Raw genomic sequence first — 144179 nt, 5'->3', positions numbered from 1 at the left:
GCACAATGTGAAGCTGCAGGAATCCTAGACCAAACAGAAGTCTATCATTCTGTTACCCTGAATCTGGAGAACTTTCCAGCTGGCTGATAATAGGCTGAGTCCAGCAGCAATTCACTCTTGCTCAGTTCCATGCCCAGGTCAGGAACTTGCAGAGCTCAGACTAGGGGGACAGCAATCAGATTCAAACCACTTTGGACCAATTGAAAGCTTGCAAGTCCCCAGCCTGAGCTGGTCCTGAGGTCCTGGAATAACACAACACTCAGTATCCCAAGAAAACAGCAATAGGACCAGCTCAGACCTTTCCTTCAGAAATGCACAGAGCACAGTGGATAGAACACTAGGCTTGGAATCATAAAGGGTCATCTTCATGAGTTCAAATCTGGCCTCAGACGATTACTAGCTGTGTGACCCTAGGCAAGTCACTTAACCCTGTTTGCTTCAGTTTCCTCATCTGTAAAATGAGCTGGAGAAGGAAATGGCAAACCCTTCCAGTATCTTTGCCAAGAAAACCCCAAAATGGAGAGTCAGACATGACTGAACAACAACAACAGCAACAGCCCTGATATCAAGTATGAAGTCAGGAAGTAGGCCCAAGGACTGAACAAAGCAAAAAAAAAAAAAATACTACCTTAGAAAGCTTGTGGTCTGCAGGGATGCTCAAGACACAAATCCAGAAGAGAATGATGCTAAAACATCTGTAAGCAAAGCCTAAAAGAACAGCACAGCTTGGACACAAATTCAACTAGAATTCCTAAGAAGACATGAAGCGAAAGTTAAAAAATATTTTTACAAATGAAATGAGAAACTGAAGACAAAAATGGAAAAGAAATGAGCACTACAGAGTAAAGAATTGGAAAAGGAATTAGCAACTTGGTGCAAAAGGTACAAAACCTTGTTCCAGTCAAAAACTCCCTGAAAATTAGAATAGACCAAAGAGAAGATAATGACTCCACAAAACAAGATGATATAGTAAAACAAAGTCAAAAATATGAAAAAATAGAAGAAAGCAAAATATCTCATAGCAAAAACAACTGCTCAAGAAACAGAGTAAGGAGAAAAATCTTAAGAATCATTGAATTACTTGAATGCTACTGTCCAAAAAAGAGCCTAGCTAGAATATTTCTTAAAACTACCTAGATCTCTTACAACCAGAGAGCAAAGTGAAAATAAAAAAGATCCACTGGTCACTCTTGAAAGAAACTCTCAAATGAAAACTCTTAGCCCAAATCTAGAGCTTCCAGATCAAGGGGGAAAAAAAAGCACAAGTAACCAGAAAGAAAGAAAGAATTCAAGTACGAAGGAGCCACAGTCAGGATCACACAGGATTTAGTAGCCACCACTATAAAGGGGGCATGATATTACAGAAGGCAAAAGATTTAGGATTATAGCCAAGAATGACTTACCCAGAAAAATGTGTATAATGCTATGGGGATGGTGGGGGGAGGGAAAAGAAATGGGCCTTTAATGAAGTGGAGTTCTGAGCATTTCTGATGAAAAAACCAGAGTTACATAGAAACTTTGAAGTTCAGTCTCAGGAGGTAAACATGAACAAGCAATCAGGAAAAATTGCTTTACAGTCAAATATGGGCAGATGATACGTGTGTCCTCTTTGAACCCTATCATTATCAGGGATCAGAGAGGGATTCTAATTAGAAAAGGCCTAGGAACAATTCTGTTATGTCATGATCATCTTAAGAGAATGGAAACAGGGGAAGAAAAATACTCTAGGCAGGGTAGAAGGAAGGGAAAAGGTTAGAGAAAATTATCTCATCAATCTGGGTGTGCAAGTAGACATCTATACAAACAAGGACGAGGTGGGGGTGATGGAGGAGCAGCTGACACTTGAAACTCACTCTCATTGGAACTGGTCAAAGAAGCAAAGAATACACACATACACACACACACTCACATACGGGTACAGAGTTACATTTCACAGTAGGGAAATAAGAGAAAAGGGGAGAAGGGGAAATAGAGAGAGCGTAGAGTAAGAAAGGGATTAGTCCTAACTAATCAAACCAAAATCGAAGAATGTACAAAAATATTTATAGCCCTTTTTGAGATGGTAAAGAATGGGAGTCTGGGCGAGAGTGCCCATAAATTGGGGAATGGCTGAGCAAGTTAAGTGAAGTGTTATTATGCTATAAGAAATGAAGGGTATAGGGGCAGCTAGGTGGCGCAGTGGATAGAGCTCCTGCCTAGGAGTCAGGAGGGCCTGAGTCCAAATCAGACCTCAGACACTTGATACTTACTAGCTGTGTGACCCTGGGCAACCAGATTGCCTCACCAAAAAGCAGGGGAAAAAAAAAGAAATGAAGGGTATAGTTTCAGAGAAACCTGTGGAGTCTTGTATAAACTGATTACCAAGCAAAATGAACAAAATCAAAACAATTTATGTAATGACAACAATATAGTAAAAACAACTTTAAAAGAATTAAGGACCCAAATCAGCATAATGACCAACCACAATTGCAGAGGACTTGTGATGGTACCTACCTCCTGACAGAGGGGAGAAGGACTCAAGAGTGCAGAATGAGATATTTTTTATTTGGCTATTACCAATGCAGACATTTGTTTTGATTGACTATTCATGTCTGTAACAGGGGTATGCTTTTCTTTCATTCTCAATTGGGAGAGGGGGGATTGGAGTAAGGGGAAGAGAAGGTAGATTTTTGCTAACTGATATATATGTATATGTGTATGTGTGTATGTATGTATGTATATATGTATATATGTATGTGTATATATACATACACACACACACACATATATAAACCTCCAATACAAGCAAACAAGATAGTCCTTACCCTCAAGGAGCTTACGTTGTAGTAGGGGAAGACAGCACATAAAGGGAAGCTGGTACAGTGTAATGGTGAGGAAAGGGCTGGTAAGTGGCTTTTAATTGGTCTTTTCTTGCTTCAATCTATCCTCCATTCAGTAACAAAGTGATTTTCCAAAAGCGCTGGTCTAACCATTTTACCTCCTTTAAAATCAGTGATTCTCTATAGCCCACAGGATCAAATATAAAGTCTGTTTAGCAGTTAAGTTTTTTTTTTTTTAACAACCTAGCCCCTTCCTACCTTTCCATGCTTCTCATACTTCATTCCTCTCCAAGCATTCTACAGTTGACCTACTCTGGTCTACTTGCTGCTCCTGGCACACAAATCTTCATCTCTCTGTTTTTGTGCCTTTGCACTGGTTTGCCTTCATTCATGGAATGCTCTCCCTCCTCACCTCTATCTCTTAACTTCCTAGCTTGCTTTAAATCCAAGCTCAACTTCTGTCTTCTGCAGGAGGTCTTCTCTAGTCCCCCCCAGATGCTAGTACCTTTCCTTCTGAGATTATCTCCCATCTACTGTGTGTGTGTGTGTGGCGGGGGAGATAACCAGTTATTTCTGTGTTGCTTCCCCCATTAGAATGTAAGCTCCTTGAAGCCAGATGTCAATTTTACCCTTCTTTGTATCCTTAGTGTTTAGTATAGTGCCTGGCATGTAGTAAGCACTTAACAAATGCTTTATGACTGATTACATGGATTGACCTCCAGCTTATCAATATCTCTTAAAATGTGTTGCATAGGGGGCAGCTAGGTGGCGCAGTGGATAGAGCACCTGCCCTGAAGTCAGGAGGACCTGAGTTCAAATCCGGCCTCAGACCAAACACTTGACACTTACTAGCTGTGTGACCCTGGGCAAGTCACTTAACCCCAATTGCCTTAAAAAAAAAAATGTGTTGCATAAAAATGACCAAAATACTCCAGATGTGGTTTGCTAGGGCAGACTATGTCTGGATTGTTAATCGTGACCACTACGCTTCTCTCAATCCAGATAATATTAGTTTCATTGACTTCTATTTCATAATTAATACCAAGTTTTCAGTCTACTAAAACCCACAGATCTATTTCAAATAAACTGCTCTTTAGCCATATACTTTGTGAGGTGGAGTATGGCTGTATACATATAAACACACACACACACACACACACACACTTTGTGTGTGGAGTTGGTTTTTTTAATCCAAATGTCATACTTTACATTTATCACTATTAAATTTAACCTTGTTATTGGTTCTAGTCCATCAAGATCATTTTGCATCCTGTCATCCAACCCAAAAACAATAAAGAAAAATATAAGGAAAAGAAAGGCAAGCTTCTCTTCTCAATATCGACATCAATACTTGTACAAGATTCAATAATGCAGCAAGCATCAGTAATTTAATATTCAATGCATCAACAAATCTAAAAGTCTGGAAAAATTATTTCAAAAAGAAGTTGTCTGGTTTTTCCAAGATCTGTGAACTTCTATAGCTATTTTCCACTTGGAAAACTGAGGACTATATAATTGCAGTCTAAAATAATAAAGTGAGCAAGCATAGTAGCCTAATGTTTGATAAACCCAAAGATCCTAGATTTTGAGGCAACAAAATCTCTTGGAAATACTAGAGAGTCATCTAGCAGAAACTAGGTTTAGAACAGCATCTCACATGGTATAACTAAGAGAAGCTCCAAATGGGTACATGCCTTAGGCCTAAAGGGTGACATCATAAACAAGTTAGAAGACTAATGAAGGAATTGCTTATCAGATCTATGGATAGGGGAAGAGTTCATCATCAAACCAGAGATAGAGAAAGTCACAAAAAAGTGAAATAAATCATTTTTATTATATAAAATTTTTAAAGTTTTTGCACAAATTAAACCAATACAGCTAAAATTAGAAGATAAACAGAAGACAAATTGGGGGGAAAATCTTTGCAAGTAAGTTACTCTGATAAAGGTCTCATTTGTAAGGTATATAGGGAGCTGATTCAAATTCATAAGAAAACAAGTCATTCCCCAATTGATAAATGGTCAAAGGATATAAACAGGTTATTTTCAGAGGAAGAAATCCATGCTATCAATAGCCATAAGAAAAAAAATGCCTAAATCACTAATAAATAGGGAAATACAAATTAAAATAACCCTGAAGTTCTACCTTATGCCCATCAGATTGGCAAAAAAAGGAAATGATAAATTCTGGAGGGACTCTGGGGAAACAGGTATTTTAACTCACAGTTTGTGGATCTTGGAACTTGCAGGAAAACAGGGACATTAGTACACTCTTGGTGGATCTATGAAGTTCTATAGCCATTCTAAAAAGTAATTTGGAATTATGTCCCAAAAATTAGTGAGCTGTGCAAATCCTTTGATGAAGTGATACCACTAGTCTATACTCCAAAAAAATTAAAGAAAGAAGAAAAGGACCCACATATACAAAAATATTCATCGCACCTCTTTGTGTGGTGGTAAAGAATTAGAAACTGAAGAAGATGCCAACATCTGGGGGATGGCTGAACAAATTATGGTATGGTACCAATTATATATGGTATGATGGAATACTGTTGTGCTGTAAGAAATGATGAAGGGAACAGTTTCAGAGAAACCTGGGAAGACTTGTATAAAATGAGGCAAAGTGAACTAAAAAGAACCAAAAAAGAAGAAAGGATGTCAGTGGGGACATCCCAGGACCCTGAGCCCAAGAGTTCCTGGAATAGCAGTGACCTCACTCCACTGCGCCTCCCTTCTAGCCTGATCTCAAGCCATTATCCAGGAAATCAACCCTTGATGTGACCAGACAAGCCACAGCTACTCAAGGCTCAAAAAAGAAAGTTCTCAAAATCAGTCTTTGGTACCTTTGAATGATTCAGCATCAAAAATGAATATGGTCTTAGCAACATATGGTTTATAGTTTAAGATACATTACCATTCATCCTATAACTGCACCCTCCTTAATGTGTTGTCTCTCTCATTGAAAAAGCAAGGACTTTGTGTTTTTCTATTTGTATCCTCAGGGCATAGCATAGTACCTGGAATATGGTAAGCCTTAATAAATGCTTTTTCATTCATTCATTTATTTTATCCATTCATTTGGAACAATTTATGCAATAACAATATTGTAAAGAAAAACAATTTTGAAAGTCTTAAGAATTCTGAACATGACCAATGACCATTAACCAATGGCCAAGCATAATTCTAGAGGACTCATGGTGAAACATACTTCCCACTTCCTGATAGAGAAATAATGGACTCTGAGTGCAGATAGAGACATATATTTTTTGGACGTGGCTAATGTGGGAATTTGTTGCTTAACTATATGTGTTTATGGTAGGAATTTTGGGGTTTTTTACATTTTTTTAACACAGGATAGGAAAGGTGATAAAGATAGATAGAAAGATAGAGAGAGAGAGAGAGAGAGAGAAGAATCTATTTTGTTTTCAAGTTTTAACAAGCTTTTAGAAAACGGTGTTTACTAAGGTGATAAAATAAGAACAATTGGTACAACACCTTTCATCTGCCTATCCTCCAACATTTGTGACACATTCTCTTTCAAATATATACAGAGACCCAAGGATAAGGGACTCAAGCTGAGAGAGCACATATGTCTGTGGGGAAACTCACAGTTCCTGATTGCTGGAAGTCCTTTTCTCCCATTCATGAGGTGCTCAGGAGGTTTCTCCTTAGGTCTTGTATATTCTATTTACTAAGCTTATAGAGCTGTGAGTCCAATCTGTTCTTGGCTTTTGTAGACACTAAAACCAGGTGGTCTCGAGATGCTATTTAGTACACTGATGGCAGCTGCTGGCTGGGTAGTATGCTAGGACATTAATGGGAAGATAGGAAAGCCTAATATCCTCTGGACACTTCAAAGCTGGCAAGGTGATAAAAGATGGTGATAGTGGGGAGAGGGGAGAGACCTGGCCAAGCCCTCTCCTTCTTCTTCGGTGGTTCCTTTTTAGGAGTGTCCTGGAAAACCACATGCTCTGATTTTTGGAGTTGCATCTCTTTTTGACTCTTTGATAATTTATAAATGATCCCCATGGTGTGGCCAAGTTACCTCTGCATACAAGCCTGTCTGAATACAAATACAATTCTTATGCAATGTCAAAGACTATTTAGCATGTAATCCAAAGTCTGTTCTGATTTGATTAAGGCATTTCTCATCTAGCTAAATTATCAAGGCTAAAATGGGTGAGGTGGTTTTGAGGCCACCCTTACATATTATAAAAATCACTAAAAAATAAACCAAACTTTTAAATTATCAAAGAGTCAAACACAGATCACTGGGGCACCAGAATGAAGATTTCCTTTCAGTTGACTTAACACTAACAATTACTCTTTTAGACAAGCCATTCTACCAATTCAGAACCTACTTACATATTATCATATAGCCAATTTTTCTCTATCTTACTGACAAAAATAGCGTAAGAGACCTGGTTGAATACCTTGTTAAAACCTAGGTGAATTATATCTACAGCAGTCCCCAGACTTACCAGTGTAGTAATCCTTTCAAAAATGCCCAACTAAAGAGCATATATTTCATTCTAGAGGTGTTAGGGAGACACTGATGGGGAGTCTGAGCAGGGGAATAACATGGTCAGATTGTTGCATTAGGAAAAATTTTTTTTTTGTTAACTGTGTCAAGAAGGATGACTTAAAGAAAAGAGAGACTAAAGGGACAGAGACCATTTAAGAGGTTAATCCAATAGCCTGGAGAAGAAGTGATGAAAGTGAGAGAGTGGATATTACAGCCCTTCTTCCCTCCCCCCCCACCTCCACTTTTTTTAAAATCCAGATTTGTGATTTCATTGATGTAAGGAACTTTGAGCATAGATCCTCCTACCAATGGAGATTGGTACCTGCTCTGTAATTTATAATCCTAGAGAGTTGCTGGGGCACTTCAGGGTAAATGACTTGCTCAGAGTCCAACTAGTATGAGAACTGTTCTCTATCCACTGTGCTCTCATAAAAGATATTGCTAAGGTAAAATCAATAGGTCCTGGAAATTAAGTGGATTGGGGAAGGGGAAAGGGGAGTGAGAGAAATAGGAAAGAGTTAAAGGTAACTGAGGTTTTGAGCCTGGATTCCAAGAATAATGGTGGTGGCCTCAGAAGAAATAAGGAAGTTGGGAGAATGGGACAGGATTGTGGTAGAAGGTGGAAGATGATGAATTCAATTTGGGGGCATGTTGAGTTTGAGATGTACTGAAACATCCTGATGGTGATATGGGAGCAGGCAGTTAATACAGGCCTGTAATTCAAGAGGAAGAGTAATGTTGGGTATAGATTTGGGAATCATCTGTATAGAAGTGATCATTGAACTCATGGGAATGGATGAGACAATCTAGGTAGTGAGTAGAGAGCTGAGAGTCTAGGGCAGAAACTTTGGGGATACTTCCTGACTTCCAGTCAAGTCTTGCATCTCCTACTGCCTATTGACATCTGGAACTGGATGTCTCATAAACATCTTAAACTCAACATATCCAAAATTGAACTCATCTTTCCTCTCAAACCCTCTCTTCTTCCTAACCTCCCTTTCACCATCCTCCCAGGCTTGTAACCTAGGTGTCAACTCTACCTCCTCACTTTTTTGCCACCCTCCCACTGGCCCCCCACCTCTGCTCATCCCAAGCAGTTGCCAAATTCTATCAACTCTCCCTTGCTAACAGCTCTTGTATATGTCCCCTTCTTTTCTTTGACACTGCTGCCATCCTGGTGTTGGCCCTCATCAAGGCACACTTTCTGGTTGCTCTCCCTGTCTTGTTGCCTCCTACTCTAGTCCACTCTCAACGTAGCTGTCAATTCTAAAGTACAGGTCTGACCATGTCACCACCCCCACTTCCACCTAATAAACTCCAGTGGCTCTCTATTACCTCCAGGAAAAAATGTAATCTTCTTTTTATATTTGATCCTGAAAGTCTTTTAAAATCCTTCATAACCTGACTCCTTCCTGCCTTTTTAGTCTTCTTACACTTTATACCCCTCCACATATTCTGTGATCCAGTAACACTGGCTTCCTTGATAACCCTTGAACAAGTTACTCCGTCTCCCAACTCTGGGCATTTTCACTGACTCTCTCCGGTACATGACTTCCCTGGATTCCTTCAAGTTTTAACTAAAATCCTACCTTCTGTAAGAGGCCTTTTCCAATACCCCTTAATCTTAGTGCTTTTTATCTGTTGAAACTCATCTCCAATTTATCCTCTATGTAGCTGGTTTGTACATAGTTGTTTGCATGTTGTCTACCCTATCAGACTGTGTGTTCCTTGAGAGCTGGGGCTGTTTTCTCCTTTCCTTGTATTCCTACCACTTAGCACAGTACGTGGAACACGCTAGGTGCTTGATAAATGCTTGCTGACTTGACTGAAATTCACATTTATGATATGGATTCATGGTAAACCAGTGAAGGATTCGAAAGTGTAGTAGCCAGAAGGAGAAGCAGGAGTGTCACAGAAACCAAGGAAAAAAAAAATATCCAAGAAGAGTGTTGAATGCTGTGAAAAGATGAAGTTGTGGAGAATGAGAACTAAAATTGGATTTAGCAATAGAGAGGCCATTGGTGACCTTTGAGAAAGGAGTTTCAGGCCAATGGTGGGTTTGGAGGTTGGATTGCAAGGGGTGTAGGAAGTAGAGGCATTAAAAATAGATCACTTTTTTTCTAGCAGTTTAGCAGTGAAAAGGAGAGAAATATAGGATGTGATAACTTGAGAAGAAGGAATGATCAAGGGAAGGGAGCAGGGGATGGTTATTAAGGGGGAAAATTAGGGAGGTATTAAGAATGGGGGAGAGCTGAGCGTGTTTATAAGCAACAGAAGATAAGGTGGTAGGTAGAGATGGATTGTAAGTAGAGAGAATGATTGATGGGACAAATTCTTGAAAGAGATGGGAGGAGACAGGATCAGGGACAAGGGGAGGGACTACTAGTGAAGAAACATTTTGTCCTCTGAACTAAAGAATGGGTAAGGGTATAGAGAGGCTTTGAGGTTTAGAGGTGAAAAGATAACAGAGGTTGAAGTGCCTCAATCTCAGTAGAATAAGTATCCAGGTCATAAGGGTTTTTTTTTGGTGGAGGAGGGAGCTTGTAGGTATTGTTGAAATGGAAAAGTAGGTTTGGAAAATCTACTGTTAAGAGTGTGATGGGGGAGGGGGGGTCAATTAGAGATGAGCTAAAGAATTTCTGTGTAGCAGTGAGATTAGATAACATAAATTTGTAATGGACCCAACCCCTTCTATACAGACATCTTTCCTTCCAAATGTTTCTCCTAGATAAGTTTCACTAGCATATGGAAAGATACTCTTTCATCTTTTAAAAATTTTTTTAATTCCCTTTCTCTTTTCCTCCTCATCACATCCTCCTGGGACTGGTTTGATAAGAGATGGGATTAAAAAAGGTGTACTGACCATAAAAACCCAACCAAAACAAGGCACAGTTACAAAATAATCAAAATAGTCACATATGGAACTTCCTACCCATTCCTCACTCCCCAGCCCCAAACCCAAGAGAAGAATGTATGCATAACAACCACACAGATTTCCTGCTTGCTTTCACACCTTGGGTGGTCAACCTGGCCATCACTTTGGGCCCTTGAAGGGGGAGTGAAATAGCCAGAGCTAAAGGCCATCACCCAAAGTGTTAGAACTTTGTGTTTTTTCCTAGCCCAGTCTTAATCTTTCCCTTTTCTCTTTAGTTGACACTCTCCTCACAGGCATTACTAAACAAAGTTATGATTTTGACTCACCTTCTTAGAAGCTTTTGTTCTTCCTAAATAATTACAAACCCAATTCCTATCATTTTATTTTTTTTAAAGAAAGATCATATATTAAATATCACTTTCATTTCCAAATATCTTTCCTCTCCCCACCTACCCAGAGAGCCATCCTTTTTAAGAAAGAATAAGAAAAGGGGGAAAGCAAAATGAACACATAAACAGAATGGGATAGTGTAGTGATGTCCTACATCCATAGTCCCCTACCTCTCAAAAGAAGGGAGGGAGTTGCATTTCTTTTTTGGCACCAAGCTTTGTTGTTACAATTACACAGCATTTAGGGGGTATATGTGGATGTGTGTGTGCACATGTGTTACATTGGTGTAGTCATAGTGTGCATTGTTCATTATTGGTTCTCCTTGATTTACTTTGTATCGATTCATTGAAGTCTCAGTTCTTAAGGCATAGTGACATTTCATTACATTACGTACCACAGTTTGTCTAGTCATTCCTCAATTTGTTGGCATCTATTCTCTTTCCAGGTTTTGTTGGTTTGTTTGTTTTTGTTTTTGCTGCTATAAATATCTTTGAATATGAGACTGTCTTTGATCTCCTTAGGGAATGCATGCCAGCAGTGTGATCTCTGAGTCAATGGGCATCCTAAGCCCTTTCTTAACATCATTTCAGATTTCTTTCCAGTGTGATTGGCCGATGATTTTAAATGTCACTGACAGCAAGATGTAGTGGATGGGGCCCTGAATTTGGAGTCAGGAAGACTTGGATTTAGATTCCATTTCAGACATCTTCTGAGTTGGGTGATACCAGACAAGTCGATTAACCTGAGTTCCTAGTCTATAAAGTGTGAATAATAATAGTACCTAATTTATAGGGTTGTTATGAGGATCACATGAGGTAATATATGTAAAGTGCTTTGGAAATCTTAAAATACAATTAGATAGATTCAAGACTGGTTGGATTACTGGACTCAAGGAATAGGTATTAATGGTTCGATGTCAACATGGCAAGAGGATTTCAGTGGAGTAGCCCAGCGATCTGTGTTAGGGCCTGTGCTGTTTAACATTTTGATCAATGACTTGGATAAAGACATAACTGGTATGTTCATCAGATTTGCAGATGACACCAAGCTGGGAGGGATAGCTAATACAGTGGATGACAGTCAAGATCCCACAGGCTAGAGCATTGGGCTGAATCTAATAAAATTCAATAGGGAGAAATTCAATAGGGATAAATAAGTCTTCCACTGGGGAACAACAACAAAAAGTCAGCATCACAAGTATAAGATGGAGGAGACATGGACATACAGCAGTTCTGAAAAAACTCTGGGGAGTTTTAGTGGACCACAGCAGTGGGAGGTGGTAGCCAAAAAAGTGAATTAGATCCTGGGCTACATTAAGAAAGGAATAGCTTGCAGGAATAGATAGGTGATGGTCCCTCTGTACTGAGATCTCCTAGAGTATTGTACTCCAGACAAAGGTAACCAGGATAGTGAAAAGCCCCAGGTCCATATGACATGAGGATTGGTGGAAGGATCTGGACATGTTTAGCATGGAGAAGACTCAGAGGGAACATGACAGCTGTCTTCAGATATTTGAAGTGTTGTCATGTGGAGAAGATATTAGGCTTTTTCTATTTGACCCCAGAAAGAACAACTAGGGACCATGGGTAGAAGTTGCCGAGAAGTTTATTTAAGCTTGATTTCGGGAAAAGTCTGCTAACAATTCGGGCTGACAAAAAGTGTGATGTGTTACCTCTCGTGGTGGTGGGTTCCCCTTCCTTGTGGATCTTGAAGCAGAGGCTGGACAGCTATTTGCCAGCTGTGTTATAGTGAGGATTCCTTTTCTGTTTGGGTTATATGAGATTGCCATTGAGATCTCTTCTAACTCTCAAACTCAGCAATTCCATGAAGTGGTATATTGATGTCAGCTATGATAGGAATGATGATAGTGATATGGTAACATGCCTCTTAAGCCCATTTAAGCCAAAACTAGAGGCAGGCACAAGTTTCTAAAACCTAAGCCCAAAAGAAGGAAACTGAGTCTCACAGAACTTTTGCTACCTATATGACTCTACGCAAGTCACTTCACTGCTATGGGCCTCAGTTTCCTTCTCTGTGAAAAGGAAAGGCTGTGGCTTGATGACCTCCAAGATCCTTGCAACTCTAAATCTATAATTTTATGACTGTGGATACACTAAGCCAAGTTGTTCAGCTCTTCTGCAACACATTCAAATTCAACATTGCATCTTTAGCAGGTAAGAAGAGGAAATGGTTCTTTAGCCTTTCAGACTGCTGTGAGAATTATCTTCAGGGACAAACCCCAGGCCATGCCTGAGCAGGAAGTTGTAGCAGCTGGAGGAGCTGTGGTTAGGGAATCTCCCCATGGGGCTTAGCTTTTTGCTCCATCTTGTTCCTTCAGTGACAGCAGTATTCATTTCTTTACTTTCTGGCCAGTTTCTTTGCTTCCCGATTCCCTCAATCCTCCAGGCCCTGTACTTTAGGAATGCTGAGGGCAGCAGATTGTGTTAGGGGGTCCCTTGTGAGAGAATCATTTTGGGTCCAGTTCCAAAAATTTCACAGACAGCTCAGCTTCCTGAGGTAGGTCCCAGGAAAACTGACAACACCTCCCCATTGTTGAAGTTAGGAAAAAAGATACCAAAAATAAAATGTAGCATCTGGAAAAAAGAGAACTCATTTTATAAGAAAGAGCTGGGGAAATGGAGATTTTCCTTCTAAAAGGATAAGCTTTTCTGATCAAACCATGTTCTCAGTTATTCCAAATCTCAAATGCTCTCCAAATCAGAGGCAAGTTAGGTCAGATTTTTTTTTCATTTAAAACAACTCCAATACTTGTTTCTTGAACTTGTACAGGTAGTATGGATGAATTAGGTTTTGTCATCCTAATCAACTCATTGATTAGCTGTTCTGAGGGACTGGGAGAAAACTTCCTTTTTATGCATTTCCTGGAGCAGCCTATTGGGGAATGCTCTACTCCAAGGTAAAATGTTTGTGCATTCTTTTTAAAATTTTTTTTTGTTTTTGCATTCTAAATTTGCCCCATTTAAGGAGAGAATGTATAAAAAGGAACCCAGGTAGAAAATACCAAAAGGCCTGCAGGAACCCCTTTAAAGAAATGCAAGAGGAGCCCCAAACCCCAAGTAATATTAGAATACTGGGGATATTAGCTAGTATTTATATAGTGTTTTATAAATATTATCTCATTTTATCTTCACAACAACCATAGTGTGTAGGTGTTATTAATATTTCTATTTTACATATGAGGAAACTGAAGCAGAGAGAGGTTAAGTGGTTTGCCCAGGGTCACACAGCAAACAAGTGTCTGAAGTTGGATTTGAACTGGTCTTCCTGATTTCAATGCAACACTCTATCCACTGCATCCCCTAGTCCAAAAGCCACCTAGCTGGAGATTTAGGAGAGTTTCATGTCTCAGGTAAAGCAGAGGCAAACCATTTTCTCTACTTATAAAGTGATCTTATTATCCAGTGATATGCAAAAGGCAATGAGGTGCAATAGATAGAGCTGGTCTTGAAGTCAAGAAGAGTTGGTTCAAGTCACATCCTGCCTGCATGACTTTGGGGAAGTTATTTAACCCTTTACTGCTTTAAGTCTCTAAGACCTACCGAATAGTTGGAGATCCCTATATCAATGAAATCAAGGATTTAGTTCAAAAAGAAAAAAAAATGAAAGGGTATCATCTTCTGGATGAAAGTCACCAGAGATGATGTGTATTTCCATATTCAGAACCAAAGACCCTCTTTTCCTAGCTAGTCAGGCCTAGATTCCACAAAAGAAACAAACAAAAAAACAGGCTGGGTTAGTATGAAGGAAAGGTGTGTGTGAATGGCGGTGGAGTGAGTAGGGCCAACTAGGCTCTGATTACTCCTCTCCCTCTTGACCACTGAGAGCTCGAAGTGGACAGGAGGTAGACCAATCTGAATGGCCAGAAAGTGGGGAATGTGCATGAATGTTATGCAAGCGCAGTGTCATATCGATGTGTTTTTAATTACCTGAGAGTCTGGGCTAAAGAGGCTTTACTGCTCTTGATAGTCAATTTCCTTCTTCATATCTGCCTTACTCACCAGCCAGCTGCCTTTAGCTGAGAACAGGAAGTTTTTACTATGCTCATAACTAAAAGCCTTGGAACTCTTGTCAGAAGCTCCTGGAGGGTTACGATCTACTCAAGAACTCACAGTGGAAACTATTATTTTGAGAGCATAATTCTGAAAACTGTGGCAGCATTTTGTATTTTTCATCTAAGGAGACAGTTCTGAATATTTTAAGTGTTTTGAACCAATTAAATCAAACCTAAAGTAGCTATCATAATATATGAAATTCAAGCCCGAGGTTCACAACACAGTCCAGGCTGATGGATACTTCCCACTCTGCCTCAAAGCTCTGTGCTATTTGGTGAGGTATCAGGGGAGTAAAATGGATGTAAAGTTCATCACAGGAAATTTGTCCCTGGGCAGCTCCTGGCAAGGTGATTTTTAGTGATTTAACAAGTAATCAGATAGGAAATTGTATTTTAAAAGACTGATAGTGGCAGGTCCTCTGTCACATCGCTTAGAGTACAAAAGTGGTCCATTAAACTGAACCTATATTCATTTGGTGACATTTGAAAAGCATTTTCCTAAACCCAAGAGTTCTCACAAGTCTTCACATTTAAACAAGGTATGATTCAGAGAATCTGCCAACCCCCCTCCCCCAAAACACACACACAAACAAAAACAACAAAGATGTACAGGTTCTGCTAGTGAAGAAATTTTCCTTCTTATTTTTTAACAATTGAATAGGTTCTGTACCTAGAAACCTAACATTGGTGTTGTGGCTATATGTGTCATCTACCAACATTACTGACCCTAGTGGCAATCCCCATTCCTTTGGGCCTAGGGGCCAGTTGGGGAAAATACTGCTAGCACTCAATCTGAGAATGGATCATGCCCAGGAAAAGGCAGAAGTAGCTTATGCCTTAAATTTGGTCTCACTTTGGGGTGTGGAGGCAGGGTTGGGGGCCCAATTCTGAGTTGTGTCACTCTTGGAAAAAGAAGTAGAATGGAGTCTGACCCCCAAGTTTTTCCAGTTCACAGCAGACTTGGTCTTACTGACCTCTCTTTCAAAGGCAGGGCCTCTGACATGGAAAAAAAAAACAACCCATGATTGTATTAGTGCCTTTACTGAGATTATTGGATATCCCTATTACCTGGTAATTTTGACTTTAATCATTTCACTTGATCACAAAGATGATGCAAATTAACTGACTCATTTTAGGAGATATCTTCCCAATTCTAAACTGGTCCAAGAGATGTGATTGACTCAACTATGCACTCATTTATTGTGTAGGGCCAGGAACACGGAATTGATGTAGTGTTTATTTTTAACTAGAGAAAAAGGTGACTCAGCTAAGGAAGCGTCGTAAGTTTCATTTAAAATATTAGAAAAAAAATGACCTAATATACTAAGATGATGGAAAAGAAAACACAAAGTCAGTGAATCTGAATTAGAAGTAACTTTAACACATGGGGACATGATCAGGAACAAGTATGGCTGAAAGATGGAAACCAGAAAGAAGAATCGTGTGTGATATAGCATTATCTTTAAAGCCTGCTATTGAGATACCTATGTAGTATAGAGAGTGGAACTGTTATGGATGACGGAGCAGAGAACCTCAGAACCTCAAGCTACAGAGGGAACTTCCAGGCTTCCTGGTTCAATCTAGACCTAACATGTCAACAACCGTACTTTCCATCAGACTCAACTTTGATTATTTAGTTCAAAATTCTATAATGGAGTAAAGGGGAAGGGATAGAAAACACCTATTTGCCAGGCACTGCACTAAATGATTTACAAATATTATCTTACTTGATCCTCACAACCATCCTGCCAGGAAGGTGCTATTATTATTTCCATCTTACAGTTGAGGAAACAGGCAGAGAGGGGTTATGTGACTTGCCCAGGGTCACACAGCCCACAAGTGTTTGAGGCTAGATTTGAACTCTGGTCTTCCTGACTCCAGGTCCACTGTTCTATCTCCTGTGCCACCTAGCTGCCTCTTAACAGCTAAAGGTAACTAAAAGGATACAGAGAAGTGTGGGGTGGTTTGGGGGAGAAAGAGGATGAACTAGAAAAATGATTAAATGGTGTGGCATGTAAGAAAACAAAATCTAAAAGGAAAGGTTAAGCAAACTGGGATTATTCAAGCTTAGAGTAGGTAAAGCTGAGGGATAATCTTGAATAGCAAGGATGGTAACCAGCAAAGAAATAAAGGAAAACTGAAGAAATATGCTTAAATCATGGGGAAGGAATTGTGTTGAATATAAAGAACTTCTTTACTTTGAAGATTGTTACATCTTGGAGTGGGCTGTAGAATGTTTTTCTTTGGAGGATTAAAAAAAAAAAGGTAGATTTTAATCTGTCTTGGATGACTTTCAAATGACAATAAATGACCTTTTAAGGTGCAACCACTCAACTTTATGATCCTATTTTTCTATTGCTTGTTTAAATCTGTGATTTAAATTTATACCAAAGATGCAAATACCTTTGATGACACTGCTTATGTGTAATCATTTAAATAAAGCTGTATGTATAGGACATGTATCTTATAGACATAAATCTATATAGCTAATATAGATCTTAAAGATATACATATAGAGGTTATCTGGTAGGGCCTCTCTGATCCTGGTATTGGAGAAGGCTTCACCACAGCCCTTGGTGAAGGATTAGCATATGTTCCATTGAGCTGATCTGTAGTATAACTGAATCCACGTAACAAGAGTGCTGTTTGGTGGAGTTTTACTCTTTTTTTCTAACTCCTGTTTTTCTACATTCAGTATGAAATATTTAAAAAGACTCGAGTAGAGAGAATATTAACAAATGTATTTAGCAAAATCATCTCACCCAAATATTTTAAAAAGCCTAAGAGAGAACTTGGTGTACAAAAAAGACAGTGTTTCCCAACAGCACAGTCAATCACGGACAGGCATACAATCAGTTATCTGGAAGTTAGTTCTTTCAATTTAATCAGTCTTTTACAAAACTTCCCAATCATTTAATAAAAGATGGCTTTCTTTAATAACCATAGACATTGGTCACTATTTAAACGAGACATTCTAAAAAAGTAATCACAGAATAGTTTATAGTAATTTACAAGTGAATGGTACACATTTAGATACAGAGGTAGAAGTTCACTTTTACAATGTTTCACTAATACACAGATACCAAATTCAAGGCACAAAATAGTTTCCTTTACAAAAAAATACTGTAAAAATGTCATCTGCTGTTCTACAATTTGAATAAAACTTCTGAAAGAATCTTTACACCCTTTCACACTCCAGAGAGTAAGTTTTTTTTTTCCTTACTAATCATAGTTGGCACAAAAATGGGAATTTTATATAAACTGTTGCTTTGATGAGCTGCTATGTACTTTAGGCATGAATCCAGGTAAAGAAATATAAATACAGCAACTTCCTGGGGGAAGGACACTTTATGCAGCAAAATTCATAGGTAGAAAAATGTAAAGTTTTCCTAAACAGCTAGGTCTCCAGAGTGATGGATAGACACCTAATAAAGTTTTTCAAATATAAAATTTGGAATTAGGCTTAGAAAATTTATTGTAACTTTTAATAGAAGAGACCTGTTCAGCTTTCTACCATAACACTCAAGAACATTATTTTAGCTTTGAATAGGTGGAGATTTAAAAATTATTTTTTTGCAAACAGTTGAAGATACATGCACATATGAAAACAGCCCAACCACCACTTTTGCAAATCAGAGCTAATGAGTACAAGTAAGGAGAATAGTACTGCCATCATTCTTTAAAATTGCAAAAAGTTGGCTGAAAGGAGTTCTCAACTGCATGAATTTATAAATCCTGGAGAAATTTTGAAGAAAAACACCTGAAATACACCAAAGTTACTATCTCTAGACTTTTTCTTCATTTTCAACAACAATGATAGTCTGAAGATAGCTCACAGTGCATTTCTATAAAAAATGTTACTGGTTTTAATGTCCTCACTAAAGGACACTGTTGGCAGCTACTTAAGTTCATTTTTGCCTATCACATTTTCCAAGTACTCTAGTCAGTTAATTTACAATCTATTAAAGAAAAAAAGTTTGATTTCTAAAAGTTCACACAGGCTTAGGATCCAGAAAATGTCAGGATAGATGCTGATGTGCATCACTTTGAAACATTTTGATCGTCTTCAGCTCCAAATGACAATCTGGACCAAACATTCTTAAATTCCATTTTTTGCTTCATTGTTGTTTGTAGCTTGTTTTCTTTGCGCAATGAAGGGGTACATGCACTTGTCTGCTCCTAAGAATCGATACATGCAGACGACTGCTTCAAAAGGTAGGATGCTGAAAAGGAAAGGAGATTAGATCATTTTAAAAACAGAACCTTAGTTTCAGAAAACATCTGGAGTAGAAGACATCCAGGTTGACAATGTTGCACGCAAAGAGATTCTAAAAGTTACCTCTTCATGAAAGTTACAATGTACATGAGGCGAGGGGTGCAAATCATGGGCTGGTCTGTGAGGATGGCCTTCATGGCCTGTTTCACACAATAATCTGGCTTTAAAGGTGGCAGAAAAGGCTCAATTTCTTTCCTGGAAATGGTATATTTAAAAAAAAAAAACAACTAAAATCAGAACAAAAGCCAAGCATCTCTGTTTTCTAGTAAAGTACAACATAGTCAAATCTAATAAAAACCATAAAGCTAAAAAACATTCCTTCAAATTATTTTTGTAGCCTCTCCAGAGAAGGCCAAGGCTAAGGCTGAGGTTGTACTTAGGTGAGGTATAAACACTAAACATGGAGGTGATGTTTGTTGTTGGAGCAGTGGCAAAGCTTGGGGTATTGTGAGAGATGAACCTTTCTTTAAATTACCGAAGAACAAATGCTAAAATATTTTCTTAAGTAGTCTAAGAACATTTACTCTGTTAATGTTATTTAGTCCATTCCTCTCATTTTAATAAAAAAAAAACCAAACAAACAAAAAATGGGAAGTGACTTGACCAAAGGCATACCAATGGCCAGAGGCAGAGCTGAAGTGGAGCTCAGGCTCCTCGGCTCCTCTTCCAGTGCTCTCCCCACTAGGTTGGTGAACTATTTTTTTTTAAGGTTATCATCCATTTCCCCACTAACAGCCATCAAATCCATGGCTGATGAAGTAAAGTTCAAGTTTGAGGTGGTGTGTGCCTATGGATGTTTGAGTCTATACCATCTCCGAATGTATATCATCTTTGGAGAAACTGTTACTTTGAACTCACTATTTCTTCCTTTCTCTGTTAATGTGGTTAACTGAAAAGTGACTATGCTAATTAAATCCCCACTTGTCATCATGCTCAGTGCTGCAGAGAGCTTCTCAAAATCCACAGCATCAGCTGAGTACTTAGAGTAAAACAAAAACAAAATTGAAAAAAAGAAAACATGATTGAATTAGGAGTCAGGCTATTTATATCCTACTCTGTTCTGACTCATTTTTAAGAATGGAACAAATCATTTAACTGTGTCCCATTTGCAAATGTGGCAATAGTCTTCCACCCACCTGCTTTGATGGAATGTTGAAGTTAAAAAGCAACATGTTAAGAACAAGCTCTGACCAAGCTCAACAAGTTCAGTTGTCTTTCTTTGCTCAAAGTCATTTAAACAAACTTCTCAAAGCCTCTCATTCATCTTCTTATGGACGGGCTGTAGGGTCAGTCCTTAGCTCAAGTTAGAGAGAGCCACTCCAGGCTCTTTCCACATGGGACATTCTAGATCCGATCACTAGGGAAGAGAAGCACCTTCTCTCACCTTTCTCTAAGAAAGCAGGTGGCCTCCAACCGCTCGGCTGGGACCCACTCGGAAGAAATGCGTCTTTTTACTCTGCTGTCGTCAGTTATGTTCTATACGATCAAAACCCACATTAAATAAAGCTGCTGCCCACTGTTGCCCTTACTTACACTAATATAGAAACGAAGTTATTTCTCTAGAAATAACCTCTAAGAATCTTGCAATTGTTTGTCTTAAAACAAAAATTAGGAGTCACCTTGATACATTCTGTCTTGATGTTATAGGTATGCTTCCTATCATTTGGAAACAAGGAATCTGTAATAGAGAGAGTGAGCCTTCTCTGGCCAATGAAATTTTGAATAAAATATAGGTGAGACCTTTAAAAAAATAACCTCTAAGAGAAACCTTTGATGCTTAGGTTGACTCTTCAGGACAGAGAGTGCTTTCCTAACAATTTTCCTATTTGATAGATAATTTCATATTAACTTTTGTGAGCTTATCAATATGATGCTTTAGTCCTGTACTTTAATTTTAATACATACAAATGAGTTTTCTTATGTGTGAAATAGTAATTACTGTCTAATAGTTACGGTGACAAGGTAGGCTATAAATGTCTGAAAAACCATACCAAGTTCAAGGATGACTTTACTCTCCCCCTCACCTCCTGCCCTCTTTTATAGAAAAGGAGAAAGGTGGGTTTTTCTCACCTGATTCTGCAGCCTCTGAACATACCAGTATCTACAAGGTAAGGACAAACTAATGTTGTTTTAATTCCATCCTTTTCAGCAGCCTTTAGCTCATGGCTCAGGGATTCATGAAAACCCACAACTCCAAATTTGCTCGCACAATAATCCTGTGTTAGAGGCAAGAATAGAAATACTAAGAAGTGTCCACAAGTCAAAGCAGACTAAATGCACCAGTCCCATTAACTTTAGTTAGATGTCTGATATGTTACAGGTGAATGAACAAAGAAAAGGAAACTATTTTCATGGCAGATATTTGATTTGGGTCAGTGCAGAAATAAGATTTCCAAAGTGACAGCAGAAATAGATGAACTTTTTATTTATTTATTTTTTTTTGGCCACAGCTACTACGTATCACATTACTTTGGGGAAGTTACCACAAAGATTCTATGAAAGCTAACAAGCTAAAGTTAAAAATGGAGAGAGGCTGCCTTTGAAGTGTCTGAAAAGTTGACAAATGGTCTCTTGTTCAGTAAATGAGACTGAAAAACCAGTTTGTTTAAATTAAGGCTAGAACAAAGCAGACTAGTCTAGCTTAGAGTATAACTTGTTTGAGTCTCTGACTTTTTTTTAAAGCTAAAGTTCAAATGAAAAAATATTAAATAGCTTGGCTTCAAGTTAACACTAATTTAGGAAACTCATGCCCCCAGCATAGTGAAAAGGATGTCCTTCCTCATTACCTACACCTGAAGACCAGAACCAGGACTTTTACCTCCCTGACCATAGTAGAAAAGATTTATTTTTTCATAAGCCTGGATTTAAAGCTGTCGTGTTCAGCCTGTTCTCTTAACATGTTCATCTGCACTTATGTTTTCTACTTTATCTTCTAGAATTCTGCAGGGAAGACACAGTGGCCCTTTTATATGCTTAATAACACCCAACACTGTACCATGCTCACTTTTAAAATTAATTTGTGATGTATAACCTATACCAAATTGTTTTCCTTCTCAATGAGGGGGGAGAGGAGAAAAGAAGGGAGGGAGAGAATTTGGAACTCAATTTTAAAAAAAAAAGAATTTTTAAAAATTGTCTTTATATGTAATTTTAAAAAAATATAAAAAAAATAAAATTAGTATGTGATTAGGAAGGTCATTTTAAATGAAAAGGTAGTCTTGGGAGGTTTATGGGTTACATCTCCATGTACCATAGCTTCCCCTTCTGATCCACTGAAACAGGGATGAATTAACCTGAGTAAGTATTATGTGTCTCCACCATCCATTTTAATAAGGACTTGACCTGGCTTCTGCTTCTTTGCCTTAGTAACTTCGTTCAGGGGTCAGCTTATGGACCATCTCCACTGGGAGGGCTTTTCTGGGTCGCTTGATTGTTAAGGCTTGCTTCTACCTCCTCAAATTACCCTGTACATATTTATCTCTGTACATGCTGTATCCCCTCCCTGGCACCCCTGGCAGAGCGTAGGCTCCTTGGCAGCATGGTTGGGGTGGAGGTTCAGGGGAAGGAATGGGGGAGATTTGTTCTCTGGTGTCACCAATGTGTTGTACGGTGACTGACACTTTACAGGTGCTGTTTGGATGGGACTGCAAGTGTCCTGCCTGGGATGGCAAACCCTGGCCAAGGTTCAGCATTAGCAGTTACAAATCAGGGCCATTAACGTCCCTGACACCCAGGAAGAATCAGTACTTGTCCTTCTATCTGGACCAGTACTAGCACAAACTGACAGGTTTAAGTACTGATAACTGCTGTCAATTGTGATAAAAGTTTAGATTCTTAAGGGAAATTTTGCAAAAAGTCTCAGTCTCATTCTCATTCTAACTAGCAAGACCAGAAATCCTTTGAGGTGGGGGTTGGAAGGAGTCCTTAATGGGCTATGAATTGTTTAAACAGTAGTTAACCTTATTGCTACAAGTGGACTTGACACTTAAAATATACAGATTTAACAGAAGAAAATGATTTGTAGTTGACAAACCTCAACTCCAGCAGTACTGAACAATCCTAGGGAACTTGCAACTGTCACAATGTGACCATGATTAATCTCCAGCATTGTAGGAAGAAAAGCTTTGGTGGTCTGAAAAAGAAAGTTGAGTGCCAACAATTATTCCTAATTTCATCTGAAATTTATCTAGAACATGAAACACTGTTAACAGAAATCCAATTTTAGCCTCAAAATGTTTTATTTTCCCAATTTAGTAAAACAAAAACAAAAACTTCAAGACGGTGGGTCCTGTAAATGTCTACTTAACACAACAATGGATTACTCCTATGGCAAGGACACATGATCATCTATCCTGAGGTATTGTTAAGGAAAAGGGTAAGAACTGTTAAAAACGGCTCTTTAAATCAGTGGTCTAGATCAGTGATCTTCAAAGTAGGGCCTGATGCAAGGGGTATGTGATCAACCAATCAGAGGTGGGAAGATGGTTGAATCTCACTCTCCTGAAGATGATCAGTAATACATTTATTGCCAATACAACTCTACCTACCCTGATATTCTAATATTCCTCCCTGCTGCCTTTACTGTTCAGTTCCCGACTCCTCACTTCTGTACCAGGAACCGGTCCCTCTATCACCTAACTTCAGTGTAGCTCACAGAGGTTATAATCTAACCACTGGCCAGATGTCCATTTGGACCTCTTCTTTCCCTTCCCCCTACCATACCCAACTCTGACCAATCCTCATATAACACAGTTTCCAAAATCCGGCCACCACCAGGATATGCTTTACTTTGTCTATGCCATTCCTAACATGTGGCTTTCAGAAGTGAACACGGTGTTCTAGGTATGGGTCTGATCAGAAGAACAATGACCCCTCTCGTTCTGGAAGCTGCCCCTTAATGTACTCTGGTATGGCCACTATCATTATATATCTTTGGAAAAAAAAAGGAGTTGACTCATTGAGTTGCGGCTTACTAAATAAGAATCATTTTTAGAAGCACTAACACTCAGAATGGCTGAGACTGATTAAGAATACTAAGGACAATAAAGAATCTCCAGATCTTTTTTCTCCTCACATGAACTACTGCCTAGCCACATCTTCCCAGTCACTGACAGTTACTCAATTACACTGCCAATTTAATTGCCTAGTTCTTTCAATACCAGATGACACAGTCCATCTAATTCTGGTGACTTGATTCATTCAAGACAGTTATTATATTATCATCTTACTTTAGTTTTAACTCCCTCTTAACCTAAAAAAAAATTCTATCATTTCCACTCCAAAGAACAATTCTTCTTGGCACAGAAGACATTAAACAAAATAAGAGTTGAATAGTTTGGCCTTCTCGCTACCCAAAATACTCTAATAAGTAGAAATCCTATCCTTTCTTCGATATTTCCTTTTACTTCAACACAACTTTTTTTAAAAATCCCAGGAAACCCTTCTTTATTATCCTTAGTATTCTTAATCAGTCTCAGCCATTCTGAGTGTTAGTGCTTCTAAAAATGATTCTTATGGAAATATACCAGTCTTTTGTATTCATCCTCAAATCACCTACTCCCTCTTCCATCTTTTATATAACTTTTAAAAATCTGGAATGGTTAGTGGGTTCTCTTCATGCAGCTCCCTTTTCTTCACCTCTTTGGAATAACTTCTCTTTTTATCTTCAGGGTTTCTTTCTTGAGAGTTTTCTATCCCTCTTGGGCCAACTACTCTTATATGAAGCCACTGGATCCTGCCTATCATCAGTGTGAACTCTTTGAAATCTGTTCTGCCAAAATCTAAGGTGATATCTTTCCTCTCCTTGATCATAAGCTGTATGAATTCAAAGATTCCTTTCCTTTCTATTTCAGCACTTGGTGCCGTCCTTTCAGAAGGATGAAATTACCATAAAGGCAAGCCACAAGTTTCTCAGCCATTCTGCTTGCAGCAGAAAGAGAACTCCAGTAGATATTTAGTGTCGAAATCTCTCATTGCTAGGACATCATTCCTTCACACCAGATTTGTGATCCTCTTCCCAAATCCCTCATTTAACTCCTCCTTCAATTCTATAGTATACTTCAGTGACAATATCACTTCTTTTTCTCCTATGGTGAGGACTTAATCATTCAAAAAGTATTTTTTAAGCATCTATAATGTTCCAGGTACTGCTTTATGTGTTGGGGATATAAAACCAAAATAGTCCCTGTTCTCAGGGAGTTAAAATTTTATTTACATTTAACCTTACATGTTTCATCAATGCATTGTCTTGACTCAGCATCAACTCCTTGGGTTCTTGAATTTCCTCCTAAATGGGTCTTATTGCTACAAACAATGCTTCACCACCACCCCTTTTATCTAGTCTATTCCTTTTGTACAAGACTTATCTTTCCAGAGCCGTACTCAGGCACAAGTTCTAGTTTCAGTGATGCCCAGAAGATAAAACTCGTTTCCTTACGTTAGGATCTCTAGTTTATCCTGTTTATTACCCATACTTTCTGCTTTCTGTGTAGAGACATCTGAGTTTATGGGTTTAATTTGCTAGCTTTCAGACACTGTTTTCCATAAATGACTTGATCTTCTTTTCAGCTATCCTTTCTATGTGATACCTGTTATTCTCTCCCTCTCTTCATTTTAGAGGCTTCTTGATCATATTCATAAGACAAATTCCTGTGTGGTATTTCAAGCCTTTCAAGCCTTGTTATACATTACTCCATGGTCCAGTCAAATTGCTCAGCCTTGCTTTCCCTCATGTGTGACATTCCATCTCGGTGGCTTTTGCACTGTTTCCACATCTCCACCATTCTGAATCTCTAGTTTGCTTCAAAGCTCATCTCAAGAGCCCTCTCCTACCTCTCCCCACCTGATTAACCATCTCCTATTACCCTTTGGTTTTTATATATTTTGTATATACTTATATGTGTGCATGCCTACCCAGATCAAATATATCTGAGAGCAAGGATGGCTTCATTTTCGTTTTTTTATCCACAACAAATAGCAGAGCATGTAGCACATTGTAGGTGCAAACTAAATGCTTTTTTAATCTAATCCAACCCCTCTATAAAAAAAAAAAAGGTAACTGAGGCCCAGAGACAGGATATGATTTGCCCAAGATCACACATGTCATAATTGGCAGAGCTGAGATTTGAACTCAAATCTTTGGTTTCCAAATCCAGCACATGTTCCACTACATCCTTGCTGGTATCTTTTCAAAAGCACTGTCATTTTCCCCCATTAATTCTGGGGAAGTTTGTCCCCATATCCTCTAGTAAATCCTGCATAAGTTGCTAGATTAATTTTACTGGAAAACCGTTTCCATCATGTCCTCACCCTACTCAGCAACCTTCAAGGGTTTTTTACTGAATACTATAAAGTCTATTTTATGCTTGGCATTCATTTCCTGTATAATCTGGCCCCAGACTACCTATAAAACTTATGTTAGCAACTGACACATGTAATGTTTGTAAATTTGCAAAGAACTTTATGGACTATTACCAACACCAGCCCCATTTTATGGATAAACAAACAGAAAGTTTAGGTGACTTACTGTTGGTCACACAACTAGTAACTGTCAGGAGTGGTATCTGAACCCAAGCCTAGTGCTGTGTCCATTCTATCCCACTTCCTATAAATGATTAAAAAAAAAACCCCACAACCCAACAACCTTAACTTCCACTACTAACCAACTCAAAAATTTCGCTTCTGTCTCCTTATCTGTCTTACCGTTTGATATTCCTTTGACTCATGCTGTTGCCTCTGGGATGCTCTTCTTTTTAATTATCTCTTTTAAAGACCCAGCTCAGTCAAAATCCCTTATATACCAAGAAAGGCTGCATGGCGTATAAAGATTATTGCACTTGGAGTCAGAAAGCTTGGGTTTTGAGGTGAGTGTTTGCTGCCTAGCAGGAGACAATTTCCAGAACAACACAATGGTTCTCAGGGAAGATGACCACTGCCAGGAGGACCCTGCAGTGGAAAATCCCAAATGATACCCTGGTGAATTACTGAGGCAATACAGGTCCAAGGTGAATGTGAAATTGAAATGTTTGCTTGACACTTTTACAAAGTTATTTTTACCTCCCAAGAGAAGATAATGAGCATATCATTGTTTTATGTTTCTGTATTTGTTAATGTAGGATTGTGAGTCTTTTACATACTAAGCATTTTCTATGGTGGAAAAAAACTCCACCTCTATCCTCTCTGTAATATTCCTATGGTATACTGAATATGTTTTCAAAAGGGACCTTATTCCCCACATTTTGGGGATACCCTAAATATGAGTCATAACTAAACTTTGTTTCAGAGACTTCTCTAGTTACTTCCCCCCAAGATAAATCTAGATCTGTGGGAGCCCAGGCTAGAGCCCCTTGGGGGAGAGGGCTTGTTAGCTGTGTGATCCCAGGCAAGTCACACCTCTCAGTCTCAGTTTCTTGATCTGTAAGATGAAAATGTCACCTGTCCTACCTATTTCACAGAGTTTCTATGAGGATCAAAATGAAATAACTGTGTGAAACTTTTATAAGTTATAAAGAACTATACAAATAAGCTGGTAGCATTATTATTATACTTCATATATGTTCTCTCACTTAATCCCAACAATAATCCCATATTGTAAATTCTTATCCCAACCTTGTCTATAGTCTTCTCAGAATGTACCAGTCCACAATAATTGATCCTCCTTTCCCCAAATTCCTATATGACACTATGTCCTATACAGTTTAGCACTTAATTATACATAGACTGCCTTGTAATGTTGTTTGTTCTAGTATTAACAGCCTCTCCAACTAGATATTCACTCAAGGGCATAGTTTGTGTCATATAATTTCCCAGTACTACTCATATAACTAGCAATACTAAGCCGATGGTGGGCACAAGTTAAAGACACATAGTTTGCAGAAGGTTTTTATTTTTTTGGTACTGGCAAGTAGGAGTGACTGGGGTAGGTAGTTCATGTCATTACCTTTATTTTGTTCTGCTGAAATGGTTCATGAACCCTAAGTTTTGAGAACCAACTGTTTCAGGACATTAAAATCTGTCTTCAGGTTCTAGCATAAAAGTCCAGAATGAACACTCAATTGTATAAGTAAAATAAAGTCACATTATCACAGAGCACATATGTTCTCAAAATAGGCCAGGAAAAGTATTTGTGGGTTTCCAGATCTTTAGTTAGGAATCATGCTTTGGCTAATTATCTTTATATTCTCTAAAAGTACCACAAAGTAGTAATAAGTCAAAAATCACTAATGACAAATTCTAAATCAGTTCTCATTACCTTTTCAAGACTAGATTGAAAAGAAGAAAAATAACCAAAATGGTGGTAGTAATTTCAAGAAAAATTTCTACATATATCTTTGCTAAATGGTCCAACATTAAGTCCTGAGGAATCCACATGATATAAAATCCTAACATTTGCTACTTGGTTAACTGACATTCTGAATCATGTCTGCTGCAAACAAGAACACAAAAGCTGTTTACAATCCAATTCTGGTTCTTGTGTTTAGAAAAATGCAGACAAAATAGTTTTGCCATGATAATCTTTACATATTCTTATGAGACATTTTTGCCTATAGGTATTAAATGACATATCTGTATTCCGTAGGCCTTGAAAGATAATTTCGTCCATTGTATATCTGATAAAAGAGAGAAATTTAACTGGGTTTTGATTTTGCTTCATTGGCTATCAGATTCTGATAGTGATAATGGTAACTTCTTCCCAGTTCTGATGACATTTTTAAGCAGATTTTATTTCTGTTTGAGACTAGTATTTGGTGTGTGCATCTTTCTGCGCAATGTAACAACTGGGCCAAACATTCTAGGAAATGTCCATCTGTCACAAAAGCCAAACATTTAGGTCAATTTCATACAGAAAGAAAAACCATCTCCTCCCCCCTCCACCACCTATGCCCCCCTAAATTAAGAGTAACTGAATTCAAGAAATCCATGAAAAACAACTCTGGTTTGATAGAGATTTTTGCTTTTGAACTGGCATCTTGTGGACACAGTAAAATTAGAGGATAAAACCAGAAATACCTACTTAGTGAGTTGCCCTACTTTTAACAGCTACTAAAAAACTGTACCAAACAGCGTTTTAAAAATGGAAACTTTGTTTTTTGTTAGCAGTATCCCTTCCTTGTTCCCCATCAAGGATAAATTTGGCTTTCTGTGAATAAAAGACTAAATTTGCCATAGCTTTCTCTATAGCTCTAAGAAAAACATTCTTTGGCTAATCAGTTGAAGGCCTGTCTTTAGAAAGAATGTCATTTTGTAGGCATCACAAAACTACTCTATGAATGAACACCCAACAGCAAGGACTAGTATGGACATTCAAATCATTACCACTTAATCAGTCTCCTTTCTAAACCTTGGCTTAGGTTTCACATTGTAGCATAATATAATATGTGACTGAGTGCTGAGTTTCCATTAAACATTTCCTCAGCAGCTTGTATGGAAGGAATCAACTATGTTGTTTATGCTTTCTCAAATAAACTCGGGCTTTAAATTCACAAGAACAAGAGTAAATTACTTAATCAACATCAATCTTATCATAAACAAGAAAAAGGATGTTACGTACTTTTCATTTTTACATGTATTTGTATGGAAAGCATCACATTCTGTAATTTTCAAAAGCAGCTTGACTTTATGTGCTAGTTTACCTTCCTAATTATTCTTGTCCCCTGTAGTTTGGTAGATGCTATCTGAGATGACTGGTACAAGGTATTCACTGGTTGACATAGTTTGATGGCAGAATGAAATTTGGCACTTCATTTATGCATTATTAATGCACACAAATATTACACCAAGAATGAGGTAGGGATCAGCAAAGGGTGAAGTGTCAGTTGCTATGGCACCAGTCAGTTCAAACTAACGTTCTAAGAGCTTTTCACTTGTTCCAGAATAGTCATGAGAAAAAATATAAGGGCAAATATTTGAAACGCATAATCCAATAGCTTATGTACAAATCTAGGGCTATGTTGCCAAAGTGGAAAACAATAGAGTTACACAATTATCAGATGAATTTCTGCCAGTCCATATAGTTCACCTGAAAGAAGTTTTGCTTTGTTACCCAGATGATAACAAGTGACTACGTAGGTCAGTGGATCCTCAAACAGTAGACAGTAGTCTATCACTGACTCTCAGACTTACCTGGGCAGACCTCTAAGTTGGTTGTTGGCATGATGCCGGCTTCCCCATAGCTGGCAGGGGATACCAGCAAGGAGTTCAGCTGGCAGAGACTTGCACACTCTCTCAGCAACCATCACAGGACTTCAGGGAAATACAAAGTAGGTCTGAACATCAGAAAAAAGTCTGGGGCCCTCATCCTACGGGGTTTCAAATTCTAGAGAATTGCACAATGCGTTGTCACATTCTAGCTAGAAGGGACTTATAAAATGGAAGGCTTTAGAGTTGGAAGGGACCTTAAAGGTCATCTACACTTTCTACATAGTATGTAATACACCATTTTGGCTATAAAGACCTAGAGCTATACATAAATTATTGCATTGTATATTTCAACCCTAGCCAAATATGATAAATTGTAGAAGATGAAATGAAGAGTTTTATCAAGAACCTACAATACCAAATTCTTACTAAATCTTTCAGTCAGAAAGTTTTCTACGAACAGGAAATCAGATGGACAGTGAAATTGTAATAGATGCTACCATGTTTTGTGAAATATCCCAAACATTTTCCATAATATCTCAACATTTCTCTCAAAAGTATAAACAACTTCTTTTTCCCCATAAGTAACTTTCAATGTTAGTTGTAAACCTCTTATGTTCTCCTATGTTTGCATAGTCTTAATGACTTCTTAAACACATGAGTGAAACTAAACGAACAGTTATAAGCTATGTCACATCTTCAGTAATCTGTTCTTACAGGTTTACGGCAAATTAACTCTCAACAGTCTAGCAATCCTTCCCTTCCCTTTCCAAAAATCCTCTCGTTCATGCTTGGTGTTCTTAATGAAAGATTTTTACAGCACAAAGAGGACTGCAGCTGCAGTGTCAGGGCAAATTAGTTGAAAACTAAACAAATGAGAATGCAAAGAAATGCTGTATCTGCAAAGTGTGGCTTTTGAAAATTTGAGACTGATGACATTTTAAAAATGTATTTAAAAGGATATACAAATTTTAATTTGTAAATAAATTATATTAATGGACACTAATGAAGAAATTAAAATTCTCACAAGAAAAATATTCTTAATGCATATGTATAGCATTCTCCTGATCAAGAAAAAACTTCTAAAAAGCATCCTTCCTCAGAGCTTTCCTAACTCCCTATTATCTAGCTGTCGACAAATCAGAGAAAGGATCCCAAGGTTAGGCCCATAATATTCTAAAAAACACAGTGGAGATTATGATAGGAACAGGAAAAAATACCTTGATACCTCAAACTCTTCTTAGAAGCAGGCAAGTTATTAATCACAAATGTGGGAAAAAAAATAAATGTGATGAATAATGATAGGAATATGATCATTAGTAGTGATTTTAAAGGGCAACTAGATGGTGCGATGGAGAGAAGCACTAGCCCTGGAGTCAGGAAGATCTGAGTACAAAATCGATCTCGAACAATTACTAGCTCTGTGACCCTGGGCAAGTCACTTTACCCTATTTGCCTCAGTTTCCTCATCTGTAAAATGAGCTGGAGAAGGAAATGGAGAACCCCTCCAGTATCTTTGCCAAGAAAACCCCCAAAAAGGAGTCACAAAGAGTCAGGCATAACTGATTGACTAAACAAGAAGATGTAAAAGCGGGGAAATGAACCCAGGTTCTCTGAATCTCCAAACCTAGTGATTTTTTCCTACTATATTATTACCCTCTGACACAAAAAAATACTCTAAAGAGATGAATGACAAAAAAACCATATGCACAAAAATATTTGTAGTAGCATTATTAAATGATAAAATGTTCCCATGATTGAACAAACTATGGCATATGAATATAATGGAATATTATTATACCATAAGTAATGGTAAATATGAAGAATTCAGAAAAACATGGGAAAATTTTAATGAAGTGATGTAGGAATGAGGAAAGCAGAGCCAAAAGAAGGATATACACAACTAACAACATAAATAAATCTACTATGATGGTTGTTACCAAAGTCAACATACACATTATTCTTTTTTGTTAACATATGGCAAACTATAAAAGTAGAAAGTGAAATGTTCTATTAATCACAATCATGTAATTAGAAGGATTTGTTTATCTGTTTTGGAGAAATATATTTTATTGGGAAGTTTTCTGAGAAGTGCATTTTGTGCCAAAACAAAAACATCCACAAACAAACTGTAAAGAAGGAAATTTTACCTTCTTATATGAAGAGAAGGTGATATTTTGAGGTTGGTTTTTTTGTTTTAGCAAGATCTCTCTCTCATCTCCATTGGAAAAGTTTATATAATTATTGTACTGATAGTGTAATCTATTAAGGCACTAAGACATAGAAAACTTTGTAAAACCATGTAAAAAATTCTAGAAATAGTGAAAAAAACTAATCAAATGCTTAAGAAGGAGGAAGGGAAATCAGAGAGTTGGAAAACTAAAAAAAAGGTATAGGTTACATGGACTAAGATTCTTAAATTTGCAAGTAAGTGTTAATGTTTTAAGATGCTAACCACCAAAACGCTGAAACTTTACTATACTCAGAAGTATTTAGAAAATCTCTTTTCCCAATTATGAAGCTAACTTTTAAATGTTAACCAAACACAAACCTAACCTTTACTAGTATATAAACTGTATGAAATCATATTTTGGTTCTAACAAACATATATTTTGAAACTTGTACCATTGAATTATAGCAATCAAGAGTTATCTAAATGGATACATGGAGAGTGACAGAAAGGATGCTTAACCAAATTGTGTAATACATTCCCAAGACTTTTGAGACTGATAACAGTAGGGGCAGCTCTCCAAGGCAGAAGTCTATGAGCATTTTTTAAGAAAACATTTTGAAAATTGTATTTCAATATAATTGGCTTCCTTCGTAATCCTATGTCTTGTATTTTATGCACTTAAAAACATTACTCTGAGAAGAAGTCTGTAGGTTTCACCAGACTGCCAAAGGGATCTATAACACCAAAAAAGGTTAAGCACCCTCTAAGATACCTAGACATAAATAGGTCATCTTAACTTATATCTGAATTAAGGCAAGGTATCTTTTCCTTAAAAATATAAGGCACACTATAGTTCCTTCTTTATTACTTAAGTAAGGAGAAGGGAACAGAAAAAGCCCAAGAGTCAAATTTTCACCATTACCCCTCCTATATTTTTTGATTTATTGTTTTTGTGGCTAGAGAGATTTAAAATTGAATTGCAGAAGCAGTTAATATCTAATACATATATGCAAGAACATTTCTATAGTTGCCTTGCAGCCAAAAAGCTAATAAAAGAAGCAACTAGACTTTTTAAATGGATACAATTAGAATGATGGCAATACTAATAATTCAGCAAAAATAAGTGCTCGTTAAACAGTGACTGCTGCTATTAAAGGATGGGATGATGTTACCTCAAATGGTGACTCAGAACTACAAAAATTTCACAATAGTACTAGTATATCTACTGCTCCAATTCAAGTCTCATATTTAAAATTCAATCTCTTCCCATAGATAAGAGACAAAATAAACAATTTTAAAAGATTATCAATAATTTCATATGAAAAATTATTCAAAGACAGTAATAAGAAATACAAATTCAAACAACTCTAAAGTTTTACCCTCACAACCAGCAAGCTGGCAAAGGTAGGAAAAGATGGAAATAGTATTGAAAGGGCTGCAGGAACACAGGCTCGTTAATACACTGTGGGTGGTGTTGTGAATTGACTCAACTATTCTGGAAGTTTGGCATTATGTAAGACAAATCACTCAACTATTCATAGCTTTTGCCCGTCAGATCACTAGGCATATCTTCAAAGGAGGTCAAAAAACAAGAAGGTCTCACAAATACTAAAATATTCATAGCACCACTTTTTGTGGTAGCTATAAATAACCAGAAACAAAGTAACTGCCTGATTGGGGAGTGGCTGAAAAAAACTGTGTATATTAATACAATGCAAGCAATATTATTGCACCATAAGAAATGATAAAAGAGAAATTCAGAGAAGCATGAGAAGACTTGTATGAACTGAACCAATGCAAGATAAGCAGAACCAGGATAATATACATAATGACGACAATAATGTAAATATAAAGAGAATGCGAAGTGAAGCTGAACACTAATTGCAATAAACATTTTCCCTTTAGGAGAAGAGAGGAGGAAATGCATTTCCTCCTTTCTTTCCTTGTAAAGGTGGTAAGGGGGAGGTGGGGTGGGGGAATAGAGGCAGGAATCCCACAGCAAAGAATGTCATATTACATTATTAGACATGGTTGCTATGTTGGCTGGTTTTACTTAATCGTTTTTGTTACAAAGGAAGGTTCATTGGTGAGGGGGAGGTGGTATATCCAGAAATGACCATGATGTGAAAAAAGGGAATCAATAAAATGTTAATTAGAAAAAATTAATCTGCTTATGATTTTTATAGGATGTAGTGTGTTATACTGGAAAGTATGATGAACTTGGATGTAGTCAGGAAACTTGAGTTCTACCATTAACTAACTTAACTGTGTGAACTTTGACAAATTACTAACTTTCTCTGGGACTGTTCTCTCGTTATTTATTTATTTATTTATTTATTTTTGGCTAGGCAATGGGGTTAAGTGACTTGCCCAGGGTCACACAGCTAGTCAGTGTTATGTGTCTGAGGCCAGATTTGAACCATGTGCTCCTGAATCCAGGGACAGTGCTCTATCCACTGCTCCACCTAGCTGCCCCTATTCTCTCATTTATAATATGAGGTAGTTGGACTAAATCAGGGGTTCTTAACCTGGAGTTGTTGAACTTATTTTAAAAAATATTTTGATAACCGTATTTCAATATAATTCATTTCCTTTGAAATTCTATGCATTTTATTTTATGCATTTAAAAACATTCTGAAAGGGAGTCCTATGGGTTTCACCAGACTGCCCAAGAGGTGCACGATACAAGAAACATCCAGAGCCCCTGCTCGGCTCCAAACATGAGTGTAATGAGTTACAGAGAAAAATTAACACCAAATGGCGTTTAGAGCAACACCTGTAATTTTTCAGATGACCTAATGAGGTATCAATTCCATTAAGATAACTGTTAGCATTTGGCAATTAGTAAATTGAATATTTAATGACTTAAAAAGTCATTTCTCTCTTTTCATCATATCGGCAACTAGAATTCAAATTTCTCAGTTAGTCAACAAGTTTTCCTACTAGTGCCATGCGTGGTGTTCAGTGCTGGGGATACAAAGAAAGGGAAAAGACAGTCCTTTCCCTCAAGCTCGAAGCTCAAGGATTCTATGGATATTCTTCCTACCCTTTTTTAGCTTAGTAGCTAATCTTCCTCTGATGCTGAAAGTTTTTGTATAGCACATCAGGACCAACTAAAACTCAATAGATAAGTCACTTGTCTAAAGAACTTAGGCCCAAATCTATTTATAATCAGGACACAAAGTAGATCAGAATTTTAATTCAATCCATAGATTAGAAATCACTAATAATTTGATAATCATTAATTAGTTTTTCTACAAAGTTCATAGTAATCATATCAGCTAGAATTTTTAATGCTCAACACTATTTCTGAAATCTTATTTCCTCTTCCTTTTCAACCATGTCATTGTACCTCAGGAATAGAATACCAGATCTTTTAACTTTTTATTTATTTTAAGGGCTGGACCTGGATGATCTCATGCTTGTTTCCTCCTACATTAAAGCATTTCATATAAGAACTACGAAAACAATTAAATTTGGGGGACATTCAGATCCCTCTTCCTTTTAGCTAACCCTTTCTCCCCTACACACCTCAGGGCTATTCTTGAATTCTCAGAATAGCTTCCTAGAATGAAGGGCTTAGATTATCATGACTCCTTTTTCTTTAACCCAAAATCAGTACACAATTGTTGAGAACTTTCTTAGGCATGGATATATGCTTACTTTGTTCAAGCCACAGAAGTTGCTCTCTGTTCCTCTTGCCTCTGGAATCAGTAGCAAATTAGTAGGTGTTTCCTTATTATGCTTATATACTACTTTTTTGATATGCCTTCTACCTCATTAAGAGTCATCAGCTACAAGTTCTTTCTTAAGGCTTAAAAAAAGTGTACCCTTCCTTGGGCATTTAGGGCTTTTTTTTTTTTTTTGTGTAGGTGGGTGTTGGGGAATAGGCTAACTTATGGTCTTCAAAGAGTAAAATAACCAGTCTCAATGAAGTGATGAATATAAGTAAAATTTAACCCCCCAAAATTAATTTCTAGTTTTTAAGCCAGAAAAACATCATCATTTTAATTTATACTTGCTATCTGCTAGAAGCATTTATAATAAGAGCTAGCATTTATGTAGCACTTAAAAGATTGAAAAACACTACATATATTTTATCTCATTTAATCCTAACAACACTGTGAGTAGGTGCTATTAACCCTATTTTACATTCGAGGAAAATGAGTCTGGGAGAGACTAAGTGACTTGCCCAGAGTCACAGAGCTAGTAAGTATCTAAGGCAGTATTCAAAGTCACATCTTCCTCTCTCCAAGTCCATTACTACCCACTACTACACCATTTCTCTTTCCCAGAATTCCAATGATGACAAATCCATATCAGCAAAGAAGGACATTGAGTCTTTCCTTCATAATTCAAGTTTTTCACATAATTTTCCCAGAGGTTTAGAACTCTAACAAAAGAATCTTAATTTAAATCTAGGCTGAAGCACATAATTTTCGGTTTATATGACTTGTGTTGTATAATCACAATCCTGCTACTAAACCAAAAAATAATAGCTTGCTTATAAAATCAGTAATACAAATTCAGTCTGTCTGCTAAATAATGAGTATTGCTTTCACAGGTTCACTATTGCTGTATTACTTTCATAAGTCTCTTTAAAAACAAATAGGAAAATCACAGTAAAAAGAAATAAGGTCAATATTGATCAGTTAACAATCAGAATTGTGGCTATATTCCAGTATTTAAGACCACCATAAACTGCTAAAATATTTTTATGCTGTTAACAAAACAAAAAGAAGACAGTTTCTCACCCACAGCAAGTTTCTCCTCTCATCTAAACTACAATTTTCTCATCAAGATTTCCATTAGCTATTTTGTTTCTAAGAGGCAGGCTTTACTTTTTGCATAAGATGCTTCATATTTATCCAGGGAAACTATAACCAAGCAAAAAACAGCCAAATGAACACTAATCTGAAGGGCATCCCTATCTCCTACCCTTAGAAACCTATGCTATCTTTCAGGAGGATCCACGTGAGCCCAAGTAACTTGGTTTAGAATATCCCTCGTCTGGAAGACCTCATGACAATGGGTTGGTTTACGATAAAGTGGAGGAACATGGGAGGACATTGTTGTATACTTCAAGAGTTGTTTACTTGCTCTCATGCTCTAGAGAGCTCAAGCACGTGAGCGTGTGTACACACACACACACAATATGCTCTGAATAAAGGCTGCTCTTAGGGAAAAGGTAATAAACAGTGTGTTGTCCCTTCAAAATTTTTATATAGGCATAAACAGGTTTTGGGAAGTTATACAATTCTTTTAATGACCCCAAGCTTCTACCTGAAGTAAAGGTTCACCTTTTGACATCAATATTCTTCTGGTGATATCATATAGTTACAAGTCATGGAATACTAAGCATTTTAAGAATTAAAGTGAGGGTGATTCAAAGGGAAATATGATACATGAAGGGTTTGAGCAGGATGAAGCATATTAAAAATAAGGAATTAGTCCAGAAAGGTGGTGTAAAAGATGAGGAATCAGAAAAGGTCAGCCAGTCACATGGCAAGACTGTGGAAGACCCAATGGATGGTCCACATGCTTGATTCATATTCACATGTCAAGAGAAGAGTAAGGTACTTAATAAGTATGTTGGAAAAATTTGTTCCCTCCCCTTGTAGCAAATATATGGGAAAACATGTATGAACCACACACAGGATAAGCAGGTATGCTTGTGGTCTGCATTGTTTAGAGGGAATAATCAATCACATTGATGAGAGTACAGTTCTACTAAAGAAAAATCAGATTAAAATCAATCATCAATAGCCTTAAAGGGAAAAAAAAAGTCACAAAAGGACAACAGGCAACCCTGGGAGTAGAGCATGGGAGGAAGGGGAGACTTTAGAAATGATGAGGATATTTGTATCTCTATACCCCCATTCCTTTTTAGCTGGTAGAATTCTTCTTTATTGTCTTCTCTCTCCTATCTCAACCCAGCACAAGCAGCTTAGCCTCCTAAAGTACTGTCCAATTCATTTCACTCTAGGGCTAGGCCCTTGAGAATGTCTATTTCGATATTAGATGACCTCAACTCTCTGATGCTGTTTCTCACATAGAAAGGGTACACTACTCTCAAAATGACCTTCATTTGAAGAAAAAAAAATCCTCTTAAAACAGAAGCTAGGATAAGCCTGATTATTGGCACAACTGTCATAATTTTAGAAATTTGTGGTCTTGTGACATTTGGTTTTTGCAAAAGAAAATAAAGCTGATTTCATAAGACAAAGTATAAGTAGTTATTGGGAATTACCACTGAATTATCAATAAGGTACCTTAAGACTTTATTATGTAATAGATTAAACACTTAGTTTTTTTCACAGGGATAAACTGAAATCATACTGCCATACTACAATAAATAAACCCTTAAAATCTTTGGTGCTAAGTACTCATACAACCTAGTTCTTCCAACATAGGACTAATTGCTTATTGAAATTTTTCCTTTCCAATCAACAAGAGCTACTGCAACCATCACTTTTTCTTGCCCAATTTATCATACTGCAACATGCATATTGAATTTTTGTAAAACTAGAGTTCTTGACTAGCAAAGTAAGATAACAACAGTGACATATTTGACATTTTCTTATAGAAAATCTCAGCATTACCTACTCAGTTGCTTATAGGGGAGCCCTAAGAGGACTTGGGAGTTGGAAGGAGGCAACCAGAATGCCTTCACTGGTAAGAAAGGGAAGAGAGACATTCTAGTGCTTTATGCAGGAAAAATAAGATCACTGGTAGGGACAGAATCCACCATCTCTAAAGTAATAGCTATCCCATGCTATTAGAACTAGAAAATGAAAGAAGATAAATGTGGAAGATAAAAGTAAGGAAAATTAAATTTTGATAAGTCTCAGCATGGTGCTGGTTCTTTAGGATTCTAGTATTATATAATTACCTAATTTATGGGAAAAAACTTTCTGGTGATATTAACTTCAAAGTTGTCATTTAATCAATGCCAAATTAGCCATGCTAATCAAACTCAAAATTTATTCGAAGACACTCAATTTTGTACTCAAAGTCAGAAGAATAAGTGACATTGAAATCAACTAGTAAGTTAAAAGTTAATTTATGCCAGCGTAACAATGTTTGCCTATTTCGAAGGAAGGCCCTCTCAAACATTAGCTGAAGAATTCTTTTTCATTATAGTGTTCTTTTCAGTTCATGTAATTTCCATTTCTTCTTTTTTTTTGGGGTGGGGTGGGGTGGGTGGGTATCAGACCTATGATTTGATATAGGGATCTCAAGGACAGAAAGCTTGCTCTACTCAAGCAGATTTGTATCTTCAACAACAAACATTTGTTTTAAGCCCTACTATGTATGAGACAGTTGTCTCAGGCACTCAGAGGTGAAGTAATTTACCCAGGATCACATAACCAGTATATATTAGATGGGGGGTTAAATCCAATATTTCTAAGGACTTCAGTTAGAACTTTACTGAGAAAAGAAACCATTTGCTGAGAGCTTTCTCTTCTCCATTTTCTATATCTCATAACTCCTTGCATAATCCTCCATTATCTTCTTTTCTCTAGTCTCTAATAATGAGGAAACCTTTCTCCATACAGTCAATCTCTCTACATGTAATCTTGATGTAATCCTCATCAATGTTCTTTAGCAAATTGCCCCTACAACCATCCCTTTCCCCTCATTTTTGTTTTCTCCCTATATGCCACTGGTTCCTCCCCTGCTGTCTACAAACATGTTGAAGTCAGCTCTATCCTAAGAAAACCAAAACCAAAACCCTAAATGCTTTCTAGCCCTTTCATTCCCTCATCCTTTATCTCTCTTGCCTTTCAGAGCCAAACTCCTAGAAAAAGCTGTTTATACCCATCACCTCCATTTAATCTCTTCTCAACCTGGTGCAATCTCACCTCTGACTTCATCACAACTATAATTGCTCTCTCCAAAATTACCAATGATCTCGTAAAAGAGAAGTGTGATGATCTTTCATTCTTCAGCCTTTAGGTCAATGACCTCTCTGATGCATTTGACACTGCTGACCATCATCCCCTCCTGTATACTGTTTCCTCTCTGGGTTTTTGTGACATTGTTCTCATTGTTCTCATTTTCCTCCTACCTGATGGATCACTTTTTTTTTTTCCTCTAGTCTCCTTTTCTAGATCATCATTTGCATCCTGCCTCGTAACTGGGGGAAGAACCCCAAACTTCCTTCCTGGGCCCTTGCTTTAATTTTCTTTATATTGAGAATTCTCAGATGCATAAATTGAATCCTAAACTCTCTTCTGAGTTCTAGTCCTGTATCATCAACTGTGTTTTAGACTTTATGTCCATTAAGACTATTACATGTCTATTAGACTACACTGGATGTTTTACGGATATCTCATATTCATCATGTCCAACACATGATTGTCTTTCCCCTAAAACCTATCCCTCTTTCAAACTTTCCTATATCTGCAGAGTGCAACACCATTCTTCCAGTCATTCAGATTTCCAACCTTGGGGTCATCACTGATTCCTCACTATCCCCACATCCAATGAGTTGCCAAATGTACATAGTTATTTTACATCTCTTCCATTAGAATGTGGCCTCCTTGAGGACAGGGAGAGTGTTTTTGCCTTTCTCTGTATCCTCAGCACTTAGCACAATGCCTGGCACATAGTAATCACTGAGTGCTTGTTGACTTGTTAACTGGATTCCACCTTTCCAGACTAATTATACATTGCTCCCCTCCATGACCTCCATAGTCCAGCCAAACTAGTCTTTTTGCTATTTCTCACATATGATAATACACCTCCCACTTCCAGGCCCTAGCTCTGGCATTCAAGTACTAGCTATAACATGAAGCTTTTCCTGATTTCTCAGCTGTCAATGCTTCCCACCTACCCCAACCAAACTATCTGGTATATTCTTTTATTTATTGTTATTATTATTATTATTTTTTTGGGGGGGGTGAGGGAATTGGGGTTAAGTGACTTGCCCAGAGTCACACAGCTAGTGAGTGTTTTGTGTCTGAGGCCGGATTTGACCTCAGGTCCTCCTGACTGCAAGGTCGGTGCTCTATTCATTGCATGTGCCACCTGGCTGCCCCTGGTATGTTCTTTTACACCTCCTTGTTATCTCCCCTTTCTAGACTGTAATTTTGTGGAGGGCAGGGACTGTTTCACTTTTATCAGCTCCTAGCCCAGGAACTGGCATACAGTGAGTGATGCATGCTTGTTTAGAGCCATTTTTTACAGGTATCTGGAGGGGTTTGGGGCCATGCTTGTTGACTGATTCCTGACAGCAGCTCAATATTTACTTCTGTAGCCTGCCTAATTTTCATTTCCAACTTCCAGACTGTATTGGTTATGTGACTCTAGGTAAATTACTCAACCTCTGAGTGAGTGAGACAACTCTCTCAGACTCTTAGCACAGTGCCTGGCACATATTGGGCTCAAAACAAATGCTTGTTGATCAAGGTGAAGATCTGTTTGGATAGAATAAGCTTCTCTCCTATATCAAATCATAGGTCTGGTCTCTACTGTTCCCCAGCTGCCCAAAAAAGGAAGGAAAAAAAAAAGAAATGGAAACCACATGAACTGAAATGAACAGTATGATGAAAAAGAACTCTTTAGCTAATGTTTTAACTGAGCAATGTACTAGACATTTAGAAATGTGAGGGCCTTCCTTAGAAATAGGCAAATGTAGTTATGCTGGCATGAAGCATGCATAACTTACTATTATAGTGCGAAGCCTAGAAAAAGTTTTCTAGAAGCTGTTAGAATAGAATCTCCCAACCCCTTCTAGCAACAACCTCGGTAACTATGGGAGAAGAGACATTTCCTCAATGGCAATGCATCTCTTCTTAACTGTTCCTGATGCATCCCGTCCAGCCATTTACTTCTTTATTACAAAAATTGACTCTCTGGGGACACATATTTGGAAATGAAGGTGAAAAAGCCAAAAAGTAGCAACTAAAAATTGCTGGAACAAAAGTTACATTGTTAATTAGGTATCAAGGAATTCAAAAATCAGTAAAGAAAATTTTCAAATGTAGGCTAATATCTCATGCTTCTCTATTTCTTCTACATCTAATTCACCTACAGAAAAGATCTCATTCAAAATTTTCAATAGGGGAAGCAGTATGTTAATTACCAATTCAAAGAAAGCAAAATTTGAGGCAATTGTTTTGAATTTAATATCCTTAAAGTATCCACATGCTTATGTAAATTATAATGCAAGTATTTCCCCACTGCATTTATTTGAAGAAAAGTGTTATTTTGGGCTCTGTCATTTAAATTGATACTAAGTTATATAATCTTAATATTCAGAAGAACTTAGTAATTCACTATTTGGAGCCTACTAGTAAATTATTTGCAGCACAGATAATTAAGTTCACATCTTTGTGACAAATGGAAGTGAAACAATATTGCTAACCTTGCATTTCTGACAACATACCTAAAATGCTTCTGTGAAAGTTACATTTCTACATTCTATTCTCTTGGTAGTCTCAACAATCTAGTAAGTTTTGTTTCCAAATGTGAATTCCTCATAAGTGACTTGTCAATTGGGCTAACAGTGTGTGTCACATTCTGTGACATAACTCCAAGATTCTCCAGTATTTTCTTCATTTGTTAACATATTCCAGCAGCATTTGGTGCAAAGTGTTGAAAGTTTTATGATAATTATTCAGTTATTTCCCTGTATTCCGCTACTTTAAGCTTCAGACTAGGTGGGAAGGCAGTTTCTAAAAGTTGAGAACTAGATATCTTGGCAGACTATAGGCAAAAAAATGAAAAAGAGCTAGACAACATGCCCCTCTAAGATAACTGTTAGAAAAATGAATCCCTTAGAGCTCCAGCCTGGAGTCAGGAGGACCTGAGTTCAAATCTGGCCTCAGACACATGACAGTTACTAGCTGTGTGACCTTGGCAAGTCACTTAACCCCAACTGCCTCACCAAAAAGGCAAAAAAAAAAAAAAGAAAAGAAAAGAAAAGAAAATGAATTCTTAAGATTAAAACAAAGTTATATAAGACTGAAGGATTTTGTTTCAAAAAGGTTAAAAAATGCTAATAAAAGGGATTTAAAATGTGTTAGAGGAGTATGTATAAAAGTAAATCTGACTTGATCTCCACAGGAGAGCACTACAAAATGTTAAGTAAATTGATGACAAAAGGTGTCTTTCCAAGGCCACTTGATTGTGGGTAAAATATGTGCCTAATTCCTATCTACACTTACATAGACTTTCAACAGCTGAATTGAAGACAGTCCTGAGACCCTTTTGGGATGTGTGTGTGTAAAGATGTTGTAGAAGGGATTCTCACTCAGGCATGGATTAGACCAAATGATCTCTAAAGTATCCTCCTTTACTTTTTCCTTTTTTTTTTTTTTTTGGGAAGGGGGTTGTTAATAGTGGCCAAGAGGTTCAACTCACAAAGGGCTGGAACGATTAAGGTCCAGGCAAGAACTAAGGACCAAGGACACCAAGTCTGATACTGTACTTTTTGGCTTAAGGAAATGGGATTGTTCTTTTGTTCCCTGTTTTGACAGGGAAGGACATATTCCTACATTCTCTATATTAAGGAAAGATCATCTGGGTTGAACTAGAGAAGAAAAGAGGAAAAAAAGAGGATAATTAGGAAAAACTGCCAAAAGGCAAACAGATAAAGGTCATCAGGATCTAAACATGAACCCTAAAATGAACAGCATATAACTTCCCATCCCTTCAGCCTAACGTCTACTCAAAGAGGCAGGTGATGCTGATAAATATTAATGAGTATACTTTCTCTCATACCCCTCTTCCCCATTAGTCATAGTGGAGAAGTCAGAACACTCTTTGTTCTCCCCATTGCCACTTCCTGACTCCCCTCCTAGCATCATCACTCAGCAACATCTCCTTTGAGGTTCATACTATTCAAATTTATCCCACAATCCAAGTCCTTGTAACCTTTATCTATCAAATTCCAGAACATTCTCTTTCCTTCCTCAGGGAGGTCAGTGCCTTGATCAGTTTCTCCATCTAAGTTTTGTCCTCATGATAGGTGACTTCAACACACACTTATGACCCCCCAGCTACCCTAACTTCCACTTCCTTGATTTACTCAATTCCAGTGACCTACTCCTCCACTTCACTTCAGCTGTAGGCAGAAAAGGTTATACAATTGATCTTGCCTTTGCCACCAAGTGCTTCATTTCCATAAAGCTTGGAATTCATGAACTCCAAACCTGATGTCCTTTCCTTTTCAACTGACATCTTATGATAATCTATGTTAATGAGAAGCAGTCTTGCATTGTGGACAGGGTAAAAGACTTGGATTCAAGTGAGCTGAATCCCACCTCTGATGCTTACTAGCTAGCTATAGGAGTATGAATAAATCATTTAAGCTTTCTGAGCCTCAGTTTCCTCATATGTAAATCGGGGATCATAATTTCACTGGGTCATTGTAAGGATCCAGTGAGATAACACATGTAAAGTGCTTTGCAAACATTAAAATGATATACAAATGTACTTTAATATTATCATAACAAACAGCCTCCTCCCAGAAGGAACTCCATGAAATTGTGAAGATGACCAGGAGACAGAACTCCCTCTGAATAGGACTGAATACTTAACTGGTAGCCATTACTATCTTTTATAAGAAATCACTAATTAAACCTAGACAGAACAAAATCAAGATGCATGGTGTTGAATTTTTAAGTTCAAAACACTTAATTAGGCCACTGCAAGGAACTTTACTTTTTCTTTTAAATGCTACTAGAATATTAAACTATTTGGAACCAAAAAGATAAACTGAATGAGCCTCATAGAGAGACAGCAGGTACATAACATGAGTGGAAGGAAATGTATGCAAATGTCAATTCATCCTGACTACACTCCCCCTAGTGGAATTTTCTTAGGATGCAAGTTGGGAGCCTAAACTATTATTATGTGTCTTCTAGGACTATGGGCATTATCATCCTCCTTTTGAAAAAAACTATCGAAGGTATATATTATCATTAGAATAAGTTTAAAATATATTTTTCTATACCTGACTTCTATCACATAACTGTCAGAACAGACTATCCATGTCCATTAACCGTTCAAATTAACTTATTTTTGCTTTCATCCCTATCTGAATTATTCTCAAACATGAATGTTGCTGACCTACATATTATTTTAATTTGGGATATAAAATTAAAAATTTCAGTGAAAACCAGAGCAAACATTTTCTGATTCTACTATTAACATTCTAAAAACAAGCAAACAACCCCAGACCCCGACAGACCAACAACATATCTTAAAGAGAAAAGGAGATTTAGTACTGGGGCAAAAATCAAATCACAAATTGGGTTAGTTTGACAAGGGTTAAAATACCTAATAGAATACAAATTTAGATTTATTCATAGGGCCAAATACCAATTCAAGAGAAAATACAAACATCAGATGCTGTGTCAATTAGAAAGCAAATTTAAGTTAGGAAAAAAAATGAGAATATTGTCAGGAAGTGCAAAGTATCATACCACAGTGTTTAGACTTCTACTAGACCCTTATCACTACTAGATCCTGCTAATGAACTATTGAGCACTATATTAGAAGTAATCATCCCAGCCCTTTGAAAAAGCTATTCAACCAATGTAATTTTTAGTATAAGTTCAAGAACACTTCCTTTGACTTCTTCTACAGATTAGCTTCTTCTTGGGAACAGAATGGATAATGCCTGCAATGCACACATCAAACTCTAACTATAAACAAAGGGAAATATAGAAAAATGAGAAATAATGAAAACGTCTTTGTAGGAAGTCAGAAAAGTAGCACATTCCACAAGAGTACAAAATTAGTAATTAATAGAAATGTATATTAAAGGGAGAACAATTCCCTGTGTTCAGTTACTTTGTACATATAATACTGTACTTCACAGGACAAGTCAGTAATATTTATTGGTAAACCACCAAAGTCCTACTCCTCAGCTCAACTCAGTCCAACTTAGACACACTCTTGTAATTTTGTTTAAACATGCATTTAAAAATGAAAGCCTATGAAGAAAATGGCAGAATGAACTATCACTACCTAATAAATCTAAAATTTCCAAAGATGCATCTAAATCTCCTTTTTAAGAAGTCATAAATTCAAAGTCTCCTAGCAGTTATACTTATAGATAAATAATGCTGTGCAATGAACCATGACCTCAGGAAAATTATTTAACCTCCATAGGTCTCAGTTTTCCCATCTGTAAAATAAGGAGGGGTTGAGCTAAATAATTCTTGAGGGCTCTCTCAACAGCAAAATTCTATAACATACCAGGCCTTAAAATCCTTAATATTAACATAAAAAAATATTTAAAGCACCTAAAATGATTATTCATTTGATTATCTAAAATGATTATTCATTACTTGTAGGAATGTGATTTCTATCTTAAGTTTAAAGAAAACTGGGTTCCTTATTACCATGGGATAGTATACTTGTGATTAAAATCAGGTAAATCACACAAGCACTTGGAAAATATTAATGATCAGGGACCATTCATTTAATACTAGGTACAGTAGTAGCACTAATGTCCTTAAGTGCTTCATTACTCAGACCTTGCTTTTACTTTTCTGAATGGATTTTACCTAAATAGGCTTTAGACATTTGGATATAAATGCCTAATTCAGTAATTACTATTTTAAAACTGTGAAACCTTTTAAGTTAAGTGGACTATTAATTAACTACCAATTATCTTGTCTGCCTACCATGTCAATAGAAGTAAATTACTGACTAGCTTTTTGACAGATTTAGTCTTTTACCATGCAAAATTCCTACAGAACATAAAAGGACTAGAGTTAAATGCTTTTGCTTCCCCCTTTTGGTTATTCAAGGATCAATTTGCTCTTGTATAAAGGCCAGATGTTGTCTTTTGGTCAAAAAGAATCTTCAGATAAACACTGGCTAGCTTGCTCCTAGGAACAGCAGATTTTCCCACCTCTTACAAAGATATTAATAATAATTTGGAGAATAAGAAAACAGATTTGCAGATCCCATACTCAGAAACCTTTCCATATTCAAAACAGTGAAAGTTTATTTCAAGCATTTGTGTCCCAATGAAGCAAAGAAAAACCCAAAGTGATACATTCCAGTAATACTTGTACCAAAGTTAAAGAATATTAGCTAATGTACAATGTCCAGGGTCTCATGATAACCTTAAATTGTTTCCCAACAGATTATGCTGGCTAGAATCTACCCAAAATCCATCACTTTTTGAATGCTGACCAAAAGAAGGTTACTGGGAAAGCTGCCAATGGTAATATAACACTGGCAGATGTAAAGTCATATAACAGACTTGTAAGAATCCCAAAGACTAGTACCATCAATCTTTAAAATGTCCAACATCAGATAAATTGCAAATGACCCAGTAAGGGACAAACTACAGTACAGACTCCTCTATTTGATATTAGGCAGTTGAGTCAAGTCAGACAATTTGGTAGTATCACTTGGGCTACTTAAACTGCTAAATTAAATACCAATTGCTGCAGTAACCACAGCATATTTATAACAACAATATACTATTATTATTGGTGGCAGCAGTAAGGCAAGAAAATGGCAAAAGGATATAATAACAAAAAGGAAACAAAGCCAAGATTTCTATTTTTTTGAATTGGCTCCATACTCTATAACAATTAATGGTAGACCTTCATTGAACCCTAGTTTTGAAACACTATAAAATTTATATAACTGTTAGTGCCCAGAATACAGTAGGAACTTAATAAATGCTTGTTGACTATTGGTCTAAAGAAATGCTTACCTTTTCAGATTTACGAATATGGGAGTATGTAAGATTTTCTCCTAATAGAAAATTATTTTCCTTTAAATATTTGAACAATGGTCTAGAGTTAAGTTATTGAGAATCTACTCGGTGGCAAGGAAATGAGGATACAAAGATGCACAGCACCCAGTTTCTGTCTCAAAGTAGTTTGCAATCTAATTGGGAAAGCAGGAAAGATACAGAAAAAGATAAACAGAAATGCTAGCTAGAAGCATTTCTATAGATGCTAGATGGAAGACACCCAACCCTTCCCTTTTCCTTTCTTTTTTAATCCAGGTCATATAACTCCTTTAAAGAACCAACTCAGGGTATTTCAGCTAGGAGGAACGGTGTGAGCCATGGTGTAGAGGGCAGGAAGTCATGGCTATTTTCTGTGGACTGAATAGACAGGTCTCCATAATGATTTTGTTTTACTGTGTATGATTATATATGTATGTGATCTCTGAGTCAGGATCCAGACTATGAGTTATCCCTGTAAAGGCAGACACTTGCACTCAGAAGTAGGGTTCAAGATCACCTGGTCAAATGGCATATGCAGCGTTTGTCTACTGGTTCACTTTTTGAAACAAACTTACTCTTACAATTCTACCCCTTTCCCCATTTCAATTGTATCTACTCCCTTCCCATGCCCAAATATAGTAGAAAGAAGAGACACACTGATCATTCTGGATTGAAACCAGCACCTTTGAACATACCTTTGTTCAGAAGCTACCTACATCTTGGTACTATAAGAGGAATCATAACTTGTATTAAGTCAAATTCTAGTGGTACTGAGGTTGATAACATTCAAAACTAAATACACTGCAAAGTTTTGTTTCAGAATTTTAAATTGATAGAGCTCAGCTTTCACTTGAAAGATTAAAAGACTACAAGAATTTGGAAAGGGCATCTTTATAATGAGCTGACTCAATATTGAAAAGAATTTATTTAGCTTAGATGCCTAAGGCAAAAACAGCTGGAGAATTCAGGAGCCTCCCATATTTTAATATGAAGTGATGTCATAATTGACAAAGCTTCCAAGAACTCCCTAAATTCTGTAGTTAAGCAACATTCAGAACATCCAGAACTCTAGAAAGCCAATATTCTCCTGCTTAATGCACAAATTCAGTCTAAGTGTAGTTTTTACAATTAAATATTTGATTCAATTTTTCCACATTGCAGAGAGAAAGATCGAATTACAAGTGCTTCAATTTAGGTGCATTTTCATAGCCAAGGCTATGAAAGTCCCTAAAATGGGATGAGCTTTATAGTCTAGGGGATATTGACTACTGTTAAGCAGGTTTTATGGGGTTCCTTTAGGGTATATATTTTAACAATGTATTTGAAAATTTTAAAGCTTTACAATATGACACACTAAAACAGCAGAAAGATAGATTGAATTTCAGTCTTTAGTGATCATTCAAGTTAATGGTTATGAAACATTCTTGCATCATCTCAAAGGTTAAAGAACAATTCTAATCTTAACTATGGCTTGTTACTAACCCATCGAGTATCCTGTCCTATTCGAATTTATTTATTCATTGTATCTTTTTCTGTGGCATAAAAGCACATCTAACTCAATTCAAGTGGAGACCATAGCAGCTTCATGTGTTATTCTTTAAAAGTTTGTGTCTTTTTTGCACAGTGCGTGAAGTCCTCATCCCACATGAAAGTACTTTGGTTTACTTCAAAGTAGATTACAAAACACATTGTTGGAAATCCTGTGTAAATACTGTTAATAAAGCTTTTGGTTAGGTGTGTACCACCTCTTCAAGTATTCTTTTGCCTCTCTGTATTCCCTCCCCTGCGCTACTTTCCTTCAAAGTCTACAGCTTGGCCTAGGATCATTTTTCTTTTACCAGCTATGCTATAGACTAGAGCTATGGTTTAACTGGGAATTATTTTGCCTTGCCCCATTTAAGAAATGTACAGAAAAAGGAATCTCATTAATTTTTTTTGCAACATTAATATTAAAGTCACCTAAATGTTCATCTCTATAAAACAAACAGAAATTGTATATCTAAAAGTATGTGTCTATATGTGTATGTATGTGTATATGTCTTTCCACAGACACAAACACATATCCCTTAACTGACGAATGAATCCAGGATAGTCCACTGTGTGAAATGGAACTTGGGCAGGCATTTCCAAAGACATAATTTTTCAAGTAGTTATTTTAAGAAATTAATGATTTTAATGTGCCCTCTTAGGAAAGAAAATTCTTTGTCAAATTTTATTATAAGCCTTATCCACCTAGAAAAGAGGTAGGAAGTCCAACATCCCCTCACCTTTCTTCCCTAAATTATAGCTGTCAGAAAAGGATGGAAAGAAAAGCAGCAGTCAGAAAGAAAGCAGAAATAAAGTCTTTTAGTACCCTGAACTATGCTGCTCCAAGTTAATCTTCCACCTTGGGTGCTTATGGAAAATAAGGACCACTAAGATATTTCAGGGTTAGCCTAATGGAAGTTGAGGAAGTAGAACTCCTTCTATTACTTCCTCAAATGCTGCAGCAGCCCCCTGTTGGTTAGGAGCTATGACTGCTTTGAAAATCCTTGGCTTGTCCTGTCCCCTACCTTGCAATAGTGACTAACTGCCAGAATAGAGATGACCTCTCTGCTTACACATGGAGCATTTTCAAAGTTGCTGTGACCTCAGATCATCAGGGGTAGGAGAAGAAGTCAATAGGCTACCCCTGATGCTGTACAGTGCCATGTACCCTGTAGATGCTCCATCAGTGTTAACTGACTGACAGGATGGCTCTGACAGACAGGATGGTTCCCCACTGAGTCACAAATACTGATCTCAGAATCTCAGGCAAATTGTAGATATATACATGACCAATCAGTAGATGTGCATGGCTGAAACAAACTTTAGAAGTGTATAAGAACAAAAATATTATTCTTACACAAATTTAGCATGAAGAAAAAATATAGTACCAACATTTCATTTATACCTGCTTGCTTTTATGGCAACCTTGCAAAAATGTACAATGGTAATGAAGCCCTCCTTCTTCTCATGAGGCAATCAGTTTGTAAAACAAACTAAGTCAACATTCTTGTATAAATATCAACTGTTGACACCAATGCAGAAGTATTACAAGCAAGTAATTATTTGTAAGGCTGTTTTACAGTGACAAAGTGGTATATAGTTGCTAGCTATGTACCAAGATCTTCCCTCCCTCCCAATCATCCCACAAAAGAAAAAAAAAAAAGACATAAATCAAGAATGTTCATATTTACCCAGAAATGCGCATGGCAATTGACCATCATGGTTCTCTCAATAAGCTCATCAGGGCACTCCAAGAGATGATGCCCAGACACCACACCAGCATTATTAACCAGGACTGACACCTCTCCAACTTCCTTCCGGACTCTTTCAGCTGTCAGGTAGACATTCTCTCTTTTTCCCACATCACAGGTGTAGGTAAAAACCTGTAAGTTGCAGGGAGGTAGAATTTCCTCCTCACCATTTCCAGCTGTTTTCAGGAATATAGATGAGGGAAAAGAATAGAACAAGGAGGGGGAAAAAGTGACTGGAGTGGTAATCCGACAAAAGATCACACAAAGCAAAAATACTACAGCAAGCTACAATTTCTATAAACAAAAAGTTTGCCAATTATTAAAGTTACAGCTGCTTTTCTCCCCCTCCCCCCCCAGTTTTGAAGAATTACAGCAATTTACTGGATACTCTTACTTAAGAAAAAGCAACATAATTGTGACAAGTACAGTACAAGCCAGAATAAACCCCACACCATCTGCAATAAGGTTCAGTACCGTGAACTATATGAAAACAGCTTACTGGGATCTAAAAACACCTGGAAACAACTGACTTCATCCCAGAAAGTTTCTCCCCCTCCCCTTTTCTGGGAACTAGTGGTGGTGAGGAACAAAATCTCTTTGCATTCTCCTCTTCTTCTCTCTCACAACCAATACAAAGTTCTTCAAAATAGAAACTCACCTCAAGCTCAAGAAGAAAAAAAGTTTGTAATCTAAATGTCTCACATGGGCCAAAAAAATTGATTATTATAAGGGGAATTTATTAGTCTTAACTAGAGAAACCAACCTGTCAAAAAGATGCCCCTGCACATGCCAACCTCTCAAGTGAATATGAAGCTTCCATATGCTAATTTCTGGATAAATGACATTTAAACTACATAGCTCTCATTTTTTAAAGAAATTCTTATTTATTCATTAGGCTTTCTCCACAAACAAGGATATGACCTAGATTTTATGCCCTCAAATATTAACAATTTAATGTTTAAAGTTACATTTTGTACTTTATTTTTCCTGGCATAAAAAGCAGCTCAATTCACATTTTTGAAAAATGCAGTATCTAATTTTGATGGCTAAATGTTGTACGTTTTCTTGAAGGGGAGGGGGAGTATCTGATCATGCCTTCCTTTGAAATGAACTATCTCATTAAAAAAAATTCAATACGAAGTTTTCTAGACCAAGAAATGAGTTTAAGGTGGGCTTTGATTCTTTTAAAAAATAGCCAAATTTAGGAACAACTATTGTATATAATACTGCGGTCTCCCTGGGGTTACCAAAAATAGAAGAAATTCCAAAAATGAGGCTCAATCTAAAGTGATTTTCAATCATTTGGTAATATATATTGTGCGTGTATATACACACATGTGTGTTATGTTTAGTGAAATAATTTGAACATTTTTCTGTGCAGTTACAACGCAATTAATCCTGTCCCTAGATGAAGCTTCTAGGATTACAATATAATAACGCATGATGCTACACTGTAGCAGACTAGATACCTGCAATCAGAACAACTTCTCAACAATAAGTACTCTTCCCATGGCATATGGGTGTGAGAAATTCTCCTTAGACCCTAAGCACTTTGTAATAAGTCTCTCTTAGTAATGTGTGTTTAAGTCTACAGAGAGCTCTGCTAACCCTATTTTTTCCTTAGGAACTAAATGAGATCCAATTAACACACTAGTTTTGTTCTCAGATTGCAGCACATTTTCTCCTCCTTAATATTGTGAGATGACCAAATACGTAGTTGCTTTATCCTCTAAGCAAATTATATTCACTTTTCTGCACGGGGCAATTGGGAAGGACTCTAGTTCAGATTCATTTTCTCTCCCTAGAGGGAGGCATGGACCATACAGGGCTGTCACAGCCTTCTGCGGGGGGTGATGGGGAGGACGGGGTGCGGGTTCGGGTTACCTTGCAGGGCAGCGGCATCAGCTGCCTCCAGGTCCTGGTAGATGTGGCGCACCATGCCCGCCGTCTCTTCGTTGCTCTGGGTGTTAATGTCCCACAGAACCAGCAGAGCCCGGCGCCGGGCGAACTCGAGGGCAAAGAGGCGGCCCAGGCCGCTGCCGGCCCCGGTGATCAGGCACACCTGTCCCGCCACGCTCTTCTCTTTGGGCCGTACCAGCCACTTGGCCGCGGCCAGCACGAAAGCCCACAGCACTTTGAAAGTGACCACGAAGAACTCCACTAGGATATTCATCGCGACGCCCAGCCCAGCTCTGCACCCGCCGCGGCGGCGGCAGCAGCAGCAGCAGCAGCGCCCGCGCCCGCAGCACCCGCACGGACCGACCCTGGCCTTTTGGCTTTCCAGCAGCTGAGCGGCTGCGGGACCCTCTGGCTCCTTGCCCCGGGAGGTGGCCAAGTGCCGACCTCCTTTGAGCCCGAGGAGCTCCCGGGGGAGGGAAGGAAGGACCCGAGGAAAGACCCCACACCTAACTCCTCCCTCCCCCAACTTGCCTCCCTGACTTTCGGGGGGCCCGGAGCGCGGCTGCTGCTCCAGAGGCTGCCGCACGCCCTCGGCCGTGCCACCCCCTTGCCCAGTTAGGCGCTACTGCCCCCCCAGTGCGGTGCAGTCGCCCCTGGGCCGCCTCCTGCTGGCTAGCCGCCCGCCTGGGAGCGCTCGGCCAGGCTCCGGTCGCTGCCTGGGCGCCGGGTCCAGCTGCGGTGACAGCCACACGTTAAGCTGCCTTCATGCTTCCAGCTGCTGCTGTGGCTGCTGCTGCTGCTGCGACGGCGGCCGCACAGCCCTGGCCTCGCAAGAGCCGTGCAGAGCCCGGACCCGCAGGCCGGCCGGAGGAGTTGTCAACTTAACCCAAGTTTAAAGAGCGGGGTACGGAAGAGGGACCAGAGAAAGTGACCAGTCCTTCCCGGAGGCAGGAGCAGCCCAACGGCTTGAAGCACCCCTAGTACCTGCCAGGCCCCCCAGAGGTCTCGTGTCGCCCACCCCCTCGCTCCCCTCTCAGCTCCGCGGCTGTCACTCGGGCACCGGGAGTCCGGAGCAAAGTGCAGCTTGCAACTCGCAGGCTTGCCCGCGCGCACTGAGCGGGCTCCACGCTCTGCGCTATATAAACCGGGACGGGGAAAAGCCGGCGGCGGCGGCGGCAGCGGCAGCGGCGGCGGCGGCGGCGGCGGCGGCAGCAGCAGCAGCAGCCCTCCTTCCCTCCCCCCGCCCCCCTCGCTCCCTCCCCTCTCCCCTCCCCCCCACGGCGCACCCCGCCCCCCACCCTGGCCCAGCCCCCAGTCCGCCCGCCCGCCCCGCTGCAGCGGCCACCGCGCCGGGGCAGCCCCTCTTCTGGCCCGGGCCGCAGCCGCTCAGCCGGCTCGCACCTCCCTTCCCTGCTCACGCCCCGCGCAAGGGGGTGCCCCGGCCTTCGCCTGTCCAGCCCGGTAGCCCCCGACATGGAAGTCACCACCGCCATCCCCCTCTGTGGCCCCCCGGCCCTGACCCTTTCCAGCCACACCGACTTCTAGAGCAGGCCTGGCCCAGGCTCGCTCCTGCCCCCGCCCCGGGTCAGGCTTTTAAGGGGGACACCCCAGGCAGCCGGGGAGGAGGGAAGGAAGGGCCTCGGCAGAGCTCCACCGGAGCCTTCCGAGCCTATAACTAGTATTGGCAGAGCCGGGGAGGCGGTAACAGGCACATCCGCTGCAGCAATGCCTAATCGCCGCCATCCCTAAAACGGAACCTGGGTAGCCTTAATCATCCCAATCCCGGATCTGCCTACAGTCCCCAGCATGCCGTGCTTCCTGTCCGGCGGGCAGGAACGCGAGAAAGGCATACTGGGACGTGTAGTTTCCGAGAAACTAGGTAGCTCAAAGGAAGGGAGTGTTTTTTTTTTTCTCCCAAGTCGTAAGTAGGTAGAAAACTCCCTACCCAAACACGGTTAATGAATGCTATACGTAGATTTAGGACCTCATGTTGTCAAGTAGGATAACACAAAAATGTTAGCATTGTGATGGAAAAGTTTAGTTGCATTCTTTTCCCCAGTACCTATTTCCTTCCGTAATTTGGTCAGAAGAGCCTCCAACCAGACATTACTTGAAATTTCGATTTCCGCGTTCAAAAGCAATCTAATCTGTCTCTCCTATACCCAGGCACTACCTCAGGCACCTATACATTTTAGGACCCCAACTCTTGCCAAGTCTTTAAGTGTTCAGTACGCATGCGCATACTTCCTCTTTTTCCAGCAGGAATCATGGCGGGCGTAGAGTAAGTAAACGCTGCTCCTCTTGAGAATCCTCCTCCATCCTCCAGAATGGAGGCTTACCTGCCCTCATTCCCTCGATCTGGCAGTAGCTTGGACCTTATGTTTCTTATTCATGTAGTTTGAATTTCATTTGGACGCGGGATTCCTCGAAACCGGGCCGGGATGCGGGCCGCCTTGGGGTGAATGGGAGGGAAGGTGTCGGGAGGAATTGGAGTAAGCCGGGGAGGGGGCCCGGCCTGCGGAGGCAGAGGCCGGAGCTTCGGGGGCTCTCGGGGCGCCACGTCCCTCCGCTCTGCTGCCGCCCCGCTGCCCGGGGTCGCCGGCGTCTTCCCCTTGCTCTTGCCTTGTGGCCAGGAGCCGTGCCGTGGCCCATGTTTGGAAGCCCCCGGTCTCTTTCCTAAAGTTCAGAGCGTTCGTTCCTCGGAGCCACAATGCTTTTAAGTTCCTGCAAATATTCCCATGAAAGAGTGGCGTTTAATGCGTGCACATAGTAGGCACTTAAACTTGGCATCCAACCTCAGTATGTTCCCTGCTTAGATAAGGTCTGTGAGAGATAAAAATTACAAGCCAAGTTCTTTTTTGTTTTTGTTTGGAAGGAATCCAGGTAGAAATCAGTTCTGGGTTTTTCGTTTGCTCCTGTTATGAATTTAAGTTTTTTGGGACTTCAGTTTATAGTAATTTCCAAGCATTCCCTCTTATCTCCTTGCTGTATTCTTGTATGTCCTAAGTCTTGATGCTTATATGTTTATATTCCCTCGATGAAATGAGTAGCTAATTGAAGGCAGTGCTTAAACTTTTTATGCTTGGCACATGAGTAATATAGTGCTTATGGGATACTAGGAATTTGAAGAAGTAACGTGTCTTTGGTTTGGGATTCCATATCAATGGTAAAACATACCTGTTATAGGAACTGGACTGGTAATTTAAGTATGTTGTCTAGAGTAGTGAGAGGTGACTTGCCCAGGGTGGCATAGCCAGTAGATGTTGGAGGGAAGGTTGTGATCTCAGGTCTTCCTGGCTCCAAGGTCTGCCACTTTAGCATTTCAGAAAAAATGCTGCACTGATATTTAAGGAAGAGCTGGTTCAAATAGCTCAGGTGTTGACCAACTGTTCTACCCTAGGCACGCCATTTAACCTCTCAACCTTAGTTTCCTCAACTATAAAATGGGGATAATAATAACACCTACCTTACAGCATTTTGTGAAGATAAGATGAGATACCTGTAAAGTGGTTTGCAAACCTTAAAGGCACAAGGAAAGTTAGTTATTGTCATGGGGTTTCCTTTTCATTTTCAAGTGAGGGTTCAACTGGAGGACTTCTGACCTCAATTCTAAAAATTCTGTGATATTAAAGTAGACATAAGAATATTGTAGAAATAATAGTAATAATAGCTAATGTTTTTATAGTGCTTGCCATATGCCAAGTTCTTCTCAAATATTATTTGATACTACTGCCTTGGGAGGTGGGTGCTACTATTGATTTGTCCAGGATCACATAGCTAGTTTAAGTGTCTTGAGTTTGGTTTTGAGTTCAGGTCTTCCAGACTTCAGACTCTTGTACTTCTTGTGTGCCTTAGTATATAATTGTATTTAGTGTTAGAATTATTAGATTCTGTTTGTTTGAAAGAGAAATACTAGTCAGGATTGTTGTTATTTTTTTATATAGAGAAAAGAAGAAGCTACCATCTGTTCCAGAATCCCTTCTGAAAAAGCGAAAGGCTTTTGCAATACTGAAGGCCAAACGCCTAAAGAAGAAGATGGCTGTAAAAAAGGTAATAGTATAGCACTTGATTTTAAGGAAGGCATTTCATTACTTCACCACCTAGAAGACAGAACTAATATTCACCTTTTTGGATTGAGACAAAGTTCTTGAGCAACAGTTTGGGATTGGACTGATAGACAATCTCCTTGAGATTTACTTAAGCAACATGATCTAAAGTGATTTTTTTTTTTTAGCACCTGGATACTGGGATGATATAGATAGTATTATCAATCAATATTTTGAAATAGTATTTGAATTAAAATTTTATTCAGTGACATGTGGATATTTCTTTTTCAGCTTCGTAAAATACGGAGGAAAGTTATCTATGAAAAAGCTAAAGCCTACCATAAGGAGTACAGACAGATGTACAGAAGTGAAATCCGGCTGGCTCGAATGGCACGCAAAGCTGGCAACTACTATGTACCTGCTGAACCGAAGTTAGCTTTTGTGATAAGAATCAGAGGGTAAGTTGAGTTCTGACTTGGGTTAAAGTTTTTTCATGAAATCCATAGCTTTCAATCCCAGGTGACTTGATTACCTGGCTCAGTAAACATTCAGATAAAAACCTTTATAGGACTGAAGCATGTATTCTTGCCTCTCAGAGTCTTTAAGACTATGACTGTTTTACTCTTACTATGGGGCACTAAAGGAAGTGAAAGCCTGATCAATTTTTTAATCCTTTTTTTCCCCCTCCAGTATCAATGGTGTTAGCCCAAAGGTCCGAAAAGTTTTGCAGCTTCTTCGTCTTCGCCAAATCTTCAATGGCACTTTTGTTAAGCTTAACAAGGCTTCCATTAACATGTTGAGGATTGTGGAACCATACATTGCATGGGGGTAAGGAGTTCTTCCTGTTTTAATTTCATTCACATTAATGAAATAATTCCTTTACTAATACACACCTAATTTTTTTGTTTATTTTAGTTACCCAAACCTGAAGTCTGTGAACGACCTGATTTACAAACGTGGTTATGGCAAGATCAAGAAACAGAGAATTGCCCTGACAGATAATGCCCTTATTGCAAAATCTCTTGGTAAGTTTGGCCTATTTAGGGGGATTGTTGTAGAATTTAGAGCAAGAATGTTTATTATTATTGGTTCATTTAACAGAAGACAAAATTAAGTGTGCAAGAGAGGTCTCTTGCCCCCAGTTATACAGGGTAACAGCACAACCAGGATTCTAACCCTAGTCTAAAGATCTGGTGCTCTTCCCAGTAGACTAAGATTTGGACTCTATACATGTTAGCTATATGTTACAGTAAGATGATATGTTTTGAGTTAGTTTAGCCAGTGAATTCTAGCATCGGAAATGTAATATATTCCATTGCTTTGAACTTTTAAAGCTATCTCTAACAATGAACATATGTTTGAATAAATGGATCATAGTTTATAAAAGTAATAGCCCAAGTAAATTTCAGGTAAATATGGAATTATCTGCATGGAGGACTTGATCCATGAGATCTACACTGTTGGCAAACACTTTAAAGCTGCCAACAACTTCCTGTGGCCCTTCAAATTATCTTCGCCACGAGGCGGAATGAAGAAAAAGACTACACATTTTGTGGAAGGTGGAGATGCTGGTAACAGGGAAGACCAGATCAACAGGCTTATTAGAAGAATGAACTAAAGGTGAGTTTCAAGCATTTTGAGGGTTTTTTTTTCCCCCTTTTTGGCTAGGCAGTAGGGTTAAATGACTTGCTCAGGGTCACAAAGCTAGTAAGTGTCAAGTGTCTGAGGCCAGATTTGAACTCAGGTCCTCCTGACTCCAAGGCTAGAGCTCTATCCACTGTGCCACCTAGCTGCCCCAAGGAAATTTTTTTTCTTTTCAGATTTCGTAACATTGATGGTTAGATTTGAGGGCTATGTTTCAAACCTTTGGGGCAGAAACCAGTAAGAATATTCTTAGTTCAGTTTCTGTGAATAAGTTAATTAACTTATTTAATTTAAATAAGTTTAGTTGGGCAGAGATCATTAGGTCAGACAGTCTTATTTGAAGGAGTGGTGGTTGTGACTGCTTTATTATTTTTTGTGGATTATGTTTAGTGTCCCATGCTTAAAGGATACTTTATGTAAGAGAAAAAACATTTCTAACTGATGGGTTATTTACTTTAAAAAATCACTTGCATCTGATATATTTAGTCTGTGATATTAATTTGAGCTAATGTGTTTGAGTAAGTTTTAATGTCTTTTTTTTTTCCCATTTCCAGGTCTCTAACATGATTATTTTTCTAATGGTCTGTTAATAAAAATGCCTGACAAAATTGATACTTGCTTTATTGGACACATTTCTGATTAATCAGGTTATGTGCTTGCCCCTGTCCTTAAAGCGGAATGAAGTTCAGGGCTAGGGACCTAGAGAGAGAAACCCTGGAGAAGAGAGAGCATGGGGTATATTTGGGGTCCAATCCACTAGGACCACATCAGCATGTTGCTTTCAGACATTGCTTGAGGACTGTACCCTACAAAATAACACAACTCTACCTGCAGTACATGTAGCTGTAACTAGAGAAAATACAACTTTTATTTGTAGGGAATGTTTTGACAATGTCATTATTGACACAAATTTCCTCCTTATTTAGAAACTGGTTAAAATGGACTTCTGGATCTGTGTCTGACTTCTGAAGTTTTCATCAGTTTTCACTTTTTTACTAAATTTCAGGGCATCACAGCCATTCATATACCTATTGTTTGTGTCACATTGTTTGAATCTTTGTAGTTTATGGCCCTTGCCTAGAAAAGGGGTTTTTCATCTTTTTTTGTGTCAAAGACCTTGGGCAATCTGATGAAAGCAACTGATCCCCTCTCAGACTGTTTTTAATAAATGCATAAAGTAAAATACACAGGATTACAAGGGAAACCAATGAAATGGCAATAGTAGGGGGTATTTTTGTTTTTTTCCATAGACCCCAAGTTAAGAACCTTTGGCCCAACTGACAGGCTAGAAACTGGAAACTGTTCCTGAGTGATTACCTCTGTTTGCCAGAAGTAATCTTGGAATTTCCTCTGGCATTTTGTACCCTTGAACATTTAACACATTTTAATCATAATTATTTAGGTCTCTTTCTTAGTCCTGTTACTTAGTCTTATTTCACATTTGTGTAGGTATTTACCTATTATTACTACCTATACAAGGTAATTTGGTAAATGCCAAAAAAAAAACCCAAACCAAATAATCAGGAAAAATCACTGAACAATTGGATGCTCCTCTGTGCTTTATATAGCTTCAATTCCCTATGCCCCACACACCCCCCTAATTCTCACACCACCACCACCTCCTCCCCCCCATACAGTACGTTACTTGGGCCATCAACTGCTTCCCTGTGTCATCAGTATGCCTTCTAAAACAGGCCATTATTGGACCAATATGGTTTATCATCTCAACTGGATTATAACCTGGCAGAGTTTATATACCTCTTATATGCATATTTCTTAGTATGATAGGTACTCAAAAATAGTGGATCTTGGAAGGGAACAATGAATGTAGAAGCCAAAGACTAATTGTTTAAAAATGGAGTGGGGAATATTTGATGAAGACAGGATGTAAAACACAAGGACTATGTCAGCCTATGTTGTGAGAAGGAAAGATAAGTTAAGAGTTAGGTTATAGAAGGCTTTGACTATACTATTAGGAACTGTGCCCAGTTAATGGGAAGTGATTAAAGGTTTATGCTCTAGCAGGTAACATCTGTCATTTTATAGAGCTTTGTTTACAAAATGTTTTGATCGATCTTAGTATGCCACTTGAGCCCACCCTTAGTAGGAGGTGCTTAGCAAACTGCTTGATTCAGTAAGGCATTGAAGTAGAACTACCTTGTTGGCAGAGAAACATGAAATGATAACTAAGTCATCTGCAGAGGTGAGAGTTGCAGTTAAGAGTAAATAAGATCTCAGAAGATTATATAAAAGAGCAGAAAGAAGCAGAATCGTTCGAGAAGAGACCACATTTGGGGGTCTGGAGAAAACATCCAAGAACCAGGGTCCCACTCAGGCTCGGGACAAAGGAGGAATTTGATTTTACAGTAATAACGCTGAGGAGTCTGGGATGCTAAGAAAAGGGAAAAGGCCATTATCCTTAAGCGTCATCTATCTTACCCACTTAAGTTTCGGAATGAGACTGGTTGAGAAGGGTTCAGACTAGAACTGGAAGGAGGATCATGACCAACGCATTAAGAGCACACAGTAGGTCCAGAAACTCCCATACTCTATAATGGGGCAAGCACTGGAACATCCAGGTTGTGCCTACAGATTTTTCACTTTTCACTTTGGGTTCTCCGGGAAGATATGGAATAGCCGAGGAAGGAGAGAGCCGCCCAGACCAGTTTCACACCTGCCGCGTAGTGTCCAGCCTTCCGCCCTCTCCGGCTCCCCGGAGGCTGCCTCTCATTGGTCCCCAGCCCTGAGGCCCGACGCTGCTCCGGGGGCCCGCAGGCCCCGCCTTCCCGCCCCTCCCGGCCTCGCGCGCCGGGCACCTAGCAACGCGCGCGCGCGGCGTGGGGGTGGCGGCCGCCGTCTCCGCCCCCGCTGGGGTCGGCTGTAGCGCAGCTGGGGGCCAGGGAGGACACGCCGGGCCCCAGGAGGACTCTCTGCCCTCCTCATGGGGCTCCGGGCCGCCGGCCGAGGGGTACGCTCGCTGCTGGCTGCGGGGACCTCGCCGCCCGCCCCGGGCCGGCCGGAGACCACGCCGGGATGAGCCGGAGCGACCGCTCCCGGGAGGGTGAGAGCGGGCGGGGGCGGGGCGAATCCGAGCCTGAGCCGGAGCCTGGGGGGCAGCGGCGTGGCGTGGCGCCGCGCGGGTGATCTCACGGCTTCCCAGCAAAGCAACTCTGGTTTATCTCCAGAAGGGGTAACTGAGGCGGGCCGGGCTGGAAGTGCGGGTGGTCTGACTCCAAGTTCACCGGTAATGATGGATCGGGGATCACGTCCCTTTGGCTGGGGTGTGAGCACGTGTGATCCTGCTCACATCGCCCCCCTTTCACTAACTTGTACACTCAACTAAGAGATATGGGGGTGAGGGTGGGGGTGGGGAGGGGAGAGGAAGAAGACCCTGGAGGAGGGGAAGCCCCTAAGGCAGAAACAGCTTTTAGATGCTGTGCTGACGTCTGGATGACCTTGGTTTGGTAACCGAGTGGATGGAGGAAACAAGAATAGCTAGAACTTAAGTGGAGACCCAGAAATCGTTTAATAGAGATTCTACAACACTGCCTTACATTTAAAGGATACTTTATGAATCACAAAGGGTTTTCTTCTTAACATCCCTGTGAGGTATAGGTGGATTATTCTTATTTTAGAGACAGGAAACCAGTAAGTGACTTGCTTACGGTTACACAACCCACTAAGTGTTGGAAATGCAATTTCAGCACCGGTCTCCTGAGTCCAAATTGAGCACACTTTTCAGGATACATTATCTTTCTAGAAAGGAATATGCACAGAGAAAGGGAAACTCTAGTCAAGATTAGATAGCTGGAAATGTCTGGAGGTAATAGGGAAACGTGGATAAGGGTAACACAATTTAATGGACTCAAGTTCAGATACCTTTGGATTTGGGAGGATTGAGATTCATTAATGAGGAGGAAGAAAACAGGTGCCTCTGCAGGAGAAGTATAGAAATGAGTTCATTGTTTAGAGGAGGAAGCCCAAGTTAAAACTGAGAGGAAACAAAGCTAGAAGTGTCTAAAAGGATTATAGACAAAAGTAATTGGCCAGGTGAATTTAGTTAGGAGAAAAATAAGTGTGCAAATCGAATGAGAGGATTGGTAAGTAAATTAGGTGAAATAACATTTAAGGTGATGAGAGTATATCCATAAGGAAATTAAGGGAGCTGCATGAGTATGGCAGCGTAAATCTGTGATGATATACTTAAGGTATAAGTAGTATGGTATGAATGAATGGCTTCCCAATAGTGGATTTCAGGAGACATTTTTAGGTATATTTAAATTGGGAATGAGAGATAGCTAAGTAGATATGGCTGGAATGATGGAGTGGAAGGTATAAAGGAGAGGACGAAGGTTAGAAAAGACAAGAGAACAACAGATGTACACACATGGGGTAAAATAGACAAATCCATCTCAGAGCCAAATAAAGTAAAGGTGTTTTTGGACAGAGAACTGAGGAAAGTTTTGGATAGGATTAAAAGTCAGAACTACTGGAAAGAAGTTAAGTATAGCTTGTTTTTATGTGATGTATTCCATTCCTGCCTGGATCTTGTTTTATCTAATTTTTAAGTTGCTAATTTGTATTAAGTCATTAAATGTATGGCTGACCTGTAAAGACTTGGGTGCTAAAGGAATGGATATTTTTTTCCTTCAATAGGGGTCACCCTTCCCATTAAATCAATTGTGTGACTTTGGGGATATTGCTTTTGGACAAGAGTGGATATAAAAATGTATCTCCTGTTTTGTAATTTTAACAAGGTGGCAAATCGTGGTTTGTAAAAGCCAAATATTGCTTGTTGTCCAGAAGCAAAACCGAGAGATTGGGGCACAAAGAATATAACCATAGAATCTTAGAATGTTTGAACTAGGAGAAATCTTAGATCAACTTGTCCAACTATCTCATTTGGAAGAAGATGAAGCCGAGGCCCAGAAAAGTGTGTAATGACTTGCTTAGGATCACATAATGAAGCTAATGGTAGATCTAGGCCCAAACCCCAGGAATCCGTCTTCCCAGTTCAGTGATCTTTCCACTGACTCTCAAAAGTACGTCATTATGAGACAGCTAGGTGGTACAGTGGATAGAGCACTGGACCTGGAGTCAGGAGGACCTGGGTTCAAATTCAGCTTAAGATGCTTGACATTTAGCAGTGTGACCCTGGGCAAGTCACTTAACCCTGATTGCCTCAACCCCATCTCTCCCCAAGTACAGCCTTATTATTATCCTGTGTTACTTTGTGAATGGAAAGTTTTAACATTGGCCTCTTTCTAAAACCATAAACACTTATTAGCTTATACAGAGAAATTGCAGTTAGATATTTAGACAGCAAACAGAAAACTGAATTTTTCCATATGTTTTAGGTAGGCTAAAGATGACTTGAAGCAAGAAGTGTGGCAAATTTGTTATTTTTCTGTGATTAGGCAATAATTAAATAAGCTCCATTTTTTTTTTAGTAATGAAATTCTCATCAGTTTTTAATCATTTTTTAAAAAGTAACAACTTTCTTCAATAAAACAGCTCTACTGGAACATGATATTTGTTTGGAATCTGTTCTATTATTCGGAGACTTCAAAAGATATTTAATGTTTTGAAATTAATCACACTAATTTCAAATAACACATGAATACTTAATAATAAATATTTGGCATTTTCCATCCCTTTTATCTGAAATTCCAAGAAATTCAATAAAATAAAGCCATCTTTTTTTTTTTTTTTGAAGGTAAGAAAACTTAATCTGAAGAATGGTTTAATAGTATGGCAGCCAAAAAAGTTAATGTGATCCTAAGCTGCATTTTAAAAGAAGTATAATGACTGAACAAAAATTAATAGTAACATTGTCCACTGCCCTGATCAGTGTATAAAACTCCACATCAGGAGTTTTTTGTTCAATTTGGGTACCACATATTAGGAAGGACACTCATAAAGAACTGAGGTGGGTACAAGCAAGATAGTAAGAGGTGTGGAGACCATGCCATATGAGGATTGGTTGCACTAATTAGAGAGATTTAGTCTGAAAAACAGAAGATTTAAGGAGCACGTGATAGTAGTTAAGAAATGAAGGGCCTTCAGGTGAAAGAGGGATTAAGTTTATTCTGCTTGTCCTCAGATGGCAGAATGGGGAACAGATTTAGGCAAGGAAGCAGATTTAGGCTTGGTGTAAAGAAAAACAGTTACAATTATCTAAGAGTGGAATGTGTTTCCATTGACAGGTGGTAGGATGTCCACTCATTAGAGGTGCTGGGGATTCTTTCTTCAGATATGTTTTGGACTTGGATGGCCACTGAATTCTGTCCCTGTTTTGAAGTTTTGTGATTTCAGTAATTTGTTTTGATTGGTTCCAGAGGCCAGGACTGACAGTAAGGGGTAGAAGTTGAAGAGAGATTTAGGCTTGATTTAAGGAAAAACTTTGTGATGGATTTGTTCAAAAGTGTAATAAGTTGGTTCAAGAGGTAATAGGTTCCCCACGCTGGAGGTGAGCACTTGCTTGAGATACTGAGATTTTCAGATACAAGTTAGACCAGATGATTAGATAAACTTGGAAAACCTGTCCAACTATGATTGTGAACTGAGCCGGAATGAAATTAACCAACATGAACAGGAATACCCAACTAATGATTAGTGAAGGCACAGGTGTTGAGCACAGAATTTTTGTCTTTGTCTCTATAGAGAAATTATAATTTTTGTCTTTTGGAAATTTTAAAAATATTTTTATGTTTTAGAATCATTCCCATCAGAATTAAATTACTTGCTGTCCACATGCAGTCTAAGAAGGTGAGCATTGTATGTTGTGATTTATTAAATATTGCATTGTTGAACAAGTTTATTTGCATAAAACTCTTTCTACCTTATACTTTGAATGAATGCCTACACTGTGTTTATATTCTCAATGTTGTTGAGATTAGAAGGAACTTAAGGTCAGAGGGTTTGTCCTTTTCATTGAATTACATAAACTTAGTATGTATGACCACGATTTTTTTTTTCTCCCCAAATGAGAGGAAAAATCTTAATTCTAGGTTCAAACTGTTTGGATTGTAAACTGAGAATGTTAGCAAGAGTTCAGATAGTGGTAGATATGAGATCATGCTGCCAACGTTTTAACTGGGTCCTATATCTCCCTACAGTGGAAAGGGCAAAAATATGGATACCTGGTTTCTGGTCCTGGCTCTGCAAATGAATGGATATAAGAGCTAGGACAAAACATTTAACATCCAGTCATTAGTTTTTTTTTAAACTTTCAAATATCATAATAAGTCCTACTATTTATTATTGCCAGTGGAGAGTGGAAAGAAATGTCGTGTAGTGAAAAAAACTCCTGAATTTGGAGTCAGAAGACATGGCTCACACCTATATGACCTTGGGCCAGTCACTTGTCCTCTCTGGCTTTTAGTTTCCTTATCTGTAAAATGAGTCCCTTTTAACTCCAGGGAATTCTTACTCCCATCTTGGCTGATCTCACCAATAGCAGTCACATACTTAAAAATTGGATGACCTCACCACTTATAAATTATATGATCTTCAAGATAGAATCTTAGAAATTTCTGCCTTCTGATTGTAACCTCCTATCTTTCCATTTTTTCTACCCTTTCATTCATAATAAGCCGTTTTTTCACTTTCGTAATGATCTCTGGTTTCTTGACTCACCCCCACCCTTCCATTATGCTCCTGTTTTGCCTCTTTCTTTTTGACTTCACTTGCCTCTCTGTAGCCACCTTAATGATTGATTATCTCCCACTCTTGAATCCTCTTTACTTTTGTCTTTCCCAGACTCCTATTTTATTCCCTACAGCAATGTCATAAACCTTTTTCTCTTCAAGCTCTTACTCCCACACTTGAAACAGATGACCTGATCTCTCACTTGTTTAAGAAGATCAAGGTTATCTGAGGTCTTGTAATTCTTGTCCCCTAAACCTGCCCATTTCCACAGTCCTCTTTGGCTGCTGAGGCCATAACCATTCTTGTATTCACAGATTGGTGTCTTCAGAGTCATCTTTGACTTATCCCTTTCCCTCATCTGATTTATGAAGTCTTATTGGTTCTACATTCCCAACATGTCCTCTTTTCTGCACACACAGCCATCAGCTTTCACCTGGGCTATTCTAACAGTCTCCTTCTTGGTCTTTGTACTTCTAGGCTCTCTTCAACCCATTCTCTACACATCTACCAACATAGTCTTTGTAAGGAAATGTCTGACCATGTCATTCTGCTCAGAAACCTTTAGGAATTCCCTTTTGCCTCTAAGATCAAATAGGAACTCTTTGGCCTAGCTTTTAAAAACCGTCACAGCTTGGCCCCCACATATCAGTCCAGCTGCATTTTATACCTCTTACTTCACTTCAGGAACTCTCTGTTCCCGCAGTACTAGACTGCTATATGCTTCATCTTTTGTATCCGTGTATTTGCAGGAATCGTTTCTCTTCCACCCAGAGGCCTTGTTTTCTTTTTTTTTTTCCTCGTTTTCTTTTAAGGCTCATTTCAGGTGCATCTTCCTTTTTGAAGCCTTCCTTAATTTCCATATTGTTAGTTCTCTTTCCCTCTTCAGTTTTAGTTGTGTTACATTTATTTGTAGAGATGTTGTGTCCCAGTTGCAGAATGTAAGCTCCTGGAGGCCAATGGCTGTCTTTGTGTCCTTAGTGCTTAGTTGATCTCTCACCTAATTGTAGGTACCTAATGTTTGTGGAATTGAATTACTTTATTCCCCTAGAGTTCTTGAAAAAGCCTCCTGAATTCTATAGCACCATCACAATCTTTTTTCTAGTATTTTATTCACAGAAGGCTTTGTGATTTTAGAAGATTTTAGAGCTAAAGAGGCCTTAGAGATTACTCAGTTATATTACCTTAGAATTTTAGTGTTGGAGCAGGTTATCTCATCTAGCCTCACTGCCTGTAGCCTGAATCCTTGTACAACATCCCTGACAGGTCAATATCCAACTTTTGTTTGACTTATTGCAGTGGTTGACAATTACAGTCACTATCTGTCAAGGTAGCCTGTTGCCATTTTTAGATTGCTTCATTTTTTAGGAAGTTCTTCCATACATTAAGCTGCAATCTGTCTCCCTATCACTTTTACTTGTTGGTACCAATTCTCTCCTCTGAAGCAAAATAAATTTAATTCCTCTTGGAACTGATGGTTCTACAAATATTTTTCAAATGTTATCATGTCCTAGACAGCTTGGTGGCTCAGTGCATAAAATGCTGGGCCTGGAGTAAGGAAGACATGAGTTCAAATCCAGCCTCAGACATTTACTAGCTGTGTGACCCTAGGTAAGTCACTTAACCTCTGTTTACCGTAATCTGCTGGAGAAGGAAATGGCAAAGCACTTCAGTATCTTTGCCAAGAAAACCCTATGGACAGCATTGGTGTGCTGTGGTCCCATGGGGTCATAAAAGTCTGACAGAACTGCACAACTGAACAGTAACAAAAATCATGTCCTTTGCTGAGTCTTTTCTCTTCCAACTCTTTCAATTTGTTTGGTTCTGATGAAATATGATATTGAGTCCCTTCGCTATCCTGTTTGTCCTTTAGTAGATTTATCCACTTTGTCAGTATCTCTCCTAAAACATGATTCCCAAAACAGAATTCAACACTCTGAATATGCAGTGTTATAATATGAGTGTTACTATCACTTCTCTCTTTCTGATCACTCTATGTCTCTTAATTCTGGCTACTATCACATTAGCTTTTTGGAAGTCTTCTTACAGCCATTGAACTTTTAGTTCTCTAAGATTCTTTGAGATGAATAGCTGTTTAGCTAGATATTCCCTCCCAAACCCTTGTATTATTATTCTTTTTAACCTAAATGTAAGACTTAAAATTTAGTATTTTAAAATTTCATCCCTTTAGGATATAGAATTGGAAATTACTTTAGAAACCATAGGCAACTTTCCCATGTTATAGATGTGATAACTGTGGCCTAGAAAGGTTAAGTTACTTATTCAAGGTTACACTTTATTGTGGTTGTTTCATTTCAGTCATGTTCAACTCTCTGTGACCCCATCTGGGGTTTTCTTGGCAGAGATACTGGAGTGGTTTGCCATTTCCTTCTGCTCATTTTACAGATGAGGAAACCGAGACAAATAGAGTTAAATGACTTGCTCAGGGTCACACAGCTAGGAAGTGTCTGAGGTCAGATTTGAACTCAGGAAGATGAGTTTTCCTGACTCCAGGGCCAGCACTCTATCCCCTGGGCCACCTAGACACTCCAGCAACCACCTGACTGCCCCCAAGGTTACACAGAGAAAAGGAGAAAAAAATAAACTCCAGAGATGACCACAAGAACTTTGATTTAAAATAGTGCACTTTCCACTACACTACACTGCTCATGTATTACTTTAATCAGTCCAACAATTAATTGTATAGATGAAGAAACTGAAGCTCAGAGAAGTTAAATAAGTTGTCCAAGGTTATCCAGCTCATTAGTAGCAGACTAGTATTATGATCCAGTACAGAGTTTTTCTAGTACATGACTTACATTCTCCTAAGGATAGGATTGGAAACCTTGTTTCTGTTGAAAATCCCATATACAGAAATAAGTAAAAAAACAACTTAAGGTGATTTTAGGGTTTTTTTTTTAATAAAAATAAATACAAAATGTTCCATTTAACTCTGTATAAATTAAAAATGGTGAACATCTCTTAAAATAACCCCATTTACCAAACTATACTACGGTTCTATATTGTGACCAGTCAAAAGAGGGAGAAAAAAGGAGAAATGAAGGAAAGAGACAGACTAAAGAGACAAATGTATACTCAGAAATACTGAAAAAGACTGAGAGGTCACAGAGGGAACAAACAAAGAGACAGGTGCTGAATAAGAAACTGAAACATAAATCTCCAATAACCCAGAGAAGCACATACGGAGCATCAGAAGAGAAACGCTGGAGCTACAGATGGACTTTCACGAAGATTCATCTTAATCCTGTGTCCTTTTAGGCCATGGTTAAGGCTGATCAAAGTTGTGTTGTATTTTTAACAAGTATAAATGTAAATGGAGAGGCAGAGTATTGTGGGGGAAAGAGTGCTGGATGTGGAGTTAGTAGAGTGAGGTTCATCCCATTGTACCTCAAACCCTTACTGGCTTAGTGACCCATGGGCATGCTTTTTGACATCTCAGAAATCCAGAGGCCTTATCTACCCAATGCGGATAATAGTATCTTAGGACATCGCCCTCTGGGTCAGATGGAATTAAATTGAAGACCTTGGCCTTCCTGTGGGTCAGTAGTTCCCTTATGATTTTCTTAGTTCTTCTTCAGCTAATTTTCTAATCCTTTAGTGGTAGAAAGCAACCTCACTTTTCAATTCCTTTTCAAAGGGAATAAGAAGTACTGTTCTCTAGTTCACTCTTTGCTAATCTTTTAAAAATTTCATTGTCGTTTCACTTGTAAATTTCAAAATTTGCCACAGTCCATCTTAGAGGCAAGTGTCTACACTCACTGGGGAAAAAATTGGGATGAAAGTTACTATTTTGAGAAAATATTGATGGAGATGGTCATAAAGAGATTGGATTAGGACAGGGAAGACAAGGTATGTCCTCTGAGCCTGTTTGGTTTACGATAACGAATAGGAACTAGAGGAGAAATTGGAGAGAGAAGAGCTGCAGTGGTCACTGGGCTCTTATGGTAAAGGTGGTAAGTCCAGAAATGAAAGTCAGGGCTCAAATAGGAGGCTATAGTTCCTCAATTACAGTCAGATTATGACTCAGGGGGGACATGTAGTGTGACAGGGAAGAGCAGAAAGTATCAGACACATGCCTGTGCTGATGGCCCTGACAGCAGTATGTGCAGTCAGAATTTCAAGGAAACCCCAGTTTACAGTCCCTTGCTACAGTTAGGTCTTCCTGAGACATTGCTTAGTTAACATTGTTTTAGTCTGACATACTCAAGCATTCCTTACCAGACTAAATAATAGAGAGGTTTGTCTTGTTTTAGAACTGCTGTTATCTTATTTTTTCATTGCTCTATGATTTTTCATTCTTTTATCTAGATGTTTTTGAGTATTTTGTTGTTTGTATCCTTACCTGTGTGGACTAGTATTCAGGACCATTGAAATAAAGGTAGGGGCACAAATAATAACACATTCAATAACATTGACGTGAAACAGTGAAGACCAATGAATTATCAAAGACATTGAGATAGAAAGGGGAAAACCTTCATGGGGGAACCCCACCCCCATCTGCAGCCATACTAGTTTCAGCTAAAAGAAGCCAGGGAGACCTAATCTGCTTCAACCTAGAATCTGGATTTTTACTGTGCCCTGGGTGTATTGCACATGCACAAAGAATAGAATCCTAGCCATAACATTTGATAACTGTATTTCAGTATAATTCATTTAGTTTCCTTTCTAATCATGCATTTTTTCCATTTAAAAACACTATTCTTAGAGAAGCGATCCATAGGCTTTACCATCCTTCATGAGCTATTGACACAAAACCTTATAGCACAACCCTTGCTCTACAAGAACTCAGTAGTTGACAAAAACTGCTGGGAAAATTGGAGAGTAGTCTGTCAGAAACTAGGCAGAGACTAGTATCTCATACCATATACCAAGATAAGCTCAAAATGTGAATGTGATTTACACATAAAGGGTGATATTGTAAGCAAATTAGAGGAGCAAGGAAAAAAAATTATGTCAGATGTATGGCTAGGTGAAGAGTTCATGACCAAACAAGATAAATGGGTTCACAGGAGATAAAATAGATAATTTTGATTACATAACATTTAAAAGTTTTTGTGCAAACAAAACCAGTGCAACCAAAATTAGAAGGAAAGCAGGAAACTAGAAAAAAATTGTATGGCAAATTTTTCTGATTAAGGTGTCATTTCCCAAACATCTATGGAACTGAGCCAAATTTATAAAAATAAGAGCCATTTCCCAATTGATAAATGGTCAAAGGTTATGAACAGGAAGTTTTCACAGGAAGAAATCAAAGATATCAATAATCATATGAAAAAATATTCCAAACTGTGTATACCCTTTGACCCAGGATTGCTGTTTGGGGTCTATGCCCCAAGAAGATCAAAAGAAAAGGAAAAGGACCCATAGTTACCTAAATATTTTTAGCAGCTTTTTTTGTGGTAGCAAAGAATTGGAAACTGAGACTCAGGTTGCTCATCAGTTGAGGAATGGCTGAACAAGTTGTGGTATAGGATTGTGATGGAATACTATTGTGCTATAAGAAATGACAGAGGAGAAAGTTCTTTCTTAGATGTCTGCTGAACATTTTTAACTGAATGTCCCATAGGCATCAAAATGTTCAAAACAGAACTCGTTATCTTTCCCTGACAAATACACTTCTTTTCAAACTTCCCAACTTCTGTAATTGCACCACCATTCTTCCAATAATCTAAGTTCACAACCTCAGAGTTATCCTCAGCTCTTCATTCTCCTTATCCAGTCAGTTGTCAAATCCTTCTGATTTTTATTCTAAAGCTCTTCTTGTATCTATCCCTTTTTTTCTGAATACATAGCCACCTTGAGGCTCTCATCACCTCTGGCCTCGATCATTGCAATAGCTTCCAAAGTGGTCCCCTTGCTTCCAGTCTCCCTTTTTAAGTGAACCCTCCACACAGCTGCTAGGTTGATCTGACCATCCCATCCTTTTGGACAAGAAGCTTCAATGGTTCTCTATTCTGGGATAAAATTCCTCTGTTTAGTATTTACTAACCTTTACAATGACTCCAATCACTCTCTCAGGGTTGATCACAACACATTTTTTCCCTCATACTACTTTCCAATGAAAGTGACCCACTTAGATTGTGTACAATATTTCATCTCTGCCTCTGTGACTTTGAACAGGCTGGCTGCCATGATTATAATGATTTCACTTCTTACCTGACTCTTGGAATACTTAGCTCCCTTCAAAGCACAGCTCAAGTACTACTTCCTACATTGGGCCTTTCTTGATCATCTCAGTTATTAGTTCTTTCCTCCTGCCATACTATACCATGGTATAGTAGATGCTATTGAATTGGATTAAATGGAATTTCAGCTCCTACACTGATACATTCATTACTTTTGGGTACCAGTTCCTTCCCCTTAGGTTTCTTCTGTCACAGCCATTTCTTTCTTTGTTAAAAACTCTCCCATCTTTCCATTCCACTTTTGATTCTAATCTATGTGACCTTCTGCCTCATAACTAAGTGGTTGACAAGCATTTAACACATATATGATTGCTCATATCTATTCATAATATGCAAGTGCATTACAGAGGAATAGGGAGGAGGGGTTATTCATCACACTTTTACTTGCTCTTTAGTACTCTTTTAGGTCCTTACTATAGCAAAGAGAGCTTTGGGAAATTGCCAAAATAAGTATCCCTTATTTAATGCATCAATGGATAAGAGTAGAGGAATAGTAAAGTGCATAGTACACAAAATGATTCAGATTGTAAACTCTAGACTTGCTATGGGAAAGTCCAAAAGTGGATATTTCAACAAATACAGTGTCAGTTGGAGTATGATCCACTTTTAGGAAACAAAACTCCCTTTGGTTTCTTTTCAAAAATGAAAATTTACTTTCTCTGTAAATCAGACAGCTCTCCCAGAGCATTATATTCATTTGATGATAAGCTGCAGTTTATATTTTATTTAGTGTTCAGTTAACCAGACAAAAGTCTATTTCCCAGATTCCAAGAAAATAGGTTTTGACTTTCTTTGAGCATGATACCCATTGACTCAGTTATTTATGTGTTTCTCATAAGATGTTTCTTATATTTAATGCTTAAGTGCGAATTTTTCACATTACTTTGGGAAACAGGATTGTCAGAGCACCAGTAAGATACCACTTTATAGACATGCTGCTTGGGCCAATTAGTCCTGTGTTTCATGACGTGCATAGTCTACTACTCATTTGGCATTGTGATACTACTTTGTAGTATATTCATTCATAGATAAATGTTTCAGTTCTCCTCTAAGCTCCAAGGCCTAGTCTTGTATGAATTTGTTCCATAAAGCTGAGTGTAATGATAATAATAGTAACAACAATAATTAATATTATTTGTATCTGTAGAGCATTTTGATGGTTTAAAGTGCTGTACCTATGTTGTCATCTTCATAATGACCCTGCAAGGTAGGTACTATCTTTATCCCCTTTTACAGGTGGGGAAACTAAGGCATAGAGAGATTAACTAAGCTCATACAGCTAGTAAGTGTCTGGGGAAGGATTTGAACTCAGAACTTTGTGACTCCAAGTCCTGTGTTCTATCCATAGCTCTACCTAGCTTTCTACAGTGCTTTGCATATAGTAGGTGGTCAGTAAGTATCTATTAATTGATTGATTCATTTATACAGGAAATTCAGATCCAGTTTACTGCAATATGATGTTATAGATCCTCAAAGGTAAGTAAACTCTTTCTTCGCTCTACATTTGACGTTTGTAATTAAATTTTTCAGTCTATTGAGGCACCATCCAGAACTTTACTTCTCTAGTATATAAAATGACATTTCAGTGTCAGATGATTCATATCAAAACTACTCACATTTGAAACATCTAGGCAGTGGAAGTATTATTTCTTCACCTGTACCTATTAATCATGAAGACATTTACTTCAATACCCCACTTCACTTTGTTTCTGTAGATCTTGCCTAGTCATTATAATTTGACTCAATTTTTAAAGTACAACCTCAAATAGAGCATGATAGTCTGTAAACATTTATTAAGCATTATATGTGCCAGACACTGTGCTAAGTGCTGGGGATACAAAAAGAGTGAAAAGACAGTTCTTGTCCTCAGGGAGCTCACAATCTAATGGAAACTCACAGTGTAAGTGTTGTTCAGTCATTTTCAGTTGGGTCCAACTCTTCTTGACCCCATTTGGGGTTTTTGTGGCAGAGATACTGGAGTTGTTTGCTATTTCCTTCTCCAGCTCAGTTTACAAATGAGGAACCGAGGCAAACAGGATTAAATTGACTTGCTCAGGATCACACAGCTAGGAAGTGTCTGAGGCCAGATTTGAACTCAGGAAGATGAGTCTTCCTGACATCAGGCTCTGCACTCTATCATTTGCACTACCTAGCTGCTCTCAGCTGATATTTTTATAACTCTGTAAGGTTTGCAAAGCAATTTTCGTATTAACTTCATAACAACCTTTTGAGGTAGGTGCTGTTATTATCATCACCATTTCATGGAAGAGGAAAGTGAGGTTAAGTATTTTTCCCAAGGCTTACAGTTTATATATCAATAGACATGTGTATATTTATATCTATCGCTGAAATGGAGTTTGAATATATCTACATGCTGGTGGCACAGTGGATAAAGTGCCAGGCCTGGAGTCGGAAAGACCTGAATTGAAATATGGCTTCAGACACTTAATAGTTATGTGACCCTGGGCAAGTCACTTAACCCTGTCTGCCCCAGTTTCCTCACTTGTAAAATGAGCTGGAGGAGGAAATGGCAAACCACTGCAATACCTTTGCCAAGAAAACCCCAAATGAGGTCATGAAGAATCAGATATAAATGAAACAATTGAACAATAGCAATAAGCATGTATATCTCTCTGTATATATCTGATTCTGATTTGGAATTTGAACTCACATTTTCCTAACTCTAAATCTAGCACTGTGCACTACAGTACACCTCCTTTTTAAGTCATACTATTTAATTGATAGGTGTAATATTATTGTTTTTAGTAAGGAAGGAAAAGAAAACTTATTTGCCATGTTTTAAAATTCTTTTCTAAAAAATTAATTTATTTTTGGGGCAGCTAGGTGGTGCGGTAGATAGAGCTCCAGCCTTGAAATCAGGAGGACCTGAGTTCAAAATCAGACCTCAGACATAACTGTGTGACCCTGGGCAAGTCACTTAACCCCAATTGCCTCACCAAAAAAAAGCAACAAAAAAAATTATTATTTTTAGTTTTCAATATTTATTTCCATAAGCTTTTGAGTTTTAAATTTTCTCCGTCTCCCTTCCTTCCTTCCCTCCTCCCCCCCCAAGATGGCATGCAATCTGATATAGGCTCTACATATACATTTTCACATTAGTTGTGTTGTAGAGAAGAATTAGAACCAATAGGAGGAACCACAAGAAAGAAGAACCAAAACAAAACAGAAGGAAAAAAAAAAGAGCTAATAGTATACTTTGATCTGCATTCAGACTCCATAGTTCTTTCTCTGGATCTGGATAGCATTTTCCATCATAAGACTTTTGGAGATGTCTCAGATCCTTGCATTACTGAGAAGAGCCAAATCTATCAAAGTTAGTCATCGCATAATGTGGGCTATTACTATGTACAATGTTCTCCTGGTTCTTCTCACTTTACTCAGCATCAGAACATACAAGTCTTTCCAGGTTTTTCTAAAGTCTGCTTGCTCATCATTTCTTATAGCGCAATAGTATTTGATTATATTCATATACCATAGCTTGTTCAGCCATTCCCCAATTGATGGGCATCCCCTCGATTTCCAATTCTTTGCCACCACAGAAAGAGCTGCTATAAATATTTTTGTACATGTGGGTCCTTTTCCCATTTTTATGATCTCTGTAGGCTACAGCCCTAGAAGTGGTATTGTTGGGTCAAAGGGTATGCACATTTTTATAGCCCTTTGGGCATAGTTCCAAATTGCTCTCCAAAGTGGTTGAATCAGTTCACAACTCCACCAACAATGCATCAGTGTCCCAATTTTCCCATATCTTCTGCAACATTTATCATTTTCCTGTGATAGTTGTGATGTGGTACCTCAGAGTTGTTTTGATTTGCATTTCTCTAATCAATAATGATTTAGAGCATTTTTTCATATGACTATAGCTAGCTTTAATTTCTTCCTCTGAAAACTGCCTATTCATATCCTTTGACCATTTATCAATTGGGGAATGACTTGTATTCTTATAAATTTGATGAAGTTCTCTATATATTTTAGAAATGAGTCCATTATCAGAGACACTGGTTGTAAAAATCCTTTCCCAGTTTTATGCTTCCCTCCTAATCTTAGTTGCTTTGGCTTTGTGTGTGTAAAAACTTTCCAATTTAATGTAATCAAAATTACCATTTTGCATTTCATAATGTTCTCTATCTCTTGTTTGGTCATAAATTCTTCTGTTCTCCATAAATCTGACAGGTGAACTATTTCTTGCTCTCCCAGTTTGCTTATAGTATTAGCCTTTACATCTAAATTGTGTACCCATTTTGACTTTATTTTGTTATAGGGTGTAAGATGTTGGTCTATGCTTAGTTTATGCTATACTATTTTCCAGTTTTCCTAGCAGTTTTTGTCAAATAGTGGGTTTTTGTTCCAAAAGCTCAGATCTTTGGGTTTATCACATGTTTTTAAATTCTTAAGAAATGGTAATAAACTTTTTTTTAACAGACCAAAATTTTAGGAAAACATTTTATAACATAAGTTAAAGACAGTTGATTAATTTAAAAAACATGTATGCAGCTATATCTAAAAATATACTATATTACTACACATATCCATATACACATATGTCTCAAATTAAATGAGTGTGTTTAGTAATTGATTCTTTGAACTTTGGAAATAAATTTCAGTGCTTTTGATTTAATCCAGTTAGACCAAACCTTACGTCTACCAACACTAAAGCAAAACCAAGTAAAAACTTATCAGACCAAGTACTAATATAAATCAGGCACTAATATAAGAAAAAATCATTCAAACCTCCACAGATTTTATATACTGCTTCTAAAGATGTATTATACACACTATAGCAAAGATAATATCTTATACAGATGTCTCCTTCTTGCAAGCAAGTAGGTATATCACCTATACGTTAACATGTTCGGACCTAGGAAAAGATTGCTATATGTAAGCTTCTAGGACTGCAAAAGCTGAAACATTTTTTGCAAAGAAAAAAAAAAGAAAACAATAGTTTCAATATTGTTAAACAACAAATTAAAAAAATGGTTTTTTTCATCTTGGTATTGGTGCTTGAGGAAAAGCAGGTTGAATTAAAAGGCAGGCTAAGAAGATGAGGATTTTTGTGGAGATTTGTAAGGGACTTTTGGGTACTTGCAAAGACTAGAAATTTATGGTTTTTACTCTTTAGTAGATCTAATTTCATTTAAAAATGTGTCCTTTTTTTAAAAGACAAGCATACACTATCATTTTTTTTTACATGATTTCTTAAATGCCCTAAAAGCCATGATTTTGTCTGTGCAGGTATTTCTTCCGCTGTTCGATCTCAGCTCTCTTAAGTAGATAGTCTTTGAGAGTTATTGTAGCTTAAACCTATCACTGTGTGGCCAACCTGATAATGAGGCTTTCTGACCTTAGCTCAGGCCAATTTTCCCACATAGACATGAAGGCTCTTTTCAACCTATACTTCAAGCTTTTCCAACTGGCAGGAAGGACCTTCCAGAGTTTGGGCTTACCTGAGAACCCAGGATTATCCACATGCTGTAGTGAAGCATTAGAATAGGACGTTAGTGGGAACTACATTTAAGGTTATTTTTGAATCCACAAAATGGATAAGAGGGAGAGGGATGGCTCTGAGGTAACTGGCAAGAAAAGGAAAAGAACAAAGGGGGATTTTCATAGTGTTTATGGAGAAAGAGATTAGCTTTGTTAGAATTAATTTTGCTGTGAGTGCTACAAGAGAAAGGATAACTGGTTATTTACAAAAAATCCTCCAGGAGGTTATTGGGAAAGGGCTTTAGGCCAAGTAATTGCCCAGGTACCAGGTGTCATTCTTGTTCTAGAACCTCCACAATTTGGTTTTAACCTCCCTATCCAGTCATGTTTTATATCCATCTCCCTTAAAATCATAGTAGCTGGAATGAACTGTAGGTCAAACTACTTGTCTTAGAGAGGTTAACTAAGTTGCTTACGGTCTCAAAAAAGTAGTAAATGGCCGAGTGGGCTACACGTCCCTCTTGCCTTTGAAGAGATGATGGACTATGCATATGACACAGCACAGATACTATCAGATTCACTTGATGTGTTGGGTAGTTTTACAGAACTTCTTCCCCCCCTCTTAAAAAAAATTCTTTTGAGAAATGGCTCAGGCTAGAGTATACTGGGAAATGAAGGTAATGTAAAAAACAAACAATATCAGTAAACTTGTTTTAAATAAAAAATAAATTTTGCTCAATTATATGCTAACAAAACTATAATTTAAAGAAATAGATGAATACTTACAAAAATATAAACTACCCAGATTAGCAAAAGAAAATACAAGGTATTTAGATAAACCAGTATCAAAAAAAGAAAATGAACAAGCCATAAATGAACTCTCAAAAAACTCTCCAAGACCAAATATATTCACAAGTGAATTCTATCAAACTTTCGAAGAACAAATCAGTGATAGTAATAAGACACCCTTCCAGTTTTTTCCTGTGGTACAAATGTGGTGTTGATATTTAAACCAGGGAGAGACAAAGCAGAGAATGTTCCCTAAAGAACATTGATGCAAATATTTATTTTTTTTAATAATTAATTTATTTATTTTTAGTTTTCAGCATTCACTTCCCTAAGATTTTGAGTTTTGAATTTTCTCCCCCACTACCCCCTCCCCAAGATGGCATGCAGTCTGATATGGGCTCTACTTATGCATTCATATTAAAAATATTTTCACATTAGTCATGATGTAAAGAAGAATTAGAACTAATGGGAGGAACCATGAGAAAGAAGAAACAAAATAACAAAAGAAAAGGAGAGCAAATAGTATGCTTCCATCTACATTCAGACTCCAGAGTTCTTTCTCTGGATATGGATAGCATTTTCCATCGTGAGTCTTTTGGAGTTGTCTTAGATCCTTGCATTGCTGAGAAGAGCTAAGTCTATCAAGGTCAGTCATTGCACAGTTTGGCAGTTACTGTATACAGTATTCTCCTGGTTCTGCTCATTTCACTCAGCATCTGTTCGTATAAGTCTTTCTAGGTTTTTCTGAAGTCTACCTCATCATTTCTTACAGCACAATAGTATTCCATTACATTCATATACCACAACTTGTTTAGCCATTTCTCAATTGATGGGCATCCCCTCAATTTCCGATTTTTTGATGCAAATATTTTAAATAAAATTTTATCAACTAGGCTACAACTATATATTATAAATATAGTATATACTATGACCAAGTTGAGTTTATTTTAGAAATGTAGAGTTGGTTCAATGTAAGGAAGACTATAAATACAGTAAACCATGTTAATAATATAAATAATAAAACCATAAACTTTTGACAAAATCCAACTCTTAATTCTAGTAAAAATTCTAGGTATAAGAATAAATAGACCCTTCCTTGATATAGTAAATAGCATTAACTAAATCCAAAAGCAAACATTGTCAATAATGGAGAAAAGCTCGAGGCCTTTCCAGTAAGGTAAAGGGTAAAGCAAGGATGACCATCATCATCACTACTATTTTAATATAGTTCTAGAAATACTAGCTATAACGAGAAAAAAAAATGAAAAAATAAGTATAGATCAAAAAAAAGATTTTTTTCAGATGATATGATGGTACTTCGAAAGAAATTAACATTTGTTGGAATAATTAATAACTTCAGCAAAGTTGAAGGATATAAGATAAATCATCAGCATTCCTATACTAACCAACAAAACTCAGTAAGAAGAGCAAGAAAGAGAAATTCCATTAATAATAATTATAGAAGAGAGAAAATTCTTGGGAGTGTATCTTCCAAGCGTCACCCAGGGACTATATGAATCTAATTACATAACGTCATTTGCAAAGTAAGATCTAAACAATTAGAGAAGTATTACTCATGGGTAGGTCAAACCATCATAATAAAAATGACAATACTACTGAAATTTATTTAATTATGCAGTGCTGTACCATACTCCCAAAAGAATATTTTATAGACCTAAAAAAAAATAATACCTCATATGGGGGCATAAAAAGTCGAGAATCTCAAAGATAATCATGAAAAAGAGTGGGAAGGAATGGGGTCTATCAGTATCAGATCTCAAACTATTACAAATCACTAACTAAAATGATTTGGTATTGGTTTTTAAAAAAGTGGCACATATAAGGTACATCATATGTAAGCAAAAAGTAACATATTGTTTGATAAACCCAAATATCCTAGTTCCTGGGGGAAGTACTTGCTATTTCACCAAAACTATTGGGAAAATTGGACAATATTCTGGCAGAAATTAGGTTTAGCATCATACTTCATACCATACATAAGCCAAGATAACCTCCAAATGCATATGTGAGTTAGATATAAAAAATCACATCATGAATAAATTAGAGAAACAAGGAAGAAATTATTTTTCAGATTTATGGATAAAGGAAGTATTCATGATAAGCCTAAGGATTACACAAGATAAAATGGACAGTTTTGCTGAAAAAGATTTAAAGTTTTCACACAAACAGATCTAATGTAGTTAAAATCAGAAAGGAAGCAGGTAATTGAGAAAAAATTTACAAGTTTCTCTCATCAAGGTCTCATTTCCAAGACCAACTAATTCCCATTTATAAGAGCCATTCTCCAATGCATTGTCAAAGGCTAGGAATATGCAATTTTCTGGGAAAGAAATCCAACCTATCAATGATTAGGAAAAAAAATACTTTAACTGTTAATTATGAAAATTCAAATTAAAGCAACTTTTAGGTTTTGCCTTATATCTGTCAGACTGGCAAAAATGACAGAAGAGGAAAATGACAAATGTTGGAGGGGCTATGAGAAAAGAGGTATAATAGTATAACTGTTGGAAGAGCTGAAAATTGGCCCAGCCATTCTGGAAAGCAATTTGTAACTATGACTAGAAAGTCATCAAATTATACATATCTTTTGACCTATCTGTACTACTGCTTACTGGGTCTATACCCCAATGAAAGGACCTATATGTTCAAAAGTATTTATATTTCATACAAATTATATAAAACACGTTCATAAATATTTTGTAGCTAACCTCCTTGAGAAGGCCATATACGACTTCCGCTCCTCCCACCCTTTTCCTAATGTTTTACATTTTGGTGTTTGACCTTGTTATTCAGCAGCTGTCTCCAAAGTTACCAGTGATCTCTTAACTAACAAATATGATAGCCTTTTCTCAATCCTTATCTTTCTTGTTAGCTTTGCAGCCTTTGATTAATAACTGTTAATAACACTACTTGATATTCTCTTTCTCATTTTTATGATTTTCTTCTTTCTTGGTTTTCTTCCTACCTGCCCAATTACTTCTTCTCTGTCTCCTTTGCTGAATCTTCATCCATCTCATGCCTACTAATTGTTAGGGGTCCCTCAAGCTTCTGTCCTGTGATCTCATCTGCTTCCGTGGTTTCAGTTTTCATCTCCATGCAGATGACTTTCATATTTACTTTGTAGCCATAACTTCTCTGCTAATTTCCTGTCTTACGTCTCTACTAGCCTATTATGAATTGGATATCTTGTTTGTATCTTAGAGTCATCATGTCCAAAATTGAGCTCATTTTTTTTCCCCAAAAAACTCTACTCTCATCCTAACTTCCATATTTTACTGTCAAGGACACCACTATCCTCCTAGTCATGTAGGCTGAAACCTAGGTGCCATCCTTGACTTCTCACTCTCTCTTACCTAATGATTCTACCCTCAAAACATCTCTTGTATATACCCCATCTCTCTTCTGATACTGCCACCACCCTGGTGCAGGCCCTTATCACTTCATTCTTGAACTATTGCAATAGCCAGATGGTTGGCTTCCTTGCCTGAAGTCTCTCTCTACTCCATCTTCCACTCAGCTGTCAAATTGATTTTCCTAAAGCATAGTGTCCTCCCCCTCCCACTATTCAGTCAAATCCAGTGGCTTCCCATCATGCCCACTGTCAAATATAAAATCCTCTGTTTGGCTTTTAAAGCCCTCACAATCTGCCCTCTTCCGGCTTTTCCAGTCTTCTTCTGTGTTACTCCTTTCCATATACTCTTGGGATCCAATGTTATTAGCCTCCTTGCTGTTTCTCATGCTCAGAATGATCTCCTTCCTCGTATTCACCTCCTAGCTTCCCTGGCTTCTTTCAAGTCTCAGCTAAAGCCCCACCTTCTGAAAGAAAACTCCCCCAGTCCCTTTTAATCTTACTTCCTTTCCTCTGAGACTACCACTTTATCCTGTATATGTCTTACTTGTACAGAATTGTTTGCAAGTTGTCTTCCCTCATTTGATTTTCAAAACAACTTTGAAGACTCTAGAATTCTGACGATGATAAGATAAATCAGAATTCCAAAAGAATAAAGATGAAACATGCTGCCTTCTGACAGGTCACGAATTTAAAATACAGAGAGACTTCTAAAGTACTACAGCCTTCTGACTGCTTCTCCCCTAGACTTAACAGCTTCTGAATGGAATTATACCATTTATAAGCAGGATTTGTCATTAAAGTAACATTCAAGATGTGGCACCTCTGGGTGGTTTTATTTTATTATCTGTTAACTGACCACAACAATTTCAGTCTGTCTGAAAAATACATCTGCAGCAAATATGATGGACCATTCCTTTAATTGCTTTAATTTCACAGTTGTTTGTAATCTACAGTGCTACAAACAGTGACCATAATCCCAGAATCTGAAATGTGGACCTTCCATCTCCACATTCCAGCTACCTAAACAGATACTGCCAAAACCTGAGAATATTTAAGCACCTATGCCTTAGTTCAACTTTGTAAACCTGATTTGACAACACCAAGCCCATGATTTACACATTTAAACCCAGATAGCTACCATCATGCAGAAGGAACCTCCCAGGCAGAGAGAAGGTTGAAACTACAGAATCACAGAATCGGAAGGGACATCGGCATTCATCTAGCCTGACCCATACCCCAAAAGAAATTCCTACCAAAACATACCTGACAGGTGGATCCCCCAGTCTTTACTTGAATACCTCTAAGGAGTGAGAATCCATTACCTCCTGAGTAAGCTAAGTCCACTTTTGGACGACTCTAATTGTTAGGAAGTTTTTCCTACCAATGGGCTTAATGTTAATCATAGTTAATATTTAATATGTATTTTTGTTGTGTTGAGTTGTTTCAATCATGTCCAACTCTTTGTGACCCTGTTTCGGGTTTTCTTGCAAGGAAACTAGAGTGGTTTGCTGTTTCCTTCTCCAGCTCATTTTACAGGTGAGGAAACTGAGGCAAACAGGGTTAAGTGACTTGCCCAGGGTCACATAGCTAGTGTCTAAAGTCAGATTTGAACTCAGGAAGATGAGTCTTCATGACCTCAGGCCCAACACTCTATGCACTATGGCGCCACCTAGCTGCCTGCCTGGCACATAGTAGAAGCTTAACAAATGTTTGTTGACATTACTAATTTTAGGAGCATCCCTGGAAGTTTGAAGATCATAGGATCATAGATTGAGAGCTAGAAGACACTTTAGTATTCATCTAGTCCAACTGCCTTGTTTTATAGATAAGGAAACTGAGTCCTAGAGAAGTTAAGTTAAAGGACAGATAATTTAGGAAAAGAAAATATTTGCTTTACGTTGTGGATAGTAATTCTGCCCTAAGATCACTAAATTCCTATTCATCCCCAAAATTCCCTCTAAGATCACAGAAGCTAGAAACTGATTCTCTGATTGTAAGATCAAGAAGCTGATGATGGTTCCTTGACCTTGTAATGATCAGAGCAGAGGCTGTAAAAATTGTGTAAAAAATGATGCAGATTGGTGGTGGGGGAAGAAGGGGGTTGATTCCCAAGAAACACACTCTGCAGACAACTCTTTGGGTGGTAGTTTACTCACCTACAACCATGCTTCTGTACCTTTGTTACAAGATTAGGCCTGGTGGTCTTGAGACCACTGTGACAGTTTCTCCTTAAGAGAGACTTTAAGCTTATACAACATACTTATGGAAAAATACTGACAACAACATTTTTTGACAGTTGGTACAGCTGTGTCCCCCAAATAATATTTTGTCTACCACCAGATTATTTTTCCCTCTGACATGCAGGGCTTGAGAAGCAGTGACAGCAGACTTGCAAATTCATCAGAAGCTGGAGAAAACAGGCCTTGGTCGGACTTTACAATATTTATGTAGTATACAGCATTATTCATTTGATCCTCACAACCCACGAAGGACATACTATTATTATCCCCATTTTATAGTTAAGGAAACTGAGGTAGACCGAGGTTGAATGATTTATCCTGGGTTATAGAGTGACTAAATGGCAGAAAAGAGAGTGAAACACAGATCACCCTGACTTCAAGTCCAGTGCTTTATTCAGTGTACCACCTGGCTTCCTCAGATTTTCCTCTACACAACTTCTACCCGTTGCTTCTAACTCTGCCATCTGGAGCCAAACAGAACAACTACAGTACCTCTTCCACGTGACAACTCCCACAAAGCAGTTAGGTTCCACCCTGGGTAAGAACATTGGACTTAGACTCAGAAAGACCTGAGTTCAGATCTTGCCCTAGTTACTAGCTGTGTGACTCAGGGAGAGTTGCCTAACCTCTCTGTGCTTCAGTTTCCTCTCTGCAAAATGGGGTCATAATAGCACCTGCCTTACAGGGTTGTTATGAAGATCAAATGAGATTATATATGCACAACACTTTGCAAACCTCTATTACTATATAAATGCTATCTATCTATCTAATCCTGTATTTACTAGAAGACAGCTATGTGTTCTCTCTGAGTCTTCTCCAGGCTAAAAATGCTCAGTTCCTCCAGCTGATCCTCATATAATATGTACTCTCAGCCCTTTACCATCTTGATAATCCTCCTTTGGACATTATCGATGTCCTTTCTAAACTCAGAATGGCACTTGGATTATAATAAACTATTCCAGATGAAGTTTGAATAGAGGAGCGTATAAAGGGGCTATTACCCTTTCAAAACCACTGTTTGCCCAGGATACTTCATCCTCCTTCATTTCTTTTTCTTTCTCTTATCTCTCTTCTCGTCACTGTTGCTCTGAGTTACCCTGGGCTGTTCTGGCTCCTTGGTCCCCATGGTAGCTACAGATATCAAATCTGGCAGACAATGATGAAGAGCAATCTGAATTTGACCAGAAAGTTGAAGTAGGAGAAAAAGAAACTGGTGAAGATATAAGTAGCAAAGTTCATCAGCTTACTGTTTAGGTGATGCAGAAATCCTCAAATTCTTACAGTCCTCTAAGAAATATTATGTGGTTTGTTGGGAACACAGACTGCTTACATTGAATGCTTGACAAAATTAAGCAATGTGTCGGTGTCCTCAGAAACCTTTAAGTTAAATGTGCAGATAGAAGCCAAATTCTGTGGGGAAGTTCATGCCCTTCAAAGTATGCCCTTCTTTACCAGCCACTTTTTGATAAAAGAAGTAAAGTTAATGCAATTTGTGAACCTACAGAAGCAAAATATGAATAGCAACCAGATGATAATGAAGAAATTTCAGAGGAGATAAAGGAGAAGGCTAGGCTTGAAGAGGAGAAAAAAGATCACCCTAAAGGAATTCCTGAATTTTGGCTTTTTAAAAAATGTTGACTTGTTCAGTGATATGGTTCAGGAGCATGATGAACCTATTCTGAAGCACTTGGAAGATGAAATTAAGTTCTCAGATGCTGGCCAACCTATGAGTTTCATGTTAGAATTTCACTTTAAACTCAATGAGTATTTCAGTAATGAGGTGTTGACAAAGATATATTGGATGTAGTCAGAGCCAGATGATTCAGATCTCTTCTCCTTTGGTGGACCAGAAATTATGAGGTACACAGGGTTTCAAGTAGATTGAGGGAAAAGGTAAAAAATATTACTTTGAAAACTACTAAGAAAGAATATGGTCTTCTGGTGCCAACATGGTGGAGTGTGACAGGAATTCCCTGGAGCTCTCCCAAATTCCCCTGCAAACAACATTGAAAATCCCCTCATAACTGATTTAGGAGGGGGGGAAGCAGCTTACCAGCACAGCAGGAAAGGTCTGCCTCCCTGGGGTGGGAGGGGATTAAGGTGGAAGGCAGCAGCTGCAGGCAACCTGCAGGAGCCTTTAGCAAGGCTCTAAGCCCCCGGGCAATCCACTAGTGAGGCCCCACCTGCATGCAAGCCAGGAGTCAGTGCAGCACAGCCAGACCCCACCCCAGCACAGGCCATCAGTGAGGCCTTACCCCCATTGCTGACCAGCTGCAAGACCATGCCCCCAGGACCAGCCAGCATCAAGATTTTGTCCCCAGGGCTGGTCAACAAAGAGTCCCTGCCTTCAAAACAATCCAGCAGCAATGCCCTGCCCCTGGGACAGACCAGCAGTGGAATCCCATGGCCCTGCCCCTGTACAAGCCTGCAGGGACCCCTCCCCTCCAGAGCAAGCCAGCAGCTGAGCCTGGAGGTCCAGTGAAAGCCAGCAGCAAGGCCCCTGACCCCTGGTACGAGATGCTTGGGACAGTGAAAAAACAGAACCCAACTCTCACATAAAAATGCCAAGTCACAAAATATATAAGTATGTGTGTGTGTGTATTTTGCGTGCACAAACACACCCATAAGCACATATGAGCAAAAAACAAAAACTTGACTATAGAAAGTTACTATGGGGGCAGCTAGGTGGCATAGTGGATAGAGCACTGGCCCTGAAGTCAGGAGGACTTGAGTTCAAATCTGGCCTCTAACTAAACACTTGACACTTAGACCCTGGGCAAGTCACTTAACCCCAATTGCCTATAAAAGTTACAATGGGAACAGGGATGATCAAAGTACCAGTTCAGAAGAGAACAATAGTGTCAAAATAGCTACACGTGAAGCTTCAAAGGAAAATGTCACTTGGTCTCAGGCCCAAAAAGAACTCCTGGAAGAGCTTAAAAAGGATTTTGAAAAGTAAATTAGAGAAACAGAAGAAAAATTGGGAAAAGAAATGAGAGTAACATAAGAGAATCATAAAAAAGAGCTAATAGCTTGGTAAAAACAAAACAAAAAATGGAAGAAGATATAAAAAAATTCACTGAAGGAAGTAATGCCTTAAAAAGTAGAATTGGCCAAATGGAAAAAGAGATATAAAAGCTTATTGAAGAAAATAATTCCTTAAAAATTCCATAAGTGGAAGCTAATAACTTCATAAGACATCAAGATATGACAACATAAAAAGAAGAAAAAAAAAAGAAAATGTGAAAATTCTCATTGGAAAAACAACTGACCTGGAAAATAGATCTAGGAGAGATAATTTAAGAATTATTGGACTACCTGAAAGCCATGATCCAAAAAAACAAAACAAAACAAAAACCTGGACAACATCATTCAAGAAATTATCAAGGAAAAGTGCCCTGATATTCTAGAACCAGAGGGCAGGAAATTGAAAGAATCCACCAATCACTACTTGAAAGGTATCCCAAAACGAAAACTCCCCAGGAACATCATAGACAAATTCCAGAGCTCCAAGGTTAAAGAGAAAATACTGCAAACAGGCAGAAAGAAAAAATTAAGATATCATGGAGCTACAGTAAGGATTTCACAAGATTTAGCAGGTTCCACATTAAAGAACCAGAGGGTTTGGAATATGATATTCTGGAAGGCAAAAGAGTTAGGATTACAACCAAGAATTGCCTACCCAGCAAAACTAACTATAATCCTTGGGGGTGGGGGGGAATGGATACTTAATGAAATAGAGGACTTTCAAGCATTCCTAATTAAAAGACCAGAGCTAAATGAAAATTTTCATCTTCAAATAAAAGACTCAAGAGAAGCATAAAAAGGTAAAAAACAAGAAAGAGAAAATTTAAGAGATTCAATAAGTTTAAACTGTTTACATTCCAAATGGCAAGTTATTGTATAAGAACAATTAGAAGGATTATACATAGAGAGAGGGTGCAGATATAAAGTGACTTTGATGAGATGATATCCCCCAAAAAACAAAATAAAGGGGTGAGAAAGAAGATTGCACTGGGAAAAGAGGAAGGGGAATATAGAATGAGATAAGTTATATAAAAGAGGCGTGAAAGAGCTATTATAATGGAGGGAAAGATGGGGTGGGAGTGGACAAAACTTGAACCATACTATCATCAGAATTGGCTCAAAGAGGGAATGACATACACACTCAATTGGATACAGAAATCTATCTTGCTCTATAGGGAAGTAAATAGGGACAGGGATAAGAGAAGGGGGAGGTATGGACTGATGGGAGGGTGGATTAGAGGAGTGGTGATCCCAAATAAAACACTCGTGAGGAAGGACAGGGTGGAGGTAAGAGAAAGAATAAACAAGGGAAAATAGGACAGAGGGAAATAAACAGTTACCGTAACTATAAATATGAATGGAATGAACTCACTCATAAAATGGAAGTGGGTAGCAGAATGGATTAAAAACCAGAATCCTACAATATGTTGTTTATAAGAAATACATTTGAAGCACAGAGATACACACAGAGTAACGATAAGGGACTGGAGCAGAATCTGTTGTGCTTCAGCTGAAACAAAAAAAGCAGGGGTAGTGATCATGATCACAGAGAAAGCAAAAGCAAAAATAGATCTAATTAAAAGAGATAGGGAAGGAAACTATCTTGCTGAAATAGGTACCAGAGACAATGAAATAATATCAATACTAAACATAGATGCATCAAATGGCATGGCATCTAAATTTTTGAAGACGTTGAATGAGTTACAAGAGGAAATAAACCATAAAACTATGCTGATGGGGGACCTCAACTTTCCTTTCTAAAAACTAGATAAATCTAACAAAAAATAAAGAAGTTGAGGTAAATAGAATTCTGGAAAAGTTAAATATGACAGATCTCTGGAGAAAATTGAATGAGAATAGAAAGGAATATACTTTTGTCAGCAGCACATGGCACCTAAACAAAAACTGACTGTGTATTAGGACATAGAAACCTCACAACCAAAAGCAGAAATATTAAATGCATCCTTTTCAGATCATAATGAAATAAAAACTACATTCAATAATGAGCAGTGTAAAGATAGATTAAAAATCAGTAGAAAACTAAATCTAATCCTAAAACATAAGTGAGTCGAAGAACAGATCATATAAACAATTGATAATTTCATTAAAGAGAATGACAACAGTGAGACAACATGCAAAAATTTATGGGATGCAACCAAAGTGGCATTTAGGGGACAATTTATCTCTAATTACATCAATCAAATAGAGATAGAACAGATCAATGAATTGGGCATGCAACTAAAAAAAAAAATAGAAAAAGAACTAATTAAAAATCCCCAATTAAATACCAGTTTGGAAATACTGAAAATCAAAGGAAAGATTAATAAAATTGAAAGTAAGAAAACCATCAAACTAATAGAACTAGAAGCTGGTTTTATGAAAAAAAAACCCCAATAAAATAGATAAACCATTGGTTAATTTGATTAAAAGAAAAAAAGAAAACCAAATTACCAGTATCAAAAATGAAAGGGGTGAATTTTCCACCAATGAAGAGGAAATTAAAACAATTATTAGGAGCTATTTTGCCCAATTAATATGCCAGTAAGTTTGACTATCTAAATAAAATGAATATCTACAAAAACCCAGATTAACAAAAGAGGAAATAGAATTCTTAAATAACTTAATCTTAGAAATTGAACAAACCATTAGTCAACTTCCTAAGAAAAAATCTCCAGAACCAGATGGAGTCACAAGTGAATTCTACCAAACATTTAAAGAAAAATTGATCCCAGTACTATGTGATCTGTTTGGAAGAATTGGCAAAGAAGGAGTCCTACCATAGTCCTTTTACAGTACAAGATTGGTGCTGATACCTAAACCAAGAAGAGCACAAACAGAAAATTATAAACCAATTCCCCTAATGAATATTGATGCCATTTTAAATAAAATACTAGTAAGGAGACTATGGCAATATATCACAAGAATCATACACTATGACCAGCTGGGATTCATACCAGGAATGTAGGACTGGTTCAATATTGGGAAAATATCAGAATAATTGACCATATCAATAACAAAGTCAACAAATCATATCATTATTTCAATATATGCATAAGAAGCCTTTGACAAAATAAAATGCCCATTGCTATTAAAAACACTAGAGAGCATAGGAATAAGTGAAGCTTAAAATGATAAATAGTATTTATCTAAAACCATCAGCAAGTGTTATCGGTAATGAGGATAAGCTAGATGCCTTCCCAGTATAATCAGGGATGAAGCAAGAATGCCCATTATCACCACTATTATTCAGTAGTGTACTGGAAATGCTAGCTATAGCAATAGGAGAAGAAAAAGAAATTGAAGGAATTAGAATAGGAAATTAGAGAATCCTAGAAATCAACAAAAAAAAAATACTTGAAATTATTAACAACTTTAGCAAAATTGCAGGATACAAAATAAACCCACATAAATCATCAACATTTCTATATACTACCAACAAAATCTAGCAGCAGGATATAGAGAAATTCCATTTAAAATAACTATAGACAATATAAAATGCCTGGGAGTCTACCTGCCAATATAAATCCAGGAACTATATGAACACAATTACAAAATACTTTTCACACAAAGTTAGATCTAAACAATTGGAAAAAAGGTTAATTGCTCATGGGTAGGCCAAGTGAATGTAATAAAAATGATAATTCCACCTGAATTAATCTAATCTGTGCCATATCAACCAAACTACCAAAAATTATTTTATGGAGCTAGGAAAAATAATAAAATTCTTCTGGAAGAATGAAAGGTCAGGAATACCAGAGGAATCAGTAAAAAAATGCGGAGGAAGGTAGTCTAGCTGTACCAGATCTCAAACTGTAATATAAAGCAGTAATTATCCAAACAATCTGTTACTAGCTAAGAAATAGAGTGGTGGATCATAGATTAGGTACACAATACATTGTAGTAAATGACCATAGTAATCTAATATATGATAAACACAAAAATCCAAGCTTTTGGGGCAAAAAGAAATCATTATTTGACAAAAACTTCTGGGAAAACTAGAAAATAGTATGGCAGAAACTAGGTATAGTCCGACATCTCACACCATATACCAAGATAAGATCAAAATGGGTATATGATTTAGACATAAAGGGTGATTCTGTAAGCAGATTAAGACACCATAGAATAGTTTACCTGTCAGTTCTATGGATAAGGGAAGAATTTAGGACCGAACAAGATAAAGAGAGTATTATGAAATGTAAAGAAGATAATTTTGATTATATAAAATTAAAAAGCTTTAGCACAAATAAAACCAATGCAACCAAAATTGGAAGGAAACTTGAAAATTGGGAAAAAATTTTGTAACAAGTATCTCTGATAAAGGCCTCATTTCTCAAATGTATAGAGAACTGAGTCAAATGTGTAAGAATACAAGTCATTCCCCAATTGATAAATGGTCAAAGGATATGAACAGGCAGTTTTCAGACAAAGAAATCAAATCATGGGAAAATGCTCTAAATCACCATTGATTAGGCAAACACAAATTAAAACAACCCAGAGGTACCAACTCACATCTTTTGATTGGCTAATATGACAAAAAAGGAAAATGATAAATGTTGGAGGGGATGCAGGAAAATGGGGACACTAATGCACTGTTGGTGGAGTTGTGAATTGATCCAACTATTCTAGAGAGCAATATGGAACTATGTCCAAAGGGCAATCAAATTATGCATACCCTTTGATCCAGTATTGCTATGTCCCAAATATTGCAATATATTCTATGTCCCCAAACAGATTTTTAAAAAAGGGGAAAGGACCTGCTTGTAGAAAAATATTTATAGCAGCTCTTTTTGTGGGGGCAAAGAATTGGACATTGAGGGGTTATCCATCAGTTGGGGAATGGCTGAAAAAGTGGTATATGATGGTGATGGAACATTATTGTGCTATAAAAACTGACAAGTGGGATGGTTTCAGAAAAACCTGGAAAGACTTATATGAACTGATGCAAAGCGAAATGAGCAGAACCAGCAGAACTTTGAAAATAGTAACAGTGATATTATACTTTGAAGAACTGTGAGAGGCTTAGCTATTCTCAGCAATACAATGATCCAAGATAATCTGAAAGGACTAGTGATGAAACATGCTCTCCACCTCCAAAGAAAGAACTGATATTGTCTGCATAGAGGCTGAAGCATACTATTTTTCTCTTTCTCCTTTTCTTCCTTCCTTCCATTTTTTTTTTTTTTTTTTGGTTCGAGCCTTCTTGTACAAAATGAATAACGTGGACTTTCTAGGATTCTCTAAGGAAACCATCACTTGCAAGAAGTGATAATTTTGCTGCTTCTTTGCCTATGCTTATTCTTTAAATTTCTTCGCCTTATTGTTATAGCTATCATTTTAAATTCTATATTGAATGGTAATGTGATAATGGACATCCTTGCTTTATCCCTGTTTTTATTGAAAAAGGTCTCAAATTTATTCCCATTATATATAATAATGGCATTTGGTTTTAGATAGATACTGTTTATCATATTAAGGAGAAGCTCGATTTATTTCCATGCTTTCTAGTGTTTTTGATGGGATAAGCTTTGTATCTTTGTAAAAACTTTTTTATACAACATGTAATTTTTGTGGTTCTTGTTAATATAGCCAATTATGTTTATTGTTTTCTTAATATCGAACAATCTCTTTTTTGTTTTCCCTGATTTGTATCAAGACCATATTTGCATGATACAAGGAATTTCATGGTACCTTTCCTTATTTTTTTTTTTGTGCAGTTTATTTAGTTTTGGCATTAATTTTTCTTTAAATATTTGATAGAATTTGTTTGTCAGTTCATCAGGTCCTGAGGTTATTTTCTTTTGAAGTTCATTTATGGCAATTTATTTTTCTAAGACTGAGGTATTTAAATCTTCTGTTTCTTTTTCTGTTAAATTGGGCATTACATATTTTTTCATGTATCCATTTAATTTAGCATCAGGTTTTGGGGACATGTAATTGGGCAAAATAATTCTTGCTCATTTCTTTTACAGCTTCATTGGTTGTGAATTCACCTTTTTTATTGTGGTAAATAGGTTATCTTTTATTAATCAAGTTAGGTAATGTTTTATCAATTTGCTTTTTTTTTCCCTCTTCAAAACCACTCCTAGCTTTATTTATTTATTCAATGTGGTTTTGTTTTGGTTTTGCTTTCAATTTTAATCTCTTCTTTAATATCCTAGATTTCTAGTCTGGTACTTAATTGGGGCTTTTAATTTGTTGGTTTTCTAGTTTTTCAAGTTACATGCTCATTTTATTGATTTGCTCTTTCTCTCTTTTATTGATAAAAGTATTTAGAGATATACATTTTCCCCATTCTCAAAATTTTGGTATGTTTTTGCATTGTTGTCATTATCTTTAATGAAATTGATTGTTTCTGTGTTTTGTTCTTTGACCCACCCATTCTTTAGAATTAAGTCATTTAGTCTCCAATTGTTTTATTAGCAGCCTTTTGTTGAATAGAATTTTAATGTGTTATAGACCATAAAAGATACATTTAGTATTTCTCTTTTTCTGCATTTATTTGTGAAGTTTTTATACTCTAATACATGGTCACTTTTTGTGAATGATAGTTGGAAACATGCATACTCCTTTCTTTTCCCATTCAACAATGTCTGGAGGTCTATCATATCTAATTTTTCTAAAATTCTTTTCAGGTCTTTAACTTCTTTTTTTTTTTTTTTGTTAGATTTCTTTCTAGGCCTGTAAAGGGTAAATTGAAGTCTCCTACTATTGTAGTTTTGCTGTCTATTTCTCCCTGTACCTCATTTAACTTTTCTTTTAAGTATTTAAATGCTATGCCATTTGGCACATATATGTTTGGTGTTGATATTAATTTATTGTCTATAGTACATTTCAGCAAAATGTAGTTTCCCTCTTTACCACTCTGTCTGAAATCATGATTGCTACTGCTGCCTTTTTTACTTTGGTTGAAGCATATATATGTTGCTCTAGCCCCTTATTTTTAATTCTGCATGCATTTTTTCTGTTTCAGGTATGTTTCTTATAAGCAACATATTGTTGAATTCTGGTTTTTAATCTATTTTGTTATCCTCTTCTGTTTCATGGTTGTATCCATCCTATTCATGTTCACAGTTCTGAATTGTGTATTTCCCAACTGCAGTAACTTGTATTAACTAGCAAACGTACTTGAGAATAATAGCTATAGTGACAATAATAGCATTTATATAATCTCCTTTGGTTTGCAAAGTGTTTTACAGATATCCCATTCAATCCTTATCGCAACCCAATAGGTGCTATTATCGTCTCCAGTTTTACAGATGAGGAACTTGAGGTAGAGGTTAAGTGACTTGTCTAGGGTCATACAGTTAATGTGTCTGAGTCTGGATTTGAACTTAGGTCTTCTTGACCCCAAGTCCAGTGCTGTATTCACTGTACCACCTAACTGCAAGATCACATCTAATGTTCATAACTCTTCATGCTTATGGATTTTAGTATTTTAATGTGACTGTGATCTACAAAGAAACAGTCATATTAAGATTGTTGTTTGCCACTGGGTTGAATAAAATCTGACATTTTCAGAATTTAGAGTCAGCTTAAGAACTTTGTATATTACATTCAAACTAAGTTAACAAAACATCTTTCCTTCTCTTTGTGGAATTGTGGGCATCTTAACTAAAAATGATCACCTCTCCCACCTGATGAGCCCATTTTAGGTTCTTTTATTGCAGTTTTAAAATAAATTACCACGTATAGTTTAAATTTTCACTAGATGTCTTAATTTGATGCGTATTCAGATGGAATTCTACCTTGATGGCAGTGACCGATAACATTTTTTTGGGAGAAGGGACCAGACTTCAAAAAGCAGTGTTATGTCTACTAATATGCAAGTGTGAAGGAACCAGTGGACAAAATTTTGAATCATAGTAAACTCCTAAAGATCATTATTGTTGAATTTATTATAGTCTAGGGGTTAGAGCTCAAGAGAGACCAGAATCTCTGAGTTCTATTCCAATTTTCTTTGCTTTATACATGAATATATTATTTACTCATACCTTTATATACCCATGTACCGAAATAAATAGCATTGTTTACTTATCTCACAAGAGTTTTAAAGCTTATCAAGTTACATCATATAAAAATTGTTCTTGATCACTAAAAGGTCAGAAAATTTAACCTTTATTATGTATGTAAATGTAATCTTTAGCACTAGTTTGAATCTAGGTTAAGTAGTTATTTAGATTGAAAACCAGTGGCTAGTACCTTTATCTTAGATTTGTGCAAGAGGCATTCTGATAACACATCTTTGTGTGGCTCCTACTAGAGTTAGGATTATGGGTCACATGAAAGCATCCAGTAATTCTGGATTTAATGACAGTAATTGGATTAAGCCTTTTTCTTTAATTTTATTTCTTATTTATTTAGTATTTTATTTTTTACCAGTTACATGTAAAAACAATTTTTGGCAAGTAATTTGATATAGGTTATACATGTGTAGTCATGCAAAACATATCCATAATAGTCATGTTGTGAAAGAAAATGTAGATAAAAAACAACAAAAAAAACTCAAGAGAAATAAAGAAAATAAAGAAAAAGTATGCTTCAATCTGCATTCAGACACTATCAGTTCTTTCTCTGGCAATGGATGGCAATTTTCATCATAAGTCCTTCAGTGTTGTCTTTGATCATTGTATTGCAGAGAATAGCTAAGTCATTCACAGCTGATCATCTTAAGTTAACTGTTACTTTGTACACAGTACATTTCATTTTATATCATCCCATGGAAGTTTTTCCAGGTTTTTCTGAGAGCATTCTACTCATCATATCTTATAGTATGATAGTGTTCCATCATAATCATATATCACAATTTGTTCAGCCATTCCCCAGTTGATGAGTATCCCTTCAATTTCTAATTCTTTGCCCCCAGAAAAGAGCTGCTATCAATATTTTTGTACATATAGACCCTTTTCCTTTTTGTTTTTTTATCTCTTTTGGGACTAGTAGTGGTATTGCTATGTCAAAGGGTATGCATGGTTTTATAGCCCTTTGGGCATAGTTCCAAATTGCTCTACAGAATGGTTGAATCAGTTCATAACTACACCAGCAGTGCATTAATGTTTCATTTTTCCCACATCTCCTCCACCATTTGTCATTTACCTTTTCTGTCCTATTAGCCAGTCTAATAGGTATGAGGTAGTACCTTAAAATTGTTTTAATTTGCATTTCTCCAATCAATAGTGAGTTAGAGTATATTTTCATATGGTTATAGGTAGCTTTGATTACTTCATCTGAAAACTGATCATATCTTTTGATCATTTATCAATTGGAGAATGACTCTTATTTTTATAAATTTGATTCAGTTCTCTATTTGTTTGAGAAATGAGGCCTTTATCAGAGAAACTTGCTTCAAAAATTTTTTTCACACTTACTATTGTTAACTTTTTCCCTTCATCCGATTCCCTCTCCCATTTATTCTATTCTCTCTCTCCTTTCACCCTGTCCCTCCTCAAAAGTATTTTGCTTCAGGGCAGCTAGGTGGCTCAGTCAATAGAGCTCTGGCCTTGGAGTCAGGAGGACCTGAGTTCAAATCCATCCTCAGACACTTAACATTTACTAGCTGTGTGACCCTGGGCAAGTCACTTAACCCCAATTGCCTCACCAAAAAAAAAAAAAAATTTTGCTTCTGCCTACCCCCTCCCCCAATCTGCCCTCTCTTCTATCACCTTCTGCCCCTTCTCTTATTTGTTTCCCCTCCACTTTGCTATGGGTAAAATCGATTTCTATACCCAATTGAGTATTTATGTTATATTCCCTTTTTGAGCCAATTCTGATGAGACTAAGGTTCATTCACTCCCCTCAGCTCCCCCCTCTTCCCCTCTACTGTAAAAACTTTTTCTTTTATGTGAAATAATTTACCCCATTCTACCTCTACCTTTCTCTTTCTCCCAATATTCCTCTCTCACCCCTTAATTATATTTTTTAGATATCATCCCCTTATATTCAACTCACACCTGTGCCCTCTGTCTATATACATATATATATAATATATATATATGTACTTCTTCTAACCACCCTAATAATAAAAAAGGTCTTATGAGTTACAAATATCGTCTTCCCATGTAGGAATGTAAACAGTTTAAAATTATTAAGTCCCTTATGATTTCCTGTTCACCTTTTATGCTTCTCTTTAGTCTTGTATTTGAAAGTCAAATTTTCTATTTAGCTCTGGTCTCTTCATCAAGAATGCTCAAAAGTCCTCTGTCCCATTGAATATCCATTTTTCCCTTGAAGGATTATATTCCGTTTTTCTGGGCAGGTGATTCTTGTTTGTAATCCTAGCTCCTTTGCCCTCTGGTATATCATATTCTAAGCCCTCAGATCCTTCAATGTAGAAGCTGCTGAATCATGTGTTATCCTGACTGTGGCTCCACCATACTTGAATTGTTTCTTTGTGGCTGCTTGCAATATTTTCACCTTGACCCAGGAACTCTGGAATTTGGCTGTAATATTCCTGAAAGTTTTCATTTTGGGATTTCTTTCAGGAGGTGATCAGTGGAGTCTTTCAATTTCTATTTTACCCTCTGGTTCTAGAATATCAGGGCAGTTTTCCTTGATAATATCTTGAAAGATGATGTCTAGGTTCTTTTTTTGATCATGGCTTTCAAGTCCAATAATTTTTAAATTATCTCTCCTGGATCCATTTTCAGGTCAGTTGTTTTCCCAATGAGATATTTCACATTGTCTTTCATTGTTTCATCCTTTTGGTTTTGTTTTATTGTTTCTTGATTTCTCGTGAAGTCATTAGCTTACATTTGCTCCATTCTAATATTTAAGGAATTATTTTCTTCAGTGAGCTTTTGGACTTCCTTTTCCGTTTGGCCAGTCCTGCTTTTTAAGGCATCTTTTCCTTATTGGCTTTTTGGGCTTCTTTTACCATTTCGCCTACTCTGTTTTTTAAGGTATTTTTTTGTGTGTGTGTCTCTTTTACCAAGCTATTGACTCTTTTCTCATGATTTCTTGCATCACTCTCATTTCTCTTCCCAGTTTTTCCCTTACCTCTCTTACTTGATTTTCAAAATCCTTTTTGAGTTCTTCCCATGGCCTGAGACCAATTTGTATTTTTCTTGGAGGCTTTGGATGTAGGAGCTTTGACTTTGTTGTCTTCTGAGTGTGTTTTGATCTTCCTTGTCACCATGGTAACTTTCTGTAGTAGGAGGTTTTTTTTTTTTTTCTGTTGTTTGTTCATTTTCCCAGCCTTTTACTTGACTTTTAACTTTTTGCTAAAGTAGGACTCTGCTTCCAGGGTGGGGGGCATATTGTCCCAAGCTTCAAGTGTTTTGTAGAGTTGTGTTCAGAGATACTTCTAGGGACTTGTAAGTTTTTAGTTCTTCTAAGATGGTATGATCTAAAGAGAGGTGTTTACTACTCTCCTGGTCTGTGCTTTGATCTATGAGTGACCACAAGCACTCTTTTCTGCCCTGGAACTTTGAGGAGGGTCCCTCTCTACTGTAGCTATAAGCTCTGATGTGTTAGTGTTCTTCCTTGCCTTGGGACTGCCACTCAGGACTGCAAGCCAGATCTGAGTATGGGCAAAGCAACAGAGTCCTGCCTCAGTGCTAGCAAAAAGACCCCTGTAATCTCCTTCTGACCAGTTAGTTGTTCCACCCCTTTACTATCTGTGGACTGAGAGCTCTGGAAGCAGCTGCTGCCACTGCAGCCGCAGCTGCTGATTTCGTTACTCCCAAGGCCTACTCCTGGTTTTCTGGGGCCCAGGCTGTGTTGGCATGGCCTGTACTAGCCTATGCTCCACTCTCACCCAGGTGTGACAGACCTTTCCTGTTAACTTTCTAAGTTGTTTTTGATGTCTGTGGAGTGAGAGTTCTGTAAACTGCCTCTGCTGCTGGGGGTTCAGTTGCCTCAAGGCCTGCTTCTGGTTTGCTGGGACCCCATCTGCACAAGCCTGGCTTGTGCTGGACTGCACTTCTGTCTCACCCTGCCAACCTTCCAAAGTTGTCTTGGGCTGGAAATTTGTTCCACTCTGTCTTTTTGTGGGTTCTGCTGCCCTAGAATTTGTTTAGAGTCATTTTTAAAAGTTATTTGGAGGTTATGGGGGAGAGGTCAGGTGAGTCCTTGCCTTTACCCTGCCACTGTTGTTCCACCTCTTGGATTAAGCCTTTTCTAAGAAAACTTCATTAAATCTAGGAGATTAAGAGCCACACTAAGATACCTCAGGCTAATTACTATTATTTTGGAAGAGAGAAGAGTTGATATATTTAAAGATTGGATGGTGAAGTTGATCTTGTCCATTGGCAAATTTCTAAAAAAAGAGAAAGCCAAGAATTTAAGATAATTACATATTTTTTTATTTGGTAAAAATATTTAGTAAAAAAAAAAATGAATATCACTTATTCAGCCCATAATATCATTAGCTACTTTGGCTGTCATATCATTTATTGGGTTGCAGTATGCTTAAATTTCTTCTTTCTTTTTTTTTTTAAATATGAATTGCTGTCTAACAGGGATGGAGAACCTGCAGCGTCCAGGCCACATGTGGTTCTCTGGGTCCTCAAGTGAATTTGACTGGATTCAGTACTTGAGACCAAAAGGCCACATGTGGCCTTGAAGCCACAGGTTGCCCACTCATGCTCTAACCTGTTCTTATGACATTGGTATTTTAATTCTTTTAAGATTTTACGTGTACTTATTAGGTGGGCAACTGCACTTAATTTTCTAAACTATATATTCTCTCTGTAAATGAACAGTGAACTATGCTACAATTATGCTACAATAGTTTAGTGGGCCACAGATAGGGCTATTCAAGACATTACTTGTGGATTCTGGGGAATTCAGATAGCTCCATTTTAGGCACAATGATATCTGACCTATATAATCCTGTAAAGTTTACTTCCAGATTATTCTGTGCTTGGCCTAAGATAAAGCTGGTTCAATAATTTCAGGTTCAAGGGCTAAAATGTAATAAAAAGCTCTCATGGATCATAAAATATAATTAAAAACCAACCTCACTAATAATAGATCAAAAGAATCCATTTTTAAAAGGGTCAAAATAAAACACTACTCCCCTCCTCCTGCAGATATACCTGGAGGGCAGCAATTGTTCCTCTATAGCTTCCAGCTTCTCTATATGCTCCATATACCTTCTCCACCAGACTCTCCACCCCTTTAAAGAACCAGTCCAACACCTACAACCAGAGTTGTGCCTGGTATCTAAAGTTCAGGGCAGGGCTGCTGAGAAAGGAAGAAGAAGGGGGTGAGGATAAAAAGGTAAATAGGAAGAGTCTCTTGCCCAAGGCCAGTGCACAGTGCATCGACACAATAGTCTGGCTGTCCCTCCCTGGCAAAAGCCCCCTGGACAAAACAAGCACAACTCCAGCCACATCCTATCACTTGGTGATAGGGTCCCAAAAATTTTCTAGGAGACCTTCCATTATTAAAAAAGCACCTGCTACATCAGTAAAGGAAATCCCAGGATGTCTGCAATCCTAACACCCTTTAGTATTCTGGAGTGACCATCGTCCTATTTGATTCAATTGAACAAGCATTTATTAAGCAGCTCCAGGAAGCAAAATGCTGTGGTAGGCACTGGCAATACAAAAAACAAAAAATAACTCAAGCTTCATGGAATTTCCATTCTACAGGCTACCACGACATGTACACAAATGCATATGCCGTAAGACAGGGAGCCGTTGGAACAAAGGAAAGTACTATCTAGGAAAATGTGGAATAAGAGAGAAGACTTTCAGCTGTGTGTTGATGGGAGTTAGAATTGGGGAATTAGAGGTTTCACAGGCAACTGGCCAGATGATTGAAAGAAGAGAAGGATCTTATAATTCAAAGATGAAGAAGTACATTCCAGGCTTAGGGAGGGACTTGTATGAATACGTGGAAGCAGAAGTTTGGCTGAGTTTGAGGAACAGCAGCAGAAGTTGTAGTCTAATTTGATTAGCGTGGAGAATATGTGAAATAGAGTAATGTGAAATAAGGCTGGAAGGTGAAGTAAGATTGTAAAGGGTTTTAGATGCCAGGCTAAGAAGATTGCATTTTATCCTCTAGGCAATAAAAACCAATGACAGTTTTTGTGCGTGTACATGATATGGTCAGGCCTATTCATTATGAAGATTATTTTCACAGCTTTGTGGAATATAAATTGGAGAAGGAAGAGGCTGGACGGAAGCCTCTAAGCTAGTGCAATAGTCCAGCTGAGGGGTGATAAGGGCCTGAGATAGGGGGGTAGCAGAGTGAGCACAGAAAAGTAGATGAAAGAGATGCTATGGCTGTAGAATCTTGACCACTGATTGCATATTGGAGGTGAGGGAGGGGGGAAGATTCATAGATGATAGCAAAGTTTTGAGCTTAGGTGGCTGGAAGTATTATATTAATGGGAAAGGCAGGTGGAGAGGAGATGATTAATTTCATTTTGGATATATTGTGTTTAAAATACTAGTAGGACATTCAGTTCCAACATGAGTTGAAAATGTGTGACTATCATTCATTAGAGATTTTAGTGCTGTATCTATCAGTTTGAGAATTATCTCTCATATTTGAAACCATGAAAGTCGTTGAGATCAGTTAAGTGTTGAAAGGGAATAGAAGGTAGTCCAGGAAAGAGCCTTGGTGGGGAGTGGAGGTGGTAATCTACATTTAGAGGATAAGGGGAGGATGGTAAACCAGGGAAAAAACCAATTCAAATGGGTTTGAAGAGAACAGTTTCAAGAATCAATCCATCAGTCAATTAATAAACATTTATTATGTGCCAAGCACTAAGTACTAGGGATACATAAAGAGACAAAAGACAGTCCCTGCCCTCAAGGAACTTGCAATCTAATGGGGTGTGTGTGGAGAGACAACATACAAACATATATACAAAGCAAGCTATATATCAGATAAATAGGAAATAGTTAACAGAAGGAAGGCACTGGAATCAAGAAAGTTTGGAAAAGTCTTCCTGTAGAAGGGAGGGATTCAAATTGGCGTTTAAGAAAGTCAAGGAGGTAAGTAGTTGGAGCAGAGGAGAGAGACCATTGGGGCACAACCAGAGAAAATGACTGGAGCCCAGAGATGGAGTGTCTGATCTGTAGAACAGCCAGAAGGCCAGAGTCACTGGATCAAAGAGTACTTATTGGAGGGAATAAGTGGGATTAAAAAAAACTGGAAAGATAGGAAGGGCTGAGGTTATGAAGGGCTATGAATGCCAAACTGCGTTTTGTATTTGATCCTAGAGGCAATTATTGAGTAGGGGTGGGGTGGGGATAACATGATCAGGCCTGTGCTTTAGGAAGATCACTTTATTGACTTGATGAAGGATGGACTGGAGTAGGGAGAGACTTGAGGTAGGCAGACCCACCAACAAGCTATTGCAATAATCTAGGCATGAGATGATGAGGGCCTGCACTAAAGTGATAGAAATATCAGAGAAGAGAAGTGGGTGTATAGAAGAGATGTTGCAAAGATGAAATCAATATGACTTGGCCTAGTAGATTAGATATGGGGGTGAGGGATAGTGAGGAATCCAGGATGACTCCTAGGTTGCAAGCCTGAGGGACTGGGAAGATGGTGTTGTCTTCTGTACTGGTAGGGAAGGTGGGTAGGAAGTTTTAGGGGGTAAGATGAGTTTAACTTTGAATATATTGAATTTAAGATGTCTAATGGACATTCTAGTCCAAGATAGTAGAGAGTTTAGGGTTGGAAAGGTACACTTGCAAATCATCAGCATAGAGATAGTAATGAAATCCCTGGGAGCTGATGAGATCCCCTAGTGAGGTAGTATAGAGGGAGAAGAGAAGAGTGCCCCAGGGTAAGAAAGTAGCTAGGAGTAAGGGATGAGAGGAAGCATGAGAGGGTCAAATGCTTCAGTATGGTCAAAAGAGATTGAGAGAGCTGTTTCAGTATAATGGTGAGGTCAGAAACTAGATTGTAGTTTTCAGAAGTAAATGGGTAGTGATGAAGTGAGTTTAAACAGTTCTTTCTAGTAAAATGTTCTATCAGTAAAATAGAGAACAGAATAGGACAGTGATTTATTAGGAGGAGACCTGAGCCTATTTCTGGCTGTAACGATTATATTGATAGGGACAGACTAAGGATCAGAGAAACAGACAGAGACGGAGTCTAGTCCCATTTTATTACCTGATTTAACCCTTCACACTTTGGCTACCTGGAGGAACCCAAACTGGCCCAATGTATAGGAAACAGTACAGTCTATGAAGGTAGGTCCAACTGCCCTAGACCATTAGGGAATCTCTAAATGTGTGGGACAGCATATGATTTTTGCACAGATGTGTACTCACTGAAGCTGTCAGATTTGGCCCATGACCTCCCAAATGGAATATCCTTATATGCTATTGCTTCATTTATACTAACTTTTTATAAAATATTCAGACAAGCCCCTTGTGTTGTCTTGCTTGGACTCTGTTGACAACTGTTTATCTCTTTATTGTATGAATGTTTTCTTTTCCTCTTTTACATGATGGACTTATTATTGACTTTTTCCTACTGAGTACTTTGATACTTATAAAACCCAACTTTTCCTTGGCCCATTGCCAAGCATTGTCCCACATTAGACTCTGAGCTCTTTGAGATTAAGGACTTTTAGTTTTCTTTGTATCCCCCAGCTCTATGTGCCTGACATATAGTAGCCACTTAATAAGTGTTAATTGACTGACCAACCCAAGGCCACAGCCCCATGCCCTGCCAAACCACAAGTGATGGATTTTCCATTGCCCCTGATTGGGACAAGGGTGAAAAGGATTGAAAAAAAAATCCATTGTCTATACATTTTAGCTATATTCCTAAAGTTCTTTTGCTTTAAAATTTTAAAAATGCATTTTTCTTTTAACCTAAGGTTAATATTTATTCTTCAGTTTGGAGCAGAAATTAGAAAAAAATTCCTAAAATTCTTGCATTTTCCTTTTTATTTTGTGGTTCACATTAGGGATATATCTTCATTTTCAAAAGAAGAAAATAAAATGCCAGTACTCAGTCCTGAAAACAGATACTTAACTTCAAGAGTCACCAAAAGTTCACTTGATGGCTGTTTTTTCTTTGAAAATAGCTGGAAGAAAGCAGCTCTTGAAACACTAAAGATGAAAAAAGGTAATGCTACTTTATTTTTATGCTTCAGAAGAAATGCTTAGTAACATCTTGAATATACAAAATGAATTTTTAAAACCTTTATGAGACATTTTATAATTTACCCTATGACATTCTGGTAAGGGTAATCTTTATTTTAGGAAAAAAAATATGAAGTGAATAGAGGTTATATATTTTGGTTACTCAATGAGTCTGTGGTAGAACCAGAAACAGTGTCTAGTACTATTTGTAATCTACAGTTTAAATAGAAGAGGACCTGGCCAAGGAAAAAGCCTCGAAGGGCCCCTTGGGAGGAGGGGGTGCCTGGAGCTACAGGAAGAACAGGGATTATTGAAGGAAATGGCAGAGTTATCAGAGAAGCAGAAGATCCAGGAGGACATAATCCTGTGGAAGCCAATGAAGTAGAAAGTATCAAGGAAGAAATAACTAGCAATGTCTGATGTCACAGAGAGATGATAGAAGATCGTGATTAATAATAGATTTCCTTTATTTTGCAATTAGGTCATGGTGTAGTATTAACAAAGTAGTTTTAAAAACAGTAGTGGAGATAGAAGCCAAAATGCAAAAGGTTGACTGGATAGTGAGGAGATGGAGATGAGGAGTGAGAGCATTTCATGCATGCAGGACAGCCAATTAAAAGGCATAGAGTCAGGAGAAGTATTGTATATAAAGAATGGCAAGAAGGCCAGTTTCTCTGGATCACAGAGTATGTGCAGAGGAGTAACGTATGAAAAGCCTGGAAAGGTAGGAAGTCACTACGGTTGTGAAGAGCTTTAAAAGCCAAACAGAGGGTTTTATATTTGATTCTAGAAGAAATAGGAAGCCATTGGAATTTATTGAGTAGTGAGGTGATGTGGTAAGATATATGCTTTAGGAAGATCAATTGGACAGCTGAGTGGAGGATGGTTTAAAGTGGGGAGAAACTTGAGTCAAGAGGTGGGAGGTGATGAAGGCATGCACTATGGTGGTGGTAATATCAGAGGAGAGAAGGGAGTGCATGTAAGAGATGTTTTGAGGGTAGAATCAGTAGGATTTGGCAACTGAGTGGATATTGGGGTGGAGTAAAAGAGAGTGAGGAATCAAGGATGACACCTAGGTTTTGAACTTGGAAGGACTGTTGTGCCTTTGACACCGATAGGAAAGTTAAGAAGAGAGGAAAGATAATGAGCTCAGTTCTGGACAATTTGAGTTTGAGATATCTATGGAACCGACAGTTGGAGATACAAGACTGGAAGTCTGGAGCGAGGTTAGGGCTGCATGGATAGATATTAGAGTCATTTGTATAGAGAAACCATGGTAGCTGCTGAAATCACCAAACAAAATAGAGGGTGAAAAGGGCCCAAGACAGAGCCTTGGGGAACTCCCAGGTATCAAGTCTGACCAGGATGAAGATCTAGCAAAGGAGACTGAGAAGAAATGATCAGACAGGTGAGAAGAGAACCAGGAGAGAGCAATGTCACAGAAGCCTAGAGAGAAGATAGTATCAAGGAGAGGGTGATCTATAGTGACAGAGCCTACAGAGCGGTCAAGAAGGATAAGGATTGAGAAAAATCCATTAGATCTGGCAATTAAGAGCTCATTTGATGACTTTGGAGAAAGCAATTTCAGTTGCATGTTGAGGTCAGAAGTCAGATTGAAGATGGTTAAGAAGAAGCACCAATTGTAGATAGCTTTCTCAGGTAGGTTAGCCTTGAAAGGGTGCAGAGGTTATATGACAGTAGTGCTGATGGTCTCCCTAAAGTCTGATCTGTATCAATCAAGGAATAAATCAGATAATCATGTGCCCCCCAGGTCTACATAGCAATTTAAATAAAAGCTTTTGAGGGAATGCCAAACCTAAGGTTTTCTTGGTTATAAGGAGTTTTTGATTACAAAATTCCATGCATCGTGAAGATCAGCTCTTATTTTGCAACTTAGACTTAGAAAATTACTTGGAACACTGAATGGTGAAGTGATATGCCTAGGATTGTAAGCTACACATCAGAGGCAGAACCTGAACCCTGTTCTTCCTGGCTAAATGGCCAATTTTCTATCTATTATAACCATTTGCTTCTCAAATTGAGGCATAAAACAGGAAAACATGCTTGCGAAATATCATCAGCAGGAGCTGGAAGGGATCATCTATTCCAACCCCCTTGTTTTACAAATGAGGTACCTGAAGTCCAGGGAGGCGAAGTGTCTTGTACAGGGTCGCACATGGCATGTATCAATTGAGATTTGACTCCAGAGCCACCCTACCAGATATGTTTCACAGTGTATGGAGGATGTCTTGGAACAAGTTCAAATGGAAGAAATGTGTTATTGATGATGAGGCTTTCTAGACCTTGCATTTGTGGGAAACATGTTGCTGATTATATTGAAACTCAGAAAGCCAAAATACCTCTCCTATGAGATCTATAGCCACTCAACACAGACTAGCCTAGAATCTACACAGGTAAAACTAAATGAATGAATGCATATTACCTGTAGTATGACATGCTGTTGAATATGCAGTCAATTCAATTTGTCCAAACACTGTAGATAGAAAGTAAGCTGGGCCCAGTATTGAATAGGAGGAGAATGGGCTGGATTGAATTTGGGAAATTATGCAGTACTTTCAATGATTCCAAGCCCTTGCCGCAGGAACACATTTTTTTAATACCAGTATTCTCCCAGTTATCTTATGGCTGCAGATTCTGGATCATGACAATTTCAGAAGAATCAGAGTTTCATGTAACCCACATGCAAAGGAAAGACATTGTGGGAGTATAAGTATATTAAAGCATATTACCAATAATAACTTTTCCATGAGAAATGGCAAAAAAATCAGTGCTAGATATTGGGAGTATTGGGGATGGTAAGGATACAAATATTTATAAATAAGACACAATTCTTGCCTTCATTCTGAAATGTATAGTATAGTAGGATGGATTAGGCATGGACTTGTGTACTTGTAATACAAATGTATGAAAGCCATCATAGCATCATGAGGACAAAGTTGGCCTTAAAGTCTAAAAGAAGTGGGATCAAGTCCTGCCTTTGACACATACAAGCTATGTGATGCTGAGCGAACAGCATCACAGTTAACCTCTCAGCACTATGCTACTCTCTAGGACTAGAAATTACAGAGCAGTTGCTGGTCTTCATTAGTAGAAGGATTTTCTCACTGGGAAAATGCCAATGAAATCACAAATCTGGAACAACAACAACAACAAACTCCACTGAATAAGAGAAATACAAAATGCTAGAAACTCTGAGGATGGAAAGATCACTTTCAACTGCTGCATAATTATGGAACGCTGTACCAAAGAGATGTTCAGCCATAGAATTAACATGCCCAAATAAAGGATATCAGAATGAAGGGATGGGCATAGAGAGAACTGAACAAATAAAGTGATAGAAGCAAGAGAGCATAGTATATTTTCAGTGGATAATTACATTTAGTTTCATCATAGAAAATATGAATTAGAGATAATGTGAGATAAGGCTAAAAAGAAGACTGAAGTCAAATCGTAGAGGGCCTTGGATGCTAAATTTTAAGAAGCCATAGAAGGTTTTTGAACAGTGAGTGACCTGATCAGATTGAGTGTAGGGTGGAGTAAGGAGAGCCAGGAGTCCTGAAAATAGGCTATTAAAATAATCCATGCAAGAGGTAATGAGGAACTGAACTAGTGGGGTAGCCAAGGGAATGATAAGGATTGTATATGCATCCTTGGAGAGAGATAAGCCATAGATGACTGTGTTACAGCTAGAAGTGGGATGATAGGAAATTCACTTCACCAAAACAAAACTTAAGTTGGATATTTCCTTAATTTGCATCTAGATACAATTTCATATTTAGCTGAAGGGGACAAAAAGCACTCGATATGGATTCAGGGGATCTGTCTCAAATCCAAGCCCTAATTATTGCTAATTCTGTGACCTTAGTCAAATCACTTAATCTCCCTATACCTCATTTTCCTCTTCTGTAAAATGAAGAGGTTCAAGTAGAGCAGGGGTTCTTAACTTTCTTTGTGTGTCATGGACCTCTTTGTCAGTCTGGTGAAGCCAATGGATCCCATCTCAGAATAAAGTTTGTACATGCATAAAATCAAATACATTTGATTATAAAGGAACAAATTATATTGAAATAGTTATCAAAAAATTTTTTAGAAAAAAGTTCACAGACCCCAGTTTGAGAACTCCTGGATTACAGGGGCTCTAAGGTCCTTTACAGTTCTACATCTATGTTCACCACCATCAACAAATACTTATTGAATGCCTCATATATAAAAAGAACCATACTAGGTTTAGAGATACGACATAATCCTTGCCCTCAAGGAAGTTACACTTTAGTTAGAGAGACAGGACATAATACATGAGAAGATAAATAAAAACAACAAAGACAATATATCCTGTTGAGGTGGCTCAGCAATAATTCAGAGGACTAATAGTCTGTTGAAAGCCAACTCGTTAGACCAAAAGAGTTAAGACAACTTTCAAAGGTACCCTACTTATTAAACATGGTACTTATTAAATATAGCTTTGTGAGACTATAGCTATTGTGTCTCTATTCATATGGTTTTATTTCAAATTCTGAGCATCTGCAGAATATCTGGTGTATTATGTGAGTTTCTTGGATGGTTTTTTAATTTTCTCCCACTTCAGTTTGGAATTGTTCACTCCTCTTTACTTATTGTCTGTGCCTTTGATGAAAATTGGATGAGGAATGAATAGTGTTAAAACTGTAGCCACAGGAGGAGAGTCTCTGTCAGACAATGGAAAGATAAAGAAACTCTCTTGGAACCTAGTTGTTGTTTTCTAACATCCTTTTGGTGGGTCAAATTTAGCCTTGATAGTAACTGAAATTGGAGACTCCCAAGTTTCTATTGAATTGTCATTTTACCTAACTCTCAGCTATTCTTTGGGATTCTGAAGCTTTACATATACTTGTCTGTGGCAGGAATGGGTTAGGAGCACTAAAATGATAAAATCAAAATTACTTTAATGAAATTATGGTATGTGGAAATAAAAATCTTCCAAGTAAAGGCCCTATATGAATTCAAGATATTCTTTACTTTTAAAGGAGTGATTTAAAATATTTGTATTTAATATATTATTTTGAATTTAAGAAGTATTATATTTATGATCAAGCAATAACATGTATTTCTTTGAAAATATTTAAATTAGAGTACTCCTCAATATTTGGTCTGAAAGATTTCAAGGAAGTGGGTACAATTCCATCTCTACCAGAAGTGCAAAGATACAGAAAAAATACAGAGGCTCCACTAGACGTGCTTAAAAGACATCCATGTACTCCTCTGAAGACACCTAAAATCAGGTAGATTTTATAGAAATCTAGATGTATTTTAGGGGCTTCTTTGCAGAAATGATTTTGATTATTTTTTTTGCCCATTATAAATATTTTAATGAAGAATTTAAATTGTCTGCTTCAGTTGACAATTTCTACATGTTAAGTGTTTTTCTTCCTTTGCCAAATTTGTATAGACAGGATAGAGTTATGTAATATTCCTTGGAAACCGATGGCTTTTATGGTTAGGCTGGAGAAACTTTATATACATAGGAACCCATTCATGAGAGAGTTAGAAGTTTTTAACATAAAAACCCCGCAAAATCCAAATAATAAGAAAAATACTTAAATGTGACTATTAGAAAATTTTCCTACTTGCAGTGACTTGAGAGCAGGAGTTTTTAACCTTTTTTGAGTCATGGACCCTTTTGGCATTCTGGAGGAGCCTATAGATATACTTCCTCAGAATTTTTTTAATATTAAAATTTCAGTTATAGATTAAAAATAAAGCTGTAATTTTTTTCCTATCCAAATTCACAGATTCCTTTAAACATAGCCATGGGCACATTGTGGATACATAGACCCCAGGCTGCAATAGAAGTAGAAAATTATTTCTCTTGATGACTCATTTATTACAAGTTATCAAGAATAATTTCTGCTATTTTTCTTGTAACTTTCCAGTATACTGAGTATAGAATCCTACATATAGTGGAAAAAACATCACAGCTTTCTTGGCTAATCGAAGTAGGATGAGAAGAAAAGTTCCTTAAAAAAAAGTGAGCCTCGCTGGCTCAGTTGGATGCTTGCAGGGCTAGCTCTCACTCTTCCTAGCTTTATTTAGCTACAAGGATCCTTCTGGCTGGTTAACAGAGAAAGACATGCTTTAAGCACTGTAGTGCTGGGCATCTCCCCTCCTCCCTATTTTGGCTCTGCCCCAAGCATCCTACTGTATTATATTTCCCCCTAAGGGCATCATCCACACAGCTGTCTAGCTAACCCTAAGGCTTTGGTCAGCACCCTAACTACCTGTGAGGGAGAATGACTGGATTCTGTGGAAGAGAGAGGTCAGAGTTTAAAGGGCCTCTCCCTCATGAGTCAGATAATATATACTTTAGATCTGAGGTTCTAGAATAACCTAGAACTATATTTAATCTAAACACTTATCTTTGTGGGGTTAGAGCTTATTGGGTAACAGGGGGAGAATTCTTTGTAAGAGATGTAGGACAGAAAACAAACTGGGTAAAATGGGCTTGGGGAGTAGGAAGAGAACCATAGGCAACCATTAGTCAAGATTGGTTGTTATTCCACTCAAAACAAGTTTTGAGGCTGCTAATCTACCAAGATGCGTAGGTCTGGGATGAACACTAGACTTGGCCCCCAAATTCCCTCAGTTGGAGAAGACACAGGGTCGTGGATGAGTGTTCTTGGTCTATAGATGCAGTGGTGTCCTTTTGCCATTTAAGTGTTTTTACTTCCAAGCAACAATCCTCTCCCTGATCCTGCCATGAGCAGAGCACCTCTGGCGTTGTGGCCCAACTTTTATGCTCTAATCTTGAGTTGAGAAGATATATGCACAGAAGTCCCTCAAAGAAACATCTTTATATCTGACTGTACATAAATGATTTTTTTGTGCAATAAAGTTTGTTTTGGCAGAAAAAAAAGTAAGCCTTGTTAAAACCATGATGATGTTTCCATTCTCTTATCTTTTTTGGTATAGCTTTAATTACTTTAGATTTAATATATTTTTTTTCATCATTTGATTAATTCTACAGATTGCCAACTGAGAAGAGCTCCAAGATTGAAATTCCAAGGTAGGTAATAGTACATTTCAGAATTTTTATGCCAAGTAATAAATTTGGAAAGCAGCCAGGAAAAAGGCTTCAGCTTTGAAGAAATGTCAGTTCAAATAGTGCATTACTCTGCATACACGAGAAGAGCTTGAAATACGATTTTTTTAATTTAATTTTTTGGGAGTTACATTTTAAGTTCCAAGCTATCTCCCTCCCTCTCACTCCACCTTGCACTAGAGAAGACCACCATTTGATGTAGATTTATAAATATATGTAAAACCATACTCTGCATACTTCTGTTTATCAGTTATTTCTCTGGAGGTGGATAGCATCTTCCTTCATAGGTCCTTTGTAGTTGATTTGAGTATTTATGATACCAGAATAACTTAGTCATTCACAGTTATTCCTGGAACAATATTGCTTTTACCATATACAACGTTTTCTTGGTTCTGTTCACTTTACTTTTCATTATTTCATGAAAGTCTTTCCATATTTTTATAAAATCAACCAGCTCATCACTTTTTATAACAGTAGTATTCCATCACAGTCATATATTACAACTTGTGTAGCCATTCCCCAATTGGTGGGCATCCCCTAAATTTCCAGTTCTTTGCCACCACAAAAAGAACTGCTATAAATATTTTAGAACGTATAAGTTCTTTTCCTTGATCACCTTGGGATACAGACCTAATAGTGTGTTTGCTAGGTCAAAGGGTATACACAGTTTTATAACACTTTGGGTATAATTCCAGATTACTCTCCAGAATGGTTGGATCAGTTTACAGTACCACCAGCAGTGTGTTAACGTCTCAGTTTTTCCACATCCCCTCCAAAATTTGTCATTTTCCCCTTCTATCATTTTAGCCAGTCTGATAGGTGTGATATGATACCTCATAGTCGTTTTAATTTGAATTTTTATCAGTGGTGATTTAGAGCATTTTTTCATATGATATATATAGTTCTGATTTCTTCATTGAAAAACTGCCTGTTCGTATCCTTTAACTATTTGTCAATTGGGGAATGACTCATATTCTTATAGCAGGAATGCAGGGCTAGTTCAATATTAGGAAAACTAACAGCATAATTGACCATATGAATAATAATAACAACAAAAACCATATGATTATGTCTATAGATGCAAAAAAGCCTTTGACAAACTACAACACTAATTTCTATTAAAAATATTAGAAAGCATATAAATCAATGGAGCCTTCTTAAAATGATAAGTAATCTTTCTAAAACCAAGAGCAAGCATTATCTGTAATGGGAATAAACTTGAAGCCTTCCCAGTAAGATCAGGAGTGAGGCAAGGATGTTATTATCACTACTATTATTCAGTATCGTACTAGAAATGCTAGCTATAGCAATAAGACAAGAAAAAGAAATTGAAGAAAAAAATAGTCAACAGGGAAACAGAACAATCACTCTTTGCAGATGATATGATGTTATACTTAGAAAACTCTAGAGAATCAACTAAAAAAACTAGTTGAAACAATTAACAACTTCAGCAAAGTTGTAGGATATGAAATTAACCCACATAAATCATCAACATTTCTATGTACCATCAACAAAGTCCAGCAGCAAGAGATAGAAAGATATAAAATACTTGGGAGTCTACCTGCCAAGACAAACCCAAAGATTGTATGAATACAATTATAAAACACTTTTCACACAAATAAAGACAGATCTAAATGATTGGAGAAATTCAATTGTTATCTGTAAGCCCAGCCAATATAATAAAATGACAGTTCTATCCAAGTTAGTTTACTTATTCAATGTCATACCATTCAAACTACCAAAGAATTATAGAGTTAGAAAAAAATAGTTACAAAATTCATCTGGAAGGATAAAAGGTCAAGAATATCAATGGAATCAGTGGGAAAAAAATGTTAATGAAGGTAGCCTAGCATTTCCAGATTTCAAACTATTATAAAACAGTAATTGTCAAAACAAGCTGGTACTAGTTAAGAAATAGAGTGGGGGATCAATGGAATAGAATAAGTACACAATACACAGTAGTAAATGATCAAACCCAAATATCCAAGCTTTTGAAGTAAGAACTCACCATTTGACATAAATTGCAAAGAAAACCGTAAAGTATGCCTATCAATTGGAGAATGGCTGAATAAGTTGTTATATGTGATTGTGACGGAATACTATTGTGATATAAGAAATGATGAGCAGGATGCTCTCAGAAAAAAACCTGAAAAGACTTATATGAACTGATGCAGAGTGAAATTAGCAGAACAAGGAGAATATTGTATACTGTAACAGCAATATTGTAATGATGATCCACTGAGAATGACTTAGCTATTCTCAGCAGTACGATGATCCAAGACAATTCTGAAGGATTTGTGATGGAAATTGCTATGCATCTCCAGAGAAAGAACTGATGGTGTCTGAATGCAGATCGAAGCATACTTTTTCTTTACTTTCATTATTTTTCTTGTTTTTTTTGTTTATGTTTCTTTCACAACATGACTCACATGGAAATATGTTTTGCATAATAGCATATGTATAACATATCAAATTGCTTGCCTTCTTAGTGGTGGGGGGAGAAAGAGGAAAAGAGGGAGAGAATTTGGAACTCAAAAATAAGAAAAAAAAACAAATGTTAAAAATTGTTTTTACATGTATTTGGGGAAAAATAAAACAGTTAAAAAAAAGAATGAAAACTAGAAAGTAGTTTGGCAGAAACTAGGCATAGACTAACATCCCATACCTTATATCAAAATGGATAAATTGATTAGGCATAATTAGGTGATATAAGTAAATTAGGAGAGCTTGGGAAAATGTACTTGTCAGATGTATGGATAAGGAAAGAGTTTATGACTAAACAAGAAAAAGAGGAGATTACAGGAAGTAAAATAGATAATTTTGATTACATGAAATTAAAATGCTTTTGCACAGACAAAAACTAATGTAGCCAAAATTAGAAGGAAAACAGGAAACTAGGGGGAAAATCTGCAAAAAGTTTCTCTGATAAAGGCCTCATATCTCATATATGTAGGGAACTGAGCCAAATTTATAAAAATAAGAGCCATTCCCCAACTGATAAATGGTCGAAGAATATGAGAAGTTTTCAGAAGAAATCAAAGCTATCGCTAGTCATATGGAAAAATGCTCCAGATCACTAGTGATTAGACAAATGTTAATTAAAACAACTCTGAGATACCACCTCATGGCTATTATGTGTGACTGGCTATTGGCTAATTTGCTAATAGATTGGCTAATATGACAAAAGGAAAATGAGAAATGCTGGAGGGGATGCTGAAAAATTTGGACACTGCATTGTTGGTGGAGTTGTGAAATAGTCCTACCATTCTGGAGAATGATTTGGAACTATGCCCAAAGGACTATAAAAATATGCATGCAATTCCATTACTAGGTTTGTATCCCAAAGACATCAAAGAAAAGGGAAAAGGACCTATTTGTACAAAAATATTTATAGCCGCTCTTTTTGTGGTGGCAAAGAATTGGAAATTGAAGGGAGGCCCATCAGTTGAGCAATGTCTGAACAAGTTGTGTTATATGATTGTGATGGAACACTATTGTGATATAAGAAATGGCAAACAGGATGGTCTCAGAAAAACCTGGGAAGACCTATATGAACTGATGCAAAGTGAAGTGAGCAGAATGAAGAGAACATTGTACACAGTAATAGCAACATTGTAATGATGATCTACTGTGAATGACTTAGCTATTCTTAGCAGTACAGTGATCCAAGACAATTCCAAAAGACCCATGATGGAAAATGCTATCCAACTCCAGAGAACTGATTAACTTTGAATGCAAATTGAAGCATAGTTTTTTTTTTCCCCAGCTCTATTGTTTTATTTTGTTTGTGTTTTCTTTTGCAGCGAGGCTAATAGGGAAATATATTTGTCATGGCCTCACGTATATAATCAAAATTAAAGTGTTTGCCTTCTTAAGGAGGGGGGTAGGGCAGGAGGGAGGGAGGGAATTTGGAGCTCAAAAGTTTTAAAAAAAATGATTGTTAAATTTTTTACATGTAATTGGAAAATATTTATCAAAATAAGTTAAAATAATTTATCTTTTATAAGGATTTGGAACTATCCTGTCCTTTGACCCAGGGATTCTATTGCTGGAAGAAGATCTTTTATAGGCTAAAATATCTGTAATATCTATAGCAGTTCTTTGATTACAGCAAAACATTGGAAACTCAGTGGATTTCCATCATTTGGGGAATGGCTGAACAAATTTTGGCATTTGAATGGAATACAGTATTACTGAATTATAAAAAATAATTCATATGAGGATTTAAAAGAAACATGGGTAGACTAGAATGAACTGATGCAATGAAAGAAGTAGAACCAAGAAAACAATATACATAGGGTCTACAATAATATGAGCGAAAATAACAGTGAAATAAAGGTGAATATTGTTTAATTGAAGTGACCAAACTTGGCCCCAGAAAAGAGATGAAAAATGCACTTCCTTCCTTTCCTTCAAGAGGTGAAGATTTTAGGTGCAGAATGTGGTGTGTGCCCTCAGATGTGTCCCTGTGTTAGTTGGTTTTACCAAATTGCTTATCTTTGTTAAAAGGAAGCCTCATAGTGGGAGTGGGGAGAAGCACTATCCAGAAATGGCTACTATAAAAACAGAAGTTGTCAATAAAACTTAAAAAGGAAATTGGCAAGCAAAATATATGTGTATGCACATCAGCTCCTCCCCCTACAAGATATGGAGAGGGAAAGAATAAAGGATGATTCCTAACTTAGCAGCCTGGGTGGCTGACAGAAGGGTGGTATCCTCCACAGAAATAGGGAGGTTTAGAGTAGAGTTGATGATGTAGATGAGGTCCAACAATAAAGATGGTCCTTTTACCAAAAAAGACACCTGAGAAGATAGTTCACTTTTTCTTTTGCCTGCTTCCTCATCTTTATGTACAATTTTCATGAGAATAGTCTATATATTAATTTAGGGTATCATTGATGAAAATGTGGAAAGGTTAAGAGACAATTTTCTTAAACTAAATCATTATGGTCATATACATAACTGACTGAGAGACTTGGAATTTATAAGGGCTTACTCAGTCTACCATTTGTTGATTATTTTTAAAAAGCATTTGATTGGTAGAACAAGATGCAGCCTTAAGGATTTTCCTAAAATAAAGTATCTCTCAGGTATGTGCTAAAACCATACAAGACCAACACATACAGCCAAGGGCGTCTTGGAGCCAACTCTAATGGGCTTATATTTTCAGTGTGAGCATTGACACCTAAGAAATTGGAGCTTGATTTATTGTTTTGTGGATTGTCTAGATTTAAGAAAGTGTTAATAAGGCTGATTAAATTTAAAAGCGTGTGCACACACATTTTTTCCCCCACAGAACCTGGTTATTAGACATTTACCAGCACACCCCTGTAATGCTCTGTAAACATTGTTTGAGCACAGTGGGAGAGCAGTAGAAGGCTCAGGGAATGAAGTCATCACTAGACTGGAGGCCTGGTGACTGTAAGCTAATAATAATAATTATTATAGCTGGCATTTATATAGTGCTTTAAGTTTTGCAAAGTGTTTCACATCCATTATCTCATTTGAGCCTCCCAACACCCTGGGCATAACCATGAACATAGTTTTTATTCAATAATCTGTTGAGTATCAACATGAAAGCATGAAACAAGGAGACATACTTATTTACTTATGGTATTTGCCATATTTGTTGATGATGTCCTGAACAATGTCCAAATCAGAGCACTCTCTATGGTGATGTTTTCTAAATGCTCTTATTCACAGGTAATAATACTAATTGCTTCAAACAATGGGATGCTTACACATTCCTCCCGAAAGCCATGGTGATTTTAAAATTTATTAAATTGAGCTTAATAACTATAAAGAAGACAAATCAAGTAAACCTACAAAATAAAGGAATAAAAGCATAAATCAAAACTCTTAAGTATTTTAACATAATAAAAATAAAGCCAAATTAATTGGCAAATAAGCAAAAACCCACTTTTCTTCTAGACCTTCTTTCAGATATGTATGAATTTTTTCTCCCTCTAGTTTTGTTTTCTTGTTGATAATATAGTTGTGGTCATCATTCTAGAAAGGTAGAGACTTTCATTTTTGTCTTTGTCTCCCTAATGCCTACTGTAATGCCTTGCACATTGTGGATGGGTGCTTAAAAATGCCATTTGATTGTTTAATGAATATGTGAAATTTCACCTTAGTAAAATAAATATTGTGAAAATTTAGTATTACTCAAAATAGACCATTTTAGGGGCAGCTAGGTGGCACAGTGAATAGAGCTCTGGCCTTGGAGTCAGGAGGACCTGAGTTCAAATCCAGCCGCAGACACTTAACACTTCCTAGCTGTGTGACCCTGGGCAAGTTACTTAACCCCGATTGCCTCACCGAAAGCAAAAAACAAACAAACAGACAAACAAAAAAAAAAGACCATTTTTAAAGTTAAACACAGAGTATCTGCTGTCTTACTAGCCATTCATGTGTATGTAAATTCATAACTAATTGATAAAATTTTTATATCACATTAATATTGATACTGACAAGCAGCTGTTATTAAAAAGATTACCTACAATGTAAAATATCATTAGTTTAAATGACTAAATGTTCAACTGTCCTTGAAATTATTCCTGTAGATTTACTTGCATATTATTTTATGTTCAAATTATAGTAATAGTTGCCCTGCAAGGAATAAGTCTTTGAGATCAGTTGTGGGAGTTGAGGAGGAGAGTGGGCAAAAGACTCTATCTTAAATAAGAATTACACTTCCAGTTACATATTATATTAATATATTTTGTGAAAACTTAGAAAACAATGAGAAGGAAACACAGAACAATGAAAAGTTGGGAAAGATGGGCAATGTAGATAAAAGATTGGGAGTATAGATCACAATAACAATAATGAGAGAGGGTGAGGGTACAAAGAAGTAAAGAACCAATTAATCAAGAAACCACAGTTGTCCCTGATATTTTAGAACCAGAGGGCAAAATAGAAATTGAAAGAATCCACCGATCTCCTCCTGAAAGAGATCCCCAGAGGAAAACTCCTAGAAATATTGTAGCCATATTCCAGAGTTCCTATGTCAAGGAGAAAATATTACAAGCAGCCAGAAAGAAACAATTCAAGTATTGTGGAAACACAATCAGGATAACACAAGATTTAGCAACTTCTACATTAAGGGACCACAGGGCATGGAATATAATATTCCAGAGGGCAAAGGAAATAGGATTACAACCAAGAATCACCTACCCAGCAAAACTGAGTATAATCAATCCCGATTGCCTCACTTAAAAAAAAAAAAACAACAAAAAACTGAGTATAATCCTTCAGGGGAAAAAATGGTCATTCAGTGAAATAGGGGACTTTCAAGCATTCTTGATGAAAAGACCAGAGCTGAATGGAAAATTTGACTTTCAAATATAAGACTCAAGTGGCACATGAAGAGGTAAACAGGAAAGAGAAATCATAAGAGACTTATTAAGGTTGAACTGTTGACACTCCTGCATGGAAAGATGATATTTGTAACTCATGAGAATTTTGTCAGTATTAGGGCAGTTGGAGGGAAAAAATTATATGTATGTGTATATATATACATATATATACAGATAGATAAATAGATAGAGGGCACAGGGTGAGTTGAAGATGAAGGGGTCATATCTGGAGAATAAAATTAAGGGGTAAGAGAGGATTATACTAGGAGAAGGAGAAAGGGAGAGGTAGAATGGGATAAATTATCTCACAAAAAAACAGAAAAGAAAAGGCTCTTGCAGTGGAGGGGAAGTGGGGGAAGGTGAGAGGGAATGAGTGAATCTTATTCTCATAGAATTTGACTTAAGGAGGGAATAACATACACACTCAATTGGGTATGGAAATCTGTCTTACCCTATAGGAAAATAGGGGGGAAAGGTGATAAGAGAGTAGGGGGATGATAGAGAGGAGGGCAGATTGGGAAAGGGGGTAATCAGAAGCAAATACTTCAGAGGAGGGACAGGGTCAAAAGAAAGAGCAGAATAAATGGGGGGGCAGGATAGAATTAAGGGAAATAGAGTTAGTTTTTCACAGCATGTCTGCTATGGAAGTGTTTTGCATAACTGCACATATATAACCTGTATTGAGTTGTTTGCCTTATCAATGAGGGTGGGTGGGGAGGGAGGAAGGGAGAAAATTTGGAACCCAAAGTTTTAAAAACACATGTTTAAAAAAAATGTTTTCATATGCAACTGGGAAATAAGAAATACAGGAAATGGGGTACAGAAATCTATCCTGCCCTACAGGAAAATAGAAGGGGAAGGGGATAAGAAAAGGGGAGTAGAGACAGAAGGAAAGGCAGACTAGGGGAAGGGGTATTCACATGCCATCTTGGGATGGGGGAGGGGTGAGATGGGGTGAAAATTTGGAATTCAAAATCTTGTGGAAGTAAATGTTGAAAACTAAAAATAAATAAATTTATTAATTAAAAAAAAAGAAAGAAACCACGGTTGTTCCTTAAGGAAGGTGACTGATATTGAACTTTTCTTATTAATTTTCAAGAAAATAACCAAGAAATAATCAAAGGTTGAGTTCATAGCACAGCCTTACTTGATAGGCTTTCTACCAACTAGGACGAAGGACAGACAACACACACTCAGCACTGTTACAATTACTTGGAGGCCAGATTATTGGGGTTTTTTTGGCCATTTTATTATTCTAAAGGAAATGGAATATTAATTATGAAGAGGTCCTTCCCATTTGTCCATTTATTATATGTTCATTGAGCAAATGTTTATTTATTTATTTTATTTTTCTTTTTTGTTGAGGTGATCAGGGTTAAGTGACTTGCCCAAGGTCACACAGCTAGTAAGTGTTAAGTGTCTGAGGCTGGATTTGAACTCAGGTTCTCCTGAGTCCAAAGCCAGAGCTCTATTTACTGTGCCACCTAGCTGCCCCTGAGCAAACGTTTATTAAGCATCTTGTCCATTTAGTCTACTACACTGAATTTGTGCTGTTTTTATTTACTTTCTTTGTTTTGGATCTGTTCTAGTTTGTGAAGTTATTTTCTGGAATTCTAAATTGACTTGTATACTGTCATTTAACTTTGTGAAATATGAGGAACAATTAGGCTTTAGGCATGTTATATAAATATCTTTTAAAATGTTTTTAAATTTTATTTTAGCTTGAATGAAGATATGCCTACTTGCCTGCCATCATTTTCTTTATCTCAGAACCCTGGGCAACAGTCTGTAAAAGAAGAGAATTTAAAAAACAGGAAAGTATATATTTCTTGTTCATTTTGACCCATAGCCCCACAATAGGAATACTTTATTTTTTGAAACTCTTGAGAGAATATCTTTTGCAAAAGTTCTCTTTAGTGATAATGGGATCGTCAATAGTAATTCTTAGGTAATGTTCATGTTAACATTGTTACGGTAATCTTAAAGGGAAGTAATGTTTTAAATCAGACTGTCAACCTCTGATATCACATTGGTAGTATAGTTTAAATAAATTTATAGCTCTTGAGAAGTTATCTGGCATGAGTTAGAACTTTTATAAAATAGAAAGATAAGAGTTTTTTCTTATGTTCATTTAAAATCAGTTAGTTATAATTATAATGGAATTCATTTGTTTAAAAATATAGCATTTTGGAACAGTTAGGTGGCACAGTGGATAGAGCACTGGGCCTGGAGTCAGGAGGACCTGATTTCAAATCCAGCCACAGATACACACTAGCTGTGTGACTCTGGGCAAGTCACTTAACCTCAAGTGCCTCACCCAAAAAAAAATATATATAGATATAGATATAGATATAGCATTTTTCAGTCATGTCCGACTGTGACCCCATTTGGGGTTTTCTTGTCAAAGATACTGCAGTACTTTACCATTTTCTTCTCCAGCTCATTTCACTATGAGGAAATTGAGGCAAGCAGGATTAAGTGACTTGCTCAAGGGTCACACAACTAGGAAGTGTCTCAGGCCAGATTTGAACTAAGGAAGAGGAGTCTTCCTGACTCCAGGCCTGGAACTTTATCCACTGTGCCACCTAGCAATCCAATAGTAATATAGCATAGAAATAAAATAAACAAGGACATAATAAAACTGGGAAATTGTTTCTAGAGAAACTAGTCTGATTTTTTTCTACTGTGTGAATGTGAAGATTTCACATAAACTCTTTGGGTCTCAGCTTCTTCATCAGTAAAATAGAAGATTTATACCCAGATAATTTGTAAGTTCCCTTCTGGTTCTAAATCTTGTATTGTACTATAATTTTATAATATGAATTAACACAGCTAATAGGTGACTTTAAGGGTATTCAAAATGCTTTATATTCATTATCTTATTCGATCCTCACAAAGTAATGCAGGCTATATTATTCTTAATTTACAGATGAGGAAACTGAGGTTCAAAAAGATTGAGTAACTCCTATCGTGAAAACGATAACAAAAAATTATATAATTATATAAAACTAAAAATTTCAGAGGCAGGATTTATACCTGTTATCTCTCCAATCTGAAGCCCAGAACTGTTTCTGCCAAACTACAGCAGCTCCGTTTTTCCGTGTAGTACCCTTACTGAAGGGGTAGATTTCCTTATTTAAGGAGTAAGAAAGAAAGACAGACAAACCAAGACTCAGACTAGCTGAGTTCATTATTAATTAAATTCTACCCAGTTAAATGATAGATAATGAGGATAACTTCACTGTTGGAGGCCTGATATCTTTGTCTCTAGGATTCATCTTACAGCCAATGATGATCAAGATTTAATTTAATTCAACACACATTTTTAAGAGCCTGTAGCATGTGTGAGGTGTAGGGTATATAAAACAAAAATTAAAAAAAAAAGCAACAAAACACAATACGATAGTCTATTTTCTAGTATATTTTCTTGGGAGGAGCTTGCAGTCTGATAAATGTTTGATGGCAGAGGCCAGTTGCAGTTCTCACTCACTTGTATCACTTTTTTTTTTTTTAACCAGAATTCAGAGCTATCATTTCAGTACAACATTACAAAACATTTAAATGAGTTTCATTTTAAGCAGACTGTTCAATTCTAAAGGATTTAATTCAATAGTGTACAGCACTGCTTTTATATAAAAGTAAATTATTATATGTCATTATTTAGGTCAGTGAAGAGTAACCAAACAGACAGCATGTTATCACCTCAGGAGAAAACAAAACGTGAGCAGAATGATTATTTTCTACCTCCCCTACATTTCCAATAATGGTTCTGATGTAGTTTTACTTCCTTTATTTGAGGCAGTCTTGTGTAGTGGAAACACTGTAACTGTCAATAGTCAGGAGATCTGATTTGAGAGTTGGCTGTCCCACTTCCTAGTCACCTAAACTTTCTGAGCTTCATTTTTCTTGTCTCTACAGTGAAAGGATTGGACTGAATAATCTCAGGAAAGTTAGAACAATGTAAAGGTCAAAGAAGTGTACAAGACTATCAACACTTTTGTAGATCAGTAAGCTTTAACAAATAAAAAATGGGAAAGCCAATTTTAAAATTACTTTGAATTTCCACTCAAAATCTGTCCTGTTTCCCAGTAGGCTAAACTCAAGCCCAATCTCAAATGGCTGAAAATATTTAAAGAAGTTGTAAGGTCCAAGTATTAATATTTTAATGGCAAAATGTGACTATAAAGAGACTAATTGTGTTTATTCATTGTTAATGAACAAACCAGAACTGTGTTGATCTAAATATTGACCCTACCCCTAAAATAAAATCACTTTAGTAAGTAAAAAATACAGATATGTATACTGAAAAATAATTATACAGAATGATAATATGAAATATATTTACTGTACAATTTTTTTAAAAACATTTTTCAGTTAATGGTACTTTATTTTTATCATCACCTACTTTACCATAACTTTTACTGTCCTTCTGATCTGTCCATTATAGCTATACCATTATTAGATGTTGAGATTATGATTATATGCTACTCTCAGGGAGCTAGATTTGGTGGGGAGAGGGAGGGTAGTGTGGCCTTTATTGGCCTCTATATGGTTGGTATATCTAAATAAGTGTTGACTCCTTTAAAGTAGTTACTCTGAGAGCCTATAAATTATTCTAATGATGCTACCATTATTCAACACATTTTTGGAGTGCCTTTTTGAATTGCCTTCAGAGACACTCTTAGAAAATCCATCTCATTGCTTTGTACTCACAACTTGACTTTTGACCAAAATACGATTTTATTCACCTGATTCAGAAATCAAACCTACTCTCAAACGATGAAGATTTACCATCACTCAAAGTAGTCAGGTAACGGCCACTCATGGATGTGGAAACAATTCTAACAGAGGGGGAATATTCAAGGTGAATAGTTACTTAGATGTTCTGGTTTGGTTGTTAAGACAGTCACATTACTTCATAGTCACACTGTGTATATTAAATATTAGTTTCCACTTAGTGTTTTTTATAATTTCTAGAGAAATTAAAGTATCTTCCAGCAACTTGCAATTACTTTCTGTAGCTTTTCTCTGAAAGTTCTAATATTTCTACCATCATTCTGAGTTATCTCAGAGCTGAAGCAACTGCCTCCAATGGGTCAGAAAGATCATTCCTGTAGAAATCTAGCCTGAGAAGACTTTTGGTAAAATGTTTCGAAAATGATCGAATGCATAGAAAAAGACATTGAGACTAGTCATACAATAAAAATGAGGAGCAAATAATGGAGAGCCTGTTCGCACCGCTGATTTCCTTGTGATCAAGAAAAAAGTGTGAAAGTTCCCCAGTATGTTGGGCAGACTCCCTCTGAGAGTTTCTGAGAGGATGTAGACAAGGATGGGCAGACATGAAGGGGTTTGATCTGCATCCTTGAAGGAACCAAGCACATTAACAAAATCTCGTATGTATTTCAGTCTGAGATGAAAAGTGATCCTGTTACATGTAGAGAGGTTGATGTTCTCCTCTAATCTAGCTACTAGGGAGGCGGAGACTGGTGCATCACTTGAGTTTAGGAATTCCGAGCTATAGTGGGCTAAGCTGAGAGGGTATCTGCATTAAGTCCAGCCACCAGTATGGTGAGCTCCTATGATTATTAAGGTGAGGCAAATAGCCCAGGTCAAAAACAGAGCGGATAAAAAGCTGCCATGTTGATGAGCAGTGGGATTCAGACTCAGTGGCCAGCTACCACACTTGTAGCCTGGGAGAGAGATAGGAAGAGCTAGTTTCAAAAAAAAGAAATGTAGTTTCTGGATTTTTTAAAACCATGGTTTTCAGGGAGCACAGAATTTTTAAATTAATTTTTCCTTGACTTGTTTTCCACATCAATTGTTTTTATATCATATAGCTTCCATTTTCTTCTACTTTTTCTGTCTTTTGATTTTGTTCTAATATTTCTTGCTATCTCATGGCTTTATTAACTTCTGTTTTGTTATTCTAGTTTTCAGGAAGTCCATGTCTTGGGAAAGGTTAACTGTTTTCTGTCCTAAGCTATTTATTGTCCTTCCAGTTCTTTCCTCAAAGCTTTTATTTCACTCTTTTAGCTTTGGTTTAATTTCTTCTAGGTATTCTTGTAGGACTTGTAGAAAATCATTTTTTCCTTTGAGTTTCTGCTTAACAATTTTTAATGTAGTTTTTCTTTGCTTTTGGAGGAATATCTAGTTTTGCAGACTTTTTTTAGTCAGTGTTTTCTTTGATATACTCATTTCCTCAGCCGGGGTGGCTAAATGAGGGCTTTATGTTAGGGTCAGGTTATACCTGCTGCTGCATTTTTAGGTGAATTGGTTGGTCCAGCTTGGTCATGTCCTGGGTTCCTGAGCTTACCTCTACCTCCAGGGTTAGGTATCCCTGGATCTTTGCGATTTAGAGTACTGGATCTTCAGGCTCCTCTCTGGCATCTCAGGACTAAGCATGAAGACTTAAGAGCCCTGGACCTGACCTGTCTTCATCTGAGCACTGCATAGTCACACTGGTTGGCATCAATTAGCACATGCTGGCTGTTGCTGCCACCAGCACTTCCAGCATCCTCACACTGGGGCTTTCTCAGGGGAATTCTCAGTTATTGCTGCCTCAGGACACAGAGCCTGGCATGGCCGTGGCCCTCTCTAGTTCCATACTAGCCATCCTATACTAGCCCTGGCTTTGCTCTTAGGCTTTTACCTGACTTCATGCAATTCTGGGATGAAAGAAGTCGCTGTATTCTCTTATTGGATCTCTTGATCATTATTCAGTCTGCTGTGAATTTCAGGGTTTTGCTGGAGTTCCTGTCTGATCACTCCCCAGTATCATTTGCTAGTTCATCAACCATATCACACGCCCCAATTGTAGGTATTCCCAAAGCTCTACCCTCTTCTGTTCTCTCTTTACCCTCATTAATCTTAGCAGCTCCCATAAATTTAATTTTCATCTTTAAGTATCTCACTCTCAAATCAATATATCTCACTCTAGTCTTTTTCCTGAACTTAAGGTATGCGTCTCCTACTGATTGTAGGATATTTCAAAATGGAGATCTTGTCGGCATCTCAAAGTATCCAAAACTGAACTCATTCTCTCACCTGTCCCCCCCCCCCCACAAGTTTTCTATTTCTGTCCAGGGCACCATCATCCTTCCAGGCACTCAGGTTCACACCCAACATCTCCAGTTGACACATTAGTCATTTCTTCACAATATCTTACAGACTTGTGTTTCACATCACCACCTTAGTTTAGGCTATCATCACCTCTCTCCTGAAATATTATAGTAGTCTTTTAATTGGTCTTCCTATCTCAAGTCTTTCCTCACTCCATCTGTCCTCTTTTATAGCATATATAAGCATCAAAGTGAAGATCTGACCTCAGTCCCCTACTCAGAAAATTCAATGGTCCCTACCACCTCTAGGATTAGATAGGATCAATCAATTAACCGGCAGTTATTTAGTACCTGGCACTACTGTGTGCCTGTTACTGTGTTAAGCACTGGGGATTCAAAGACAAATGTGTCCTTAAATACATACCTAGCTTTTGAAGTCCATCCCAACCTAGGTGAATCAATCTCCCTTTCCGGCATTGCAATTCATAATTCCCCTTGCAGCACTCTCTGGTTGAGCCACAGTGGCTTTCTTGATAATCATCATCTGATATATTTGTTTTCCTTCTTCACACTAGCTATCCCTTATGCCTGGAATGTACTCCCTCCTCATCTTCAGGGCAGTGAATGGAGTGCTGGGCCTGGAGTCAGGAAGATCTGAGTGCAAATCCTGGGAAGGAATAACATAACCTTTGAAAGCTCCCTGAAATTTCTGTATTCATTTTGGCTTGTTGGTTTTCAATAGCTCTGTGCTATTCTTTTATAGATAAAGCCAAGGGTGTTAGGAGACTCAATGCATGAATGAATGGTCAAGTATTTTGCAAAGCTTAAAGCATTATATAAATGCCAGTTGTTATTGTTTTTACTAGCCTGTGGTCATCAGGTCAATCAGGTCATCAGTGTGGTAATAACCTCATTCTCGAGCCTTCTACTACATTCCTGCGAAGCTCAAGTAGTGTTAATAAAGCAATACAGGGTTTTGCAGGTAAATGTTTAACAACTGGGCTGGAAAGAAATTTCAAGTTTAATCTTCATTATTAGCAATTTCTTAAGTCTAGACAGCCAGCAAAACAATATATTAAGCCCTGATATATACTTTCCAGTTTTTGAAGTGTAAGTGATCCCGCTGCAAATTTAATAATCAGCCCTCCCAAGCCAGTTAAATCTGGTTTCAGTACACGCCTGAATAAAGCCCTGAGTCACTGGATAAATGAGTGATGAACCACGTTTCTGGTGACTATTTCCTGAAGCAAAAATTCAGGCATGTGGTCTGACAAAATATATTCTTTTAGCAAACTCTTAATAAAAGAAAATTTTCTTTTCATGAAATCAGGACTGACTATATATGACTGCCTATAAGCGTATTTGTGTCTCTTGTTTATATAAAAATTCTTTAAGAAGTGGCAAACAAAATTTATAAGTATACAGTTTCTGATGGACAATAAAATATTCATGGAAAAGAAATAGAACTGGTTAATATTCTGAGGGAAGAATCTTCTGTTTGCTTGATAATCTGGCCAGAGAACCTACTTGCTGATCTACCTAAGCCAAGAATTACTTTTCTTATGATCCTGGCCGAGTCACTGTGTTTTGGTGGGAGATAGGTAGGCCAGATCACATTTAGGGAAAAAATTTGAGAAGTATGACATATATGCCTTCATCAAAATCGGTGAAAAAAGTTCTGAATGGCCTAGGAGAAAGGACAGATGCCTGGGACACTCCATTAGGGCCCACTCTCTAAATTGACATAAACCTATTACTTTTTTGGTCTTATCATTCATCTAGTTCCAAATCAATCTAACGATATCACAGCTCTCCATTTTGTCCACAAATATAGCATGAGAAAATTTGTTAAATGTTTTGATGAAATTTATGTGTATTGTTTCTAAAGCCCTCCTCTCATCTCCCCATTTAGTTACCCTCTCAAAAAAGGAAGTGAAATTGATCTGGTATGGCCCCACCTTGATAAAGCTTTTCTGACTTTTAGTGATCATCACTTCCATTTCTAAATTATTGTAAGTCATTCACTTAACAATATATTCTAGAATTTTGTCAAGAATTAAAGTGAAATCCATAGTTTCTGGACCATATCCTCTTCCGTTTTTGAAAATTGAGGTTACATTTAAATTCAGTTCCACAAGCATTTATGAGTGCCTACTCTGTATAAGTGTTGTACTGTGAGGTACTCAGCACACTAAGATAAAATACCCCCAAAAGGCTTCTATTCTCCTGAAGGGAACATTTGCGCTTCTCCATCTGTGGCATCTCTTCCACTCTCCAAACTTTTTCAAAGATCACCAAGCGTGGTTCATCAAAAAAGATGAGAAGAAGCAATTGGGTGTAAGTGACTTCCCCAGGGTCACACAGCTAGTGTCAAGTGTCTTGTCTGAAACTCTCTTACCATCTCTTCATGTCTTCACCTTCATATCTTTGTTAATAGTCAAAGACCATTCTTCAGGTGCTGGATTTGGAGTTAAGAGTTGTTGTTGTTTGGTCACTTTTTAGTTGTGTCTGACTCTTTGTGACCATATTTGGGGTTTTCTTGTCAAAGATACTGGAGTGGTTTGCTGTTTCCTTCTCCAGCTCATTTTACAGATGAGACAACTGAGGCAAACAGGGTTAAATGGCTTGCACAGGGTCACACAACTAATAAGTGTATGAAGCTAGATTTGTTTGAACTTATGAAGATGAATCTTCCTGATACCAGGCTCAGCACCCTATCCACTATGTCACCTAGCTTACAGGTGTTATCTCATTCTAAATATGAGGAAAATGAAACTCACAGAATATAAATGACTTGTCCATAGTTGTATAGCTATTGAGTGTCAAGAGTATTTGTACTGAGATTTAGTTTAAGATTTAAATCTCAGTACAAATCTGCTGACACTAGTTGTACCTTTCTTGCTGTGTTGTTTTCAGGCTCAAATGAGATAATATATGTAGACTTTTATTAGTAGTATTGACAGAGAAAAGAGAAGTAAGACAAATTTGGTTATGTCAGCCTCCTCATCATCATTTATCATCATCATCCTGTTTATTCAAGCTGCCCTGTCCCTTCTTTGACCCACCTCCTAGTCCTGTATAGCTAACAAAATCCTATTTTCTTTAGTATTACTTGACAGCTTCAGCCGGTTTTCAGCTTTCAATCTCCATATTCTCATAAGACTGGGATGCTGTTCTGTATTCATCCTCATTTACTTGCCCTTTCTTCCATCTTCAATAAATTTCTTCAAAAAATTATGAGCAAGACTATGAGTTCTTTATTTATGCATGTTAGTGTCTTTAACTTTGCCACCCTGCCTCTCTTCCTTTTTCTTCCCCATTGGGATAATTTCTGCAATGTCCTTAAACATGAGAGGCAGCCTTGGTAGAGTGCTTGGAAAGCTGACCTCAGAATCAGCAAGACCTGGATGCCAGTCCTGCCTCTGATATGTACTCACCTGTGTGACCCTGGACAAGGCACTTTACAAAGCAATGCTTTAGACAGCTCTCTAAGGCTATGAATTGTACAGCAGTTGCTTACCTGTACTGGTAGAGGGAGTTTGCTTATCTGAGTGTTCCCTGTACAAATGATAATTGCAGTCCTAATAACTATCCTGTCTTCAAGTATCATTCCTATCCCTTTGGGGCTAACTTCCTTAGTAGAAATTTAGATCATTGGTTTGTCCTTTTACTTTAAATTCTCTGTTAATCTGTTTTCCTAAAATCTAGGATATATGTGAGATTACATCCAGCTTTTCAGCTCGTTTCTATTATGAATTTTTTTTAAAAGGTAAACTCCTATCCTGCCTTCCTTTCATTTTTACTTCAATTACTAGTTTCTCCATGTATCCGATGATGATAATCATGATGATGGCTAACATTAATATAGTTCCTTGAGTTTGCAAAACTCTTTACGAATATTATTTCATTTTACCCTCACAACAGTTATGAGAGATAGATGCTTTTATTATCTCCATTTTGTAGCTGAGAAAACTGAGGCAGACAGAGGTTAAGTGACTTGACCAGGGTCACATAGCTAGCAAGTATCTGAGGCTGGATTTGAACTCATGTCTTCCTGACTCCAGATCCAGTGTTCTATCTACTGTGTCACCAGATACAAAATAATAGTTTTTCTCATTACCAAATTAAACTAAAAAAAATTCATATTGGTTAAGGAAAATTAAAGGAAAATATTCTTGACACTTTAGAGCTATTGAAGCTTTTGCCGATGGTAGTGTAGAAAAATATCATATTTTTGTACATATTCTACAGACGCACGGTTAATATAATCTCAATTATTAGGCTCTTTAACATGTACCACTTTACTTCTTCCTTTAGCCAGCTAAGTTGACCATAAAGGGTCAAGAGAATGAGTGAAAAAAATAAACTTTCAGTGAGTTACTGATTGTCTTAAATGTAACTGTTCCTTTTAGTTTTGTATTATTGAAATTCTACCATTTATTAATACTAATCACACTCCTCCCCTTGCCTTCCATTCTCCCTGTCACCTTTAATAAGGGCATATAACAAAATCTCCATGATGAATTAATAATTTCTTTCAAAATGTCTTACCATTTTGCTTATATTGATCTTATTGGCTAAGTGATAAGTAGTAGCATTTCTGTTTCAGAGTGTTCTGTGAAGACATAATTGAAGTTCAATTGTGAAGCAAGTATTTTACTTATTAATTAGATTTGTCAAATAAATATATGTATATATATATAATATATATATATACACACACACATATATATGTACAAACACACACATACACACATATATACATGCCTGATTGAAGTCTCGAGTTTTTGTGTGTTCTTTTTAAGGTTTTAGTTTTAGAAGTCCTCTCACTGGAGCACCACCAGAATATTTACAGAGACTTTCTGAACTGGCCATATTAGAATACGATACTATTCGTCAGGAAACAAGCAAAAAATTTAAAAAAGTCAAGAAACGAGAGCTGCCACACTACTGACAAATACTGTTTGGGGTGATATTGTTTTCTTCACTGGTATCTGATGTAGGTGTGTGTTGTTGGTTGTTGGTTTTTGTTTTGTTTTGTTTTGTTTTTGCAGTCATGCATAATATAATGTTCAATGATTTACCTAAAAATGGAAGTGTAAATAACCAATAAATATTGTATGTGTTTATATACTGAGCAGTATGTGGAATGTTTTGTGAACACTACAAGGAGACATTTAAATTTATGTCTTATGGAAAGATATACATGGTAGAAAATTTCTATATCTTATGACATAAACAGTCACTGTCTTTTGTGTGTTCTCATTAATGCCTATAAATGAACTATTAATATGGATGTATTTGTAAGCATTATATTTAGTGCATGGTTTTATAAGGGAAATTATCCTTTGACTACATGTAACACTCCTCCAACTCAGATGGGCATTAGCAGATTGGATCCCCAGAGGCAGAGTTGCTTCTACTCCAGGCTTCTAGGGGTAACCCCATGTGTGGCTATCCTTTTAACACTATCTCATGAACCCCAATGTGTGTACTTCTTTCTGATAATTAGTTAGCAGAGTCAGTTCTTTAGGAAAAGAATTTACTCAAATGTCATAGCAAAAACAATACTTATCATGGATAGAGCACCGACCCTGGATTCAGGAGGACCTGAATTCAAATCCAGCCTCAGATACATAACACAAGCTGTATGACCCTGGGCAAGTCACTTAACCCCATTGCCTAGCCAAAAAAAAAAAAAAAGCTCTTAGAAAAACAGTACTTATCACCCTAGAAATTGCAGCAACTTTGGTAGTTGTTATCTCAAGACATAGGTCAAGACGACTGTCGAGGGTCCAGATACATTGGCAGGCTTTGGCCTTTTTAAGCTCAGTTTTGCCCAGGTCTCAGTTTGTCTGAGGCAATGCCCATTCAGTAGTTAAAGGCTAAGTAAGAATTGAGACAGAAGATGGCCTAGTTTGCCTTCCCAAAATAATCAGTCTGGGAAGGGAAGACTCTCAGAATTTCTGGTCAAAACAAAAAACAATTGTTATTTGCACTCAGCCTGAGCCATCAAAACCCAAACCATGAGCACTTGAAGCTTGGGCTGGGACCTGTTGTTAGCCAATCAGTGAAAGCCTGAGTGATCTGGGTTCAAAGGTGTAGGCAAGTAGCTCTATGACTTTAACATAGTCTGGTTTTCCAGAACTATATTCCAGGAAATCATAAATGAAACTACACAAGACAAAAGAGTTAGTTGTCCTGGCTTTTTGAAAAAAAAATGATAGAATAAATAGGGAAGAAAAAAATCTAGCCCCCAAATCCCAAGATACCTTGTGAAGTATAAGGATCAAAAATTTAACTTTGGTATTCATGCCTCATCAAAAGCTGTAGTAGCTCTGCCCCTCTGAGTTGAGTGTGGAGCAAAACACTCCCCACGCTTCCATCCCAGCCATTTCCCACCACCTCACATTCAATTCCACCATCTTCCCCCCACCCCATTAGACTGTAAACTCCTTGAGGGTAGGGACTATCTTTTTCTAACTTGTATCTTTAGCACTTAGCACTGTGCCTGGCACATAGCAGGTACCTTAAAAATGTTTATTGAACAGAATAGTTACAAAGCATTTCCCCCAAAACCAAGGGCACATTCTCCCACAAGTACACATTGAGTACATAGGGTGAAAAGTGGGCATGAACTTTACAGTACCCTGATTGGGAGGCACACTTCTAGGGAACACTCATGGCTAAGGCAAGTCACAACTCCACAACTGAAGGAATGAGGGTTCTCATGAAGCTCTCTCTCTGTGGGCAAAGCATCATTGATCAATAAGAGGCTCTGGTAGGCTGGCTACTTGCAGGACATGACATCTCTGTTGGGTAAGCCATTCAGGAATGAACCCAGGTGCATTCCTCATAGGGTGAGAAATTGAAAATTGATTTTAATTCTATTTTTAATATGGTCTCCCATTCCATATGAGTGCGACTTCAACCTCCACCTTCATTCCCCTACTTTCAGGACAAACTCTCCTAAAGTGTGAGTTCTTGTCTTGTAATTAATCTCCATTCTCGACTCGGTTCTGTTGTGAATTGAATCTCCACCCGTGTGTTGAGTACCTTTGTAACCTCACCCACCACCCACTTAACTCAAATTCAGTTTGATTCACAATCAAGTTGTTTCAATCTAAGCAAGGTGCAGATTACACCTATGTCTGCAGACTAATCCTATCTCCTGAGAATTACTACCATCACCCAGCAGGAAGTATGGGGGAGGAGCTGAAGCGATTCTTAACCTACCTCTTCATTAAAATGTCTACCAGTTGGGATTGTCTTACCTTTGTCAGGGGAGCTCAGGCCAATCAGAAAGAGGACACACCTAGATTTAAAAGACCCTGTCAGCCCTCACTGAGGTGGCTGTCCACCCATTTTTGCTGCCAGCCATACCCATCACTGTTAATAAGCTGATTTTGCTTGGGAATCTGTGCCTTTATTAAATTTACTCAAGCAGGGTGTGGTGTTTTGGCCGGTTGGGTCCGCCTACTACTGGGCTGGGTCAGAGTGCTGAGCTGTTTCCTTACCAGGCTTCATCATTGGTCAGTTGGTCTCGTTACTTGGCTGTTGGGCACAACTGCTGTCAGACTGCCAGGCTCTTCTCAGTTTGGTCTCTGCTGGAGAAGTGCTGGATCCTCTGAAATTCCTGGGCTCATTCTTTGATGGAGAGCTATAGTCTTTCACCATTTTCAGCCCCTGGTTCAGCTGGTCAGTACTGCAGTCTCTTCAGGAGGAGTGTTACTTTGCTCTTGTTTAGTTGCGCTATGCCATGAGATTGGCAGAAGCCTCTTCTCTTTGACTCCCTGAGAATGTTAACTCTGAGGTTTATTACCTCTGTGGATGAGGTGGGAGTGATCTAACCTCTCCTGTATCACAGTCATTTTAGGTTCAAAGCAAGTTCTTTTAGTAAAGATACTCTATTCTCCTTCATGTTGATCAGATCCAGTAGTATCAATTACACTTAGACTATTCTTGGGGTCTTATGCAGATGAGCAGCTATGGACAGAGGTAGGAACTCCACTGGCCTCTTAATATGCAATTGAACTATTCAAGCCTCAAAGCCTTCCTAAAGTGGAGAATGTTTATTTTGCATTTCAGTACCTCTGACTTTTCACCCTTTACTTTGTATTTGTACTTATTAAATATTAGAACTGTGAATGACAGCTAATTCCTTATCCACCTCCTCCTATGGTGTTTGGAACTGGAAGGGACCTTAAAAAGCATCTAGTCCAGATTCCTCATTTTATAGATGAGGAAGCTGAAGCCTAGAGAGATGGGATGAGCTGTCCAGTCTTACAGCATGTCATATTCAACCTCAGGTCTTCAGACTCCAAATCTAACACTCATTTATTTTTTTTTTGTATGCAACAATAATATCATTGACGGACAAAGCAATTAGAAAGAAAAGTACCACCCAAAAAACTGGGAGAATAAATTTTATCTTAGATGGGAGCCAAAATGGCAGAGTGGTAGGAACCAGTATGGCTGAGCTCTCCTCCACAAACCCCTGCAAATGGATCTAAAAAGTGCACCTGACAAACCCTATGGGGATATCCAGGAAGTTCAAAAGCTACAAGCAGCAGCAGTGTGGCTCAGATTCAAGGCACAGAGTGAGATTGCATTTCTAGCATCTAATCCAGCCAGTAGAGGAATAATCAAGGCAGATGAAATCCCAGATGAAAAAGGAGCCTAAATTCTGCCACTCTGAACCAACAGAGCTTTTCAGCTGGTTGATAGGGACTCTTGCTCAGACCCAAATCCAAGTCAGGAACATACAGAGCTGGGGGATGGGGAGAAAGGAGGAGAAGGAGGCCAGAAGAATATGCAAACAAACAAACAAACAGAATCCCACCATTAAAAACTTAATGGTAGAAGGGAAGCTTCCACCCACAAAACCAAAAGATGAGAATGACTTCAAACATATATAAGCAGTGCTTCAAAGAAAAACACAGTCTGGGCACAAATTCCTCAAAGAGATGAAGCAAGAGTTTAAAAAGTTATAAAATGTTTTCACAAATGAAATGAGAGCACTTGAGAAAAATTACATAAGAAACTGGAGCTATAGAAGAAAGAAGGAATTAACTGGTATAAGAGGTACAAAATCTTGCTCAAGCGACAAACTCCCTGAGAATTAGAATGGACCAAATAGAAACCAATGACCTCATGAGACAACAAGAAATATTAAAGTCAAAACACTGGAAAAAATAGAGGAAAATGTAAGTGACCTCATAGGAAAAGCAACTTACCTGGAAAACAGATCAAAAAGAAAATATTTAAGAATCACTGGACTGAGTGCCATACCAAACTAAATAAATAAATAAAGAGCCTGGACAGTCCTATTTCAAGAAATCATTAACAAAAACTGCCCAGATTCCTTAGAACCAGAGGATAAAATGGAATGGCAAGGATGCACCAGTGACCTCCTGAAGGAAACTTCCAAATAAAAATTCCCAAGAATATCATAGCCCAAATCCAAAGTTTCCAAGTCAAAGAAAAATACTGTAAGTAAACAGAAAGGAAGAATTAAGTACTAAGAAGTCACACTCAGAATCATACATGCTTTAGCAGCTCCCACTATTAAGGAAGAACTTGGAAACAATATTCCAGAGAGCTACAGATATATGGGCCAATGGCCAAGAATAACTTATCCAGCAAAACAAAGCATAATGCTAAAGGGGGAAAAATGGACCTCTTTCTTATCTGAACTAGTCAAAAGAAAGAAGAACACACAGAGAGAGAGAGAGAACGGGGTACAGAAATACATTTCACTCAACAGGGAAATATGAAGAAAAAAAGAAAAAGGGAGGAGAAATATGAGGGAGAGTAGAATAAGGGAAATATAAGTCCTAAGCAAAACAAACTCTAAATAAGGACAAAAATATTCGTAGCTTTTTGAGGTGGCAAGGAATGGGAAAATGAAGAGGTACCCATAAATTGAGAAATGGATGAATAAATTGAGGTAAATAAATGTGATGGAATATTAACACTGTTCTCAACTGAGGAAAAGGAATGTGACACACAGAGGAGAAGGCAAATTTTGGCTGATGAAAACATAAAATATTTTTTCAAAAACACCTTAGCTTTGAGGCAGCTAGGTGGATGGAGTGGATAGCTAGGTGGATTGAGTACCAGCCCTGGATTCAGGAGGACCTGAGTTCAAATATGGCCTCAGACACATAACACTTACTAGCTGTGTGAAGCTTCTTGATTAATTTCATAAATTCAAAGAAGGAGGGTCTATAGCTTGCCCATGAATTACACACACACACACACACACACACACACACACACACACGCCCCTGCAGAGACTTGCATCTTCCCTGCAGCAGCACAGTGGAATAAAATTTTAAGCAATTATTTGCTGAACACAGTTATTTAGCAAAGCTGAATTATTTAGCCCACAGAGGCTTTTTAACTAGAAAGACCTTCCTAATATTGAGTTGGCAGTACTGAACCAATGAGAACATCTAAGAACAATGAGAAGATCTAACATTTTGTTGAACCAATGAGAACACCCTAACCATTGAGAACAACGAAGGTTTTGTTGGATCTATAATGGTTCAGTGGATAGCTGGAATAAAGTATGTAGTTAATTCAGTGGGGGGAAAAATCTAAACCTTACTGTTGAGAAAAAGAATTGAATGTGGGTACTATGAAAGCATCTAAATCAAGCCTACTAGGGAAAGGATCAATGTTTATATCCTTTGGATAAAACAAGTTATTAACAAAATTGTAATTTTCAACTTTGTGACTGAATTTGACACAAATGTTTTTCATTAAAGTTTTACAAATGCCTTCAGGGAGTTTAGATTGTATTGGGAAGAAACAATGTACATATAAATAAGTCATTGTGCAAGGGTAGGTCTCACCAATTTAATTAAAATGACAATACTACCTAAATTATAAAAGCAGAAATTCATTTGGAGAAACAAAAGGCCTTAGAATATCAAGGAAAATAATGAAAAAGGAAGGGACTTCCAGATCTCAAAATATAAGGTAGTAATCATCAAAAAGAAAATTGGTATTGGTTTAAAAAAATAGAAAACTAGACCAGTGGCACAAATTAGACAAGGAAGAATTTTAAAAATATATATAACTTAAAAAAAAACAAAACAACCTGAGAACACAAATAACTCAAGTACAACTTCCTCTTTGAAAAGAATTGCTGGAAAAACTGTCAGAAATTAAGTTTAGACCAACATCTTAAACCACATAATAAGTACAAAAATGGGCGTACAACCTGAATATGAAAGATCACAACATAAACAAATTAGAAGGAAATAAGATCAAGTGCTTTTCACATTTATGGTTAGGAGGAAAATTCTAAACCAAATAAGGACTACATTATAAGGCCATTAACCATTCCCCAATGGATAAGATATCAATGAATATGAACAGTTCTCAAAAGAAAAATTTCAAACTATTAATGACTATATGATTGCTCAAATCATTAGTAATAAGAGGAATGCAAATCAAGACAATTCTCAGATTTTACACACACCTAGCAAACTGGCAAAGATAACAAAAGATGGAAATATTTTTGGTAGGGCTACAGGAAGACAGGCACACTAATACACTTGGTAGAGCTGTAAATTAACTGGTACTAACATTCTGGAAAGAAATTTGGAATTGTGCCTAGAAAGTGACTAAAATTTTTACATCTTTTGACCCAGAGGTTCTACTACTGGGCATATTTCCCAAAGAATTCAAAGACAGAAATGTATGATTGGATATGGAGGGCAAGAGAGAGTAAGGAGTAAAAAATGACTCCAAGGTTTTTAACTTAGGTGATTGGAAGAATGATGGTGCCATTTAAATAGGAATGGGAATTCTTTCTTGGAGGACATTACTCAAATATCAGAGATAAGTTCTGTTGTGGAAATGTTGAGTTAGAAATGAAGCCATGGTTGGAGAGATCTGGAGTGAGTCACTTTTCCTTTCTGAGATTTGGTTTCCTCAACAATAAAGTAGGAATAATACTTAACACTACCTTACAGGGTAACGATGAAGAAAATATTTAGTACACATTAAAGTGTCATATAAATATAAGCAATATCCAAAAAGAAATAGAACATGATTTGATTTTCTCTTCCCCTTATATAAGAAGCAGAGCATCCCCTCACAGTCAAGAGGATGGGAAGTTCTTTGCCTACCATGTAATAATAATATTAGTATCAGCTAGTATTTATATAGTACTTTAAGATTTGCAAAGTGCTTTACAAATACTATTTAATTTGATCCTCACAACAACACTGGGAGGTAAGGGCTACTATTATCCCCATTTTATAGATGATGAAAATGAAGTTAAGTGACTTATCCAGGGTTACATAGCTAGTAAGTGAGGTCAAATTAGAACTCAGGTCTTCATGACACCAGGTCCAACTTTGACCCATGGTATCACCTGATGCCTACCAATATGTGATTTATACTTTAGAGTTTAATTGCTAGTTTCCTTCAGATTTCACATAAAGTAATTCAAATACACGAAACCATTCTAGATTTTTTTAGCTAGTTTCTAGCATGTTAATAAGAAAGGAGAAGGGTTGACTACAGTTATAAACAGCTGGCTCCCATTCATCAGGTGATTTGGCATGGAGTCATTTTTTAATAAGGGTGAAATAAATGGCTTATGTCACAGAAACATGCCAACTTCTGGTTGCTTGGCTCAGCAAGCAATCCTGTGTCTGTAGAAGACTGAATTAAGATCTACCTTAAAATAAATATTTGTGATTCTGAAAGCAGCTTTTGCTTTTTAATGTCTATCAGTTTCAGAATGGTTGGAGTCTGCACATTGATTGATGTTTATGTTTAAAGAATGGAGCCCTGGGTTAGTATAGTAATTGCTTGCAGGAATTGGTAATCTTGCTAAAGTGATGACAGGTTACCTTAAAAGCTTTTGCTAAACGTGGAAAATGCCTGATTTCACAATTAGGGACACAGTTACTTTCCTTTGACTTCCCACTGATGAATACATAACACCAATTCACGAAGGGAAAAAGCAAGCATTTCTTGAATTTTAGGAATTAGAATGTATTTCTGACATGGTGTTGTCTCTTATTAGATACAAACAAGACTTTGGCCTCTTAGTTTTCTGTGTCTTGGGCCAAATATGAGTATTCAGTGAAACATAGGTGAAAAGGGATCTGATGTTTATCTACCCATATAGTTAGGTGAATAAATTTGAATTAACCTTAAAATTCATAACTGATAGTATCAGTTTTTTGTTTTTGTTTTTGTTTTCTTAATGAAAGCATTTTATTACTAATTTAGCAAACCAGAGATCTGAGTTCTAATCTCAGCTGTGGCCACTAAGTGCTTGTGTGACTTTGGGCGAGTTACTTCAACTCTTGACATGAATTTCATCATCTGAAAAATGAGGGAGCTGGACAAGGGGGTCTTTAAAAAATTTTCTAGTTCTAATATTTGACAAATCTTGGTCTATATCATTTAGTGCATGTTTCTTCCATGTAAATTCATTTTGGTAAATTGCAAAGCTTATAATAATAATAATAGCTAACATTGCTGTAGAGCTTATTACTGTGTGCCAGGCACTGTACTAAGCACTTTACAAATATTATCTCAGGACTTAAGTACCTCCTCTGACATCAGTATATTATGTATTTGACTTGGACCTTTGATATCATTGGTGTAAGGAACACAGGCATATAGTTATTTGGTATTTTCTTGATTGTCTTTTTTCAGTAGCACTATCTTTGCTTTTCCCCAAGCATTTGATATCCTCTCACCTTTCAGATGTTTTGGTACTTAGTCCTTCAATGCTCTTAAATGTAGACCTTTTTTGCTTCATTTTTCTAGTTCTATTTCCATTTTTTCCTACAGCACATGGACTTTGACATCCAAGTCCAAATGTGAGGCTCCCCTACCATTAATAGAGAAATGAGTTTACTCCAAAAATCTCCATAGATCTTTTCATTTTTTATCTGTTATTCTACTTCTAGTTTCATTTTTAAATGCACCCAGGATAACTTGTCTTGGGAATTCTCTACAGTATTCCATAGAATTATTTTTCTCTGTCAATTTTTACTGTTTTATGAGATAATTTTCTGTCATCCCTCTTGGTAAGATGGTTTATGTTCTAAACTATTGTTGTCCTCAGCTGCCCTAATTCTCTACTTTGAAAGAAGATTAAATATTTGCTGGCTAAGTTAGTTACAAAGCTTTTCTGGTTCCCTAATTGTGGTGATTGGTTTTACAGCAGTTACACTTCCATAAGAAATTTTAAGTTTGTTGATATCTACTATTATTTTTATTGTCAGGTTGGAGTTCTTTTAAGGAGGACAGGTTGGAGTTTCTTTAATTGCATGTTGCATTTTCTCACTTTTTGCTTCTAGTTTGGTTCTGATTGTGACTCTGGGCAAATTACTTAACTTTTTTGCCTCAGTTTCCTAACTGTAAAATAGGAATAATAATAGCACCTACCTCAAAGAGTTGTTGTGAGGATCAAATGAGATATTTGTGCCTGGCATGGAGGAGGCACTTAATAAATGCTTATTCCTCTCTCTCTCTCTCTCTCTCTCTCTCTCTCTCTCTCTCCCTCCCTCTCTCTCCTCCCTCTCTCTCTTCCCTCCCCCACCCCAGAGTCACAGACAGTATGTGTCAGAGGAGTATTTAAACCTAAGACTTCCTTACTCAGAGACTAAGTCTTTATCCACTATGCCATGCTGTATATGTATATGTTTTATATATGCATATGTATGTGTGTTGTGTCATATATGTGTATATAGGCACATGCATGTATATATGTGTGTGGTGTATATATGTGTGTGTAAAGCTATTATATGTGTGCACACATATACATATGTATAATGTACATTTGTGTGTATATAAAGCTATTAAAGCTTAAAACTTAATTATGACTTTTGGGATACTTTGTCTATATAAAAATATACATGTAAACATATAAGTTAAAAAACAATGACACCATGAAGCAGGATAGGATTGTGTAGAGGTTTGTAAAGATAGGAACACCCATTCATTGATGGTGGAATTGTAAGCTTAAAGTTTCTCTTTTGGATCTCTATGTATATACATTATATGTTTTTGCATGTGTATGTATAATGGGGGATATGTTTCTATTTATAAAAGTTAGGGTAATACAGGTATGCAGTTTTACTTGCTAACAAGTACATTTGTTTGGTTATACACACATACATGTGTACCTATGTGAAGAAAAGGGGGAATGAAGAGGGGAAAAGAGGAGGAGAAAGGACAGAGAGAAAGAGATATAAAAAGAGAAGAGGGAGGAAGGGGAGAGGGGAGGAGAAAAGAGGAGGAGAAAGAACAGGCAGAAAAAAGAAAGGAGGAAGGAAGGATAGAGGAAAGGCAGATAGAACAGGCACATAGAAAGGGTAGAGGACAGAGACAGAGACACAGAGGCATAAGAGAGACAGAGAGAGGAAAGTGAGATGAAACATGTTGGGGAATACTCTTCGCTCCCTCAACCCGAGGATTTCTGTGCTTGATTGGTCCTTTGTTGAGGTCTCTCTTTGTTTTACTGTTAACCAGACTAATCTAAAGTTGGAAGGAAGCACACCTATAAACTATTTTTGTTTCATTGTTTTATTAACAGTTACTAAATATAAATAGATTCTTTTATAAGAATATAAGCTTCTTAAAAATAAGGATTGTTTCATTCTTTATTTTTGTATCCCTAGGACCACATCTGGCATGTGATAGGCACTTAATAGATGTATGTTGATCAATAAGTGTTTTACCAATCAGTTTCTTAAACACCTCTTGGTACATATACACATTACTATTTATATGATTTCAGTTGGGAAGCCATATGTATAAGAACATACGTTTATATACATTTATGTCAGAATCATGTAATTTTATAGTTTGAAGGGAATTCAGAAGTCATCTTCTCCACCATAACAATATTAATAACATTTATATAGCACTTTAAAGTTTGCAAAGCACTTTACATGTGTTACCTCATTTGATCCTCACAACAACATTAGGTATTGAGGTAGGCACTATTAATATCCGCATTTGATAGATGAGGAAACTGAGGTTGTGACTGGTCCAGGGTCACATAGGTAATAAACATTTAAGGTAGAATTTGAAATTAGGTCTTTCTGATTCCAAGTGCATCATCTTCTGTGCCATGCCACTTAGCAACTTCTTGGTAATTCAACAAATTGTGAACCAGCCTTTCAGTGAGTCAGCATTCACTGCCTCCTGAGGAATTTCATTCCACTTATAAGTGGCTCCAAATATTAGAAAATTGCTCCTTACATCAAGACTAAATTTGTCTCATTGCAACTTGTATACCCACTGTTCCTAGTTTTTTTGTTTTGGGGAGCAAAAAGAAATCTAATTCTTGCTGTTGTTCGTCCTTCATTTTCAAGGAGTCTTAGTGACATCGGGGGTAATATCTTAACTTGCTTGTGACTTGGACTTAAATGAGGCAGAACTCTACAAAGTCATCAGCCTCACTCTTTCCCAGAGTCATCGAAGTCCAGTGGCAGAACAAAAGTCAGGGTGACTGGCAATGGCCGGTGCATGCTCCACAGCACCTGCTTCAGCCGCCTTCATGAAACAAATGGTTCTCATCCCCCCATTCCCCAAGTGGTTTTCATCCATACATTTCATTCATTCGCTAATTCCTGTTTGCATGATGCCCTTCAAATACTTAAAGATAGCCATCATGTCCAGGCTGTAACCTATCAGTCTTTTCTTCTCCAAGCTAAATATCGCACTATATTATCCTCATTTTACAGTTGAGAAAACTGAGGCAACCTTTAAGGCTAAATGACTTGCTCAGGGTCATACATCTAGTAAGTATGTGAAGCTGGATTTGAGTTAGGTCTTCCTGATTCCAAGGGCAGCACAGAGTTGCCCAGCCTTCTATTGGGTCTGTGGTCTCCAGTCTCATCCTTACCTTTAGAATGTTTAAGAACATCTGGGGGCAGCTAGGTGGTGAAGTGGATAGAGCACAGGCCCTGGAGTCAGGAGGACCTGAGTTCAAATCCGACCTCAGATGCACTTTGGGCAAGTCACTTAACCCCAATTGCCTCACACACACAAAAAAAAGAACATCTGGCAACATGGTAAACGGTTATGACATGACTCCATAATTAGCTGTATATCCAAAGTGGGTGGAATTTAGAAATTCAATCCATATAGCAGTTAGTGATTGGGCCAAAAGCTTTTAGAGAACAAGGGAGGGTGAGAAATCAAAGCAAAGTCTGGCTCCCAGATTTCAAGGATTGAGCAAAACCCCTGCCATGTCAGTCTATCAGTGCAGAAAATATAAATATTACACGTGTTGAGATCTCAGCAGACCTTGTTAAAAACAGCAGAGTATGTGGTATTATAAACTGAGAATGACTGGAATTAGGTCCCTGATACTTTCCTCTCATCTTTAGAGGCTGGTAGAGTGAGGTACAATTACCAATTCCTGACTTTTTTTTTCCACTCACTCCAGGAAGGGTATAGTTTTAATAAGATGAAAGGTAGTCAGCAGGTTTTTGATAACAGAGAAAATCACAGACCATTCTCTAGTGTGGCCAGACTTATTTGAACCATTAAAAGAATCCTAATTGTTGGAGAGACTGCAGTCAGAGGGTTATACCTATACACCTTAATGAACCCTTCCTTTCCATCTAAAAAACCTAGAAGGGATTCAGCCCAAGTCCTCCTTGTGATCTTTGCTGATGTTTGGGGTTTGAGAATGGGAATATATTTTAATGTAAGGGTGGGGCTGATTGAGTAAATCAATCATGTCACCTCAACCTACTTGCATATATTACATTAGAAAAACTTAAGCAGGGATTCCTTAATTAGTAGATTGTATGGCTCCAATTTTTCTAGATGAAAGGAAGACTTTAAATATTTGGTTCTGGGGGGAAAAGATTGATTGTTGTGGTTCATTCTTTTTTCAGTTGTGTCCTCAACAAAGATACTGGAGTGTTTTGCCATTTCCTTCTCCAGCTCATTTTACAGATGAGGGAACTGAGGCAAACAGGGTTACATAGCTAGTAAATGTCTGAGGCCAGATGTGAACTCACA

The 144179-nt window shown here is 37.6% G+C and overlaps 3 protein-coding genes and 1 pseudogene across 3 annotated transcripts; 3 read left to right on the top strand and 1 right to left on the bottom strand.

Moving 5' to 3' along the window:
• Positions 1-17527: 17527 nt before the first annotated feature.
• LOC114053913 (retinol dehydrogenase 10) lies at positions 17528-53472 on the bottom strand. Its single transcript, XM_027877044.1, has 6 exons — positions 53143-53472; positions 51199-51434; positions 22990-23088; positions 21027-21172; positions 19020-19151; positions 17528-18903 (listed from the first exon to the last, which is right to left on the bottom strand). The coding sequence occupies exons 1-6, from the start codon at positions 53429-53431 to the stop codon at positions 18780-18782; spliced, it is 1026 nt and encodes a 341-aa protein (XP_027732845.1). The 5' UTR covers positions 53432-53472; the 3' UTR covers positions 17528-18779.
• A 1863-nt stretch (positions 53473-55335) lies between these two features.
• LOC114053914 (60S ribosomal protein L7) lies at positions 55336-59459 on the top strand. Its single transcript, XM_027877045.1, has 7 exons — positions 55336-55438; positions 57102-57207; positions 57495-57661; positions 57894-58031; positions 58119-58228; positions 58613-58823; positions 59402-59459. The coding sequence occupies exons 1-6, from the start codon at positions 55392-55394 to the stop codon at positions 58819-58821; spliced, it is 777 nt and encodes a 258-aa protein (XP_027732846.1). The 5' UTR covers positions 55336-55391; the 3' UTR covers positions 58822-58823; positions 59402-59459.
• Positions 59460-74141: 14682 nt separating this feature from the next.
• LOC114054136 (putative uncharacterized protein C8orf89) lies at positions 74142-131221 on the top strand. Its single transcript, XM_027877279.1, has 7 exons — positions 74142-74176; positions 104457-104617; positions 109763-109913; positions 111656-111694; positions 120813-120905; positions 122756-122811; positions 130958-131221. Exons 2-7 carry the CDS (start codon positions 104491-104493, stop codon positions 131104-131106), a joined length of 615 nt encoding a protein of 204 aa, XP_027733080.1. The 5' UTR covers positions 74142-74176; positions 104457-104490; the 3' UTR covers positions 131107-131221.
• LOC114053806 lies at positions 78258-87029 on the top strand (annotated as a pseudogene).
• Positions 131222-144179: the final 12958 nt, after the last annotated feature.

The sequence above is a fragment of the Vombatus ursinus genome, unplaced genomic scaffold (assembly GCF_900497805.2).
Source record: "Vombatus ursinus unplaced genomic scaffold, bare-nosed wombat genome assembly UNPS02014812.1, whole genome shotgun sequence".
NCBI lineage: Eukaryota > Metazoa > Chordata > Mammalia > Diprotodontia > Vombatidae > Vombatus > Vombatus ursinus.
Note: the sequence above shows the minus strand (reverse complement) of the source record. Positions and strands in the feature narration are given on the sequence as shown.

What these genes read in the sequence shown, in the direction of transcription:
- LOC114053914 (XM_027877045.1), top strand. Translation starts at nt 55,392, where the DNA reads ATGCGCATACTTCCTCTTTTTCCAGCAGGAATCATGGCGGGCGTAGA. An exon ending in AGAAGATGGCTGTAAAAAAG is followed by an intron (nt 57,208 to 57,494) that starts GTAATAGTATAG and finishes TTTCTTTTTCAG; the next exon opens with CTTCGTAAAATACGGAGGAA. An exon ending in TTTGTGATAAGAATCAGAGG is followed by an intron (nt 57,662 to 57,893) that starts GTAAGTTGAGTT and finishes TTCCCCCTCCAG; the next exon opens with TATCAATGGTGTTAGCCCAA.
- LOC114053913 (XM_027877044.1), bottom strand. Translation starts at nt 53,431, where the DNA reads ATGAATATCCTAGTGGAGTTCTTCGTGGTCACTTTCAAAGTGCTGTGG. An exon ending in ATTGCCATGCGCATTTCTGG is followed by an intron (nt 23,089 to 51,198) that starts GTAAATATGAAC and finishes TTTCTTTTTCAG; the next exon opens with ACCACCAAAGCTTTTCTTCC. An exon ending in ATTGTAACTTTCATGAAGAG is followed by an intron (nt 18,904 to 19,019) that starts GTAACTTTTAGA and finishes TTTCCTTTTCAG; the next exon opens with CATCCTACCTTTTGAAGCAG.
- LOC114054136 (XM_027877279.1), top strand. Translation starts at nt 104,491, where the DNA reads ATGCCAGTACTCAGTCCTGAAAACAGATACTTAACTTCAAGAGTCACC. An exon ending in AACACTAAAGATGAAAAAAG is followed by an intron (nt 104,618 to 109,762) that starts GTAATGCTACTT and finishes TATTTAAATTAG; the next exon opens with AGTACTCCTCAATATTTGGT. An exon ending in ACCTCAGGAGAAAACAAAAC is followed by an intron (nt 122,812 to 130,957) that starts GTGAGCAGAATG and finishes GTTCTTTTTAAG; the next exon opens with GTTTTAGTTTTAGAAGTCCT.